Raw genomic sequence first — 117,664 nt, 5'->3', positions numbered from 1 at the left:
TCAATGATTATTATCACAAGCACATTGCAACGGAACAAATACTTTAGAAAGGGGAAAAAACCCACTCTGTTTCTGTCCACTTCTCTTCTAGTCCTTGTGCAAACACAGTAGCAGTTTTAAGAGTCCCCGCCATTTCCTATCCGGCTTTTCCTTTTAACATTTTAGTTTAAGCGTTTTTCCATATTGCAGCACCATCGTCCGGCTGAATTTCAAGGCGGTTGACTTGGAACCAATACAGGCCTGGGGTAGGCCTGGGATACGGCTGACCCTGCTTCTGCCGTTTATTTACTGTTTACCCCGGGTCGTTGCCCGCCTAGGAAGTTACTTGGCCTGGGATCCCCAAACCTTCTCGTGAGCTCTGTACACGCGCGCGGGACCACACACCACTCTCTGTCCTGCTTTTAAAAACTAAGCCGGCTCAAGTGAATCTATGAATCTAAGAAGCCCTGATGACACGCGTCTGTGAGTGCCGTTTGAAAGGAAACTTTCAGAAAGACTACCTTCCCTGAATTCCCATTAAGCGCGGTGCCCACCCTCCCTCGGCCCCCATCTCGGCGCGCCCGCAAAGCTGAAACACTCCTGGCTCCTGGGAGAAAGTCTCACAGACCCACAGTTTTGGAGCGACTCGGGGAAAAGTGACCCCAACCGCCCTCCTATCAGCTAAGTAGGCACGCCCCCTTCTTTGATGGACAGGCGAAGTCGCCAATGAGGCCCAGGGGAGGTCCCTTTGGCTCGCTAGGGGGCGTGCCGCCTCGGCTCTCCTCCGGCCCATTCAGGGGAGCCGAAGGTGCCTTGGGGGCGGGGCCCGACGCTCAGCAGCCAATGGGAAGAGCACAGCGGGCGCGGGGGGCGGGGCGTTCGGGGCTGGCGGCAGGAGCGGCTGCGGCAGGGTTAGGGCAGGGCCGGGGCAGCGAGGCCGGAGCGAGGGCGGGAGCTGTGGCCGGAGCCGGAGTCGGAGCCGGAGCCGGGGCTTGGAGAAGCAGTCGCGGCAGGAGCGGGGCGCGCAGAGTGCCGGGAGACGAGCGGCGGCCCAGGTGAGGGACGCGCCGCAACGGTTGGGGCTCCGCGGGGTGTGGGGGTGGGGCGGACGGACGCGGGGTGCTTGTTGGCAGCGGGCCCACGCCCTGTCAGGCCGCGGCCGCGTTCCGCGCCTATGGGCAGCCTCTGGGGCCGCGTCGCCCGCGCGCGAACTTCCTGTAGCTGAGGGAGCCGGGGGCGGGGTAGGGGTGTTGAAGGGCGTCCGGGGGCGAGTCGCTGAGGGAGCTGGGGGTGGGGGGCCGGTGTTGAGCGGCGTCCGGGGGCCGAGGGGAGCGCCGGAGGGGACGTAGAGGGGCCTCCGGAGGGCGCGCGGGGGCCGGGTTTCGAGGTGGGGTGCGGGGTCTGGGCTGGGAGCTGGGGCGCCACAGGGGAGCGGACGAGTCCTCCTCGGCTCGGCTGAGACAGAAGTTGCGGAGCGGGACCCGTTGAGGTCAAAGCGCTGCTGCCGTAGCGGGACGGAAGACTCTCTGAGGGACTTAGCGAGGGGAGGCGGGGATGCCGAGGGGTGCGGGGGTTCCCTCGGGCGGGGGGCGGTGGGGAGCGCAGGAGGAGGCGGCGGGCTGGTCGGCGTCACTTAGAAGGCAGGGCCCGGTCCTCGGGTGTCCTGGAGGGGAGGGGCGGCCAGAGCAGGCGGGACACTTATGCGGATACGCTGGTTCGGGGCGCTTTGAAGACCGTCCTCCATTTCCTTCCTCCCCACCCTCCCTGTCCCTCACCCGGCTCTACATGGGGTGGGCGGAGGGGCGGCGTGGGGTGCAAGCCCTTCCTTGTGAGCAGGTCCTAGGGCCGGGGGACAGGCAGGAGAGAGGCTGGGGGTGTTTGCCCCGTTGGCCCAAGGAGTCTTCCCTGATAGTACTTTTTAGAAACGGGAGCTCCCTCCCTCCTCTGGGGTTGGGGCATCCGGAGAGGCCTGGGATTGGAGAGGTAGTAGTGATTTCTGCCGCTCCGTTTCAGCGGCTCTTTAAGTTTCAGCTTCCACCGGAGGAGGCTGGCTTTCTTTTCAGACGGAGTTGGTCAGGGGAAGCGAGCTCTGTCTCCTCGGGTCCCACACAGCTGAGCCTTCGAGGGTTAGGCGCCTGAGGGAAGATGGCCTTCAGGTGGGGTCTGTGCACCATTCCTGGGTCTTCCCTTTCTCTCTTTTACCCCAGTTGTCCTGTATTTCTGTGGTTAAGAATGGTTGGCTACTCTGAGTCTCCACGGCTACTCATTACGCTGTTTACCAAACACTCCCTGGCTGTCTTGATGAAAATCAGGAGGCCAGCTCAGAGATTTTAAACCTGGGCTGCAAGCGGTGAGCTCACACCAGTTTTTTCCTTTCTCTGCGGTTCCTTGGTCCCCAGTATTCCCAATATGCTGAAGGATGGGTAGGTTGGAGCCCCGGGCAAGGGAACCAACCAGGTTGTCCCTGTTGAATGCCGGCCTTCCCCTTCCTGCCTGAAATTTCTTATTCCACTTGAATCACCAGCCTGCCAGCAGCCTCCCCATAAAGTCATTGAAGGGGAGCCACTACAACTGGGATTCCTCTTGAGTCATGTGGGAAACAATAATCTGTGTGCACTTAATTCTAAAGTTTCACAATCTCCTTGGTGAGGTTATGTTAGTTGAGATATGAGACCACTACATCAAAAACTTTTCTGTGCTGTGTTTTTCTCTTGACAATCGTCTGAGAGCTTTAAAGAAACTGGCCATGAGGCTGATGATATTTATTACGTGGGAAAGGAACGAAGCACAGAAGAACAGATGAGAGATTAGGTCTGTACTCCAAATTCACTATTTGGGAGAAGAATGAAAACTCATTTGAATGGAAATGTCATTCTTAACTCACACTATTGGGGAACTGGAACTTTATTATTTTTAGCCTCAAGTATGTAAGATATAGGTCATAAGATTTAAATAATCTAAAAGTAAGTATGTATAAAAGCAATATCTGGGTTTTGAACACAGCTTGTTGCTGAAACATATAGCTGGCTTTCCCCAGTCCTGGATGCCCAGTCCAGATTTCTGATGGCCAGGCAGTTTCTGGGGTGGGAGCTGAGGGGCATTTGTCTTTAAATTTTCTCATTTGTTTATCCACTTGGAAGTCTGTTCAGACAAGTGCCTCATGCTCAGGTTTCCTTCCTCTGACTGGGTCACGGTTGATTCCACAATGTTATGGAATATCAAAAAGATGACATAGATTCCTTAATAATGGTAAGAGCAGCTTGTGTTTAGAGATCATGATAGCTTTTACCAAGTGCTTTCTGGCCACCCTCACCTGGACCTCTCATCTGACTCGGGCCTGCCTTATCTGCCATCGGATTGTGCTGGTGACTTTGTGAAGGCCACCCTGTAGATTATTTTTGTAATGACCACATTCATGTGAGTGATGGTGCTGGCACTGTTTTTTTTTTTTTCCAATTAAGCTTGTTTGGAAGTGCAGCTGCATACCTGAAGGCAGCACAGCAGTGCCTTCCTTAGGAAGTCAGTTTGCATTCCATCCATAGAGACCTTTCTTTATGGCCCTGGCTGGGATCTTTCACATACCTGAAGGCATGTCAGTGCCTGAAACCTGTTTGCTGATGGGCTCAGTTCTGTCCCTGGGATGGCTGTGTAGGAATTCCTTCAGATTTTTGTATTCAAACGATTGTGCTCTGCCAACTGGAGATGATCTTTAAAGAAGAACTCAAAGCATTCTGTGCAATGCAACATTCCTGGCATACATATAGTTCCAAAGGTAACTATTTCAGGGACAATGGCCATCAAAGAGAACAAGCTTTAGTATTTTGATTAAAGACACAACATGACAAAAATGCCTTACTTTAATATATTATCTTGCATTTAGTCCCATGATTGTATGTTTATCTGTTTGCTTGGTAAAACTGAACATCATGGATTCTAGTTTTCTTGTTTCCTAGAATAAAAGCTTTAGTTTCAATATTAAAATGTCATTTGAGAGTGTCCTGACATTAGGCACTGAAAGAACAAGATATGAGAGTGTAGAAATGAATAAAATGCTGTCTCAGTGATCAAAGGCCTCAGCAAAAAGCCTTAGGACAATGAAAGGAGGGAAATTTTGCTGTAACTTTAGAAAGAACATATGCAGTGGTTTGTATAATATTAATGTGCTCTATGGCTGATCAATGCAAAGAAATATAGGAAAACTACAGAATGGGAAAGACTAGAGATCTCTTCAAGAAAATCAGAGATACCAAAGGAACATTTCATGCAAAGATGGGCTCGATAAAGGACAGAAATGGTATGGACCTAACAGAAGCAGAAAATATTAAGAAGAGATGGCAAGAATACACAGAAGAACTGTACAAAAGAGATCTTCATGACCCAGATAATCACGATGGTGTGATCACTGACCTAGAGCCAGACATCCTAGAATGTGAAGTCAAGTGGGCCTTAGAAAGCATCACTACGAACAAAGCTAGTGGAGGTGATGGAATTCCAGTTGAGCTATTCCAAATCCTGGAAGATGATGCTGTGAAAGTGCTGCATTCAATATGCCAGCAAATTTGGAAAACTCAGCAGTGGCCACAGGACTGGAAAAGGTCAGTTTTCATTCCAATCTCAAAGAAAGGCAATGCCAAAGAATGCTCAAACTACCACACAATTGCACTCATCTCACACGCTAGTAAAGTAATGCTCAAAATTCTCCAAGCCAGGCTTCAGCAATATGTGAACCATGAACTTCCTGGTGTTCAAGCTGGTTTTAGAAAAGGCAGAGGAACCAGAGATCAAATTGCCAACATCCGCTGGATCATGGAAAAAGCAAGAGAGTTCCAGAAAAACATCTATTTCTGCTTTATTGACTATGCCAAAGCCTTTGACTATGTGGATCACAATCAACTGTGGAAAATTCTGAAAGAGATGGGAATACCAGACCACCTGACCTGCCTCTTGAGAAATCTGTATGCAGGTCAGGAAGCAACAGTTAGAACTGGACATGGAACAACAGACTGGTTCCAAATAGGAAAAGGAGTTCATCAAGGCTGTATATTGTCACCCTGTTTATTTAACTTATATGCAGAGTACATCATGAGAAACGCTGGACTGGAAGAAACACAAGCTGGAATCAAGATTGCCGGGAGAAATCTCAATAACCTCAGATATGCAGATGACACCACCCTTATGGCAGAAAGTGAAGAGGAACTCAAAAGCCTCTTGATGAAAGTGAAAGTGGAGAGTGAAAAAATTGGCTTAAAGCTCAACATTCAGAAAATGAAGATCATGGCATCCGGTCCCATCGCTTCATGGGAGATAGATGGGGAAACTGTGGAAACAGTGTCAGACTTTCTTTTTCTGGGCTCCAAAATCACTGCAGATGGTGACTGCAGCCATGAAATTAAAAGACGCTTACTCCTTGGAAGGAAAGTTATGACCAACCTAGATAGCATATTGAAAAGCAGAGACATTACTTTGCCAACAAAGGTCCGTCTAGTCAAGGCTATGGTTTTTCCTGTGGTCATGTATGGATGTGAGAGTTGGACTGTGAAGAAGGCTGAGCGCTGAAGAATTGATGCTTTTGAAGTGTGGTGTTGGAGAAGACTCTTGAGAGTCCCTTGGACTGCAAGGAGATCCAACCAGTCCATTCTGAAGGAGATCAGCCCTGGGATTTCCTTGGAAGGAATGATGCTAAAGCTGAAACTCCAGTACTTTGGCCACCTCATGCGAAGAGTTGACTCATTGGAAAAGACTCTGATGCTGGGAGGGATTGGGGGCAGGAGGAGAAGGGGATGACAGAGGATGAGATGGCTGGATGGCATCACTGACTCGATGGACGTGAGTCTGAGTGAACTCTGGGAGTTGGTGATGGACAGGGAGGTCTGGTGTGCTGCGATTCATGGGGTCGCAAAGAGTCGGACACGACTGAGCGACTGATCTGATCTGATCTGATCTGATGGCTGTATGAGATTTATGTGACTTTTTCCCTCCCTTGAGTGTGGGATTGTAGAGTGTAGATGGAGACAAGAGCCCTGGGCTTGGTCCAACCTCTTCCTAACTAGTCCTGAGCCCAGGACAACCACATACCTTAGGGTCTCAGTTTTCATGTTTGTAAAAGGAGAGCCTGAGAGGTTCTTAACTGTTTGAGAAACTGATAACAAGTACAGACCTCTTCCCAGAAAGCACACCTGTGGACAGCATCGGAGGCCTGGACCCCAGATTAAGAACTCCTGGATCATCTCACCTCTAAGCTCCCTCTCACCTCTGATATTCTATAATCCTATTTTCCTGGTCATCTTTGAGCTAATAATAATAATGCCTCGTATTTATGGAAGACACTCCAGAGCATTTTCATCTCTCTCTTTTTTTTTAGTCCCACAAACATTTCTGAGCAGTGTGGGTGGTGATGGATACTCCTTCTTAGGGTAGGAGTATTCTTCTCCCCTAGAGAGAGGGGTACCAGGCCTGGCCACCACTTTAGTAGGATTACATAGCCAGCAGCCTGCTCCTGATTGCCAGCCTGGGGTTTTTCCATTAGGTTTAGCTTCCTTGGTGGTTGTCATTATGAGTTATGTTTGGCAGTGTAAATATCTCAGAGTGTGTCACTTACAGAGGAAATATTTGTTCATCTGCTGAAAGGACTGCTTTGTTTTTTTTTTTTTTTTGGTCTGAATTTGGATCACTAAACACCTTTCTTGACTGTCAAAAGGTTACTTATTATGTTTTTGTTATTTTTTTATGCCATACTTTTCCCTGGGAAATGTTTGTAGGACTTGAGTGTTTTGAGCATACTTGTTTAATGTTTATTGATTAAAGAGTACATTGAAATGATTACTTTCCAGTTGCATGGCACTTGAGAAACTTGTGAAATAAATGTTAAGAGAAAATTCCTAACATTTGACTTGTTCTGGCAAATATGTCCTCACAGATGAGACTTTTCCTGCAGCCTGAGAGGCGCCTCCCTAAGCCCAGAGCCACTGGGTGGGTGGGTAGAGGTGGGGTGGGGAGGGTGTTTGAGAGTCAGGTGTGGATTGTGCCAATCACCATGACTATCCACAGGGCTTCCTGTGGCCCTCTGGTCAGATTCTGAATATATTAGGGACCTTTTTTTTTTTTTCAGTTTATTAACAGAGTACAGAGTATCAGCTATGTAAAGAAGTTGTGTATGCAAAAGTATACTAAAGTTTAAAGCCTCACAGATATTAAGTGGTTTATTACTGATGAAAAGACTCATCATAATGAAGATGTGTTGAAGAATCAGACTTGGAGGAACTAAGATGGTCTATAGTACATATCTCTCAAATGTAGTAAAAGTATGTGTTCTGTTACACCTGATACCTGTAAGGAGACTGGCCAACTCTCCAGGCATGGAAAAGTGTTATTTGCTCATTTCATAGTGCATTTCTTTAGAATACTGGAGAGACTGAGGCAAACATGCACAGCCTCACTGAAGTCCAACATAAAGCCTGATGTCATGTGTCAGCTTCCTGGGAATTGCTTGCAAGAGGCAGTGGTGAGGTGAGGCTGTCAGAGGGCAAGGCTGGTGATGAAGGGTAAACTCCAGGCAGCTGCCACTGGACAGAGGTGGCATCCAGTTAACTATACTGCATGCTGTGAAGTCTGCTAGTGTTTATGGGCCCTCCTCTGACCTGGGTCCGGAAGATCCCCTGGAGAAGGAAATGGCAACCAGCTCCAGTATTCTTGCTTGGAAAATCCCATGGACAGAGGAGCCTGGCGAGTTACAGTCCACAGGGTCACAAAGAGTTGGACACAACTGAGCACATGCATGCTATGATGCACACACACCGTGGCCAGGAAACTTGCATCTGTTGGCTCTTTTCTTCCAGGGGCCGGTCCATGATTTAAATATTGATAGAGTAGCAGAGTTGTTAGTAGTGAGCTGGGAACTCCATTAGGCTGCTGTGTCAAAGTTCTGCTTTTTATTTAAATTTCATTTCCTGAGCTGTTTGAAGGGAGTGTGCCCTGATGAGGGGAAGTGTGCAGGTTGGGTTGAAGGGAGCCTTCCTGGCCACTGTGTGTGTAGTGCTCTAGATGCTTGGCTCTACTCAGGGTTCTGGGATACTGAGATTCAGGTGACTGTTAGTCAGGAGGTGAGCTTAGAAGCGATCCCATCTTTGTGACAGTAGCAGATGGGAGTATGTACAAAGGAAGGGCAGACAGAGGAGGGTGGAGCTGACTGCCTTCGGGACACTGCAGAGAGCTGACCTTCAGGGAGGTGGCCTTGCAGTGGTTTTACCCTCCAGGCAGATGATGACTGGAAGAAGAGTCCCAGGCAGAGGTATGGAGTTGTAAAGAATGTGGAGGTGTGAGAGGGGCCCCCGAGGGTAGGCGGGCTTCATTTTGTGTGACCTGCCTTGTAGGCCAGGCAAGGATTTGGACCTCCTTCTGGAGGATGAAGGAGCCGTTTTGGGGTAACAGACACAGCAGGTTGAGGCTCTGCACAGGAGTGAGACGTCAGGTGAGATGTCAGGGATGCAGATGGGCAAGGAGTGTTTCAAATGGCTCATTTTAACAAAAGTCACTTACGTCCCGGGAGGCTCAGGGATTTCCATGGAAATTCTTAGGAAGCAGTGCTAATCTCTAATGAGAGGGACTTCCGCAGTGGGATTGGCATCAGTCTTGACTCAATTTCTTTGCCTGTATTTACGTTGGTAATACAGCAGCTGCCTGGGTCCTGCTTCTCTTTTCATACGGCTTATGCTCACAGATCCACGCAGTTAGTGTGTATCTTTCACTGCCAGTTCCTGCAAAAAAAAAAAAAGTAATATTGCAGTAGATATAGCAGGTAGCGTGGCTTCAGAGCCACATAGCCCTGAATTTGAGTTCCAGCTCCACTACTAGGCAATTTCCTTGGCCAAATGCTTCAGTATCTCCCAAACCAGGCTACTGACAGCCCCTCCTCATATGACTTGAGGAGGGTAATGTGTGGGAATGGACTGTAGACCCTGAGCTCAGCACCTGTGCCTGGTCTGTGGTGCCAACTCAGTAATATTGGTATCCCTCGAAGTGCAGTGCCTACTGAGTGAGTTGGCTAATTAAGAAAAAATACACCTTTAAAGGTCTCAAACTGATGTTACACTATCCCGTTCTACTGAAAATCCTAAGATGCAGTATTCTTTTCTCAGCCTAAGTCTATTCAGTATACTCAAACCTTTCCTTAACAGGGATGCTGTTGGGGTGGTTGATGTGGATGAGGTTTCCAGCACTGTTTGGAATACCCTCCCATCCTGCCACTGACAAGGCCTGTCTTTTCTGTTCTCTTCCTCTAAGCTTCTCTCTGATTCTGTCCCCTTGGTTGGGGTGAAGGCCTGAAGGTGATCTCTCCCTGGATTTTGAGGGCAGCCCTGCCACACAGAGGCCTTGTTCCCATCTGGGTTGGTGATTCTGTGCTCGAGTTGAGCATTACATAGGCTATTAGAAAGCCTGACCTTTGGTGTTGTGACCAGCTTTAGTGACTCAGAGGTGGAAGGGACCCTGTTTGATGGTGACAACAGTTCATACTCAGGTAATGAAAAATATAAAGACTTGAAAAAACAAATTGTAAAGCAATAGGTACACTCATCACGTGTAAAATATTAAAACAATATACAGTGACTATAGTTAAGGTTGTAGAATAATGGAAAGTTTCTTGATTTCCGCACTGTTACATTGCCTTTTTACTTTAAAAATTAATATTTAAGCAATAAGTTGACTCTATAATTAAAATAAATAAACAGCTTGGTTGCATAGGCATTTTCAGTTTACCAGGAATCTTCCCATAGTCCTCATTTTGTTTTCAAAACAGCCTTGTTGGTCTGTTCCCCTCTTCATTTTCCAGAGGAGGATAAGAGGGAGGTCTGGAGGGTCAGTGGTTTTGCCTGAGGCTGGCCAGCCAGGACCCCATGTGGGCCTCAGCCTGAATCCATAGTTCTTAGAGAGCCCAGTTATGGGGGTCTCTGCTGCAACCTGCAGGGTGGTCTTTAACATAGAGAATAAACTGTGGCTAGTGTTTTGAAGTTTCCTACTGAATACATGAGACTTTATTATTGTAAAGTGATACCCAAGCCATAGTTTGTGAACATTTTCATATTTTAAACAGTGCTTGTGTTCCATGGTATCCAATTATGTTGTCGCCAACTAAGTGTGCCAAGTGTGAGCTGTGATCTTCAGAAGAACCACAGAGCAGGCTCCACAGCCCATGTGGACCTCCAGGCCTGCTATTAGTGGGTTCTGTAGCTGGCTGATTGCTGGAGGAGGGAGCGGGCCTACCTGGGCGCTGTTTAGCTGAGACATGATGATGTTTTAATTAATGAAGTGATTGTGCCCTCTGCACCAGTGAAGGTGTCATCAGTTAAGGAGCCTGGCAGCCAGTGAGGAGGGCAGAGCAGAGGCTGTTTGCCATCTGGGACAGGCCTCTGGCTGTGGGGGCTCATGGGGGACCCTACAGGAAGCTGTACGCTCCCGCTCATTCAGTTTTTGCTACAGATGGAGTTAACTCCACTTTACACAAGAGTAAACCAAAGCTCTGAGAGATGAAGTGACCTTCACAGGGTCACCAGCAGAGCTGGCCCTCGGCCTGACTCTGAAGCCATGCTTATCTGCTGTCTTGAATAGGTGCATTCTGAGTCACTTGTCCTCAAATATGAAAAAAATCTGTAAGTTAATCTTCCTTCCCCACCTCTCAGAAACACAGAAAAGAGGCAAGTTATGTAGTCTTTTGTTTAAGACAGGATCTCTGCCTACAACTAACTTGATAAAGATAATCCAAGAGTTTGCACTAATGTATGCAGTGGGGAGATATGGCATAAAGGGAGAGGCTTTTGAACAGCTGAGCTGAGACTTCAGAGCTCCTGGCTTCGGTGGGAGTGCTCCTGCCTCATCTTCCACTAGCTGCTTTTTGAAAGGTGCTGTATGAGATTGAAAAAGCACTCACTTAGGGGAGAAGAAATTATATTTTGTCAAGCGTCCATTTGCACTACACTGCGTAAAATTGCAGAAGAGCGTCACATTTCCATTTCATTGGCGTGACAGCAAAGGAAGGTCATCTGTACAGGTAAATTACAGCAGATGTTTGTTTTTATGCTTGTAAATATCAGTCACTTTTATGTCAAAAGACTTTCTTTGCTTTCTGGTCTTTTAAAAATTGAAGGCACAACATAGAAAATAGAGTTCTTTTGAATAAAGAACTCTTTGTGTTCTACTTTCCATATGCTTTGCGGTTTAAAGTTATCTTAGAAGCAGTAGCTGCACCTACTAACTGACTGCTTTGTTCCGAGCTTCAGAAGAGGCTGGAGAGCTGTATTGCCCCTGTCTGTCCTCACAGACACTCGAGACTCCCAGGTTGCCAGTTTGAACATGAGGGTACTGCAGGTAGTGAGACCATGTGCTGAGCCCAAGGTCCCCAGGGTTGTAGACAGGGAAGAGAGTTTGAAGCCTGCACTGGCTACATTGTGTTGAGGGAGAGAAAGATTCCTGGTAAACTGAAATTTTACCAGTGGTAAAGAATCTGCCTGCAATGCAGGAGATGCAGATTTGATTCCTGGGTTGGGAAGATCCCCTGAGAAGGAAATGGCAACCTACTCCAGTATTTCTTGCTAGGAAAATCCCATGGACAGAGGAGCCTGGCAGACTACAGTCCATAGAGTCGCGAAGAATAGGACATGACTGAGCGCACACACCCACTGCCTGGCTACATGTCCCTGTCTCTCCTCATCAGTCTGCACTGTTACAGTTGTGTTATTCAGATCCCCTTAAATATTTTATCGAATATTTTTCCATGTTATCATTGTTCTTAAAAAGATTTTTAATGGGTGTGTAAGCCTGTTGATGTAATGAGATTAAAACATTCCTCTGATAATGAACATTTTATGTTATTTCCACTTTTTTTTTTTGCTTTATTGTAGATGCATTTGCAGTTGACAATTTCATTTTTCTTTTTTTCATTTGTATAATTAGTTCCTGGGTATAAATTCCCAGAACTAGAATTCTTGGATTAAAGGATATGAACATCTTAGAGTGTTTTGTTTGAAAGCCTGCTCTGTCACTTCTGGGTTTATATTTCTGATTTTTAAGAGAAAAAAATAGAGATTTTTTTTTTCCTTTTTAAATTACTTTGGCCTTTAGAACTTTCAAGTATATGTGAGATAAACTTTTGTGAGGTTTTCTTAAATGAGTCATATTTCCTCCCAAGTTTCTGGATATAATTTTACTTGAATGAGATATTTTACTTCATAAGCAAGAAGCAGTCTTTGAAAAAGTCCTTACTACTTTCTTTATTAATCACCTGAGCTAATGTTCTACATTCCCTTAGTGGTAAATATTTGTGATTGCATTCTTTGATTAATTCAGCTGTCATGATGCTCTGAACCAAGGTCTGACTCAGAACTTGTTCTGCTTTTCTTTTCCTCACTTATAATACGCATATTGGGAAAGACCATGCAAGATTGTTTCTGCTGCTGTCATCTCCACCAGGACAGCCTGGGGGATCTCGCCATCCTTTGCATTTCTCCGGTGTAGCTCTGAGGGACATTCCTATATCTGCCATTACTAGAGGCAAACATTCCAGAGAAGTACTGGGATGTTCATACTGTTGGTGTTTACTCTTTCTTTTCTTTCTTTTTGGCTTGTTTGTTTTTTCCTTCTGAAGTCACCTTGTACCTTACCGTGGATTGGCTTAGCTTTTCACATTCCACTGTTCTTGGGTGTTCACCTACAGATTGAACGGAGTCCTGTTTTCTTTCCTGGTGGCTCATTTCTCAGGGTCTGCAAAGGAAAAACTGCTTAGCAAGGACAGGAGGGCCCTGGGTGGGGAGCAGTGGCTAGACCTCAGCCCTCATCCTTGGGTCCCCGCCCCTGGATGCCTGCTGCTCGCCTCTATTGTACCCGAAGGAGGCTGTTTCCTCTTTAGTTCTCTGGCCTTGTCCTGGGCAAAAACTCCTCTTTTCTTGGTTCCTCTTATCCTAGCTAAGAAAGTCTGATGTTCACAACAAAACAAAACATCACTACATATTAAGGCAGAAATAAGAGGAAATAATCACCAACTACACAGAAGCATGACAAGAGCTTTGTTTCTCAGGCACAGGTGAGTTTTTGACGCCAGTGCTGTGGGCCTGTGTTACTGTATTGGCGCAGCTAGTGCTGCCTAGCTTCCTGCTTCCCTTTCCCACCTGTTTGTTCAGTCAGTAAACCCAAATTTTAGAGTAATGCTTTGTTCTGTGCTTGGTAGTCTGTGTTTTTATTACACACATGGAAATTGTACTTTGCCCTGGTTTCCACAGATGCCTAAACATGTCTGGTGGCTGTTGCCTGGTCAGCTGGCTGAGGTGTGGTTTGTGTGTAAGATGCTGGTAGTGGCTGGATGGAAGCCCTAAGGCTTCCTATGGCTTCTCAACCAAGCTAGATGGTAACCACTAAGCTCCAGAGGTACACGGTCATAACTTCCCTTTGTCCTTTCCACATTTCCTGTTTTATTTCCTGAGAAAGCTCTGCCCAACTGCCCCAGCTTGGCAGGGTGTGGCATGGAATGGAATGGGGTGACTATTTCAGGACATGGACCTTTGAACCATGAGGCATGATTCCTCAGCAGCCCTTAGCCCCAGCTTTATTCTGGGTTGGACAGATTGACATTGTTCCATCAAGTTTCTTCTGCTTTTTAGAACTGGGGCCGGTGACTGGAGCCCAGAGTTAGGCCTTACCTGATAGTCTCACAGAAAAGGGGCCTTGAAGTGGGGCCAGAGCTGGTAGTCTGGCCATGCAGAGGTCATGGAAAAAAAACTTGATTGGATGATTGGAGTGCTGCAGTATGCCTCCCTTTATGAAAATGGAGTGAAGTAGTTGGTACAGTGAATTCCAGACTTTTGTTATTTTGCCTTTTAGATTTCTTTCTTTCTTTCTTGGTCTTGCAGGTATAAGTCTGAAGTTGCTTAGCTGGGATTGGACTGGGCTGTCTCATTACCTCCCTTTAAAGCTAGACAAATTTGTTTCCATAATTGGAACAAATCTCCAGAATTGCTATTTTGGACCTGTGCTAGTTTGTCTACAACTTCCACTAGGAACTTGCAGGTTTGTGAAATTTGGAAATAGTTAAAAATAGCATGCCCTCTTAACTTATAAGTAAAAAGGCAGGGGGAAGAAAACCCCAAACCTTTAAATCCTTGCCTTACAAAAACTTAATGTTAGTGGTGTGACTGGAAGAGGGGGAGGCCCACTCTCAAGAAGCAAACTTTGTCAGTACCCCTGCCCCGCCCCGAACTCCTGGGGAGTGGGTAAGAGGAAGGAGCTTTCCCTCCTTGGGGTGGAGGTGGAAGATTCCAGTACCCAGAGGCTGTGAAGCGCTGCTTCTGGTCCCTCTGCAGGCTCCTGCTGTTGATGGGGGCCTGACTTTCCATCTCAGGTTGCTCTCTGCTGTAGGAGGGCCTTCTTGGAGCAGTGGGACAAGCCCTGCTGAGTAATGGTCGTGGGCCAGCCCAGTGTTCTGTGCTGCAGGTGTATGTCGCGAGTTTATTGCCTGGGCTTGAATCCCAGTTCTGCAGTTTATTGTGGGTCCTTGGGAAGTTCCTGATCTTTCTGTGCCTCAGTTACCTCACTTCTAAAATGGGCATAATGGGAGGATTGTTGTGAGGGCAGGATGAATAAGTATGTGTTATGTACTTGCCTGGGACAGTGTTGCACTTTGAGAGCCCTGTTTAGTGTGGCCATTGCGTGCCTCTAAGCCTCCCAACTGTCCTGCCATGTGACTTTTTGATTCTGACTTTGCAGTGAGGAAAGAGGCTCACAGAAGCTTAGTAACTCCTCAGACCCAGATCCACCTTAAAGTTCTCTCTCCAGTGCATTGGTGGTTCCCAACAGGGACCCTGGTTCTCCAGGGCATTAGAGGATGGTTACAGAGGACTGTACCCACCAGCTGTACTTTGTAGATGGGTTTTTTTTTTTAACTGCCCTTGTACACACACAAAGACAGACAGACACACAAAATATTTATATGTTACTGTATAAAAATGATGCTATGATTATGATTAATAAAATAACAATTCATTTTAAAGCTTGAATTTATTGTAGTCTTTTGTCATCTTGATTTCCTGAATCATTGAATCAAAAAGTACTATCGTTTAGGAATCTCAGGACCTTGTTAGTCTTAAAACAAAGCATCCTTTTGTGGGGAGAATTCAGTAACTGTCTGTTGTTGCCCTTTTCTTGCCCGGTATCTTCGTGTATGTCCTTTTGTATATCTGGCATTTGAATGCCTTCTCAAGGACCACTGGGTTTAAAACTAAACATTCAAAAAACGAAGATTATGACATCTGGTCCCATCACTTCATGGCAGATAGATGGGGAAACAGTGATAGACTTTATTTTCTTGGGCTCCAGTATCACTGCAGATGGTGACTGCAGCCATGAAATTAAAAGACACTGGCTCCTTGGAAGAAAAGCTGTGATCAACCTAGACAGCATAGTAAAAAGCAGAGACATTACTTTGCTGACAAAGGTCTGTCTAGTCATAACTATGGTTTTTCCAGTAGTCATGTATGGATGTGAGAGTTGGACCATAAAGAAGGCTGAGTGCTGAAGAATTGATGCTTTTGAACTGTGGTGTTGGAGAAGACTCTTGAGAGTCCCCTGGACCAGGAGATCTAACCAGTCCATCCTAAAGGAAATCAGTCCTGAATATTCATTGGAAGGATTGATCTGAAGCTGAAGCTCCAATCCTTTGGCCACCTGATGCCAAGAGCCGACTCTTAGAAAAGACCCTGATGCTGGGAAAGATTGAAGGCAGGAGGTGAAGGGGATGACAGAGGATAAGATGGTTGGATGGCATCACTGACTCAATGGACATGAGTTTGAGTAAGCTCTGGGAGTTGGTGATGGTCAGAGAAGCCTGGCATGTTGCAGCCCATGGGGTCACAAAGAGTCGGACGTGACTGAACAGCATTTATATATATATATATAATTTATATATATATAAAATTCAGTGAATTCCTGCTCCCTCCTCTGAGGCTCTAGTTTGCAGAATACATTCCTGAACCCAAACCACGGACTTAAAGGCTAGGGCCTGCCCCCGGTGAAACTGCCTATTGCATGGTGGCCGCCCTGAGAGGCCTTTTCTCTTCTAGGAGAGCCCTCCTCTTTGTTAGATTTTGCTCTGTAATTTTACTGCCCTGCTCACCTAACCTTGGTCATTAGTGTTCTGATATATGTGCTTGAAACTCAGCACTATGATTTTTGACCTGTATTTGGGTCTCGGATCTCCTTCAGAATTTTGTGAAAATAGATTCCATGCCACCTTCCCACCCCACTAAGGGGCTCAAACACTTTTTGCATGCAATTCCAAGAGATTCCTTAGTCCCCATTCATGTTTTGAACAAATAGTTGAACTTCTGTCATGTGCAAGGCACAGTTCTAGGCTCTGGGGGTCACAGCAGGAACTCAGTAGACCAGGCCTTACATTTTAGTTGGGGGAGACAGAACATGGTTAGACAGCTCGTGTCCCATACTGAGGGAAGGCTGGCCTCGGGGGCTGAAGCTTCCAGGCCTCATCCCCCTGCTTAGGGCTAGGCTTTTTGCCAATCTCCCGGTTCCCTTTCACCCTCCTGAACTGGTTTTTGAGGTTATCATCGTCATAAAGATTTTAGAAGATTTAATATTTATTGAGGCTTATTTTGAGCCAGTACTATACGTTTCCATGCATGATTATACTTATTCTTATGAGAACTTTGTTTTGAGGTGGAAAACTGGCCTTAAGAGAGGTTAGGTGACAGGTCTCATAGCTAGGAAGGGTGGTGCTTATGATCATATGATCAGTGTGCAGTTTAGGATTGTGGAATTCATCAGAAATGGCAACCAAAAATTTAATGTGACCATTTTGCCCTGGACATGTCCATTCTCTGACTGGTTCCTTTAGTAGTCAGATATTTAATTTTTACCTGACTGTCACATCAAATTGCCTTGCTCAAGAATGGAAACATGAGTGGAACATGCTTCCAGGCCTCTACATGGTGGGTGTTACAGACACTTGGAGTTACCAGATATATATATAGAGACAGTTGTTTTCTTGTTTCAATTTTTTAAGGCACTACCCAATGAACAGACTAACTTCCTGAAAAGTTGCTTTGAGAAAAACTTTGTATCCTCTGCAGAGGGTGGAATAAAACAGGGTTTGTGCTCTTGACTCAGCTCCTGACATAACAGAATCATTATTCTGACTGGAAATTTGCAAGCTGCCATTGCCCTGGCATTAGCAGCTGTTAGTTCCTTAAATATTTAATAACTTCATATCTTATTTGCATTTAATAACTTCATATCTCAGCTTTCTTCTACGGCTTGCTGCAGCTTCATGTCATACGCAGAACTGCATCTTTGGAGTTATTTTGAAACATGACCAAGTGCCAGGGTGAAGTTTCTCTATAGCCATCTCATCTCATGGAGGAGCAGCTGGACTGTGGGTCTGGCTCAGTGTTACTTAAATGCTGCAGTGTCCAGCCATTCTTCCTGGGATTTTTGGGTTTGGAGAAGCCCTGAGACTCGGAGGGGGAAGTTGTCTCTTTCTTATCTGACCAAGGGGTGCTTGTTAGAAGTCCAGTCCTGAGAGAGTTCAGAAGGTATTCTAAGTGGAGCTTTCAGTCTAAAGGGTGAGGCAGGTTTGGAGGAGTCTAGGTTTGAAAGCCCAATAGAATGGAGATTGGGGAATGAGGGGATAGGGTGGTGGACAAGAGAGAACCTGTAGGATTTCTGAGCAGGATGGGATGGACAAGGCAGCTGTTGTGGCTTCTTTCCTTGGCTTCCCCTTCTCAACCATGCACAGGGACAGAGGCCCTGGAATTCCCTGTCCCAGTAACCCCAGCATGATTTCGAGACATGTTTGGGCCTCTTCCCTGGCTGTGTTCCACAGAGGGTGGACCGTGGTGAGGTGCCATCACCTCAGGCTGAGACGTGGCCAAACGGTGGCTGTGTACAGGGTGTGTATGTGTAGATGGGGCTCGGGTGCCCCACAAGTACACTGGGGGTCCTTGTGGTACAGGATTCATTGTGTATTTGACCTCTGTAAATGACAAAGTCCATGCTTAATTATTGAGTGTGCTTGTCCCACACCATCTCTGCTGCTTATGGCAACGTGCAGAGCTTGAAGGTGTCCCTCCCTGTCTGACAGCTGGGACTTGGGGAGGTGGGTTCGATATCAGGCCTGTTTCCTACTCAGCTGTTCTTAGCGTTAATCCAGCCACACCAAAGGAGGACTGCTTGCACTGTGCCATTTACGCAAAACCTGCTTCTCGGGCTTAGCTGATGGAGGTCTTTGGGATTTTGTTAGCATTCTGGCACAGTATCAGAAGGATTCCAGTCTACATCATGGTCTTTTTTAGAGCTCACATTCTATTTCCTCTCTAGCCTGGAAGATTCAGTAAACAACTTTAATACTGTCGTATAGAACTTTAACTTGCAGCATAGCACAGATACTTTGGCTCGGGGGTAAATAGCTCTTCTAGAAACAAGTCAGTTCACTTCAGCAGCAGCAAAGCAGCGTTTACAAGAACCTTTCCGGGCACATTCTTCTTGTGCCTTCTTGTCCTCTGGGAGGGGAGGGACCCCGTGTCTCAGTCACTTGCCCAGCCGCGGTGTTGCCCAGTACCTATGACCGTCCCAGGGCTGCTGGGGCTGAAGTGCCCCTCCGGTTGGAGATGGAGGTGAGCGTGGGGCCTGCCCGAGGACTGTGGAGCCTTCAGTGTGTCCCCAGCTCAGAGAGTCACTAGAGCTGGTCTGAAACCGTGTCCTCACAAAGAGAGAAAAATAAAGACTTGGTAGTTTTTCTGTGTTAAGGTTAGCAACTGTCTTTTCTTGGGCAGGAATCTTTTGGTATAAGATTGTGACCTTTGTATCTCTTAGTCTGAAAATGTCTTTTCTTTTGGTGGTGGTGGTATGAGCTGGTAGTGTTTTAAAGAGTATACTTACTTGACAAAATAAAGTTAGCAGCCTTCTGTAATTTGCCTCCAAAAGTCTATAAAGGATTTTGGTATAACTCGAACTATCAGTTGCACATATGTAAAGTATAGTGTGATGAGGTTTGACACATGAGCACGTCCGTTAAACCATCACCACGTGCAAGATAATGAACATGTCTATCACCCCCCAAAGTTTCCCTGAGCCCCTATAGCCCCTTCTGCCTGCCCCTCACTACTCCCAGATGGATGTTGGTCTGCTTTCTGTCACTGTAGATTAGCTTGCACTTTCTACAATTTAAATAAGTGGAATCATACACTGTATCCTTGTTTTTTTAGTCTGGCTTCTTACACTTCTTATAAATTATTTTGAGATTCATCCCTGTCGTAACATATATCAATATTTCATTCTTTTTAATCCAGTGTATAGATATGCCACACTTTGTTTATTCGTTCACCTATTTTTTTTTTTTAGTATCTTAAAATAATAACTTTATTTTTTAAAATTTTAACTTATTTTTGGCTGCCCTGGGTCTGCATTGCTTGGCACAGGCTTTCTCTAGTTGTGGCGAGCAGGGGCTACCTTTTCGTTGCGATGCGTGGGCTTCTCACTGCGGTGGCCTCTCTCGCTGTGGAGCTGGCCCTTGGTACACAGGCTTCAGTAGTTGCGGCACCTGAGCTCAGTGGTGGCCGACAGGCTTAGCTGCTCCGTGGTACGTGGGATTTTCCCAGCCCAGGGATTGAGCCCATATCCCTGCATTGGCAGGTGGATTCTTATCTACAGAGCCACCAGGAAAGTCCCTCATGCACCTATTGATGGACCTTTGGGCTGTTTGTAGTTAGGGGTATTACAGATAAAGCTGTTATGAACATTTGTGTATCCGTCTGTGTCCAGGCATGCTTTCATAGCTCTTGGGTAAATACTAGAGTGGTACACCTTGATGATGGCAGTGTTGGTTTAACTTTTTAAAACACTGCCTAAATATTCTCTATTTCTAAAGTGCTGTACCATGCTACATTCTCACGAGCAGTGAGTGAGAGTTCCAGTGCCTCCATGTCCTTGCCAATACATGATATGGTCATCTTTTTAATTTTTGCCATTTTAATAGGTCTGTAGTAGTGTCTCACTGTGGTTTTAATTTGCATTTCCCTGATGACTAGTGATGTTGAGCATCTTTTCAAGTGTTTGTTTGCTGTCTGAATATCTTCCTTGGTGAACTGCCTATTCAAATCATTTGCCCATTTAAAAAGTTGGGTTGTTTATTTTATTAATTAGTTTTGAGATTTCTTTTGTATATTCTGGATACAAGTCCTTGTGAAATTTATGATTTACAAATATTTTGTCTCAGTCTGTAGCTTGTCTTGTCTTCATTCTCTTGGCGGTGTTTTTTGAAGAGCAGAAGTTAAAAAAAAATTAATGAAGTCTGTTCTTCTATGGTTTGTGCATTTTTGGTTGGTGTCATAGCTGAAATCTTTGCTTAACCAAGGTCACATGTTTTCTTATAGAGGTTTTGTAGTTTTAGTTTTTACATTCAAGTCTATGATCCATTTTGAGTATTTTTTTGTGTATGGAATAAGGTATGGATGAAGTTTATTTTTTCGCCCATGGATGTCCAGTTGTTTTAGTACTACTTGTTGAAAATTCCTCCAAATTTTGCGGGGGGTTAGTTTTTAGTCAGTGAAATCCAAAAATCTGGGAGTTTGGGTTCTAGGCACACAAATCTTGTCCCTTTCATGACTGTTTCCTGTTCTCATCAGTTTTCACATAGTCTGGCTTTCTCTTTATTTTGTGTGTGTCTTAAGCCCCTTGATGGCAGAGGTGCTGTCGCTGGGCAGTGTGTGAGTAAGGGGCTGAGAGATGCCTGCCGTGATCCTGTGTGGTCTCGTCCTCAACTCTGGGCCTTCCAGAGGTCTGGGCGCAAAGCCTGAAAGATCTTCCTGGTGAGTGGGTTCCAGGCAATGCCTCTTTTCCAGAGGTGACTGTGGAGGCCTGCCAGGTACAGGGAGGTGCAGGGACAATACGCCTTCTGTGCCTGGGTGGGTGGGGATGCGCCCAGGCTGGGGGTGTGGCTGCCATTGAGGAAGTCGGGGGGTGGGGTGGGGGGGAGGGGGGCGGCGGGGGGGCATTCTCATCTGTGTGGCCTGGCAGCAGTGTGACCTGTCATCAGCCTGAGGAAACATGGCCCCATTCTGGGCTCCTGGTCCCCCCTCAGCCCAGCTTTATGACTGTCTGTGAGGGAATGGGTATTCATTCTTCTTTTCTCTTCAGTCACACAGCGGTCCGAGAGGCCCCCACTTTTGTACCACTACCCAGCAGCTTCATAGGGGCAGTAAAATTTGTGTCTGCTTTTTGACCTGTGTGGAGTTCTCTTGGCTCATACACTGCTGGTCGCACTAGTACTAGCACAGTTAGTACATCACCAGCACCTGGAAGCAGTGGAGCCTTTCCTCTGCTCTAAGCCCTTTTCCTGTATTATCCATTTAGTCCTCCAACAGTGCTATGGGGTGGCTACATTTTACAGATGAGGAAACGAAGGTACAGAGAAGACCAGATGTCAGAAGTCTTTTGGCTGTGCTTTCCATTATTCAGTGTTAGAGAAGGGATTTCATTTAACATTGATCATTAACTCTCATGAAACAAAATAGAGATAGTGGTTTATGGGGCTCTCTCTTCTAAGTCTTCATTTCCTTATCAGCAGTGGGGAGCAGTTGAACCATTTGATCAGATTAAGATTCTTTAGTGGCTCCCAATAAACTCCAAACTTGAAATCTGGCCCCTGCTTACCTCTTCAGCCTCATCTCTTGCCACACTGAACTTTTGCGGGTTTCCCTCCTCACCTGTATCTTCCACGAACCCTGTTACATTGGCTGTAGATGCCCTTTCTTCCCATCTAAGCCTGCTGAACTCCTACTTACCCTTCAAAACCCAGTTCTAGTTTTACCCCCTTCTCCTTGACTTAAGGCGTCCTGTCCCTGGGCCTGCAGAGTGCAAGGTGCACACTTGTACCAGTGCGTCTCAGGTCTGGTGTGATTGGCCTACTGTCTGCTGGTTTCCCACTGGGCCAGGTGAGGTGGAGGGCAGGGACTGCCTTGTACCTTGGAATTCACTGTTCTTAGCTTGGTAATTGGTAAAGAATCCACCTGCAATGCAAGAGACCACCTGCAGGGTAGGAGATGTGGGTTTGATCCATATGTAGGGAATATCTCTTGGAAAATGGCAATTGGCACACACCCCAGTATTCTTAACCTGGGAAATCCTTTGGACAGAGGAGCCTGGCAGGCTGCAGACTATCAGGTCACAAGAGTTAGACATGACTTAGTGACTAAACCACCACCACCACCAGCTTGGTAATGGCATATAATAGAAGGCAAACATTTGTGGAATGAATGAATGTGACATGAATGATATGAGGACCCTCAGGTCTCAGGCCTGTTAGTTTGTCATCATCCATCACTGCAAGTGCCCAGGGCAGCCTTCATGGGGGAAATGATGTTGGTGCATTTAAAAAGCATTATTCAGTGATTCCTTTCAATCCTGAATGAGGCTTACATAGATCTTTTTCCCCCTTCTCTGAGAATGAGTTCTTCTGTTGTGTTAAAAATGCATATACTATTTCTTTGACCATCTTTTAAGTGCTTGCTGTGCTTGTGTGTGCTGTCACTTCAGTCGTGTCCGAGTCTTTGCAACCCTATGGACTGTAGCCTGCCAGGCTCCTCTGTCCATGGAATTCTCCAGGCAAGAATACTGGAGTGGGTTGTCATGCCCTCCTCCAGGGGATCTTCCCGACCCAGGGATTGAACTCGTGTCTGTTGCATCTCTTGCATTGGCAAGTGGATTCTGTACAACTAGCAACACCTGGAAAACCCATCTTTTAGATCATAAATTTGACCATCTTTTAGATCATAAATTTAAGTTTCTATATTTTCACAAATGGGTGTGATGCCATTGTAATTTTTGTAGTAAACTCAATAAATAATTTTTGAAATTTTCTTGGCAATGTTGGGGCCAGCATGGATTGATTAGAATGGATCAAGTTTAATCTGATGTCTCTTTCTGAAGGAGAAAGAAGTTTGGCAAGAAATGTTGACTGTGTTTAAGTACAGAGAGCTGCTTAGAGGTGTTCTGCTGCATTTCACTGTAGTCCACATGCCCGTGACTGTGAGTTATACCCCTGAGCTGCTTTAGTTCAAGGACTTTTAGACTTTTGGCTGATGGACTCTGAAGCTGGACTCCCCTGGGTTGTTGAGATATGAACTTTTGAATTAGTTTCAGTTCATTGCATAATGTATTTTTTTGCTTTAATTACTAAGAGGCAGGATTAATCAGTTTCTCCTGTCTACTTTCTTAATGGTGTGTGTGGTGGGGAAAAGGAGGTAAGAGGAACAGAAGGCTGAATTATATCTTTGTGAACATGGGTTTCAGTTTTATTTGGTGACAGTCCATCCCTGCTCAGCACACGTCTGACTTCGGAACATGGTGCCAGTGTGTGCAGTCTTTCCTCCTGAACTCAGAGTGGGCGGTCTTGAACCACCGTGGTGGGTGGCCAGGGATGTCCCTGAGGGGGAGAACCAGCTGTGTTTAGGGGTGTTGTCTAGGGGCTTGAGATAGAATTCTCCTCCATGGAGAGCTAACCAGCTTGAATGCTGACAGTAGAGATCAATGTTCCAACACCTGCCAGATGGGAGGTACTTCATATGCCTTATATCCAGCCCTCACCACAGTGCTTCCAGGCTAATACTATTGTCTCCTTTATATACATAAAGGAAACCTGTTCAGAAGTAACTAAGATACTCATTCAGTATTATGCCTCTAGCAAGTGCAGAGCCAAGGTTTGAAGCCAGGTCTGTCTTGGTCTTTCCCCTGTAACATGGGGCTGGTAGGTGAGCTCCTTAGCCTCTTCTCTCAGTGTCCAGCTGCAGAGAACAGTTAGGACAGCTGGGGATGTGAGCATGTGGTCTCTGCTCACACACAGCTCTGCGCTGGGGCGTCAGTGGTGATGTCTATCCTGTGTCCATCTCAGTGCTGTGAGATGCATGGCTCTGTCCTGGTCTGTTGGTGGGGCAGAGATGTGGACATGCCCCAGCCATGGGAAATGTCTTCTTAATCAAGTGTGGGGAGTGGTAGACTCTACAGTCAGGGTGGTATGAGGGGACAGTGCTGTGGATGCAGCCAGCAGATGGTAGTCAGGGGAAGATTCATGGAGGCAGTGGAGATGTCTGTATCTCTATGTGTAGAGGTCTGTATAATTTCCATACAGTAAAATTCATTAGAAATTTAGGGACTTTATAGGCGTTGGGAATCAATGAAGTTTTTAAATCAGAAGAGTGGAATAAGATCAGACCTGGGTTTCAGGAAAGTTTTCTGAAATGGATAGAAAAGGGTTTGGATGTAGAGAGGCAAATCTTTGATCCAATAGCAACTGCTCCTTCTTAGGGTCTTTGCTCTTGTGGTTCCCACTTCCTTCCAGTTATAGCACCAAAGCCGCCTCCTCACTGTGCTTTCCCTTACTCCTCAGTCTAAATTTGCTTCCTGTCCTGCTGTCTGTTGTATGTCTGACGTGTTCCCACGTGGGCCTCCATCCCTCTCTAGTAGACCATCACCCAGGCCATGACCTGTTTACTACTCTGTCCTCTCAGAACAGTGCCAGGCCTTGCCAGGCCCTGATGAACATGTGGTGTGAACGAGCAGTTGGGGTGTGAGATCTCAGGTGGGTTGGAGCTGGTCTGGTGGTAGCATGGCTGGAAAGGGGAGAGGGGCTTTCTTTTCATTCTTTTCAACTTTGTTTAACCAGATGAATCCTGCCCTTGACTATACTTGTGGATGTTCCAGTTGGGTGGCCACTGCTCTTTCCTAAACAGCTGGGATGTTTGCCAGAAGTGCTGACCACTTCTGTGGCTGAGCTTTGTGGCTTAGGGCAGCAGCATCGTTTTGTTTAGTTTGGATCGCTTTCCCTTTCCCGTTGAGCAAGTTTTCTTTTGCTAGCTATTATTGCCCTCTTTTAGGTCTCCCAGTGAAGCTCCTGGTCTCCCTTTCCATGTTTCTCCCTTGTCTGATGCTCGTTTTTTTTCTGTGTTAACTCTGGGGAAAGGGAAATCAACTTGGGGTTATTTGACCAACGCTATGTAGAGCAAGGGAATTGTGGATTTTGAAATTAAAGTTTGAACTTCCTGATTCTGGGCTTTTGCGGTGTGCCAGACTCTAGGCTCAGTCAAGATGACCTTGATCTGTCCTTTGTGTGGGTGGTGTGAGGGTGAGGACAGATGTCTAGTGGCTCTTTACGAACCCACAATGAACAGGAACCCTGCAGTTGGCATGGGAGGACATGGTGGGCCTGGAGGCGGGTGAATGGCTCCAAGTGGAGATACGGCTGTGGAGCCTGCGGTGAGAATGTGGGTTTACTCAGTCATTTCTGGGTGGAGAGCACTTGTCAAATTTCAAGGTCTTTTCCAGACTTGACCCCTTCTTTCAGCATGTGCTGTGGTGGAGAGGCGGGGTTTGACACCACCTGAGGCTGGATGGCAGGCGTGTGTGGGGGGCGTGGCGTGAGAGGGGGCGCTATTCTTGGTGCTGTTCTCTCTGTTAGCAAGTGTTTCAACAGGCCCTTCGGGGCGGTTCGCTGAGGGGTGGTGTGTGTGATCGGATGGGGGTTCTGGTTGGTAACCGGTAACCCTACTGAGCCCTGGAGCTGGGTCTGGGTGTAGAAGGAAGGGAAGCCAGGGGTGTGTGGGAGGCTGGGACCACCACGGAGCCCCTGAGCACACCCGTCTGCTGGCTCTAGTGAACAGGGTATGGAGCCCAACAGGAGCAGCCTAGGGGAGCCAGCCAATCTCTCGGGGTGAGCACCCCATCCTGCAAGGTACGCAGCTGCAGGGAAGGGTCTCTGGTCACGTCATCCCTGCACACTTCCTGATATCATTTTTTATAGGAAGCATCTGGCTTTCCTGACCTTTGGCTATCAAACAGAACAAACAAACCAATAGATATCCATCTCTAGGGTTTAATTTAGAATAAGAAAAATTTAAGTATGGGCCCCATTTCTGTTTTCCAACCATTCCCCCACCCCCCTGCTTTTGGGGGGCAAGCACTTGCCTCTTTCGGTGTAGCTAGTCACAACAGCTTGACTTCTCGATCCCATCGTTATGAAATTGGTGGGAGGACACTGTCTGTTTCTCCATAATGGGGGGGTGTTCAGCGCTTCCCCAGGCTAAGTGAATCTTGTAGCAGATAGGCCAATGCTTTGTAATTTTGGCACAGGTGAAGTGAGGCAAATATAATTTCCATTTCCTTCTGGTTTGCTTTGCCCGTTATCCCCAGATGTCCTGACGCACCAAATAAAGGGAATGTTTTCCCACTTGGAGCTGTCTTCGCGTCAGGCATAGCTCACCAGCAGTCCTGGTCCTCACACCATGCTTCTGTCCCTGGCAGATGGGTTTCATGTTGTCTCCAGCTCAGTCTGGGGAGGTGGGTGAGTGCCAGGGGGAGCAGGGTTCTGTTAGGTTAACATAGCAATGTCAGAGCACCTTCAGGAAAGCCTGGACCTTTCTCTTTTATTCATCTTACTTTCTGGCCACACTGCGCAGCTTGTGAGAGCCTGGTTTCCCGACCAGGGATTGAACCTGGGCCCACAAGCAGTGAAAGCACCAAGTCCAAATCGCTGGGCTGCTAGGGAATTTCCTGGGGCTTTCTCTTTTAGATTGGAAATTGAGACTTCTGAATTAGGTATTTTTATTAATTTGCCCGACCTTGAAGCAAAGTATATAGCTGTTCTGTTTACACTGATGACAAGGAAGAACGTTTTTAATGCCATGCTAAGTGAGGTGCCTCATAGCCTGTGCATAGCTCCAAGTGTTACACTAATTTATTCTATACAAGGCAGTGCTGTCCCCAGTACTTTACATGACCCCTGACCAGTGGTCACTTAGCCTTTGTCTCATGGGACTGGGACTGGCCAGCAGTCAGCTCACTGAAAAAGTTAGATAAAGCAAGAATCGTTAAAAACATACACAGTTTAGGCATTTTATTTCTAACTTAAAAAATTATATTTCATGTGCTAGTCTTTCACTGACCCTTTCTTTTACCTTGAATCTTCTGATCTGAATTGTCAATTGTTTTCTTCCATAAACCATGCCTGTTATTTGTGTTTGATATTCAGTTTTTGCCTGAGAAGGATACAGAACTTAGATGCATGAAGCAACTTGAGTTGCTCAATCCTAGATTTTACAAATTTTCACACAATCCTTTACACTTGTCTTACCTGTCTTAACACACACCTATAATTTAGTTATGGTTTTTAAAGTTTTTAAAAATGCTAGCAACTGTATACTTATTTCATATTATATAGTTAATTGTGAATGTATGGGAGTGTGTGTGTGTGTGTGTATATATATATATATATATATAAAATATATCAGATCAGAGATCAGATCAGATCATCACTTAGTCATGTCCGACTCTTTGCGACCCCATGAATCGCAGCACACCAGACCTCCCTGTCCATCACAAACTCCCAGAGTTCACTCAGACTCACATCCATCGAGTCAGTGATGCCATCCAGCCATCTCATCCTCTGTCGTCCCCTTCTCCTCCTGCCCCCAATCCCTCCCAGCATCAGAGTCTTTTCCAAGGAGTCAACTCTTCGCATGAGGTGGCCAAAGTACTGGAGTTTCAGCTTTAGCATCATTCCTTCCAAAGAAATCCCAGGGCTGATCTCCTTCAGAGTGGACTGGTTGGATCTCCTTGCAGTCCAAGGGACTCTCAAGAGTCTTCTCGAACACCACAGTTCAAAAGCATCCATTCTTTGGCGCTCAGCCTTCTTCACAGTCCAACTCTCACATCCATACATGACCACAGGAAAAACCATAGCCTTGACTAGACAAACCTTTGTTGGCAAAGTAATGTCTCTGCTTTTCAATATGCTATCTAGGTTGGTCATAAGTTTCCTTCCAAGGAGTAAGCGTCTTTTAATTTCATGGCTGCAGTCACCATCTGCAGTGACTTTGGAGCCCAGAAAAAGAAAGTCTGACACTGTTTCCACTGTTTCTCCATCTATTTCCCATGAAGTGGTGGGACCGGATGCCATGATCTTCGTTTTCTGAATGTTGAGCTTTAAGCCAACTTTTTCACTCTCCACGTTCACTTTCATCAAGAGGCTTTTCAGTTCCTCTTCACTTTCTGCCATAAGGGTGGTGTCATCTGCATATCTGAGGTTATTGAGATTTCTCCCGGCAATCTTGATTCCAGCTTGTGTTTCTTCCAGTCCAGCGTTTCTCATGATGTACTCTGCATATAAGTTAAATAAACAGGGTGACAATATACAGCCTTGACGAACTCCTTTTCCTATTTGGAACCAGTCTGTTGTTCCATGTCCAGTTCTAACTGTTGCTTCCTGACCTGCATACAGATTTCTCAAGAGGCAGATCAGGTGGTCTGGTATTCCCATCTCTTTCAGAATTTTCCACAGTTGATTGTGATCCACACAGTCAAAGGCTTTGGCATAGTCAATAAAGCAGAAATAGATGTTTTTCTGGAACTCTCTTGCTTTTTCCATGATCCAGCGGATGTTGGCAATTTGATCTCTGGTTCCTCTGCCTTTTCTAAAACCAGCTTGAACATCAGGAAGTTCACGGTTCATGTATTGCTGAAGCCTGGCTTGGAGAATTTTGAGCATTACTTTACTAGCGTGTGAGATGAGTGCAATTGTGTGGTAGTTTGAGCATTCTTTGGCATTGCCTTTCTTTGGGATTGGAATGAAAACGGACCTTTTCCAGTCCTGTAGCCACTGCTGAGTTTTCCAAATTTGCTGGCATATTGAATGCAGCACTTTCACAGCATCATCTTCCAGGATTTGGAATAGCTCAGCTGGAATTCCATCACCTCCACTAGCTTTGTTCGTAGTGATGCTTTCTAAGGCCCACTTGACTTCACATTCTAGGATGTCTGGCTCTAGGTCAGTGATCACACCATCGTGATTATCTGGGTCGTGAATATCTTTTTTGTACAGTTCTGTGTATTCTTGCCATCTCTTCTTAATATCTTCTGCTTCTGATAGGTCCATACCATTTCTGTCCTTTATCGAGCTCATCTTTGCATGAAATGTTCCTTTGGTATCTCTGATTTTCTTGAAGAGATCCCTAGTCTTTCCCATTCTGTTGTTTTCCTCTATTTCTTTGCATTGATCGCTGAAAAAGGCTTTCTTATCTCTTCTTGCTATTTTTTGGAACTCTGCATTTAGATGTTTATATCTTTCCTTTTCTCCTTTGCTTTTTGCTTCTCTTCTCTTCACAGCTATTTTTAAGGCCTCCCCAGACAGCTATTTTGCTTTTTTTTCATTTCTTTTCTATAGGAATGGTCTTGATCCCTGTCTCCTGTACAATGTCACAAACCTCATTCCATAGTTCATCAGGCACTCCATCTATCAGATCTAGGCCCTTAAATCTATTTCTCACTTCCACTGTATAATCATAAGGGATTTGATTTAGGTCATACCTCAATGGTCTAGTGGTTTTCCCTACTTTCTTCAATTTAAGTCTGAATTTGGCAATAAGGAGTCCATGGTCTGAGCCACAGTCAGCTCCTGGTCTTGTTTTTGCTGACTGTATAGAGCTTCTCCATCTTTGGCTGCAAAGAATATAATCAATCTGATTTCGGTGTTGACCATCTGGTGATGTCCATGTATAGAGTCTTCTCTTGTGTTGTTGGAAGAGGGTGTTTGTTATGACCAGTGCATTTTCTTGACAAAACTATATATATATTATATTATATTTGAAAAGACCCTGATGCTGGGAAAGATTGAAGGCAGGAGGAGAAGGGGACAACAGAGGATGAGATGGTTGGATGGCATCACCGACTTGATGGACGTGAGTTTGAGTAAACTCCGGGAGTTGGTGATAGACAGGCCTGGCGTGGTGCAGTCCATGGGCTCACAAAGAGTCGGATATGACTGAGTGACTAAACTGAACTGATATATATATATAATACACATGCATTCACTATACATTTCCATATATGTTGGGTAAGATGTTACAGAAAACCCAAACAAACTCTTTGGCCAACTCAATATTTATAAGTACATATGCATTTATGTGTACCATTGGCATGAATGTGTTTGGGGACAAACACTTGTTTAACACTCGGGGCAACATATAGTTCTGTTTGCCCCATGTGGCCACAGCGCCAGGGAAGTCTTTTAGTAAATTAGACAGGGATTCTGATCTCAGGAAGCCTCCAGCCTCATGGGGGAAGTTTCTGTACTTCAGAATCTGTAGCACAAGCTAGAAAGTGGCACATGACTTCAGAGAGAGTGGGTACTCCCAGCAGGAAGGGATCAGAAAATTCGCGGAGAAGCAGTATTTGACCTGGGCCGTTTCTTTCTGTCTTCAGTTGAATACTTTTCTGTAAATAGAGGTATAAACAGATGTGACTATCACTGGGCCTTGGGCAGTGGTGAGAACATCTGAAGTGTTTTTGAGATTTCTGCGTCTATCCTTTGTAGAATCACTTGCTATTTCTCTTAAGTGACAGAGTGTCATAATGCCCCTGTTGTAGGGGTCGGCCAAGAGGGACAGCATCCTTTCCATTGGGAAACAGCGTGCCGGCCCCAGCCCTACAGCCCTAAGCTAACCTGAGCTCATAAAGTGCTGCCTTGGGAGATGGTGGGCTAGGCGGCCTCACAGACTCACTGAGTCCCTGCAGAGGAGTCAGGGGAGGGACGGCTGTTTCCAAGGGGTGGGGGGGTTCTGCAAGCCCAGTTACAATGCCATCACCAGAGGAGAAGGAATGGGTGCTGGGCAAGGAAAAGCCTGTTTGGAAACGCTTTGTGGAGTGCCCATGAAATGGATAACACATTAACCAAGGACCAGGAGGCAGCCCGGTGGCAAATGCACTTCTGTATTATCTCAAATGAGTCCACCTGAGCTTCTAGAGGCTTAAGAACAACACATCCTCCATAGGAACTCAAGAAATAGGTGGTTCTCATAAATCCAAGAAATGCTGCCAGATGGCTGCCTGCAACTTACTGTCCCGGTGAGCAGAGCAGCTGTCCTGAGTTCTGTCCTGCGGGGGTGGATGAGCTCAAGTGAGGAGAAGTGGCATCGTCTAGGGGCAAGGAGCCCAGCTGTGTCAGCCAGCCGGGCAGAGGGCAGGCCCGTGGCTCTTCTCCAGCATGGTGTGGACCTTGTGCTCCTCTTTGTGGTGTGCAGCCACAGCTGTTTGCAATATTCTTTATTAGATTTCTCAGAGTTACAGGTTATTGCATTTGTTACCATACATTCATGCCAAGAGAAACAAAAAAAAGATGTATATACAGAAAGATGGTAATAGACCTCCCGCCCCAACTCTCTGAGATGAACCAGCATTGACCCCTGCAGTGTTGCGGGGCCTCCACAGCTTCCCCCAGGCTCTCACACACACTAGTGTGTATTTTAGTAAAAGGAAGAAGGCTGTGGGCATCACTCAGCAACTTGCTGTTTTCACTTCCCTTTGGCTTTCATGCTCCTGATTTTAAACTCTGAGAACAAAAATCTAACGAAGTGCTCTGCGTGTGGCAGGTGTTCATTGTTGAGTGAAGCAATGAACGCTGTGCTCTGGGTATCTCTCCAGGTCAGTAGTTTCTGGAAGTTAGGCCAGATTAAGTTGCTTCAGCCTTTCTGTAGGACATACTTTCTCACCAGCAGTGTATAAGGACACCCTTTCCTGGGCATTTCCACCAGCACTAGATGGTTGTTTTTTTTTTTGTTTTTTTTTTTTGCTAATCTGATGGGTAAAAATCATATCCTATTGTTATTTATTTGGCTGCATTGAGCCGATTGCGGAATCTTAGTTCCCAACCTGATAGTGAAAGCGAATGCTGCTCCCACTGTTATTTTAATTTATACTTTCCTAAGTACTAGTGAAGTTGAGCTTCAGTTCAGTTCAGTTGCTTGTTCGTGTCAGACTCTTTGTGACCCCAAAGAGTCTACCCCAAAGTCGACCGACTCTTAGGACTGCAGCATGCCAGGCCTCCCTGTCCACCACCAACTCCTGGAGTTTACCCAAACTCATGTCTATCGAGTCGGTGATGCCATCCAACCATCTCATCCTCTGTCATCCCCTTCTCCAGCCTTCAATCTTTGCCAGCATCAGGGTCTTTTCCAATGAGTCAGTTCTTTGCATCAGGTGGCCAAAGTATTGGAGTTTCAGCTTCAACATCAGTCCTTCCAGTGAATATTCAGGACTGATTTCCTTGAGAATGGACTGGTTGGATCTCCTTGCAGTCCAAGGGACTCTCAAGAATCTTTTCCAACACCACGGTTCAAAAGCATCATTCTTTGGTGCTCAGCTTTCTTTATAGTCCAACTGTTACATCCATACATGACTACTGGAAAAACCATAGTTTTGACATGTTTGTTGGCCATCAGTATTTCTTCTGTGAATTCTATATCTGTGTTCCCTCCCCCAACCTTGCATTGAACTGTTTTTCTTTTCAGTTTTTAGGAGCTTTTTGTATATTGGGCTGTAAATCCTTTGTTGTTTGTATTACAGATACAACAGCCCCCCTTGCTATTGTGTCTGTAATTTCTTTTTCCTTTGTTTGGCTGTCTTTTTCCATAAAATTTAAAGATTTTTGTGTAGTCAAATATGTCTAGGGCTTCCCAGGTGGCTCAGTGGAAAAGAATCTGCCTGCCAGTATAGGAGATGCAGGTTCAATCCTTGATCTGGGAAGATGCCCTAGGGAAGGAAATGGCAGTCCACTCTAGTGTTCTTGTCTGGAGAATCCTATGGACAGAGGATCCTGGTGTGCCACTATCCATGGAGTTGCAGAAGAGTTGGACACAACTTAGTGACTAAACAACAACAAAATATGTCTAAATCTTTATAGTGTTTAGGTTTCCTCTTCCATCCATGATCTACAGAAAACTATAGACCTATCCTCTGTATGTGTGCATATATATGTTTATATATGTATCTACAACATTTCTAAATATATTTCTAAATAAAAAGTAACTTGAACATAGTATTGTACTAAAAGACTAATTCTCTATGACCAAGCAAGGTATATTCCAGAAGTACAAGGGGCATCACATGAAGAATTTTGGTGGCTGGAGGAAGTTCTTGCCCAGGGTATATCCTAGCCCTGCCATGTACTCACTCTGACTCTGGCCAGATTGTTTAACCTCCCTGAGCTTCAGTTTCCTCATCTGTAAAATTAGCAGGACAAGAATGCCATCACACATAATTGATATCAGGACTGGATGGAATGATACATGCAAAGTGGTTAAAGCAGGGCTTGGTACATAGTAAGTGCTCAATTAATGTCATGGATTGCAATTCACTATGCAAAAAGAAAACTTATGTTGACTATATCAGCAGATGCTTGAAAAGCATATTATAAAATCCTTATAAAAATCTAAGTGGTCATAGAAGGAGTGCAGAAATACTTACCAGAACCCAGCAGCCAGCAAGTTAAGTGGCCAGTTCATTAAGCTCCAGGTGTGACAAGGAGGCCCCCATGTCTGTGAATCCCCAGATGATGCTGTGGACTTGACAGGCTCGTGGGGAGAGGGGCTGCAGGAGCAGTGTCAGTCCAGCCTGAGCTGGCCCTGTGTTTCTCTTCCTCTCTGTCTACAGCATGTGACCACCTGTCCCTAAGGCCGGCGTTTCCCATTGCACCATGGGTGTGGCTTCTGGTTTCACTCTATAGGAGCCAGGAATAAATTCCTGAGGTCGAGTGGGGAAGAGGATTGTAAAAGTAATAAGCCACTTCAAAATGGCCAGGGGAGCAGTTGTAATGGTAGGAACCCTGGGAACCAAGTGTCACATCTAGGACACTGAAGGTCAGCACCAGATGGGTGAGCCTGCCAGGTGGCTTCTCTCTGCAAGGAATTAGCCCAGTCATAATTCTTAAACTTCCCCGTCCTTTTCTGCACTCAATAAATAAGTGGACCAGTGTGCTAAAAATAAGAGAGGGAGGGAAGGCCTGAATGATCTGAACCCTGGAGGGCTTTGGTCAGATTAGCCAACCCTCCTGATTGGCTCGGAAAGCCTTGGTGGGAGGGGTGAGTCTCAGCATTGGTCTGATCTTAACCTGGCATTTGGTAAAGCGTCTGTCTACAATGCGGGAGACCCGGGGTTCGATCCCTGGGTTGGGAAGATCCCCTGGAGAAGGAAATGGCAATCCACTCCAGGACTATTGCCTATAAAATCCCATGGACAGAGGAGCCTGGTAAGCTGTAGCCCATGGGGTCTCAAAGAGTCGGACATGACCGAGTGACTTCACTTTCACTTTCTTTGTGTTTTATTCCTTGTCTTTCTTTCTTTCTTTTTTTTTTTTTTTATACTTGATAAAGTTGTTTTAAGAGCTGGAGTTTTAAAGCTTTAAGTATTGTTATTTAAACTTAGATGACTATATCATTGCATGAGTGCACTTGTGTATATCCAAGTTATATTAAGGTTAATAATTTAAATATATATATATATATAACAGAGGAGACTTGTTTAGGAAAGGAAAATTGGTCTCTGGGTATGTCATTTATTGTCAACATGAAGCAGGTGGAAGTTCTTTTCCTAAATTATATTCTGGCATGGGAGTAAAAATCGTCACACCTCTGTGTGTGCCCTCTCTCCTTTCCCAAGTGTGACAATATTTATACTGATCCTTGGGGTACTTTTTTTTTTTATTCCTTGTCTTTCTTATGACACTTTTCTTCAGATTCTTTACCAGCTGAGCCACGAGGGAAGCCCACTTCTAGTTTAGGAAAGTTTTATTAGATGACTTAAAATTCATGTAAACAGTGGGTGATGGGTATGTAAGTTCTGAAACGTAATTATAAAAACCTTGAAATCAGTCTCCCAGATTGAAACCATTGTGTTCCACAGGGAGGCTCTTATTTGGAGCTTCCTGCCAAGGGCAAAGGTATTCCAGGATATTTGATCATTCTCTTGCTCTTTTAAAAAGAGAACACTTAAACACATATATCAGTTAGTCAGTTCAGTCACTCGGTCGTGTCCGACTCTTTGTGACCCCATGGACTGCAGCACGCCAGGCCACCCTGTCCATCACCAACTCCCAGAGCTTGCTCAAGCTCATGTCCATCAAGTTGGTGATGCCATCCAACCATCTCATCCTCTGTCGTCCCCTTCTCCTTCTGCCTTCAATCTTTCCCAGCATCAGGGTCTTTCCCAATGACTCAGTTCTTCCCATCAGGTGGCCAAAGTATTGGAGTTTCAGCTTCAGCACCAGTCCTTCCAATGAATACTCAGGACTGATTTCCTTTAGGATGGACTGATTGGATCTCCTTGCAGTCCAAGGGACTCTCAAGAGTCTTCTCCAACACCACAGTTAAAAAAAAAAAAAAGTATATGTATCTATAAATAATATATTCAGTTCTTGTTTATGAGCTTTATCAAAAGGGAATCAAGTAATCTGAAAATTTCATTTTTACTCCTGAAGAGTATTCTGTTGTGTGTATCGTATTAGGGTTCTCCAGAGAAACAGAATCAATAGGATCTCTGTATGTACAGAAAGAGATTCATGTTGAGGAATTGGCTTCCGTGATTATGGAGACTGGCGAGCCCACATCTGCATCGCAGGTGGGCAAGCTCGGGCCAGGAGAGCTGATAGTGCAGTTCTTGTTCCCTGCAAAGGCTGGCAGCCCAAGGGACCCGAGGGAGGTGATGGTGCAGATGAAGACAGAAGGCTGGCAGGTGGAGAATTCCCTCTTACTTGGGGGAGGGTTGGCTTTTTGGTTCTATCCAGGCCTTCAAGTGATTGGATTGGTACTCACCAGCATTATGGAGGGCAATCTACTTTACTAATTAAAACGTTAATTTTAACTGAAAACACCCTTGCAGAAACACCCAGAATAATGTTTGATGAAATATCCATGCGTTTCATGACATGCAAACTTAACCATCACATGCATAGGAGACGATTTGTCATCCTCCTCTCAGCAGGTATTGGGTTGCTTCTTTTTCTTTTTTCTTTGACCCGTAGGAGTACTCTGCTTATGAACCTTTTTTGTAAAGGTCTCTTTGTGGACTCAGTTTCTCTAAGGTTTATATAGGAGTAGACTTGTTGCTTCTGGGGTGAGTGTGCTCAGCATGCAGAAATGCCTTCTCCAAGCAGTGTGCCAGTTTCCACTCCAACCTGGCCCAGGAGTTCCCGTTGCCCACATCCTAGCCCAGTTGGGCTAATTGTCACACTTCATAATCATACCCACACAGAGGATGTCAAATGTTATCTCATTCTGGCTGGAACTTAACCTACTTACTAGGGGGATGAGCCTGTTTCCACGTGGATATTAGCAATTTGGGCTTCCCTGGTGGCTCAGATGGTGAAGAGTCTGCCTGCAGTGAAGGGTTCGGGAAGATTCCCTGAAGAAGGAAATGGCAAACCACTCCAGTATTCTTGCCTGGAGAATCCCATGGATGAAGGAGCCTGGCAGGCTACAGCCCATGGGGTCACAAAGAGTTGGACGTGACTGAGCGACTTCACTTTCTATTAGCAGTTCATGGGTTCTATTGGTGACATGATTAGGTCTTTTCCCATTTTTCTCTTGGATTGTCTGTAGTTTTCTTATTGATTTGTATGGTTTACACATTCTACAACCCAACCCAGGGATCAAACCCAGATCTCCCTCACTGCAGACAGATTCTTTACCAAACTGAGCTATCAGGGAAGCTCTATACATTCTGCAAATACCAATCAGTTTATTGGTTCTATGAGGTACGGAATCGTCTCCTAGTTTGGGCACGTCTTTTTACTTTCATATGTTGTCTTTTGTTAAACATATAAATTTCCAATGTAGTTGACACTATTTTTTTTGTTTGTTTGTTTTTAAACATGGTTGGTATTTTTAAGGACTTTGAAAAAGAAACCCTTTCCTGCTTGGAAGTTATAAAGATATTCTGTATTTTCTTTTAACAGTTTTAAGTTTTTGCTTTTCATGTTTAACCCTTAGTCTTTCTGGAGTTGATTTGTAACTGATTTTGGGGTTTGGTGTGAGGTAAAAATCTAGTTTTCTTTTCTTCTGAGTGGATGTTCGATTGAGTCAGCATCACTACTGAATTGCCCTTCTACACCCTGGGACTCTGCCTCTGTCACCTAGGGAATCAAGAAATTTGTGTGACTGTGCCTTTTTGTAAATTAAAACTGTTTTTCTGTTTGTAAAATATGCGTAACATAAAATTCACCATTTTGAGTATTTTAATATATAATTTTGTGGCATTAAGTACATCCACATTGTTGTGCAGCCACCACCATCATCCATCCATGCATCTATCTCCAGGGTTTTTTTATCTTTCCAAGCTGAATCTCTGTCCCCACTAAATGAGAACTCTCCCCTCCTTTCTCCCCCCAACCTGTGGGTCTGTTTCTAGTCCATACCTGGTTAATACAGCACAAGAATAGGCAACCCTCCCTTCCTCTGTTCTGCTTTTAAATAGAATTATTTTAGTTCTGTCTTCCTGATGAGTAAATCACAAGAAAGAGGACTTTGATGGAAAGGATCTCTGTATCCCTGAAAGCACTTAACTTTGCGGTGGGCATATGGTGGGAGCTTAATAAATGTTAATAATTGAGCATTGGCATTGGGCTTGAGAGAGTGTGTAAGTCCATCTCACTCAGGTTCGCACCTGTGAGACAGTCAGAGCGTGACCAAAACAGCACCTTTGTAACAGGCCCGGTGGATGTGGTGTGACCTAGCTCATACACAGCGCTCGCCAGTGGACTTGCTAATCCTCCCTGACCATCGTGCCGGGCTTTGGCACAGCCTCCACAGAGGTCAGGGTCTGCAGAGCCGGCACGCTTGCTCTGGAGGCCGCCTTGTGTCATGTGGGGTGGGGAGAAGAGAGGCGGGAGTGCTGACCTTCTTTCCTGCAGTCGAGCAGACTGACGCGGAGTGAAATGAGCTCGTGATGCCATGGCTGGCAGGTGGTGAGTTGGGGTTTGTTCTCGGCTGCAAGTGGAGGCTTGGCATTCACACCTGAGCTGCATGTGCCCAAGGGCCAGGCTGCCATTTCTCTCATGGATTTTTCTCCCCTTCTTTTGATAGGTGCTGTGCCCCTAGGTGCTAAGCGCTGTTCTCGGTGCCAAGGAAACAAGGGCTCTGAGGCAGGTTGGGGAAGGATGGGGGGACAGGCACAGCCCTCAGATTGGATGGAGTACAACAGCCTGGTTCCGCAGCAGCTCGAAGAGGGGAGCACCCACCCTACTGGGAAGGGGGCTGTGCCTGGCACTGGTGTGGGGCCTGTCAGACCTGCTGGAGCCCAGGCATGTGGCCCGAGAGCTTGCCCTCGCGCCCTGCAGAACTGACAGATGTGTAAAGTTAAAGGTATATTTGGAAAGTTTCTAGTTTAAGAAAGCGTTAAAGAAAGAAATGGGGAAAGCCTATGCAGACTTTTTCTTAATGTGCCATTAAAGGGTGGAGCCTCCGTGGAGGGCGGGCGAGGGCAGCGGCGCTCCGTGCAGCTCCCAGTTGTGCACTTCAGAGCACTGGGGAGGTTTTGCCCAGGATGTTGTAAGATGCTCTTCAGGGACGGGGGTAAGCAGAAGGAATGAAGTTGCTCAGGACGGATTGACTGCCTCATCGATGGGAAACATGCGGGTCCGATCCGTTTTCAAATGGTTGTTACTGAGAACAAGCACAACCATTTTAGATTGTCGTCTTTTTTAAAGCTTGTTTTAAAAACATCAGTGCTGGGTCTCTCTGTCTTTCAGTGATTTTGTTGCAGGGCATTTTGGACAGGAGTCTGTCACGTAGATTGTTCTTTGGGCTGACATACAAGCACACGACATGTTTGCTCCTGTATGAAGGCAGGCGTCCGGCTGCTCTACCACAGGTGCTTGCTTTGGCATTGCCCGCAGCCACAAAAGTCATCTTAAATCTGGCTCAGAATGCACGAAACCCCCACGTACTGTTCATAGTTTGAAAATCCAGGTCTGTGCTTTTGTTTCTGGAACTGCGTCCCGTTTCAAATGTAGGACCATGCTGTTATAAAGAAGCACACACAGAGCTGTCTAAAAGCATCAATGAGCTCTCGCAGGCTTGGTTGTTCCAAGCATGGTCTCCTGGTCAGAACGACCAGAGGTAGAATACTGCTCTGCTGCTCCCAGCACCCCCTCGTTGAGTGTGGCAGCTTCAGGTCTCCTGGTGCTCAGTTCTGAAGGCAGTTCAGCCCTTCTCTAGAAACATATAAACTGCTGTTTTTTTAAATGGACTATTATATAGTAGTGTGTAGTACCTCCTCCTCCTATTGCTTTCAGCTTAGTGGTAACCTGCAGCCCCTCAGAGATTGCTGCGTGAATGAAGAGAGGTGCTGTGAGCGGGGGCTGGCAGGGAGAGGACTTGGGGGAGCTGGGAACAGCTTAAGGAGACTGGGTCGATGCCTGACCAGCATGGCTCTGGGTGGAGTGTGGAGAGCAGGCAGGGCACCCTCGCCATGAGGAGGTCTCTTCTGGCTCTCAGCAGTTCACGATCACAGGCAAGGCTCCATGTCCAGCAGCATGTTGCCAGCGATCACCTGGTGTGCAAGGGTCCTCACTTTGGGTCTGCCTGGCATTTTTCACATTGTTAGACCAGCTTATGAGTTTGGGGGAAGAATGTGCTGAGGTGAAGTGCTGTCCTCTTTGCATCCTCTTGGGGTATGGTGATATCAGCATGGCATGTCATTGCAGAGGTTCACCTTGCAGGCTTAGTATTCTTATTCCTTGATTTGACACATGTTTTATGTGGCTCTGGGCTTCCCTGGTGGCTCAGACGGTAAAGAATCTGCCTGCAATGTAGGAGACCCAGGTTCGATCCCTGGGTTGGGATGACCCCCTGGAGAAGGAAATGGCAACCCACTTCAGTATTCTTGTCTGGAGAATTCCACGGTCCATGGGGTCTCAGAGAGTCTGACACGGCTGAGCAGCTGAGACTTTCACTTTATGTGGCTCTGCCTCCCCACTGGGTCGCTAGTTCTTTCAGCCTAAGACCCCTGCTCTGCTTGCTTTGTGCCCCTTTCTGCATGGGGACGCGTGCTGTGGACCTACCAGGTCGTGTGAAGACATATTTGAGTTGCATGCTTCTGTGAGCCTTTAACACTTTTCATGATCACAGATGAACTAAAAGGTTGACCATGTGTCTGATAATTGTTGAAACTAGGGGTCGTTGTTCTAATCTCTTTTTTATATGTTTAACATTTTCCATAAAAAAATAAAGAGAAAAGCATTTCCAGTCTACAGATATAATGAATCCCAGGTTGTTTTGACAGTGTAGACGTTGTGATGTTGGTTGTTGCCAGAGTTGTTCAGGTTTGTTACTCGTCTTAAATACGTTTGGTTCTTCCTCAGGGGAGCCCAGCCTGGCACTCTGTGATGACCTAGAGAGGTAGGATAGGGGGAGGGGAGGGAGGCTCCTGAGGGAGGTGATGTATGTGTAATTATGGCCGATTTGTGTTGTATGGCAGAAGCCAACATTGGAAAGCAATTTTCCTCCCATTACAGTTTGTTGCTCTACGATGATGTGTTGGTTTCTGCTATACAACAACCCAAGTGCAGAGTGACCGCTGCCAGACTGAGCAGCTTGTTTTCTCCCTGTGGCTCCTGCCAGGTTGCCTGCAGCGTGTCCTTAAGCCATGCTGGGCTGGACACTCTCAGGTACTCAGCCCCGTCGGCCTCTTGGCAAGGTCCCCTCACTTTATCTTCTTTCATGAGACCTTCTGAACCAGCCTGTCCGTATCCATACCTTGTTCCTTGTGGTCATTGTGAATTTGTTTCCATCTGGATTGTTGTGGCATTGATTCACTGATTTCCCAGGTCACTGATTTACTGATTGCCTGCTGTCTGAATTTCCTGGGGGTCAACCCTGTGCTGCTGCTCCCTGAATATGCACCTCTTTTGTTTCAGCCCTACCCCTTGGAGAGGCCCCCTTGACCCTTCCCTGACTTAGATCCTCTGGAGCTTCCAGATCAGGAGGTGGTCTCCATGGCTACCATTGCTAAACACATAGGTATACCTTATCCCCTCAATCTTCCCAAGCCCTGAGGTGGTTACTGAGGCTGTCTTCATATTACAGGTAGAGGAACAGGAAGCTTACAGACTTGCCAAGGTCTGCATCTGCTCACCTCTGCCCCTCTCTGTTGCCTGACCCCACTCAGTGCTGTTTTTCCCATGCAGAAGCCTAGGGAGGGCCCTCTAGGGGACCAGCCTCTAATGTTACCTGGTCTGTGTCTTCACACATGCCAGAGTATGACTGGGCACGTGGTATTAAAAGACTCTTTAGTATAGTAGCTTCGATTGTAAATGGTAGAAGTAGAATAAAAACATAAAATTGTAAAACAAGACACATTTTTGAGTTTGTAATTTGTATTATATTTAAAATCATATTTCAGACTGAGAATGGAAGTTTTAGAGGTTAGAGACCATGTCTTTTAAACTGAATTTACATAACACTCAATAATGCCCACAAGGTTTAGATTCATTCATTTATTAAACACTTAATGTCTTCTTATTATGTGCCAAATTGAAGTATAGTATTGAAAATCTTGAACAGGCATTCAGATGTTTCTTGGTTTTTGGCCCATGGAGTTCTTGGTCTTTTCCATCTTTCCCGTGATCTGATCCCTAACGCAGGTCCACAATGGGGAAGGACAGAGGAGAAGGCAATGATAGCATTCCGGAGTGCTTAGGATCGCGACTTCATTTATTTACGTATTTATACCCCACCTTGTTTCACAGAGGATTTAGTAAGGTCAGGATTGGCTGAGGCAGCTGACTGTAGATGGCGGGCATCTTGTTTCTTTCCTGAGTTTCTTCTGGGCTTGCTATCTGGTGGTTGTAATATGGTGGCTTGATGGCTGCAACACCCTTTGTTTACTGATATGACAGGCTATATTTTAGTTCACATACCCTTGATGAAAGGTGCTGGTCAGTGAAGTTGGGAGCTGTCCTCCAGTGCCCTGTGCACTCCCCTGGGGAAGAGGAAGCCATAGCCAGAGGTGCAGAGTGAGCCAGCTCTTGCTTACCTGACTTGGCTCAGGGTCCCTTCTCCTGGGGAGTCTTCCAGCACCTCCTCCCAGCCTCCCCTGCTTCACGCCTTAGGTTGGAGGCCCAACGGCACGGGCCACTTGTCACACTGTGTGGTTCTGGGAGCTTGTCTGTCTACCGTGCTGCCCTCTAAGCAGCTTAAGGAAAAGTGTGATGAATTATTTAGCTTGTGACTCCAAGACTGTAGCAGAGAGGGGGTCCATATAAATGAGCAAGTGGTAAAATCACACCAATAAGCCTCCAATAAAACCTTAACACAGTGTCTCTAACTCCATTTCTGAAAATACCCCCAAACTCGCCACAAACTTTGTTGCCTCTCTTGAATTCAGACCATCTTCTTTGGGTAGTTGCCCAAAGAAGGCTCAAGGCATTCCTGGGACTCGGGGGCAGTGGGGGAAGCCGCGTGACAGCTTAGCCACCGAGATGGTGTGTTAGAGGCCCAGGTGTTGCTTTTCACGGCATTTTATAAAATGCATAAGGAAAGATATTTGCATGCTTTTCCCTATCACATTGGTGCTTTGAAGTTTTTCTTAATTGGGCTGTCTGCTTTAATTAGTCCGGCTTCATATTTTCTTTCTTGTTTTCCCTTTCTTTCTTTTCCTTTTTTAAAACCTTTGGTTAAGTGCCAGAGAAGCAAAGAAGCTTACATAAAAGGTTTTAATTTTTTTTTTACTTCACCAAAGATAGAACTGATACTTAGTTCAGCTTGTCCTGGCACCTTGTTTGATAGAGAACATTAGAAATTTTGATTGGTTTATTCCTTTTTATGTACATAGGTGAGAAGAGTAAAGAGTAAAGGCTCTATTTACATCTTAGTTCACGAACAATATGAAAGGCTGACGAGTAGGATTTGAACATAGCCACTACCCTCTCCCCAACCAAACCAACCAAATCAAACCAAACCAAAAAAGACAACAAAAAAGATTGGACTGTTTTTACATAACCTATTTATGAGCATGGTAGAGTTATAGAATTTAAGATTTACTTATCATTTGAAAAAAAGAGAAAACTGAATACCTGTAATTATCGTATTAGATTTTACTTGTTTACTGACTGTCAAACAGCCATTGACACCTGTCACAGTGCTGCTGTTCCTGAGTTGCTGACTGGTGTGATCACATTTTTACTGCAGTGATGACAGAGAGAACCGAGCTAACCTGGTTAGAAAGTGGACCATTCGGGCTCCTCAGAGTCATTTGTGTGTGTTAGAGGATCAGTTATCCTAAGGATTGAGACCTGATAAAATACACTGAGTGTTGCCATTACACAGAACTTACTTTATTTAGCCTCTGCACCAGAGGACCTTGCCATCCAATCCCTGGCGAATGCCAGTCGCCGTTGCACAGCTGGTGCCGATGCTGGGAGCAGGAGGAACTTGTGCTTTCCAAGTGGCGCAGCGGGCTCCGTCCCTCCTCTCTTTCTTCCTCCTCTCCTGTCCTGTCTTCTCCCTTCCTTATTCTTCCCTCTGCCTTTTCTCTTTACGGAGATACTATTTTACATACAGCTGCATGCCCTCACTTAGAGGTTGTGACAGATGGCTATACCTGTGCGACCACTGTCCTTATCAGGACATAGGACATTTCCAACACTTCAGGGAGGCCCCTGTGCAGGCAGCACCCCAGTCCCCAGTCCCAGGCACACTCTGATCTGTCACCCTAGGTGAGTTTGCCTGGTTTACAGTTTCATATGAGACACGCAGTATGTACCTTTCGCATCTGGTTTCCTGCTCACCGTGGTATTTTTGTGATTCATTCACACTGCATCTGTTGATGGCTCTTGCCTTTTAAATGCCAAGGAGTTTTCCACTGAGTGTTGATGGTGCTGCGCACCGTCGGGTCCTGATGTCCTGTATGGAGAAGTGCAGCACAGAAATCAGGGCTCCGGAGGGGTACATGCATAGGCTGTCTGTAATCCCCCCTCCTCCCAGCTTTCCCCAGCACTGGAGGAAGGCTGAGAGGAAGAGCCAGAAGACAAACGGAGTTCTGTGTGGGGGAGGGGGGCGGGGGGAGGGGGAGTGTCACCTTTTCACACTCAGAGCCTTGAGTCTTGCTAGTCTATGTGTTGGGCTTCTCAGAATGCTTTTCTGGTTACCTTCAGCTTGTGGCAGCCAGTGTGATCTTGGTACTTGTCTTTCTAGAGATAGGGGGATGGGCATTCCTAGTAGTTTAAGGTCTTGTGACCAGCAAGACTGCTCTAGGTCTTCTGCATGACTTCCGCCATCCCTGCTGGCACTCGGCCAAGGCCAAGTTCAGAGACACATGAGCTGGGAAGCCCATGTGGTGTGTGGCCGCCAGGCACCACCCCCACCCCGACCCCCAACACCTCTCACCACTGCCTCGGCCTGGGAGTTGTCTAGCTGCTGTGGTGCTCTGTCCTGGCTTAGCTGTTAGCTTTAACCCAGTTGGGAGGAATGAAGCACAGAATTGTATTTGCACTGCTCTATTAACAACCCAATTACTGTGCCTGTAACCTTGTTAAGAGTCACCTTGTGAGAGGCAGTGGGCACTTAGGCCTCAGGAGAAAGCACCATGCGGGGGTGGGGGGTGGCAGGGAGAGGGGTGATGGCTGAAGGGTATGGGGTTTCTCTTTGAGGTGATGAAACTGTCCTAAGCCACAGGTGATTGTAGCCATACCTGTGAATATACTGAAACCCACTGAGTTGTATGCTTTAAATGGCTGAATGGTATGGTATCCGAATTATGTCTCGGATACCATTTTTCAAAGTGTGGTATTAGAGCCAGGACAGACCAGTTGATGAGTGGGGGGAAACTGACATCACAGAAATTTTATTCTTTTGGCATATGACGTGACCTGTTGCTAAATATCCTAGTTTTCTTCACAGCCCTAGTTCCATGGGGTGGGGTAGGGGTGTGTGTATGAGTGTGGTTGGAAGGGGATGGACTTCAAAGTGTCAGGTGAACCTGAGTTTGAATCCCCATCTGGCTGTTGTTAGCTGGGTGGCCCTGGGCAAGTTGATTAACATCTCTGTGGTGGTTTCCTTGCCATAAAAAGGGACTGCTGCTGCTGCTAAGTCGCTTCAGTTGAGTCGGACTCTGTGCGACCCCATAGACGGCAGCCCACCAGGCTCCCCCGTCCCTGGGATTCTCCAGGCAAGAACACTGGAGTGGGTTGTCATTTCCTTCTCCAATGCATGAAAGTGAAAAGTGAAAGTGAAGTCGCTCAGTCATGTCCAACTCTTAGCGACCCCATGGACTGCAGCCTACCAGGCTCCTCTGTCCATGGGATTTTCCAGGTAAGAGTACTGGAGTGGGGTGCCATTGCTTTCTCTGATAAAAAGGGACTAGGGGTACCTATGGAGAAGGCAATGGCAACCCACTCCAGTGTTCTTGCCTGGAGAATCCCAGAGACGGGGGAGCCTGGTGGGCTGCCATCTATGGGGTCGCACAGAGTTGGACACGACTGAAGCGACTTAGCAGCAGCAGCAGAGGTACCTATGTTATGGAGTCTTTTAAAAGAGCTTGGCAGGTGCAGCCATTTTCAGCATGTGACAGTCATATAGCAGGGGTATCAGGTGGAAGAGGTAGCATGGTCAGATGTCCTGATGTCTGTGAGCTGTGCTCAGTTAATGACTGTTCACTTGAATCCCCCTGCTGATGTCGTTGTTCACAATGGCAGAGGTCAGCTAATTTGCTGGACTTTCTGCTTCTGAATTTTTTTCTGCTTTAATCCACATGGTTTGAGTAGGTTGAAGATAAGCTCTTGGATAACCCACTTATGTTCCCTGTTTCATGAAGCCTTCCCACTGGGTTGCTGCTCCCTTCACACTGATCCCTTAGCCCTTGAGGCACGCTGGTTCCAGCATTTATCAGCTCATGCCATTTTAGTTATTTATACTTCTGTCCTGCCCATACACTGTGAGCAATGCAGGGCAGGGACCTCGGCTTTTCAGTTATGGGGCCCCGAGGCCCTAAGCACTGTGCCTGGCGCTAATGTTTGTTGAATGAATGCCCAATGGTTTTAAGTCTGGTGACAAATGAGATTGGAACTGGAAATACCAGTTTAGGTACCATGTGCTGGAGGTTAGCAGTGGGTTTTCCTGGAGCAGTGTTTCTGTCCCAGCACCAGTTCAAAGAGCTGCACCCTGCCCCAGGATGGGGGAGCTGCCAGAGGACTGGGAGAGCTTCCCTCCTGCAAGGAAGCCGCTGGTGTGGGGTGGCCGGAGCTGTGAGGAGGGAGAGAGTGCCCTGGCCACACTGCAGAGCTGGTCTCATTACCTCATAGTCCTGCTGCTGTCAGTGTTCTTACTCGGTTCCTATAAACTTTGCACTAAGCAGCAGCTGTAGCCAGGACCCAGTTCTGATCCTCTGGGGAAGCCGAGATGGAGAGGCGGTGTGTGTAGTGGGTGACAAATGGACTCTGGAGGCTGACCCCTGGGGTTCATTCCTGCTCTGCCATGTGTCAGCTCCAGGGCACAGGGTATGTAGCATAAGCTCTCTGTGCCTCAGTTATCCCACCTGGAAAATGGAGGAAAATGAGGCAGAAGGAGAAAAGGGCGACAGAGGATGAGATGGTTGGATGGCATCACTGATTCAATGGACATGAATTTCAGTAAACTCTGGGAGATGGTGAAGGACAGGGAAGTCTGGCACGCTGTAGTCCATGGGGTCACAGAGAGTCGGATACGACTGGGCGACTGAACAGCGACAACAACAGTTACCCTCATAGGGCTATTTTCATGATTACACATAAAGTAAGCACTGTATAAATGCTTATTGAGCAGCCAGTGTTTGTTGGATTTACAAAAATAAAGAGGATGAGGCTTTTAAATTTTGCTATGATTGCCCCTCTAGCCAAGAGTGCTACATGGGGCTCTGGGACAAAGAAGAGAATTCTGTCATGCTACTTGATAGCAAGGCAAGGTACACAGTCGGCTTGCTTTGCTGAAACTCAAGTGTTTACTGCTTCTTAGTGGAAGAAAATATCCCCAAAAAAGGGCTTTGGTGACCAGGGTTTTATGCTGCCTAAACTTAGCTGCACATGCTCTGAAACAACTGCCATTAGTTTTAGAAAGCCTATCTTGGTATGGTCAAGTATGCTGAAATCATTTCTAGAAACATTTTTCGTCTTGCTCAGCGTTGTCCAGCCTTCATGTCCGTCACTGGACATGAAGGGCATTAAACCCTCAGTTCCTGATGCTGCCTGACCCCCAGCAAACCCCGTGATGAAGTGGCCAGCCTCCCCGCAGACCAGAGGGTGCTACTCTGGTGCCACATACCTTTGTAAGGGTGTAACTGACCTAACTCAGCCGGCTGCAGAGCACAGTGAAATCTGGGTTGGGTTGACTTCGGAGAAATGGAATATTTACATCAGTAAACGAGATGTCACATAACTGTCAACTTTTCGACTGAATTTTTTAAGTCAGTGCTTCTCTTTTGTTGTTGTTGTGTGGGGAGGGTGAGGGGAAGGTGGTGTAGTTTTCTGAGTGGTGTGAATTATTATCATATGTCAAATAATTGAGGCTATTGTTGATATTGTCTTTGCTTTATTGGTGTTTTTCCATTAAGGACTTTCTAAACATGAGATTTTGGGAAGAGATTTTTAACCAATTCTGTTCTAAGGTCAGACTTAGATGTCTGTTTTTAACTTAACATTTTTGAATGAAAATGGGTAGTAATGTATATCCACTTAGCATAATTTTCCCTTGTATATTCTTTGGTCAATTACATATTTTCTGAGAAAATATTTTAGGGACACTGAGCCCTTGAAGGATTTGTTTTTGTCTCTTTTTACAGATTACTTTGAATCTTCTCTTTCCTGTAGTGTTTATATTTTTGATGTTGTTGCATAGGTTTTTTAAAACACTTTTTATTCAGGTATAAATATATATGTACACATAAAAGTGCACAAATTATAAGTGTGTATACCAATGGATTTTCACAAGTCATCATACCCATAACAGCTTAAAAATCAGAGTGTTGCTCAGAGTGTTCCTGGTGACCTCTTCCTTTCCCCTCTGCCCTGTCACTCGGTAGAGTCGTGCCGCCTCTTTATCTCACAAGAATTATACAGGATGTTCTTGTGGGCACATACATTTTTAAATGAGACAGAACTTCTTCCTTGTCACCTCAAGTTATATTTTTCTTTTCTTCCTTCACTTTCAGTTCTTTGTCAAACTCTCGGAAGTAAGGTGCTTTGTGTTTGATGTTGACTTCTAGGGGATTACACTTGCATGTCTGAGTGCCCTGGTTCCTGGGAGGCAGCCGTGCTGCTGAGGTCGGGGCCCCTGCCTGTGTGCAGCCTGAGCCTGCGCCGGGTTTCCCTGCATGGCCCCCTGTCACACTGCTGTGCTGTAACGTGTGGAGGCGCAGAGAGAAGTGGCGTTCTACATGTAGGGGAAATGGAAGATTATGCCATGCGCATAAATCCCTGTCACGTTAACTCATGGCTCCTGAGATACAGAGTGGGTCTTTTTGCCCTTGTAAGTGGAAGGATCCTGAGTACAGGAAGAGATTCCAAGATGATCACATACAGTATAAGTTAGTTCATATGCAAGTTGATTTGAGGAGGGGGTGATATGACTTTTGTTCTCCGTCTCTCTGATTTTCCATGAATACCGAGATTTCTGTCTACTTTCTGAAAAAAAAAAAAAAAAAGGAAGCTCTACTGTGATGGTGCTAGCAGGCTCACAGCACCGGTCTGGGAACCTGGTGCCTGTAGGGTGAATGCAGCATTGAAGGGGAATGGCCTTATCACGGCTGCAAGGAGTCAGCAGCCAACAGGAAATGATGAAATGTGCTGGGAGAATTCTGCTGGGAGCCGAGGTCAGACATACCAGCAGGGTCGGGAGGAGGCAGGTACGGAAGCGGATCTGCAAAGTTATGCAGTTGAAGCTCCTGCCTTTGACAAGAAAACGTGAGTGTGCTATTTAGAACCTGCTTTTCCTTTAAGAGAGACCTTTTGAAAGTAAAATTTTCATTGATCTTTTTTTTTTTTCTGAGTGATTGATGTACCAGAACTCTTACCTTTTAAGCACACCTTGTTTAGAGCTTCTTAATGGAAATGCTTACGCAGTTCAATATCAGCTGAAGAGTGTGGAGTGTTCTATCCAAAACACTTTGAGAAAATGTCAGAGTAAATGTTTGATTTTCTTGATGAATACATTTTGACCGAAACTAAATGAAGGTCTATGCTTTATAATTTCTACTCTGGTTTTAGAACATATGTGCATGCTTCATTTCAAAATAGATTAAATAATAAATAATAATTAAAGAGTAAATTAAAAACTTTTGCATGTTTTAGAAAGCTTGCATACCTCTAGCTATATGTTTTTCTTACTGAGTAGCTGAATGAATTACTTGAGTTAGCTGTTAATAAACCGTTGGTTTTTTCCCCCCTACTGTCAGGCATTATGTTTATCACATGCTGCCATTTCCTTTCTTAACAGCCAAATCTAATCTGCAAACATGTAACTGGGATGTGTGAGAGAAAATGAACAAATTAGCTTTTCCAGTTGACTATAATTGCTGTTTCATGACTGTCTTTTCCAGAATCCCATCAGCTTGTGGCTTGCTCCAAGGCCCCTCCTCCATCTTTCTCCTCATTAGTTCTTAATTTTCTTCTCAGCTGGACCCTATGCCCTTGTCCCTATCCATTGCTATCACTGGACACTTTGTTTTCATTTTTATTGGATAGTAAAATGTAAAAGTTTTATGGTTTCAGTAGCTGAGCAGCTTTACATACATATTTGTTTCTTATCTTGGAAGTCATATTCTGGAATTAAAATGAATTGACCCCCTCTCTCTTTCCTTTGTTTATGCAGTACTGAAATTCTAGTTAGAAGATTTTTTTTTTTTAATTCCTGGTACCTAAGTGATTCATCACTAAGTGAATGTATTTATTGGGTTACCTGTTGCTGTGAACATTAGAAAGGTGGTGTACTCTATTCTCCAAACAGTGCCACGTTAGTGCAGTCTGTGCCGCGCAGAGAAGCATGTCTTCTTGTTAGGTCATTCCTAGTGTGAGGTATGTATTTCTAATACTTTCAGGATTGCGTATTTCCTATTTTCTAGAATCCTCCCCCACCCAACATACATTTCTCTCAGACCTTAATCAGGTTTCACCCTTGCTCTTAGAATATCTCCTCAAAACCCTTCTGTCTTCATAATGTGATATCTTACCTAATTCTAGGTGAATTTTAATGCTGCATTTATGAAAATAATAAACAAGTATCCTAGCTTCAAAATGAAGCATATCTTAGAGGCCTGAGATTTATGCCAGTAGTAAAAATGAGCTCCCCTCCCATACATTGTTAGTCTACTGTTTTGCTCACCCATATAATTCTATTATTTAGGAGGTGGCATAATTAAAAAGTGGGAACATGATCTTTAGAGTTGTAATAGCTCTTGAAGTTGTCACAGTCAGGCCCCTTTATTTTTTTAAACAAGGAATTAAGACCAAGAGATGAAATGCCCTGCTGACTTGTTCAAGGTCACTTGGCATGTTGGTGGCTGAGTGAGTCTGGACCCCAGGTCTCCCAATTTCTGGGCCATTGGCCTTTCCTTTATAAAGCAAATAAAGGCTCAAGGTAAATTGGCCAGCGCTGGCTTTTTTCCTCTGATGAGTCTATTTTCAAATACTCAGTTTTTATTCAACAATTTCCCTGAGTACCATTTGGCATAGGTGCGCAATGCATTACCTCCAGCACAGTGTTGACATTATTCCCTCTGAGAGATTTTTCTTAAAAACAAAGAGTTCTCTATTTTATAGTTTTTCTTCCTCTCCCCTAAACTAGGTCTTACTCAATTGATAATGTTATAAGAAAACCTCATTATATGATTTTCTGCTAGATGAGAAATCCAAACTTAATAACATCATAATTAATTTAAAGAAATTGACTGAAGTACATGATTCTTCTTTGAAAAGAGGATTCTTCAGGATGTGAAAGGAGAACCCTGAACTCTAGGGGAGCTTTATGGCCCCTGGGAAGGAATACTGACAGCTCTGTCTTGCTGCCTCTCAGCCTGGAGTAACTGGGTTTGGGAATAGATACACTTTAAAACAATACATTAAATCGTAAGTAAAGTGGGGTAATGATTGAATTTATAAAGATGAAATTTACCCACAACCTTCCAGAAACATTTAAAAATAGTCTCTCCTAAATATTGAATTTGGATCCTCTGAAATTCAAGTATGAGAATTAGATGCAAATAGAGGCATGCTGAGAACAGTGTGTGACTGTTCTCAGCCCTTGATGTGGCTCCCACTCTGCCCAGAGTCACCTTAAGATGCCCTGGAGAGGTTACAGAATAGCACTTATTTGTATTTTCTGAAGTATTTAGAGTATATGTTACGGAGAATTTCTGAAACAAAAACACTATAGGGAAATAGGCATTTTCATAAATATTTTAACTGTACTTGAAATGGTAGTCGATAGCTTTATACCTGTCTTAATTTAGAAAACCTGGGAATGAAGTAAGTCACATGAGCACTGTTTTTCTGTACTGGGTCAGGGCTGTGTCTTCCCTTGTGTTCTGGTAGCCGTCTTTTTGTCACTGTCCTGAAGAAGCTGTGGCTTGCAGTTGCTGAGCCAAATGACCACACTGTGGGGGTTAAAGAAAGGGTGAAGCCTGCTTCAGGGAGTGGTTTAGTTCACTTCTCCCATAATTTAGTTACCTTTCTTCCCCACTTCGCATTTTATATGTACTGTTACATTTTCAGTTCAGTTCAGTTCAGTCGCTCAGTCGTGTCCAACTCTTTGTGACTCCATGAATTGCAGCACGCCAGGCCTCCCTGTCCATCACAAACTCCCGGAGTTCACTCAGACTCACGTCCATCGAGTCAGTGATGCCATCCAGCCATCTCATCCTCTGGCGTCCCCTTCTCCTCCTGCCCCCAATCCCTCCCAGCATCAGAGTCTTTTCCAGTGAGTCAGCTCTTCGCATGAGGAGGCCAAAGTACTGGAGTTTCAGCTTTAGCATCATTCCCTCCAAAGAAATCCCAGGGCTGATCTTCAGAATGGATTGGTTGGATCTCCTTGCAGTCCAAGGGACTCTCAGGAGTCTTCTCCAACATCACAGTTCAAAAGCATCAATTCTTCGGCACTCAGCCTTCTTCACAGTCCAACTCTCACATCCATACATGACCACAGGAAAAACCATAGCCTTGACTAGACGAACCTTTGTTGGCAAAGTACTGTCTCTGCTTTTCAATATGCTATCTAGGTTGGTCATAACTTTCCTTCCAAGGAGTAAGCGTCTTTTAATTTCATGGCTGCAGTCACCATCTGCAGTGATTTTGGAGCCCAGAAAAAGAAAGTCTGACACTGTTTCCACTGTTTCCCCATCTATTTCCCATGAAGTGGTGGGACCGGATGCCATGATCTTCGTTTTCTGAATGTTGAGCTTTAAGCCAACTTTTTCACTCTCCACTTTCACTTTCATCAAGAGGCTTTTGAGTTCCTCTTCACTTTCTGCCATAAGGGTGGTGTCATCTGCGTATCTGAGGTTATTGAGATTTCTCCCAGCAATCTTGATTCCAGCTTGTGTTTCTTCCAGTCCAGCGTTTCTCATGATGTACTCTGCATATAAGTTAAATAAACAGAGTGACAATATACAGCCTTGACGTACTCCTTTTCCTATTTGGAACCAGTCTGTTGTTCCATGTCCAGTTCTAACTGTTGCTTCCTGACCTGCATACAGATTTCTCAAGAGGCAGATCAGGTGGTCTGGTATTCCCATCTCTTTCAGAATTTTCCACAGTTGATTGTGATCCACACAGTCAAAGGCTTTGGCATAGTCAATAAAGCAGAAATAGATGTTTTTCTGGAACTCTCTTGCTTTTTCCATGATCCAGCGGATGTTGGCAATTTGATCTCTGGTTCCTCTGCCTTTTCTAAAACCAGCTTGAACATCAGGAAGTTCATGGTTCACGTATTGCCGAAGCCTGGCTTGGAGAATTTTGAGCATTACTTTACTAGCGTGTGAGATGAGTGCAATTGTGCGGTAGTCTGAGCATTCTTTGGCATTGCCTTTCTTTGGGACTGTTACATTTTAGTACATATTAAATATAGAATATCTTAAATGGCTTCCTTTTCTTAATATGTAATTGACCTTCTTGATATGTGTGTGTATATATATATATATATAATTATACATGTATCAGTTCAGTTCAGTCGCTCAGTCGTGTCCGACTCTTTGTGACCCCATGAATCGCAGCACACCAGGCCTCCCTGTCCATCACCAACTCCTGAAATTCACTGAGACTCACGTCCATTGAGTCAGTGATGCCATCCAGCCATCTCATCCTCTGTTGTCCCCTTCTCTTCCTGCCCCCAATCCCTCCCAGCATCAGAGTCTTTTCCAATGAGTCAACTCTTCACATGAGGTGGCCAAAGTACTGGAGTTTCAGCTTTAGCATAATTCCTTCCAAAGAAATCCAAGGGCTGATCTCCTTCAGGATGGACTGGTTAGATCTCCTTGCAGTCCAAGGGACTCTCAAGAGTCTTCTCCAACACCACAGTTCAAAAGCATCAATTTTTCAGCGCTCAAAACATGTAATTAATATATAACGGCCCTAGTCAGTAAAAAGTAATATTTGACATTCCTCCTTGCCCCTAACTATTGCCTACAGTAGTGTAAATTCCGATTCTGCTTGTGGAGTTTAAAGACGTGAAAGGGGATACTGAAAGGGGATACGGGGTCCTGGCTTTGCTGCAGCCTGAGGAGGGCTTTAAAGGCAGCCCCTGAGGCTGTTCTTGGCTCAGAAGTCCCAGAGGGTGTGAGAGGTTGGGTTGTCTGGGCCATCTTCACTTCTCTGCTTGAGGCTTCTCTTCAGACCTGCTTCTAGTGTGGCCTTAGAATCTCCTCTGAGGCGTTGAAGAAACTTCTGGTAGCTCAAGTAGATCCCAGGCACTAGAGGCAGGTGAAGAGGACTGTGTGTGTGTTGGGGGTGGGGATGGATAGTATCAATGGAAAATATGGGCCATTAATTTGAATGAACGAGTGAATGAATGAAAGGGTTGCAGTGGTCTCCTTCCCATAGAGATTGAAGGCACTGGAGTTGTGTTTCACTGAGCTGGTCTAATGCGTTTGCACCTCAGTTCTGCCTTGATGTCAAGTGACAGACTAGGTGTCTAGCATCTCCAACAGCCCTGGGAATCTGGCCTAATTTTTTTTTTCCCCCTCATTAGACTGTCATACATGAATCATAAGACATGAATCTCTATGTAGACTCACAAGCTTAATGTTCTATTTTTGGATAACTTAAAGAATCCGACAGAAGGTGTCTTGAATTTGAAATGTGTGCCCATGGCCATCACAATAGTATGTAATTAAAATTTCTTACTGATAATGTGAAGGCTGTGCTACACATTTTATACCATCTTGTTTCACATTGAGATTTGTTCTGCAGTCGTTGAAGGAGATCAGGGAGAATGATTTTGCAGGAAAATGCTTATCTGACAAGATGTTATTGATGAAATTAGCAGGGCTAAAATGTTGAGCTTACCAATTTGGAATTCCCTTTGATTCTCGCATTCCTAACACATTAGTAGTGCTTGATTAGCAAACTCAATGAAGCCCAGGGCAATATGGAGACAATGAAGTGATCTCTTTGTGGCTGACACAAAAGGGAAACGTAGCACAGGGCACAATGGATTGATGACCTAGTATCTGTTGACTTGGAAAACAGAACATTTTGTTCATTTAGCAACTGAGGGTGTTCAGTTCAGGTTCACTTTATTCTCGACCCTTATGATGCAGGAGGAGTGTTACACATCAAGACCACAAGGCCGTGCAGAGACGTCTCAGGACCACTTTTTTTTTGAGGCAAAATCATTGCATATTTAATGTTAACTTCTAAGGCATTAATTTATCTTCGGCACATCCAGTAGACTTCTAAGGCTCAAGAATTTGAATTTGGGATGGGCAAAGGTTGTCATAATGATGAAAAGTCATGATGTGAGGCTTATGTAACTCTGCTTGTTCAGCACCTGACTGCTTTTGTTAATAGCTGTGCAGGCACCTGAGCCAGCTCTCTGCTTATTTCCAGCCTCTGTTAGGCCACTACCTGGAGGGACAGTCCATCTGAATGCTGGCTGGCTGAATCACTTGTTTCAGGCCTGCATGTGTTCAGCTTACCTGCTTGGCAGAGTTTGTTGTGTGCTCAGTTTGTGTCAGGCATGGTGCTGGTAGGCCATGGGATCCGTGATGGTTCAGATTGAGTTCTTGCCCCCAGGAAGCCCCAGTCCAGACAGGTAAAGAGACTTCTAAACTCCAGGGTGAGGAGTCTCCTCACAGTGGTACCTTATCTGCTGTGAAGAATGGGGGAGGTCAGGGAAAACCTCAGTTTGGTGGTATGTTTTGAGAGAGAGATTTGTCAGGTGGATGAGAGAAGCAGAGGGAAATACATACTCGAAGGCAAGGAGGTCTGAGAGAACACGCTGTGTTCAGGAGTTGAATGTGGCTGATGGTAGTATGTACACAGCGGGCTTCGGTAAACCTGATAACCTCAGGTTTATCAGGCCCAGGCCAGTGTTTTCCACCCTAACCCCGTTCTTCTGAATTTTCTTTTTCTCTTTGTGGCACCACCAGCTACCTTGCCTCCAAAATCACGAATATATTTTTTTAAGGGTTCTCCTTCCTTTTTTTCCCTTTTGAACTTTTTATTTTGTATTGGAGCTTCCTTGGTGGCTCAGACAGTAATGAATCTGCCTGCAATGCAGGAGACCCAAGTTCCATCCCTGGTCAGGAAGATCCCCTGGAGGAGGGCATGGCAACCCACTCCAATATTCTTGCCTGGGAAATGCCATGGACCAAGGAGCCTGGTGGGCTACAGTCCATGGGATCACAGTCAGGCACCATTCAGCAACTAACACTTTCAACAAAGCTGATTAACCATGTTGTGATAGTTTTAGGTGAACAGCAAAGGGACTCAGCCATCCATCTACTTGTATCCCCATTCTCAAAATCAGGCACTTTTAATCCTTGTTCCCCTCTGCCCCCCATTCACAGGTCGCCATCACCCTGGAGGTCCCCATACTGGTGCTGTGCCAGGCCCAGGACAAATGTCATTTGATCTGCACAACCGCTAAGGCAGATTGGATTCCATTTTACAGATGAGCAATGCCAACTTCATCTGTTCTTCTCTTGAATATCAGTCCTCTTTCTTGGTCTCCTAACCCTTTGTCCTTCTCCAGTCTCCAACCTCTAGGAGCAGCACCGTCCAATATGGTAGTTGGTAATCATGTGTGGCTATTTGTATTAAAATGAATTAAAAGTAGATACAAGAAAGTCAATCCCCAGTTGCACCAGCTGCATTTTAAGCCCTCAGTTGCTAGTGGCTGCCATACTGGACGGCCCAGCTCTACAGGCTTGATGATCTGTTCTCTGCTTTCTGTCCAAGGGAACTTTCTTTGACAGGCTTTTGGTCAGGTCCCTTCTCATAACTTTTCAGATTCCCAGTGTGACCTTCAAGCCCCCGGGCCTAGTGGTACCTGTCTTGCCTTGTGTTCAGCTCCTCCCTGTTTGCTCCCCTGCCACCACATTCTCCATTCTTTCATACCTTTTAACCTCTCTCTCTCTCTCCAGAATACCTCTCTCTCTCTCTCCAGAATACCGCTCACTGTCCGTGCATTCTCCTGCACACTTCAGACCTAGCTCAGGCGCCCTTCACTGGCTTTCTTCAGGTTAATCTCCTCATTACACTCCAGTCCTTGTGACCACCCACCGTATGCGCCCCTGTGAGAGCGCAGATGGTCCTTATCACGTGCTGCTAGTGTTTGTCTATCATCCTGCGGCAGGTGGAGTGGCTAAGCTTTGGGGACAGATAGACTCAGTTTCAAAACTAACCATTTACTTGCCGTGTGGCTCTGAGCAAGATATTTAACCTCTCTGACTCTCGGTTTCTTCTGTACAATAAAGATTATGATGCCTTCTTTCCTGTGGAATGAAACCACATGCGCAGAGCCCCCAGCATTGTCCTTAACGCGACAGCCCTTAAGGCATAGTTGAGGCTGTCCATCTAGACGGTTATCATTAGGGTCTATCCACCTTGCTAAAACAGTATCCTCTACAAATAATGTTTTCATTCTTCTTTTCTAATTCTTATACTGTTTTCTTACTTTTCTTATTGTTTTGGCTAGTCCTCCAGTACAGTTTGAATAGAAGTACACCTGAAGAGATGTGGCCTTTCTTATTCCTGTGCCTTCTGTTTGCTACAGTTCTTCTGTGTGTGCATGCATGTGTGTGTGCGTGCCTTTTTAAAATTAATTTATGGCTGCATTGGGTCTCCATTGCTGCATGTGGGCTTTCTCTAGTGGCGTCGAGTCGGGGCTCCTCTGATTGCAGGCTTCTCGCTGCAGTGGCTTCTCTTGTTGGGGAGCATCGGCTCTAGTGTGCACAGGTTCAATAGTTGTGGCTCGTGGGCTTAGTTGCTCTGTGGCATGTGGGATCCTCCTGGACCAGGGATCAAACCTGTGTTCCCTGCGTTAGCAGGTGATCTCTTAACCTCTGGACCACCAGGGAAGTCCTGTGATCACTGATCTTTGATGTTACTATTGCCAAAAGATTACAAGTCACTGAAGGCTCAGATAATGGTTAGTATTTTTTAGCAATAAAGGACTTTAAGATTAAGGTACATTGTTTTTTAGACATGATGCTATATGTTGTACACTTAATACACTACAGGGTAAACGTAACTTTTACATGCACTGGGAAGCCCAAAACTTTGTGTGACTTACTTTATTGCAGTATTTGCTTTATTGAGGTGGTCTGGAGCCAAACTTGCAAGATCTCTGAGGTATGCTTGCATAGTAATTAGGCATTTTATCATAAACAGAAGTTCCATTCATTTTTCTGCTTTGTAAACTGGTAACTGGAAGTGTTTTATTAGGCAGATAACTTCACAAAAACACGTGTATATACATATATAAATGGCTTAACATTGCAGATTTTTGTTTTACGTTCCTAGAGTTTTCAGTGACACAACTGAGGAATGGGCATGTATGTCCGCTTGCTCAAGTGATATCCGCACCCCCGGGTGGGGCAAGGCCAGCGAGATCCAGGGACCGGAGGAGTTGTACTAGGGACAGGCAGCAGGGAGGGACATTTGCTGAGTGCCTTGTGTGGGCAGGCACTCACATATAAGGTGGTATTTAAATTTCTCCTTACTTCCCCCTGAAGTAGATCAGCCATATTTATGCTCATTTCCAGGTGAGAAGAATGAGGCTTAGAAGTTAAAGCTTGCCCCTGTCATAGCACCCACTGCTAGTACGAGCCCTGCTCTCTCTTCCCCACATAAGGGAAACTTTATTTAGCTCATTAGCTTCAGATTGTTGCTGGATAAGTGGGTTCCCTGCTCTTTTTTCCAAATTACTGGATAGTCCTTCAGGTTATGCTGCTGCTGCTAAGTCGCTTCAGTCGTGTTGGACTCTGTGTGACCCCATAGATGGCAGCCCACCAGGTTCCCCCGTCCCTGGGATTCTCCAGGCAAGAACACTGGGGTGGGTTGCCGTTTCCTTCTCCAATGCATGAAAGTGAAAAGTGAAAGTGAAGTCGTTCAGTCGTGTCCGACTCTTCGAGACCCCATGGACTGCAGCCCACCAGGCTCCTCAGTCCATGGGATTTTCCAGGCAAGAGTACTGGAGTGGGGTGCCACTGCCTTCTCCTTCAGGTTATGGGAACTTTTTAAAAAATAAAATCATCAAGTTAGAATTCAGTTGTCAGTTTGTCACTTGAGGTCCACACTGGCCCTGTGTCTTCCCTTCCTTAGAACAGAATGCTTTGGCTCCAGCTTGTACATTTGAACAAAAAAAATAGTGTCTTGAGAAAGTGTCCCCATAGTTAGGTGCATAATAGCTAAAAAATTAAAACCAAACCCTTTTGTGGTTACATGACTTTTTTTTTTTTTTTTTTAATTTCAACGGCACATATTTACAGCACGGCTTGAGAAGTACTTGAACAGTTCATTTCCTGACAGAGCTCTAATGGGTGTGAAGTCTTGTCAATGGTTTCCTAGCCTTCTCATGACAAGCTCTTTTCAGGAGGTGCTACTTTTTAAGGCTGATGGGTGGACAGAGCAGAAGTCACTCTTCTTGCAGCATAATGAGTGACTCAGGCTGATGGCATGACCATCAGCACCCTGGCCCTTGTAAATTCTCTTTCCTCTTTCCTTAAAAGCCATAGCCACTTCCCAGGGCTTGCCATCAGGATCTGTGTGAGCCTCCACTGTACTGGTTTATCCCACCTTCTCTTTGCCATGCAGGTCCCTCTCCTAGAATGCCCCTCCTTGCTTCTCCAGCTGATGAATTCCCACTGAAGTGTCAGCCCCATAGGCCCATTATGAGCCCTCCTGTTCCCATAGCATGTTCTCCCCTAGGCCCTGGCTCTGTGTTTGAGGAGGAGGTTCAAGTGTCCTTCAAGCTTCCCTTGGGAAGGAGAATGCCTCAGTGATGGCGCCTGGCTTGTTTGACTGAGGATGGCCCATGGTCACCATCACCCTGGAGGCCCCCATACTGGCGCTGTGCCAGGCCCAGGACAAATGTCATTTGATCTGCATAACTGCTAAGGCAGATTGGATTCCTTTTTTCCATTTTGCAAATGAGCCATGCCAATCACAGACCTCTTGAGTTTTTTGCCTGAGGTGACGAAGCCATCAAGGGGTTACCCCTGTGTGTTTGCGAAGCATCACTGATGCAGATTTCAGAGGCTAGTTTTCAGTTCTAGACATATGCATCCAGGGGTGCCATGTTCTTTGGTGGTATTCTCTCTCTGTGTCTAGTTTGCAGGGTGGGTGAGTGTCACCCCTTCAGCCGAGCTGTAGCCCCTCTAGAGTGCTCAGCACTCAGTCAGACTTTGAAGGGGGGAAGAGCCTCCAAAAGTGCCGCTGCACAGGAAAAGAGGCCGAGGAACTGCCCACAGAGGCCCTTTGTGTGACAGGAAGTCTGCTTCTAAAAGGGGCAGCCTCAGAGTGGAGGGCTTGAAAGAAGCTGAAGTGCTTGACCTGGGGCCACTGTGACTCACGCGTGTTGTTAATAATGTCCTTTGTCGAATCTTGGGAACCTGCTTTAACAGAGCTCGGAGGGCACCCCCATAAGTGCCCGCTCTCAGTGGTCAGCATTTCTCTCCCCCTCTTTCCTTATTACATCTGCCCGTGTTGAATACCCCCATTTTCTTGTCTGAACAAAGGGCAACCTCCTGACCCATTCTGTACTTTTTCCTTCGACTTTTGCCAGAAGAGTCTTTCTGTCTCATCTGACTTTTCTTCTTTAGTGTTTAAGTACGTCTCTTGAGGTGGAAACCTTGCAGCTCAAGGAAGAAGTATCCGACTGGGTGGGAGCTTCTCACTGAGAAAAGGACTGTTCGGCAAGTTAGGTAAAAAGCTTAATAGCTGTCTCTGGCGGTGCTCCTCAAAGACTGGCAAAGGGGAGGTGGAGCTGCACAGAGACTTTCAAGGAATAAAGAGGACATGAAGTGCCTGAATCCATAGCCCAGTTCCCTGTAACTTTGTCATACATGTCTCTTGTGTCTGTTACCATCTGCCAGTTGTCAGGTACTCTGTTAGGCTGAGGACACCTGACGTGAATGGGGAGGCCATGGCAGTGATGGGCCAGTGCATCCTCTTGTGCTTGCTCCCCGCCCCTGACCGCCAGCCGGACATGAGAGAGGAGCAGCGAATTTCCAGGAAGGGTGTGTGTGTGTGTGTGTGATGCCACTTGTGTGAAGGCATTCTAAGGTTATGTTAGAATAACACTGCTTCAGTCTTTGGCAGGCAGCTTTACGTGCTGTGGTGTCACTGGGGCTCCTTGCCGGGTTGACATGGTGCAGATCAATGAGCACTTGTTCTTTGGAGGTGTAAAACCTGTCTTTGTTGAGTGGGACTGCCTGGAGGATCATCACAGGATGCTTACATTTTGGGAACAGAAGAAGCCACATCTGTTGAATGTGTTTAATCACAGATGATAGCTACTTTCCTGAGATTCTAGTAATCATGGGTTGTCCCCTCTTTCCATTTGGAATGGTTGAAACTAGAACTGCAAAGACCCTTATCCTTTAGCGCACCCCCACATTGTGGAGAAGGGAAAACCAAGTGTCAGGAGGGTGAGTGGGACAGATCTGTGAATGACTCCAGCCTCCTCCCCATTCATGTGAGGAAACCTGGGGTGAGTTAACCGTTAGTGAGTTTTTCTTTGTGTGAAGTCATGACCCATGCCCTTGAAACGTTAAACTAGCTTTATTACATGAAGGAAGAATGTTGTTTCCCTTTTGCTAATTCAGATATATCATCTTAAAATGTACACACTGAAATCATGTTACAGAAATAAGGAGCACACAACTTCATCTCCAGAGTCTCCTCCAAAGTAACCCCGACATGGTTACTTTCTGGTCAGACATCCAGTCATTTAGCAAATATTTGAGTGTCTACTTCATGCTAAGCACTGGGGTTACAAAGAAGAAAATATATAATCCTTGCCTTTGAATGTTTGTGTGTAATAAAGGTCTGTCCACTATTTTATTTTTTGCTTATGCCCAATTTCAGATATAAAGTGGTTCCCTTACTTATCTTTTATAATGGCTGTGTAGTGTCCACTCTGTCAAGTCACTGATGTCTCAGTTTGTGAGCATTTGACTTGTTCTCCAGTCTCTGCTGTTATAAATATTACTGGGATGAACATTTTGTTCAAGTTCTTTTTTCTTTGAATTTATTTGGTTGGGTCATATTCCCCAGAGTGGGCCCACAGGGTCAGAGGTTAGTAACTGTCATCTGCCTTGTTCTGTTTCCAGATTTTTCCATGAAGTCTGTCAGCAATGTTAGAGTTCATTCCTATTTTTCTGTGGCCCCGCTGGGGTTATCATTTTAATTTTCTCAAGTTATTTCCATTTTTAAAAGCAGTTGTTTTTGTTTGTTTATTTCTGGCTGTGCCAGGTCTTTGTTGCCGCATGCGGGCTTCTTCAGTTGCAGCGAGCGGAAGCTACTCTAGTGGTGATGCCCGGGCATCTCACTGTAGTGGCTTCTCTTGTGGACCATGGGCTCCAGAGCCCGGGCTCAGCTTGTTGTGATGGACAGGCTTAGTTGCCTCGTGGCACGTGGAATCTTCCAGCACCAGGGATCGAACCTGTGTCCCCTGCATTGACAGGCAGATTCTCAACCATTGAACCACCAGGGAAGTCCAGTTACTTCTGTTTTTAAAGGAAAGTTGTACTTTTCCCCTACATGTTAATTTATAGGAGTAGATTTAGCTAGGATAAGCTACGGTAACAAGCTAACTCTGAATCTCAGAGGTTCACATAACAAAATGTCTTCCTTGCTTGCTCTGCAGGTTGCTTGTGGGACATTGGGGCGCAAGTCTACACAGTCACTCTGGGGCCAGGCAGACTCAGGAGTCTGCTCTCCTGTAGCTGCAGTGCAGGCTTCCTCGGCGGATGACGGGGAGACAGGAGAAAGTCGGGGGCTCTGCACAGGCTTTTCACTAGCCACGTGGCCTGCTTTAGCAGAGAGGGCTTCTGTGTGCACTCCTGTCTGTGCCCCAGATGTCTTCTTTCCTGGATATTCATCTTTGACAACTTCTTTGTGCAGTAGAATTGAATCCTCAGTCTTCATATCAGTCTTTATTAATAGTATACTTTAGGTAATAAGATTATCAGTTGTGTCAACTCCATTTTTCTTTGCTTTCCACATTACAATTTATTGTGCAAAGGTTTAAATAATAAGTTTGGGGCACATCCATGTTTTTCTTTGATGTCTTTTGTTCTTATACATCACAAATTTTCTAAAAACCAAAAAATAAGCTATTTTCTTTGAGTTGTCTAAAATAGATTTTTATTTAGCTCCAAAAGACACTTCAAGCTCATCCAAGTATATAGTGTCAAATTTTAGTATGTGGAGAAGTTGGAACCATCATATCCTGCTGATGGGGATAGACGGAAAAACTGCTTGGAAAACAGTCTTGCCGACTGTTGGGAACAACTCAGTTTGGGAAAACAGCTCCTCAAAAGGTTAAACGTAGTTACTGTATGACCTGGCAATTCCACACCTAGTACCTGAAACGCATGAAAACATAGGTCCACACAAAGACTCGAACCCGAATTCTCACAGCAGCATCATTCAGAATAGCCAAAAAAGTGGACACCACTTCTTCTGAACCCACTGACTGTGGTGACTCAGCTTCTTCAGACAGACCCAAATTGTGGTATATCTATACAATGGAATATTACTTAGCAATAAAAGGGAATGAGTTACTGATATGTGCTCTACTATGGCTGAAAACATCATGCCAAGTGAAAGAGGCAAGACATAACACATATGACCACAAAAGATTGTTGCATGATTCTATTTATATGAGATGGAATAGTCCAGAATAGTGAGATTTATGGAGACAGAAACAGATTAGTGGTTGCCAGGCACTGAAGGAGAGAAGGGGGGGAACAGAGTTCCTTTTGGGGGTGACAGAATTGACTGTGGTCATGATACACAATGCTAAACACACTCAAAAGCACTGTATATACGTCAAATGGGTGAATTGTGTATGAATTATGTCTCAATAAAGGTATTGAAAAAATGGCAGAGTTTCAGTTACTTAAACCATCAACCTTCACACACCCCCTCCTGGCAAATAATACTATTCCTTTGTCCTTTCTTGAGATGTGTTCAGATATTTTTCATTCACAGAAACGAAAAATTTTTTGAACCTCCTAAACTGTGACATGCAGGAAGGATCAAGCACAGAACCCCACAGTAAGAGAGGAGCTGGAGGAGGGAGGTGAGGGCTGCCGGCTTGAAGGGGAGCGACGGGAACGGGGGTCTGCATCTCCAGGCCGCCTTGGTCTCCTCGTCCCTAGTGCAGGGCTCCATTCTGGTGACACCACTTCTGCTGAACCCGCTGACTGTGGTGATTCAGCTTCTAAGTCTGTGGAAGGACAAGTGGATATTAAAGAGAGTGTGAACAGTCGCTGGAGCACCGCAGGCTCTGCTCTAACCTTCACCCTTGCCGACTGTGGTGGCTTAGTCAGCAGTAGACACGTAGTGCTCCTCTGCCATGTGCAGATGCCGAGATGAAGACGACATGGACTTGCCTTGAGTAGATCACAGTCTACTTACTTTGCCATGAGTTTCTTTCCTTTTGCTGCATAGAGTATAAAAATCTATTTTTGGAATAAAATGCTATCCTAATTGCCAAGTAGTTAAGAAGGAATTTGAGGTTTTACTCCAACTTTATTTTCACTTTGTTGTAGTTTTTGTTCTTTAATGGCTGACTGTGTAGTAATTGTAATAGATAACATTTGTTAGGCTGATGGTAATCATTGTCCTACTTGAGCCTCACCACTCACTCTCCAAGGAGCTGCTCTGTAGAGGGCTGCACTTGTGCAGTGGGCCAGGGAAAACTCCAACTTTAGACAGCTAGTAATTGAGTCTGGTGCCAGGTGAAGCGTTCTAAATTCACCAGTTTGTCAAAGGCCTGGGATATCCCACTTAAATACAGGCCCCCCAAAATCAGAGACTTTATCTTGCTTGTGTGATTTCCTGAACCCAAACATAGTAGGTGCTCAAGATATGTTACTTGGCAAATAAGTGAATGACCAGAGGGACCAATCGCAGGATGCAGGGATCCTGTTTGTGCAGTGATTTCTAACCATCCTTTCATTACCTGGGACCTAGGCTGGGCGGGCAATGTGTCTGTTTTAGTAAGTGAGGAAACCCAGGCTGGCTGGGAAGTGACCTGTGCAGGTAAAGGCCAGAGCGCGCGCTAGAACCCAGGTCTCCTGGCTCTGTCATCTCTCTCTGCAGCCCAGTCCCACCCCAATCTTAAAAGCATGGGTGTATTTCTCTCAAAATATTGCCCTGTGGGGGTGTGTCCCATTCCCACTGTGGGGTTGGCCCCCTTTAGAAACTTTGGCGAAGGGAGTAGATTTGAAAATGTGTCACTTTTGTCCTTTGAAAGTAACTTTTTCTGTTTTTAAACCTATGGAGCATCAACTCAGTATTTAGCTTAGGGAGATCTTCAGCCCAAGTCTGCACGTTCCCAGGGTGCTTGCCAACCAGAGGTCTAAAAATTATCACAGCAAAAATCAGTCCCAGGCACGGACCTGTCAGCTGACATGTTTCTGTTACATGAGAAAAATTATTTGGGGGAACATGTCTAAATTCTGTTTGCTCCATCTCCTCCTCAAGTCACGTGGGTGGACGGACAGTTGATGGGCTGGGCTGAAGCCAGGTGCCTTGGTGTCTCATCCTGCCTTCACTGCCAATTCTCTGTAACCTAACACAGTTATTACCCAGAACATGAAAAGCCATCAGAAAATGACCATGGGGCTGGGCCACCACTTGTTTCCTTTTAGCTATTAGGATGTAAAAGATACAGGGGCAAAACGTTGTCATCTTAATGGTATTTAGTATTTTTTAATACTAATTTCTTGCATAGAAACTCTGTCACCTTTGCTGACCTTTAAGACTCAGCTAATGTAGCACCTCCTCTTTCCCCTTCCCTACCCTCCACGTGGTGGTCCCGTCTCATTTCTGGAGCCCCTGTTTTGGATTATGCATAGATACAGAGGGCAGAGTCCTTCCCCTGTGGAATTCCAGATGAAGTAGGAGACAGACCTCTGTGAGGCTGCACAGGTGGTGCGTGGCAGGAGTGCTGACTTGACCAGCCTGTCTGGAGGAAACGGCTGAGCCTAAAGGACCCTGGCAAGTTGCCCAGTGGCCTGTTTGGGGCCGTGCATGTTGATACACCCTCTACGTGGTTTGGTCTTTAACACACAGTACAACTCGGTGAGACTTTCCCAAGAGAAAGAACTTCCCTGACTGCTTTTGAAGCCTGCTGTGCATGCCATCAAACGTCTCATTTTAAGATTTGAGTTCATTTCCTGTAAGATAATCAGAAAGGAAAGGTCAAGCCTTTTAACACCTCCTTGCAAATCCCAAAGGTGGAGGTGTTATTAAGCATTTTCTGCATCTGGGACTTTCTTTTCTTCTTCAGGTTCATTGTGAAAATAAACAGACACACCTTTCTCTGGATCTACAGAACCATCATCATTTTCATTCTCAGAACTTAGGAATTCACTGCTGAGTATTGTCTAGTCATATCTTCTGCCTCTTCCTGAGTCCAGAAAGCAATTTAGAAATTAAACCTCACCTGCAGATCCAGAGTGAGTGCTTTCAGAAGATTTTCTCTAAACTTAACCTGAAGTGACTGGTGTGCTTCAGAAACATTTTGCATTCTGCTCAGTTTAAATGGCCTTGGTTTTTAGGATTGTCGGCGTGAATCAAGCATTCAGCAAGAGGATTTTGTTTCGCTCTATGCACATGTGGGTAAGGCTGGTAAGGAAGTGAGCTTGCGAAGTCTGCTGTGCAGAGCAGACGGCTGTTCTCTCTCTGAAGTCACCATGTGGAAGGCTGAGAGCCTCCTGAGAGATGGGGGTGCGGGACTGCTTGGTGGGGAGGACAAGCTGCCCTGGCTCCCGTCTGCACAGCTGCTTTCCCAGACGTGGAGTGCTGGGCTCTCCTGCTTCTCGGAACCACGGCTGCACAGAAAGGGCTTGGGGCGCACATCTCTGCTCCTTGTCCACAGTGGGTCTTGAGAAAGTCTGGGTCAGGCGGAGCTGAGCTCAGAGACACACAGGACATGATTGCTGCTGGGCACAGGTTTGTTGAATGCTTGAGCCTGGGAGTCAGGAAGTCTGGGTGGATAGAAGTTGAAAGAATGAGGGCATTTTGTTTTATCCTCAGTATTCTTTCAAAACTCACGTGTCATTGTTTCTCCTGCTTTCTGTGTGGTCTCAGCCACCATCATTTCTCCCTGGGAAACACTTCAGTAGCTGTTTCACTGTTTCTTGGACATGCCAGACAGACCTTCTGTGCCGTCATGGGTGATCTTCCTTTTGGCATCAGCCTTTCCCCTGGAGCTCCTCGTGGCTCCTCCTTCCCATTTTGTCTCAGATGTCACCTTTTCAGGGAGACCGGCTCCTTTCTGCTGCCCCCCTCATCCTTCTTCCTTGCTTTATTTCTCTGCATAGCTGCTACTGTGTGATTCATTTTCTCTGTCAGTCCTCTGCACTATAGCATAAACTCTGTGAGGGTGGAGAGATTTTTGCCTGCTCCAGCTCCTTTTAGAGTCCCCAGCACTTTATGTGATTATAGATTAGAAAGAATGGAAAATAAAAGCAGTAGGGTAGATAGATTATCAATGTAGTCCCAATGGATATATGCTAATTTAATTAAAACTAACCTCCTTTTGTTACTTTGATTTATTTATTTTTTTAAAAAAGTCATCTTTCTTCATTTCTTATTTTGAAACAAAATGCATAGTACTCGTTTTCACTAGAAACTTTGAGCCAATGCCAGCCCCGTCCGTCCTTTGCCTGTATACCCAGGCTCCACTTTGCATGTTAGAGTTTACACAGAACTCACAGATCACCTACTGCATGAACAAGGAAATCTAAGGCCCAAGGAGTCATGTGCTGAGACCAAGGTCATTCTGTTCATGTGCTGAGACCAAGGTCATTCTGTTCCATCTCATTAGATTTGCAACCAGAGCCAGGGAAAGGAATCAACATTTATTGTTTGCCACATGAGAAATAGGTACCTGTTGCATTCTCTAAGCTAATCCTTGTTGAGAAGTCTGCAGGGCGTGCATCGTCACCCCTCTTTGTTTTATGAATGGAAAACTAGAAGCGCAGAGCAGTAATGTGATTTGCTAGGTGTGCACAACTAGACAGACCTGGATGGATACGCCAGCCCTGTTCCTAGCCGGAGCTGTCAGAGACACCCCTGAAGCCCCTCGTGGGACGCACAAGGAGCCCTCTCCTCGGCTGTGGTGGGGGTGTCTGAGCCGGCTCTCCATACCTGGTGGGTTTGCTGCTGCTGGTCGGTCTCCCATGTTTCCATTGGCTCAGGGTGTTCTGCTTTCTTACCGTGAGCTTGTTCTCAAGTTGACCTTTGTCTCTCTGGGCAACACTTTCCATGGCTCAGAGCCCAGGTGTGTTTGGGTGATTCTTTTGGGCTTTTGGTATTAAACCAAATTGAAATGGTAGTGGTAATTATGGGACTTGATTAATAATTTGTGTTGCAAAAGATTTTAAAAGTCTTCCCTAAACAAAAAAAATATATAAGGGATCACCTAAGTACAGTTACTCCATTGAAGCTGTTTACCAACTGGTGCAAAGCTGTTTCACAGACAAGTTTTTCTGGTGCTCTGGCTACAGACAGAGTTAGTTGTTGGTGCATAGGCAGTATGTCCAAAACAGGTCTTTGGGCATGTGAAGGGGTGGCATGTTGCCCAGGAGAACAATTATTTTCATGGGAGGAGAAGAGATAGCGTGAATAGGGCTGGTAAAGGGGGAACAGGGAGGAACTAGGTCTTGATTAATGAGAAAGATGGCACAGACATGCCAGGACTCTGCTTTCCTGAGAGATCATTCATTCCCTGACTCCAGTTCTTCCTTCAGTGATTGTCACCTGTCACCACAGGTACTGTGATAGGCACCAGGGTGCCCACAGGAGTTACCATTCTGGTTGTCGAGAATGAGTTATAGCAGCCCAGTGATATCCTCTATGGTTGAATTATACCGGGACAGTGGTAGGCAGAGGGTCATTGCATGGTTGAGGGGCTCCACAGAGGAGAGGACACTCAAACTGGCCCTTGCAGGATGAGTAGGAGTGGATGGGAAGGGCAGTCTGAGGGAGCAGAGTGCTGCACGTGTGGGCCTCAGGCCTGAGACCTGTGGGTTTATTCTGTATGTGGGCCCAAGATGGTGCCCTGTGCGGCACTGCCACGTTAAAAGGTGTGTGCATGTAGTTAGAGGACATTCAGTGGAGAGGGGGGGCCAGAAGAGGAGGGTGGAGTGTTCATGCAGGCAGAGCAAGAGAGAAGGTGGTCACACACACACACAACGCCTCGGAAGGTTGTCTATCAATGATGGAAACTGTGCTGAGGTTCTTTGCCACATTAACTAGTATTTGAGCACTTAGTGTCGCATACTCTGGGGCTTTGGCTATTTTTGAATTAGTTTGACTTTTATGAAAAGCCTCAAAGCAGTTCTCTCTGCATGAATGTACATTTCCATACCCCCATCAAACTTTACAACCTATGGGGTCCTATTCATATCAAGTTGCTGGTAAAATTAGAGAAAAATCTCAAAGCTGCTTTTCACTGTCTTTGTCTCACGTTTCTCCAATGGGGAAAAAGCCTGGAAGACTGTCAAAGAACTGGCTGTTCTCATAAGTATTTGAGGAGAACAGTGTGAGTCATTGTAGCTCTTTGCTGGTATTTTAGTATCCGGTTTATTTTTAAACAGTTCTGTGCAACCAGAGTTTCTTCCGTGGTTTCTGTTACTATGGCTCCATAATATTTCCTCAAATCTGCTTGTTCATACTTTCACACACTTTAGTATCAAATTTACAATTCCTTGGAATCAGAACATCTTATTCATGGTATCCAAGAAAGTTTCTCCAACTGCAGCATTTTCTCCCAAATTGGAAGAGTTAGCTGTTTCCCCCACTACAGATGTTGGGGAGAGAGGAGGTTTGGTTCTGTGGAGGACCATGCAGTTAGTGGTGGGTGGAGATGATTAGGGGGCTCCCATCAGCTGTCCAAGCAGGGGACTGGAGTGGCATCCCCCCCAAGGTAAAGGGACCTAACCAGTGGACAGGCTGCCACCTTTGCTGGGAAGTGATGGCCCTGGGTGTTTTTGGTCCGGACACTCAGCAGACTTGGTTCTCTGTAGCAAGAATGTGTGTGGTTCTCTCACTCTTACTTGTTTGTTCATGTATTTTTGGGCTTGAGTGAAGCTTTCACTTCGGGAAGGTCTCTTGTTTTAAGATGCTGCACTCAGAAGGAGAACGGTGCTGGTCTGGCAGTCAGTGGCAAAGTTTGCCTTGTCCTCTCTTCCCACTGTTTGGGACTGTTGAAGGGGATACTTTTCTGCGTTTCATTGCTTTGAGAAATGTGTATTTCTTGAAGGACTGTTCAGGATCTAGAGAAAGTCTGAGAGCAATATGGAATTGTATAGGTAGTTTGTTTCCAGTCTCTTAAAGTTTTTGACCTCTTCCACTTTTTCAGGGATAACCAGGTTGTCCTAGTAACAGACTAGGTTCTGGGCCTATGCCTGGGACTTTTTGTAGGGGACTCATCCGGCCAAACATTCTCAAATTCTGCTATAAATATAAGTGTTGACTCAACGACAGAGCAGTTCGTAATACTTGAGAATTTAAAGTGTGGTATTACTGACTGGACCTTTGGTTCCTAACACAACTGCTTCCACTGATTCAGAGAGAGCCCTTTTGAACAACAAAAACAAAGTAAAAACCGCTTCTGGGCTCTAGAGGCTGCCTAGGACGCTCTAGGTGGGAGGGTCTTCCAACTGAGTGACTGTACAAGCTGGCCATTGTGGAATAATTGACTTTTAAAGAATCACTGAAAATTTTTTGCTTTCCGCTCGAGAAGCATTTGTAGTTAATAATCTGAGTGACTAGTCTTTTCTCTGTGTCATCCAAGAGATGTCACTACACGGCTTCATGAAAGAAATTGCTCACAACAGTATATTATTGTTAAAATCAGACAGATCTTACAGAGGTGGGGGTGGGAGGCAGGGCTGGCTGAGAGGGAATCATCAGGGAAGCTCTTCTGTGGATCTCTGGGCAGAGGCTCCTGTGGTGTTGGCCAGCTAGCCAGGCACTCACTTCAAGGAAGAGCAGCATTCTAAGGAGAAGGAGTGGCAGTTACAAAAGCTTTGTGGTAGAGATGAGCCCAGTATCTTCGAGAAGCAGTGGGAAGATAATTGTGGCTGAGGCAGAGCAGGGTCAGCCAGGGAGGGAAGTCAGCCAGAGGGGCCTGCAAAGCCAGAGCACAACGGGACTGTGGCCAAGCTGAGGGCTTAGGGCTTAGGGTTGAGCTCTGAGTGTGAGGGGTTTGGAGCAGGGAAGTGATGTGATTTAAGTATTTTGAAAGGTGGTCCTGAGGAGACTAGAAATTGAAAGTGAGGGTGGATTTTCTGTTCTACCTAATATTGGTGTGACTTGGAAATACATTAAACTTTTGTTTTCATTTTGTCTTTGACATTTTAGAGTAATTAATACCGCCTGCCTTTCTAGTGATTTGGGATTCTGTCAGGTTTTCTGGGCTCTTTGTGAGGAGAGCTATTGTGTAAATAAGTGCACTCTGGTTGTTAATAATAATTATAATAAAATTGTCTCTGTGTGATCCTGTCAATTAAAACATGTAGTTAATAGTGTGTAAAATAGTTCTCAGCATAGCCAGCAGCTGGAAGATTACAAGTTACGAGAAACTCATCAAGTTAAACCACATGGGGATTTCTATATAGAAGTGTGACACCAGTTCCTCCTTCCCACCTCACTGCTCCAGTTTCAGGGTGTCCACCCACCTTGCTGTCTAACCCTTGAAGCCTGGGTGGCCTGTGCCCCCTGTCTACCCCCACCTCTCCCCAGGGATTCTTCTGTCTAGAACACCCTGCCCCTGTGTATGTACACCCGCCTGCTTCCCATTGGCTCCCAGGGTTCAGCTTGGCGTCCCCAGGCTGGGAAAGTGCCTGCTCTGGACATCCTATTCCTGCCTTCCTCAGCACCATGATGGAGAGCAGCTGTTTCCACCCTGGACTGAGGTATTTCATCTGTGTAATAATCCCAAGGAGTAATAGGAAGTATTGGTTTTATTTTCTAAATGAGGAAACAGGCTCAGAGAGGTTAAGAAACTTGCCCATAGTTATGTTGCTAGTGTGCCACAGGGATTCATTCATTGTTCATTCATTCTCTCATTACTGCCTTGTCATGCTGGGCACTGTGCCCACCTCCAGAATTCATCCATGAGTGAGGCAGGTGTGGGCCATGTGTTTATCTCCCTCCCCAGCCACCTGAGCTCTTGAGCAAGCACGCTTCCAGAGCAGGGCTCCTCCACAGGTGCTCGGTGAGTGCAGAATGAATGAATGAATGCCAACAGCCTGCCCTTACTGGAGCCTTGGTTGGAGTGCTGTCCTATCAAGCCCCCCATCTTTTGTTTTGTTGGAGTCATGCTCACATTCCTAACCTCTCCTCTCCTTCATCTTCCATCGCCCGTGTCGTAGGAGGAAGCATGGCCTGGTGCAGGGGTCAGCTCTGGGGCTCCTGGCCTGGGTTTGAATCCCAGCTCTACGCCTTCCACTGGAGCGGGGGGCATGGCAACCCACCCCAGTATTCTTGCCTGGAGAATTCCATGGATAGAGGAACCTGGCGGGCTATACTCCCTGGGGTTATAAAGAGTTGGACACGACTGAGTGACCAGCACTTTCACTTTTCTGCTACTTCCTAGCTCTGTGGCCTTGATCAAGTTATTGAAGTGCTTTTGTGCCTTATTTCTTCATCTGTAAAATGAGGGTGATAGTAGCTTCCTGGTAGTGCTGTTCCGAGAATGAATGGTACCTAGCACCTAGAAAGTGCTCAATAAATATTGATTTGTTAATTCTGCCATCTGCTGAGGACAGAGACTGTGTCCCATACCACTCTGAAGGCAAATGTGAACACCTCACCACTCTCACTGGTATCTGCAAATTGATTAGGGCTTGTAAACGTGGGCTGAGGGAAGAAAAGGTGGAAGACAGTCCTGGACTATCCAGGTTAGAGTTCCACCCTCGCTGATACATGTCTGATGGCCGTGGGGTATGTGGATGCTGACCAGGTAAGACCCCTGTGAGGGGCAGGCCTGCCTGAACCATGGCCAGCTTTTGGCCCCTTTTTTCCCCTGGTCTTTCTCCCTGCTGTCCTAGGCTTGACAGGTTTCCTGTTTTGCCCTACTTGGCATCTCCCTTCTACCCATTTGGTCCCTATCAGACTTGATGTTTGAGTCCAGCAAATTACTATATCAGCTCATGTGCTGCCAGTGCCCCTGTCAGCCATAGTGACTGATAACTGAAATGGCCCCTCATCACCTACTTTTTGCCCAAATGCTGCGTCTGCTGCAGCCGTAGTAGTGAGGTTTCTCAGTTTATTACTTTCATTTGCTTAATATTTTCATTCTTTTAATCAAGGAAGCACATGTAAATACATTTAAGTCATAAAGAATATACCAGGAGCTTGAATGTTAGTTCAAATTATTCAAACTTGTCTAACATCTCATTAGTAATCATCACACTATACATTTAGCATCTAAGATTAGGGATATCAGTAAGAAAAAAGTGCAGGTACTTCAAGGTTAGATTTACTTTTGTTTTTTAAATTTTTATTTTATATTGGAGTATAATTGATTTACAGTGTTGTGTTTCAGGTGTGTAGTAAAGTACTTCAGTTATACATATATCTTTTCTTCTTTCTTTTTTAGAATCTTTCCCCATATGATTATTATAGAGTATTGAGTAGAGATCTCTATACTCTACAGTAGGTCTTTTTTGATTATTTGATATATAGTAGTGTGTGTATGTTCGGAGAAGGCGATGGCACCCCACTCCAGTACTCTTGACAGGAAAATCCCATGGATGGAGGAGCCTGGTGGGCTACAGTCCATGGGGTTGCTAAGAGTCGGACACGACTGAGCGACTTCACTTTCACTTTTCACTTTCATGCATTGGAGAAGGAAATGGCAACCCACTCCAGTGTTCTTGCCTGGAGAATCCCAGGGACGGGGGAGCCTGGTGGGCTGCCATCTATGGGGTCGCACAGAGTCAGACATGACTGAAGTGACTTAGCAGCAGCAGGAGTGTGTGTATGTTAATCCCAACCTCCTACTTAATTGCTATTCCTCACTTTCTCCTTTGGTAATCAGAAGTTTGTTTTCTAAGTCTGTGAGTCTCTTTCTGTTTTGTAAATAAGTTAATTTGCATCAGTTTTTAAGATTCTACATAAAAGTGATATCATATGATATTTGTATTTCTCTGACTTGACTTCACTTAGAATGACAAATTTACTTTTGAACCTGAGCTGTCAGAAGCTTTCATTTTGTAGTTCTTAAATTTTCCCATTGGCTCAAACCAGATAGAAAAACTGGATGACCCAAATCATGGAGGTGTTTTTTTGTTTTTGTCAGCATGCTGTTTATTCTTCTCTCTCTCTTTTTCTTTTTCTTTTTTTTAACTTTTTGGCCACACCATGTGCTATATGGAATCTTAGTTCCCCAACCAGGGATCAATCAAACCTGCGCCCCTTGCAGTGAAAGTGCAGAGTCTTAACCACTGGACCACCAGGAAAGTCTTAGCAGTGAAGGTTATTGCAAATGACCTTACTCTTAGGATGACTTGGCTTGAGTCCACTCTAATTCTCTTATCATCTCTTGCCAGTAGGAGGCTCTTCTAAAACATTGTAAACTCAGAGAAATTTAAGAGTATACTTCATCACACACTCTTTAATTGAAGGTAGTGGGATGTTGAGAAAATGCCCAAGGTCCCACAGCTGTTTGTGTGGCAAATTTGGAGGGAGTCTTCCAAATTTTGGCTGTGAGAGCCCTTCATAAGAGTGAAAAATGACTTCTGAATCATCAAAAAGTAAATACGATCAGTGTAGCTTTATTGGGTTTGTTTATTTGAGGTATATAAATATCTAATGTGTATTTTTGTTTAAAAATTGGCATTCCTAGCAATGTATAGCCAGTGATACCCTAAACCAGACAGATGAACCACTCCCATCGCTGCCTCTTAGGGGGAATTAGTTGTGTACAGGCATTGACAATCTCCCTCTAGGTGAAAGGACATCAGCCCACCAGGATATCCAAGTGTGGATAGCTGTGTCCGGGAAGGGTTGAATGGAGTGAGTCTTGAACATTCTGAAAATGTGTACATCAAAGGAATTTCATATGTAAAGCTTCAAAATTTTTAAAAAATCATTTGTTTGGCTGTGCCAGGTCTTAGTTGTGGCGCATGGCATCTTTGATCTTCCCTGTGGGATGTGGGGTCTTTAGTTGGGGTGTGTGGAATCTAGTTCCCTCATCAGGAATTGAACCTGGGCCCCTGGCATTGGGAGCTAGGAGTCTTAGCCACTGGACCACCAGGGAAGTCCCTCTCATAAATGTTTGTTTACTGGAAGCTTTTAAAATCAAACAAAAACCCCAGGAAGTCTGATCTCTGTATTTACCAAGTGAGAAATTAGAAGCTGTGATGAGGCTCCCTTGTCTCCCCTACAGCTGAAGTCTCCTTTTTACAGGCGCTTATTCTTTTCTTTTCCCTTTTCTATTTCTTATTCATGTGTAATATTGTCAGTGCTATTTCATCTTCTAAAATGTCCTCAGATTCATCGTGTGAAACAAGCAAGTCTCCAAAGACCATGGTGTGTTTTTGAGTCATTTTTTCTCCTATGCCTCTCAAGGTATCTTTCTTGAGTGTGTAATCTCCCCTGTACATGTAGGTTGAGGATGTCGGATCAAACTCTTGCTTTTTGAATTGCATTTGAGAGGTTAACCAAATATCGTTAAAATGCGTGAGCCCGAGCCCCCGGTGAAGTAACAGGACAGGGTGGGAAGCTGTGTGTACTGTGACCTTCCCCCAGTCTTGGTGCTGACTGGGAAAGACCCAGACCCCCAAGGTTACTGACGGTGGGGGCCGGGTGCAATGTGGGCCAAGACGTGATGTCATGTAGCTGTTCAGAGCGTCGGGGAGACAGCACGGACAACAGGGGAAATGCTCATTATGCAACTGAAAAAAGCCAACCGCAGGATGGCATGTTTGCTGTGATTGCAGCAGAGACAGACTGTAGATGGCAGAGGAAAGGGCTGAGTAATGAGAATGCAGCTGGCGGAACTGAGCCCCACTGAGAGGAGCCCTCACTGGTTTTGACAGCCCTGCGGTAGCCGAAGGAATAGACATTTGGACTTGAAACTGTCACAGGTTCAGCAGTATGCTGCTGCTGCTAAGTCTCTTTAGTCGTGTCCGACTCTGTATGACCCCATAGACGGCAGCCCACCAGGCTCCCCCGTCCCTGGGATTCTCCAAGCAAGAACACTGGAGTGGGTTGCCATTTCCTTCTCCAGTGCATGAAAGTGAAAAGTGAAAGGGAAGTTGCTCAGTCGTGTCTGACTCTGAGCAACCCCATGGACTGCAGCCCACCAGGCTCCTCCGTCCATGGGATTTTCCAGGCAAGAGTACTGGAGTGGGGTGCCATTGCCTTCTCCTCAGCAGTATAAGGTGAGTCAAATGAGCAAAGCTCTGGGAGCCAGGTCGTCACGGCCGGGTGGGAACGCACCTGCTTTGGAACTGGTGCCGTGCTGTGCAAAAGCAGTGCCACGTCTGACAGTGGGAATAGCGTCCCTGTTTAGAAAAATTTGTTTATCTCTCACCTAACCCAACACGATTGTTTTCTGTCAGAAAAAGAGGCCCTGTAGTGTTGACTAGACAAAATGAGACAGTCCCAAGTTTCAGGAGGTGGTTTTCTCGGCAACACCAAGCTCTGTCTGTGAGAGAGGCTGACAGCCTTGTTAATCTCTGGAAGTACTTTTGAGTGTGTTTGGCCCACTCTGCACACCCTACCCCACCCCGTACGTGCTTCTGGAGGACCCTCCCCACCCCATCCGGGTGTGGGGCTTGCCGAGCCGTGGCCTCGGTGTGTTTCCCTCAGACGGAGCTGTTTTCCATGGTTGAGGTATGCGCACTACACAATGTTCCAGAGATATAAGTCACTTTATTTGCTGATCTCTATCTCTTCCTTTGAGGAATGTTCAGTTTTCCAGATGAAATCATTGGAAACAAAATAGGCTGTGCTGCACATTTGAGCCATTAAAAAAAAAAAAGTGCTTTGTCGGTTGTGTAAAGCAGTATATTGCCTCGGGTCTTACTCTCTGAGCAGCCCCCGTGTGGGAGGTGGCTTGAGGGCTAAAGAAAAGCAGGCAACCCCATTCTTTCTTAAGAGGAACTGACTGGACATACAGGGAGAGCCTGAACTGAGGCTGGAGGCAGAGGGTTCCCAGCAGCTTGTGGGCCCTGCTGGTGGTCGGCCCCCGGGGCTGAGCAGGAGAAGGGCTTCCTGTGTGGCTGGTGGTAGACAGCCTGGCCCTGAGCCACACAGCCCCCACTGTGGTTGCTAAACCAGTTGTGGTTTAGTTTAACGTGTGCAGTAGTGTTTATAGAAGAATTCTAACCACTGGAGCCAAAACATCTTCACATAAATGTCCCAATTATTTCCCATCGGTTGATCTTCAGTCTGTGTGAATCAAAATTGCCCAGACTTTTCACTTCAACTTTTCTCATCCTGAATCCATCTAGCAAGTTTTTATTGAGTGACTGCTCTGTGGTCTTCTGACTTGAGTTTTGAAAGGGTCTCTGTGTTGAGAATAAACTGAAAGGCAGGGCAAGCCAGGACACCATGGGGAGATGACTGCAATCTTGCAGCAGAGAGGTGCTTCCGGTCGGCAGAGCTGTTGGGGTTTCAAGAGGGGCTGGTCGGTCCTTTTTCGAAGCTGTGGTGCAGTCACGTGGCTCAGAGGGCCACACCTTCATTCCTGGACAGGCCACTGACAAAACAAAGTGAGGTATTTTCATTAATGGTTTTTGTATCCTAAAAATATTACGTGGTGATAGTCAAATTTTTCAAATAATTTAGAAGGTGACGAGGTAAAATATGCAAGTTTGCTCTGCACTGCCACAAGTTTGAGACTCACTGGGGCTTTCTGCACATTGACATACTTTGGGGGTTTTTTTGGCTGCACTAGGTCTTAGCTCTGGTATATGGGATCTAGTTCCCTTACCAGGAGAAGGCGATGGCACCCCACTCCAGTACTCTTGCCTAGAAAATCCCATGGACGGAGGAGCCTGGTGGGCTGCAGTCCATGGGTCTCGAAGAGTCGGACACTTACTGAGTGACTTCACTATCAATTTTCAATTAAATGCATCAGAGAAGGAAATGGCAACCCACTCCAGTGTTCTTGCCTGGAGAATCCCAGGGACGGGAGAGCCTGGTGGGCTGCCGTCTATGGGGTCGCACAGAGTCGGACACGACTGAAGCGACTTAGCAGCAGCAGCAGCAGCAGTTCCCTTACCAGGGATCAAACCTGGGCACCTTGCATCGGGAGTGCAGAGTCTTAACCTCTGGACCACCAGGGAAGTCCCCCGATTGTGTTTTAATACCAGTGGGATCAGACTGTATCTATGGTGTCACACTTGATTCCACTTGATATGCAGGAACACTGTGCGTCCTTCATCCACGGCTGTACACACAGTCCCCTGCCCTTTCTCCTCTGGCTGCCTGTGTTCCACTCCGGGGCTGTATCAGCACTTTTGATTCTTGATGCACAGTGAGGTGGCTTTCGGTATCTTATTCTTCCTGCTATTAAAATCAGTACCACCGTGAATTCCTACCTACCTTTGACCTTTGGGTGAGTTTATCAGTAGGAAAAGTTTTAGAAGAACTAGTTGGATCAAAGGCTGGGTGTTTCTTTTTTGTCATACATATCACATGTTGAGAGGCAGCGCAGGTAAGGACAGGTATGGAAGACCATGCATTTGGATGCTTGATTTTCAGTAGTGCATCTTACAGCTACTTGAGGCTTGAATTTTTATCAGTTAGCAGATAGAAGATCTGAGTTGCCATGCAGCTCCATTCCTCCCTGGAGTCCTCAGTGACGCCTCAGGCGGGTCTGTGGGCTCCGGCCCTGCTGGGGCTGCCGCTAGGACCTTTGTTCCCAGGGGCCGCCCCCTGCTGGAAAGGCCCCTCCCTTGTCCTTTACACACTTCACGCCCACTTGCTCTCCACCTTGGGTCCTCAGAGAGGCAGGACCATTCTGCCTCCACAAGAGCTTCCCTCCACTCACTCACAGCACCTCATTTATCTCTGTTCTAGCCCTGTTCACACTCGCAGCTGTTTTCACCTTACTGTGTGTCAGTCTGCCCTGCTCAGACACCTGGCCTGCGCGTGCAGGGCCTGTGTCAGTCCTGCGAATTGCTCCATCCGCGGGACTCTGAGTGACCGGCACGTAGTAAGTTCTCAAACATCGGTGTGTAGAATGAATGGGAGATCCACTCCTTACTGAAGGAATGATTCTCCCCTCACTCTGGGCCAGAGAGTGGCTTAGAAGAAACTGTAGGGACTTCATTAATCAATGAAGAATCTCCCACCCTGGACAAGGAGGGAGGAACAAACCCTAGACCCAGCATATGCTCACGGCCAGGCCTGCAGGGCAGCACAGGCCAGGCTAGTGTTGTGTATGGGCAGCAGCGAGGATGCCTCCCTTCTCTTCTGCCTTCTGAAGTCACCGAGGATCAGAGGTGGCTTCTCCAAGGACGACTTTGAGGGTAGATGAAGCGCTAATGGTAAAGAACCTGTCTGCCAATGTGGGAGACATGAGTCATGGGTTCAATCTCTGGATCAGGAAGATCCCCTGGAGGAGGGCATGGCAACCCACTCTAGAATTCTTGCCTGGAGAATCCCATGGGCAGATGAGCCTGGTGGGTTACAGTCCATGGGGCCGCAAAGAGTCAGACACGTCGGAGTGATTTAGTATGCACGCACAAGCTACATGCGCCTTTTCTCAGAATCTTCTTGCCTTTTGACCTAATGACCTGTTCTATTTCTTTTTCTTGGAACAAATTAAGGGCATTAAGGGGGAGCTGAATGTACTTATGTAATGTGTACCATTACTTACCTGATATCTTTTATCAGGCCCAGATGGGAGGAGAGAAGTTATGCCAGCTCCCAGATTGGACCAAGGGCACCCTTGGCAGCCTCCGTTAACCTTTGAGATTCTGCCCACCGTTTTAGGAATGGCTCTGACTCGGGGCTTCCCAGGAGGCACTAGTGGTAAAGAACCCGTCTGCTAAGAGACAAAAGAGATGCGGATTCAATCCCTGGGTTGGGAAGATGCCTGGAGGAGGCATGACACCCACTCCAGTACCCTTGCCTGGAGAATCTCATGGACAGAGGAGCCTGGTGAGCTATGACCCATAGAGTTGCAAAAAGTCAGACATGATTAAAGCAACTTAGTACGTACTGACTCACAGTGTTTACGTCCATCGGCAGCTGAAGTCACTGAAACCCAGAGATCTGGGCACTTTTTCCCCCACCTCAGTCATGCCTGGATTCCTGAAGAAAGTCTCTTAGAATGTATTCAGCAGTCGTCTTCTGAGGGGGACCACGGATGTGCTTATCAGCAGTGGGAGGAGAGGGCCGATGATTTGTACATCTTTACCTTAGGATTTTCTTGTTCTCAAGTCTCAATTTGTTTTTTATACACTTTTGATGGGAAGATAAGGTCCCAGGACAGCTCAGTTCAGTCGCTCAGTCGTGTCCAACTCTTTACCACCCCATGGATTGCAGCATGCCAGGTTTCCCTGTCTATCACCAATTCCTGGAGCTTGCTCAAACTCTTGTCCATCGAGTCGGTGATGCCATCCAACCATCTCATCCTCTGTCGCCCCGTTCTCCTCCCGCCTTCAATCCTTCCCAGCATCAGGGTTTTTTCTACTGAGTCAGCTCTTTGCATCAGGTGGCCAAAGTATTGGAGCTTCAGCATCAGTCCTTCCAATGAATATTCAGGGTTGATTTCCTTTAGGATTGACCGGTGTGATCTCCCTGAAGTCCAAGGGACTCTCAAGGGTCTTCTCCAGCACCACAATTCGAACATATCACTTCTTTGGCGCTCAGCCTTCTTTATGGTCCAAGTCTCACATCTATACATTACTACTGGAAAAATCATAACTTTTATTATATGGACCTTTGTCAGCAAAGTGATGTCTCTGCTTTTTAATATGCTGGCACTTCACAGGCTCTTAATCGATCTTGTGCAGAACTGATCTTCTATTAGTGTCTAAGCCAGGACTGAACCCAGGCAAGAAAATGACTTCCTGAAAGTGAACTTTTCAGATGTCAAGTTGCTTCTCTGCCCAGAGCAAGCACCGCTCTCCCCTGCACCTGCTCCCTGCAGCTGCTCCCTGGGGCTGGCCAGGCAGCTTAGCCAGTGGCTTGATTTGGCCACTTTGAGACTCGCCTGAGCCAGAGCTCAGATATTCCCTGAGAAGCCTGAAACAGAGACCAGCTGCTCTAGTTAGAAAACTCTCTGCTGCTGCAGTCGTGCGCTGGGGTGCTTCTAGGAGAGCCTTGGCTCAGAGCATGGGATCCCACCAGAAGGGGATGCTGTGAGATGCAGCACCAGGGCCCTGGCCTGTGAAGCCTGCCCAGCCATTGCGATATCCAGGGTCAGGAGGACACGCTGCCTCTGTGGCGTGCTGCTAGGTAGAATGAATGTGCGGCACTTGGGCCACTCTGCCTGCTTACGGAGTGCATGCGTGTGGGATGCTTGGCTGAAGGGACCATAACTTGCTCTTTAAATGTATTGAGAATAGGGGGCTGTGTTCAAGTTTGGAAGCTGGAAATCCATCAGATTAAACCTTTTAATCCACAGCTAGATCTTAGGTTATAAGACACCTTATTTATTTAAACTTGAGATTGTTTCTAGAAAACATCTTAGTATGATAGAGAATAGTACCTTCGTAAGCAGGCACAGTTGGTGTCCTGCTTGGGTGACCATGGACCAGTTACCTAGCCTCCCTTAACCTCAGTTTTATCAGCTCAAAGTATAGATGAAAGTGATTATACCTGCTATCTAATAATAATCGCATTGTAACTTAGTATGTGTCACTTACTGGGGACCATGTACTGTTCTCCTGGTATGTCTGGCCGTGTTGAACCTTCACAGTAATTCTGTGATACATTATTGTCTGAGTTACATTATCGTCTCTTGTTGACAAGATAAGGCCATTGAGGCACAGAGAGGTTAGGTACCTTGCCCACTGTTGCCTGGCTAATGAGTAGCACGTCTGGGATTAGAGCCCAGGCAGCTCGTGTTCCTTACTGTGCTTGTAGACTGTCTCACAGGGAATCCCAGGATTATAGCATGGAAAGGCACCTAGAACAGTCTTGCACCTGTAGGTGTAACAGTGTAGATCACTCTGCCTTCTCCCTCCCATGTCTCAGCTGTCTCCTGACTGTGGTAGGAGCGTTTCAGATCTCTGGCTGTGAGATCTCAGTGCAGGGTGCTGTGAAGGAGACTTGAGTCTCACTCTGTCACTAAGAAGTCAGGGAATCTCATGGGGCTGTGGATGGGTCATTCCATCAGTGTGATTTGTGCTTGTGAACATAGCTGGAGTCCTTCAACTTCTTCCTTCTAGCAGGGGAAATTATCACCCCATTGCCCTCACTTGGATTTAGATCATTGAATCATTGCTCAGAGACGATCACTTTCGCTTGTTTGTCTTTACTCCTTCTAGCTGACCCTCACACAGACTGTGTCAGAATAAACTGGTCTGAATCCAGGGCCTCAGTGGCTGAGATGAGCCAGTCATGGGAAGAGGGAAACAGCCCCCAACACAAGCAAAGCCTGGTGGGAACTGGAGAGTGGAGTCAGGTGTGAAAGATGGATTATTTCCACTCACATTTTGCCCCAGGTCCTTGTCGTGTGGGATGAGTAGGACAGGCTGGAACAGGGCAAGCCCAGAGATGCAGCGACTCTGCTTTTGCCTGTTCTCCTCGCAGGGTCTCTGCCCCTTTCTCCAAGGGATGAGGCGTTAAGTGTATCAGCCTGTTGATTTAAGTGTGCAGACTGTTCTTCAGAAAGCTTTTCAAAGTCTTCAGTAAGATGTTGCAAAGGTTTACTTGTTAATGTGAAATACACACCACACATATAACACGCACATGTATGTCAGTGCTGAGTTTGGAGTGTTTGACTTTCGTCCACTGAAGGAGATTGTGGACTGTGCTGCATTGAAGGCAGTCATGGAAATGGAAGTTGTGAAATGGAGACAGCTTGCTTCTTTACATTGGGAATTTAAAAGCTGCAATGTTGTGTTTTTTGTTTTATAGGTGTGTCCCCAGATTTTGAGCATCTGAAGTGGACCTCTAATTTAAGCACTCCCTGCTGCTCCCTCACCCTTTGGAGAGATGTCTGTCACTTACGATGATTCTGTTGGAGTCGAAGTGTCCAGCGACAGCTTCTGGGAGGTAATGCCCATACTTTCTTCTGGATGAATGCAGAGACCAAGCCAGTGGTGCCTGACACCCCCTCTTTATTGACTGGGGCTGGGGTGATGAGATGACCATACACCAGAACCAGCCAGACCTCCAATCTAAGTGGCAGCGAGTATGGCCTAGCTCTCTGTGAGGATGGTAAACTTACCTTGCTAGAAAAGTTTGATAACAGAAGAGGTTAGAGATGTTCATTTAAGGTCTAATCAGTTTGTCCATTCTCATAGCTTCCTTTCCATGCTCAACCCTGCTGTGACTTGAAATGACATATACTGATTACCAGGCTTGGTCTCAGTAGCGGCATTACTCTTGAGTTTTGTAGAACAATGGGTGGTAGTGATGTGACAACACTTTGGGCAACGCAGGCAAGTGGCCAGGAGGCTGAACAAATTGCCCTTGGACTTCTTGGAGCATCTTCTTGTCTGTCTGTGCCTGCGACGAATTCCTTTCCTAATCAGATTATGTTGTGGCTTGGGTTTTTTTGTTTGTTTTTTAGTGGAGATAATTCTTCCTGAGTCCCACTTATTTCTTTGTTGTTATTTTGTCACTCAGTCGTGTCCGACTCTTTGCGACCCCATGGCTTGCTTGCCAGGCTCCTCTGTCCATGGGATTTCCCAGGCAACAGTATTGGAGTGAGTTGCCATTTCCTTCTCTAGGGGATCTTCCCCACATCTCCTGCACTGGCAGGCAGATTCTTTACTGCTGAGCCACTGGGCACTTACTTCTTACCTGCTGGATAAAACAGAGTCCATGAAATCTTGTTTATGTGGCTGCTTGGGCTTCCCAGGTAGCTCAGTGGTAAAGAATCCAGCTTCCAATGCAGGAGATGCGAGTTCGATTCTTGGGTGGGGAAGATCCCTGGAAAAGGAAATGGCAACTCACTTCAGTATTCTTGCCTGGGATATCCCATGGACAGAGGAGCCTGGGCAGGCTACAGTCCATGGGGTCACAAAAGAGCTGGACATGACTTAGCAACTAAACATGTGTCAAAACCCCTGGAACCATCCCAGCAGCTGTGGGCTTAGTGGAAAGAGCACTGGCTTTGTAGTTGGAAAGCTCCAGGTTCTGATCCCAGCTGCGCCATTACTAGCTATCTGTGTGACCTTGGGCGAGTTGCTTGACTGATCTGAGCTGCAGTGTTTTCAGCTCTAAGAGGGATGATGGTACTGGTCTTCAAGGGAGGCTGCCACCATGAGACAAGAATGGCAACATCGGAGCCCTGTGATGCTTTCCTGACACAAAAGGCCCAGGTGCTGCAGAGCCCCATGGTGGAGCCTGTGGTTTGCCGGAGACAAGCACGGAGTTCTGTTAACTTAGATTAATTAGATGTGCGATTTTGTCTAACATCAAATACTGTCGATACTACAGCCTTAACACAGACAAGTGATCACAGGAGCCCAACTCAAACTTCTCTGAACACTTTTCTTCTCTGTGTATTGGGGGAAAGGTCATCATTGCCTTTTAGCTGACTACTTTATTTTATTGGAAGTCAGTTTTTATTGACCACCTACTGTGTGCTAGGCCCCGTGAGTTCCCATGGGACGTATGACCGCCTGAGTCCCTGTTCCTCAGCTACCTTCCTGGTGGGGATCCGGGCTGGAGCTCAGTCTCAGTAGCCGGAGAGGCATGTGTGACCTGGGGAACACCTCAGCAAAGGCAGCAACAGAGTTTTGGGTACATCCCAGCTGCTCGGCCGCAGCGGCCCCTTGGCAGGGTCAGGTGCACTCTCACGGCGTGCAGAAGGATTGGTGGTGAAGCTGGATCAGAACAGGCAGTTCTGAGATGCAGGTGGAAGTGCCTCAGGGATGTGACTGGGATTCAGGACCTGCATGGCCCATAGGCAGGTCTGGGTTCACAGACAGTTGGGCCCTGGAGCCCGTGGCCTGCCCAGCATCGTGGAAGCCCTTGGGGACCCGGTGCTGACTGCAGAGCCTCCCTGTGAGTGCCTGTGAAGCCTGCCTTTAGAAACGCAGGTCCTCATCCGTCTCAACACTGATCTGAAACTACCGGCAGAATCCTTTAGTCATGGGGAAAGCTCCTGTTTGGTAACTGTGGTAACAGTGCCATTGGCCTCAGTCAGCACCTGCCTGGAGCGCGGTGGCAGTACAGGGAGGCTAGCGCACACAAAAGGCCTCTTGAGGGGTGGACCTGGAGAGGCCAGGGATAGGCTTTGGAACCAAGTGGCCTGGGTGTGACTCCCTGCCTTGTCACTTACTCTGTGTGTGTGTGTGTGTGTGTGTAGCTTTAGGCAAGTTACTACTTTTTCTTATCCTCAAATTTCCCAATCTGTAAAATGGGGATATTAACAGTAGCCACATCCTAGCATTGTGAGAGTTAGGGAATGAAAGTAAAAGTGAAAGCTGCTCAGTCGTGTCTGACTGTTTGTGACCCCATGGACTATACAGTCCATGGAATTCTCCAGGCCAGAATACTGGAGTGGGTAGCTGTTCCCTTTTCCAGTGGATCTTCCCAACCCCAGGATTGAACCTTGGTCTCCTGCATTGCAGGCAGATTCTTACCGCCTGAGCCACCAGGGAAGCCCGAGTTAGGGAATGAATACATGTAAAGTGGTGTCAGGCATCAAGACAGGTGCCAGCTGGGAGCTCTGTCCCTCTGATGCAGGGGGTGGGGGTCATCACACACACACACAACATATAATCTGTTACTGTGGGGGGTGTTGGTTAGCACTGTCTTAATAACCCAGTTGATGTCAGAAACTTCTGTGGAAAAATTAAGTAGCTAAATATAGTTCTATTTTAGAAGTCTTCAGCTGCTTGTTAAAAAAATAAAATGTAGGTGAAAGTTGCAGTGTGTATTGTCAGCATATATTAAGTCAAGTGGCTTGAACAAGCCCTGTCACTGTTGTAAACCCCTAGGCTCCCTGTTAACTTCTTAACTGCAGTGTCAGTAGACGAGAACATCTCTTGTCCAAAGGATACAAAGGCAGATGGGTTTATTTTCTAGACAGGCTCTGCTCATCTGGTGGCACTGCCCCTGACACCGCTCTTCAGCTCGCACAGAGCAGCAGTGCCTCTCCCCCCTCCCGCCCACCTTGACAGTCGTGCCCTGAGTGGAGGTGTGATTGCTCAACCGAACCAGCTCTGAGCAACCCAAGTGCACGCTGCCAGCTGCACGTCTCCAGGCTGCCAGCAAGGTCCCTCTTTCCTATGGAAGGCCACTTCTCACTGGTGTGACCCCACAGGACTGTTGTGCAAATCTAAGGAAAGCATTGAAGTCTCGAGGTAGAAGGCCTTTTGTGTCTGATTTTACCCCTTTCCACCACAAGGTGCTAACTGAATAACCCAGCGCATAACTGGGTCATGCTGGCTTCTTCCATGCGCTGGCTGTGTGCCTGCGCAGGGGACATGTGGCACTTCCCTGCAGGAGCCTGTGGCTGTGACATTCGAAAGTAAGCTCCCTGAGGCAGGAGACACAGGGATCATTGTGCGAGGCGCTGTAGAATTTGCTGGGGCGCCCAGGGGCCAGTGGGGCTCCCCCTGGAGGAGGGGGCAGGGAAGGTGGCATGGAAGATGGGCAGGGTCGGTGCTAAGCACCCAGATGTTCACCAGATGGACGAATGAACGAGGGGTGCTCTTGGGAGGAGGAGGGATTACTCACAGGGACATATCTGCCAGTTAGTAGTTAGTTGGAGGGGACACTTTCTGTATCCCCAACACTGCAACACTGTAGGAAACGATTCAGAAGCGAGGAGGGTGGGGGGCTGATCCCCACAATGGAGGAGCTGGAGGAGAAAGGACGGTGGCTTCCACGGAGAGCGAGGGCAGTGAGGTCAAGCTACAGCTCTGCCCTTGGTATCATGGCGTTCAGAGAGGGGCCCGCTGCTGGCCTCACCAGAGAAGGTGTGTGGGGCAGGTAGGGCTGGGAGCCAGAGGAGGAACAGCTTTCTAGGCCAGAACAATGTCTGGAGATTGCAGTGAGCATGGTCCTGCAGAGGCTGAGGGTCTTGACCTCTTTGGAGTCAACTGCCTGTTTGGGGGCTGAGCAGTCATGTGGGTACAGATAGGTTGAGGCTGAGTCAAGGTGGTTCCCCAAGGTGACTCCTTTAGCCACCAACTGGCTAGAGTTGGAGCCTGGCCCATCCTGCCCACAGGCTTCCCAGCAGGGCGTGGGTGGGTCGGTTGCTTCTGGCAAGTCCTCTAGCTCACTCGGGGAGCCTGCAGGCACACCCCCACATCTCCAACTCCAGGCCCTGCCTTGGGTCTCCTCTCTGGCTCTGGAGGCTGGGGCACAGGGAGAGCCAAGGCCGCAGGCCATGGCACTTTCCCAGTGCCATTGGGGAAGCCTGGCTGCCCTCTGCCCTGGCAGGTTCTGGGAACACGACAGTGGGTTTGGGCCCAGCAGGCCTGAGGGCTGCTGCCTCAGTCTCTGAGGGCTCCTGAGGGCCAGGTTGGGAGGGCAGACTGCTGATTTCTGGGTCCCAGCCCTGCAGCTCGCTCACATCCCTGAAGAGGAGCCCTGTTCAGCTGTCAGCAGTGGTGCTGTTAGAGCTCAGGCCTCCCTGGATGACGCCAGGCTGGGGCTGACCTGTGAGCACTCTCCGTGGGCACAGGGAGCCTTGGTGGAGAGTATTTTGGAGATGAAGAGGACATAGATGTCTTGCTGTAGAACATTAGCCCCAAAGAGTTGCCACATGACTATTTGCTGTCTGCTTCAGAGAAGGTTCTCTCTGCAGTTCCTCTCAGACTTGAGCACTGTGGACTTGGCACAGCACGTGAGAACATCTCCTCGGCATCAGGGTTTTGTCTGGGAAGCCGTCCATGTAGGATGGGATTCCCTGTTCCCATCCTTCGAGACCACTTTTGTAAGTAACATTTAGAAGATGCTGCTGCCCCGTGTTCATGGATTCCGTAAAGCCTGATTTGGCATCTACCACAATCCAGGCCCTAGGCTGAGTCCTGGGGTCCCAAAATGAGTGCACAGTCCTGGGACCCCAGAGCCAGCATTCGTCGTGGCGGGCAGTCCTGGGCGGCGGCGCGGGTGCTGCGCGTGGAAGCAGGAGGGGGTGAAAGTGGCCGTCTCCTTGCCTCTGGGCAGCAGTGGTCCTCCCACGTGTCCTCTGCCTCCTCCTGCCCACACACACAGATCTGGGGGCCCGCCCTGTGCAGCAGCCCTGCTGTAGGGGTGTCGGCCTCCTACTTATCCCGCAGTGCTCGGACAGAGCTCCCAGCAGGCTGGTGGCTTGCCTTTATTTCACCACAGTTTCCAAATAGATCCATCAGTTCATTCTTACAAGCAAGCTCTGGTATCTGTTGAGCCATGACCAAGGCTTAGGGCACCAGCCTCCCTGTCCCACTGGATGTTCTACCTGTTGTCCTCCCTGCAGCCAGGACAGCCCATCAGAAAAGCAACCCTGCGTGATTCCTGCCCTGCGTGGGAAGCTTCACTTTTCTGCATCACCTTCAAAGTGAAACCATGAGTTTTGTGTGGCTAGGACTTGAGCACGTGCTGGGAGCTGCTGGACACCAGCTCTGCCCTGGGCTCCAGCCTCACTGAACAGTGATTTTTGCCACCCCCTGTACCCCACAGCTGGGTGTGTGTACACTACTAAGTCTTTGAGCTGTGTGCACATAAGCTATGTGTTTCTGGTCTGTGTACTCTCTGTGAGTTCTAAGCCAGGATGAAGAGTTTTGAAATGAAAACCAGTGATAGGGGCTGGTACTTGTTGCACACTTGCTCTGTGCCAGGCCCCTGCTCTGCTTTCCATGGGTGCTCTCAGTCCTCACCACTGCCTCTGCGATTGTGAGCTCCACTTTACAGGTGGGGAAACTGAGGCCCGGGTGGGGATTGTGCCAGCTGGGGGCTCAAGCCGCTGCCTCTAGAATGCTCTCCTGCCTCTGCTTGCAGCCTCCTGGGAGCAAGAAGAGACATGTTCATTTGCAGAGATGCCACATACTCAAATGCCTCTGCTTCGGCGTGAAGTCGCCCCTTGTCTGGGTTCAGCCCTGGCGCCAACATTCATTGCTGTGAAACCCTGAGGGCTCAGAGGAGAGAGATGACCTGCCCAGAGTCCTGGGAGGAACATGGCATTGCTAATCCCTGCTTCCCAGGGAGGGCATGAGGACTAGAGATAGTGTCTGCGGGGCCAGGGGCCAAATGACTCCCGAGCCCGACTGGTCCTAATGTGTCTCCTCTTCACGCGTGACCATCACACCTGTGGAGACAGGTGAAGGCAGACAAATCAGGTGGTCTTTGCTCCGCTCGCTGCAGGCTTGTACCTCCCCTGTCTAAACACCAGTGTTCTAAATGCCCGGTAAAGAATCACTCCGTTTTTTCCTGGAAAGAATTGACCAGTCAAGATTTTTTTGCCATCAAGCTTATCCTCTGAAGATTAATTTTTATTTTCTCACTTGATTTCAGTGATGGCAAAAGTGACTTGTGTAAGCCCTATGGGAGAAAACAATTTCTATTTCTACTCAGTAACAAACAGAAATGCATGCTTTTAGAACTGGAGAAGTCCTGAGAGCTCAAGCAGCCTGTGGTGGCTTAGCCCCATTGAGACGTCTTTATACAGACGTGTGGTGTGGGTGCAGTGAGCTTAGTGCTGAGGGACCCAGGTACAGAGGTGGGGTGAAGGAGCTGTGTCCTGTGGGGAAGGGTTTTTTGTTTTTTTTTTTAAGTGGGAGTCATGAAAGGTGGACTGGGGACCTGGGGAGGGTGGGACACTGTGGAAGCAGCAAGTTGAGGAGGGGGTAGGCATGGAAGGGGGTGCTACCTGGAGGAACTGCTGTTTGTTCTCACTTTTCCAGTCTGACAATTTCTACGCTAGATCATTTGGCTTTTTACCCCTAGTGTTCCTTTTACTGCTGGAGTTTCTGCCAGAAGCGGCTTGGTCTTCAGCGAGCCCTTACTTACAGAGCTGGAACTGATCTCACTGTCTGGGTTGGGGCAGCTCTCACAGCAAGGAGGTGCCACTCAAACAGTGCCTGCTGGAGTGTGGGGGAAATGAAAGAGGGCAGTGAGCTGTCACCAGGCAGCCAAGTGCTCCTGCCACTTCCCAGGTGCTTGGCTGAAGGAGTGTGTGCACGTACACGTGTGCCGGGAAGACAGGGGTCCGTGCAGGGTCTTCGGGGCAATGGCTCACAAGTGGGGCATGTTCTGTGCTCAGGCAAGTCCCCAGGCATCACTGGGCCTTTATCCTGACATCTGAGCAACATTTCCTGGAGGGGCAGAGTGCAGTGAACCTGGCTGGCCAGTCTTGAGGAGTTGAGGTCTGAAACAAACTTTGTGTAAACATATCTTTCCTCTCTACGTTATTTTGTTCTGCCTTTGAGTTATATCTGAAAATTGGAATCTCTCAGTTTCCCCTTCATCCATTTTTCAGTTTGTCATTTTGAGCATTTAGATTAAAGGATGATAATGCAGTCATCTTTAACGTTGTTGAAGTTCAGGGTTTGTGCTGTAACACGCTCAAAACAACAAAAGGTGCCTTGCAGGGTAATGAGCCTCATCTTCTTCACCCTCCTACTTGAGTACAAATTCCAGGAACAGAAGGTGAGTCTGGGAAATGTTGGGGGTGAGAACTGAAAACCAGGAGTTGGGCCAGAGTGAGACCCAAGGCAGAGACAGGACCCATGTGGGTCAGAGTCGAGCCAGAGCACACAGGTCGGGCTCGAGGAGGCTGGAAACGGGGACTGCTAATGAACAGCAGTGGCAGGCCGGCAAGGAGCCTCCATGTCTGAGCCTCTTGGGGCCCTGCCAGGTAAACTGCATTAATATCCTGTTTTGAGAATAAAGAGCCTGGTCAGGTTTAGGGTAGTGCTGAGGTGAGGAGCTCCAAGACCTTCTGTTCCAGGGCAGGGTGAGTTGGGAGCCTGGATGCGGGGTGAGCTGGAGGGCAGGTTGGAGAACTGGGGGTGGGATCCTATAGAAATGAGGGCGCCCAGAGACAGTTTGAGCACAAGGCACAGAGCTCCTGGTTCTCCAAGGACACCCCTCACTCTTTGGTGTTTACAAGCATGCCCCACAGATCTTACAGCCTTAAGATCAGCTGTGACCTCCTGTTAGGAAAGAGAGGTTCAGACTAGGGGTTGGGGTAGACTGAAGAAGGGTGCCTGAGAAAGAGGCACTGCTGGTGTGAATGGATGTGGCGTCTGCTGAAGTGATGTGAAATCGCTCAGTCGTGTCCAACTCTTTGCGACCCCGTGAACTGTACGTAGCCTACCAGGCTTCTCCGTCCATAGGATTTTCCGGGCAAAGGTACTGGAGTACTCCGCAAATGTGAGTGGGAAGCATGGCGCAGCAGGGCCACTCCCGGAGCCCTCCCAGCTGCCTGGACACCAGGGACTTCGAGAGAAATCGATCTGGGCCTGAATTTGACTGAAAGCTGGGGGAGTGCTGTGAAAGAACCATGAGGCTCTTCTGCTGGTCTGTACTTGGCAGAATTAGTTGTTCATTTGTCATCTGTGGAGTGTGTATCTGATGATGTGTTCTGAGAGCTGATTTTTAGCTTTCATAAGAACTCATTGGATTGAGAAAAATGAATAAAGGAGCATGACTTCCTTCCTTCCCTGTGCCTCTCGCTGGGCGCTCAGCAACTTCTCAGTCCTCTTGTGTCTACACAGAACGAAATCTCCGCTCCCAGCACCATTCAGGCATTGAAAACACATTAGAGGGTGCCCTTTGCGCTCCTGGCATGGTGGAGGGAGGAGAAGAAAGGCACAGTCCTGCCTGCAAACCCCCCACGTTGCCACGTTTTGCACGTGGCAGCAGACACCACTGCAAGAGTAACAGAGAGGGGACCTTCCCGGAGCTGGTGGCATGGCGTGGAGCTCATGCTCTGTGGGCCTCAACCTCAAGCCTTCCACAAGCAGCCTTGCCCCAGAGGTCGCTTCTGCTCTTACCTCAGACTTCACCCTCCTCCAGGCAGCCCTGACCACCTAGAGTGTTCCTTCCAGAAGTGGCCACTGTCTGTAGTTGTTACTTAACCCCGAGTCCCACAAAAGCAGAAACCACAACACTTTGTTCACCCCTGCATCCCTGGCCCCTGGCATGGTCGTTGGCACACAGTAGGTGTTCACCCCATATTTGTGAGTGGCAAGAGGGTATTGCCAGACCCTCAATCATTGAGTCATGAGTGCTCCAAGAGGTAGCCAGCCAGCTGGCGGCATTGACAGACTGTTCAATTAGGAATCCTGGAATTGTGACGGGCCCTCAGAGATCATCTGATCCTGTCTCCTCTCTTTCTGTTGTGTCTGAATAGACAGCTTGAAGAAATGGCCAGGATTTATTATGTGATGGCTGCCCCCATCTAAAAGCATGGGTACAGCTGAGGGACAGAAATGCAGGCAGAAAGACCCAGTCATTGCTGTCAGGGCAGGGCCAGTTCTTTGTGGCTCCCCTCATGAGAGGAGGTGGAGGGAAGGTGGCCTCATCAGAGAGGGCCAGGGCCTGATGGATTCAAACAAGACAGCCAAGGCCCACTCAGCCCACCTCTGCAGGCCTGTAATCAAGGAATTCCTGAAGGCTCGTCTTTCAAGGTGGTTGAGAAAATCCTGGAGCCTTGGGCATCCTGGAGCAGCTTCGGGTGAAGCATTTGTCGCTAACTCTGTGCTCTTGCCTGGAGGGCCACCATCAGCAGCTTTTCTTTATTGTCCAGTCAGCTTGGCACAGCTGGCTTACTCTTGGACCTGCCTCTCCAGGGTGTAGAGAGGGCAGTTGTCTTGGGCCTGCAGGGTCACAGGTTAAAGGGCATGAACATTCTGAGGGTAAAATCAAGGTCATCTGTGGCCTGTCTTGGAACCTGCAGGGCTGGTTGGAAGCAGACATATCACCTGAGATTGACCCGGTAAGCCTGGGCTCTGCACCCTCTCTCGCCTCAGCCTGAGGAAGAATCTGGAAGGTGGGATCTGCCTCCCTTCGACCGCATGACTATGAGTGACTTTGCTTCTTCAAACCTGTTTCCTTTTCTGTAAAATCTCACTGCCTGGGGCCATCACAGGATTACATGAGGTGACATGTGGAGCTGCGAGCACGCTGCCTAGCAGAGTATAGGTGTGCTCTATTATGATGCCGCCGCTGATGGAAAACCTCTGTGTGCAGGGCCCGTTACCACGGGGCTTGCAGGCCAGCTGGCCAGGGAGCTCAGCGTGCACCATTGTGACCTGTGTGGAGCAGGCTGCAACTGCAGAGCATGGGGACAGTGTTTGGAAGGGCCCTTGTGGCCCCCAAGTGGATCAGCCAGCAGGACCCTGTGGTGGGGAGTTGGTGTTGCCTGTCTGCGGGTGCAGGCGATCTTGTCCATGGGATTTTCCAGGCAAGAATAACTGGAGTGGGTTGCTGTTTCCTTCTGCAGTGTATGTTTAGTGACTTAATTACTGCCTGGCTGTCCCAGGCTTGCCCCAGGCGGTTTTTCCACCAGTGTATTCAGAAAGGGGTCCTGTGTGCCCAGCTCCACCCCGCATTGGGCGCTTCGTACTCTGACTGTGTGCCCACCTGTTGAGGTAAAGAACTGTCTTGCTGCTCTCATGGGCATTCCTCCAAGTCCCACGAGCATGAGCATCTCACTTGGGCCATTAGTCCTGCAGACTTCCACGTCTCTCTGAAGTTACCACTTTACACCTTTGCCCATCTCCCCCAGGGGCCTCTCTTTCATGTTGTATTAATATATAGGATTTCCTGGGACATTCCAGATTTTAGTCCCTTGTCACACTGCCTACTTGCCAAACTAGTAGTCAGCATTTGAGTATGTTCACTTTGTCCATGTTGTTGGTTTCAGAACAGAAATCCTTAATTTGTGTGTGTGTGTACACTTACAGCTTTTACTTCTGAAATTTTGCTTAAGGGATCCTCTGCTGCCCTAAGTCACAAGGGTGTTTGTCTCCATTTTCTTCTAGTCTCTCTCTGGTTTAACATTTCACCTTTTTATTGCGTGCCGAGACCCAGTGAGTGGAAGGCAGTCAAGAAAAAATGGTCAGTGAGGAAGACAAAGGTCCATACTGTTAGGGCACAGTCAGAAGGTGTGTGGGGTTGTGTCCTGTGGGCTCTAGTCTGCACACGGGCAGAGGGGCCGGCTAGGGGAGGGCAGGGTGGTCCGGGGCACTGGCCTAGGAGCCCCCCTGTGTTACGCATCGAGTCAGTAGTGAGACAGCCAAAAGCTTCCTTGGGCTCCTGGGGACACCCAGACTCCACCGGGGTTCTTTGTGGTATTGAGCCATGGGCGTGAAGGTTCGAGTCTCAGGGCTGAGGCAGCATGGGGTGGGAGAGCACGAGCTTTGGGGTGTTCTGCCCCATTCTCTTCTCACTTGGGCCACTGGATTCACCCTGGAGCTTTGGTTGTAATCAGGTAATTTGTCTGGGAAGTGGGCTTGATGGTCACCAACCAAAGAGAAGGGTAAAAGGAGCAAAGGGGAAGATGTCTGTGACATGACCCTATAGGTTCCTGACCTGTCGGCCCACAGTTCCCATGGTAACTGAGCCAACACTTGGGGTGGACGGGTGGCAGGAGCTGTGCACCCGCATTCACGTTCCCGCACATCCACTTAGGATCCTGGGGGGTCCCACTGACCTGCTTCCAAATCCTCCAGCCTTCCTGTTTTCTTTGGCCCCTGTGTTCCACAGAAAGGAGCTGGCCAAGGTAAACCAGCTGTGAAGTCACAGAAGCAAGCCTTCTCCAATGTCCTTGTGAGAGTCAGCTCCAGACTGTTTACACCCAGAGGAAGCTTGAGGAACTTGTGCGACCTGTTTGAACCGCCCTTCCCAGCGCCCCTGTAATTACAAGCCCGCTGGGTTTCAGGCAGAGTCCATCGGCTCTGCTCTGATCCCCGATTATGCAGATGTTTCTGCCAACTCCAGCCTCAGACTCCGTTTAGCTGACCCAAACAAACCAAGGCTCATCTGATGCTGGGTTCTCAGGCCTGGGGGCAGAGCACAGCCAGACACACAGGCAGCCCAGAGCCCAGTGGGGCCTGTGGGTAGGAAGGGTAGAGTGGCTGAGATGCGCTTAGGACAGCAGGCAAGCAGGCGGGTCGGGTTTCCGGGGAGCCCCAGGCAAGACCAGGCGGTTGGGTGCAGGGAGGCGGGAGAGTGGTTTCTGGGGAGCTCTGGGCAGGAGGGGTTCTGCTCCTTCGGCCTCGTAAGTCCAGCCTGCGGGAGCCACCCCCCGCAGTGCCCGGGAGCCAAGTCCTGCTGCCTCTGTCCACCCCCACCTGCCTCCTGGAGGACAGCCTGGTTCCTTTCTCATGCTTTCCTGCTCTGGTCCCCACTGCTGTGCCCCGGAGTCAGCAGGCTACTCAGACCTACCCTCCAGGGCATCCCCCTCCCGCACCCCACCGTTCCCTGAGCATGGCATCCCTCCGGATGATGGCCCGACCCTCAAGATGTGTCACTGTCTGACTGAGCCCATCTCCCACGCCACCCACTGCACCCAGCCCCCCTAAGTCTCTAGTCCCCCTGCGCTCTGTGCCCCCTGTGCAGGTTCTAATGGACTTCTCCAAGGGCCAGGACTCCATGCTGTCAGACCATCTTCATTCTGTCAGCACATTGCCCTCTCTGTGTGGTCTGCGAGGTGGAGACGGTGATACCTGATGAATGTCCCTGAGTGTGGACTGCAGTGATGGCCTGTCTCCAGCCCACATGCAGCCTTTGCCCTGAGCAGAGGGCAGCAGGCAGATGTCGCGGCAGTGTCTGGGCGCCCGTTGTCATGAACACTCCCCTGTCCCCTTGGCCCCAGCAGTGCCAGCATTTAAACCTGAAACATATGCTTTCAGAAACATCCTTCTCATTCCTTGCTGCTTTTCAGATTTCTAGAGTTATCACTTAAAGATGAACCGTATTTATGTACAATATGTGCCAATGCGAAGGGCTGTACCACTGTGTACCTTGTTAAGAAATATCCTTTCCTTTTCCCTAAAGCTTTTCACAAGGGTTTTGAAAAGCAAAGAGGTAGACAGGTTTCTGGGGAGCCAATGTATTTTAATATTGATTGCCAATTTGAATATTGTTAGTAACAGTGAGATGAAAACCAGGTCTGCATCATGGTTTCATGTCAGCTGTCAAGTCTGTGTCGAGCTGTCACTGTCTTAGCTCTTTTTGCCACCAGTTCAGCAATACCAAGTTTGTGTTTTGTTGGTTATGTTTTTCACCCTACTGTAAATTTCAAAATGACAGCAAGACTTATTTTAGGGGAAGTGAACATGTGAAGTCACTTCTGACTGGTTGTGAAATGCTTGCTTTCTCCTTCCTAAAAAGGGGCTGCTAAAGGATGGAGTTGGAAGTTCAGGTTCAGCTCTGTGTCTTGATGAGCTGCTGTTCCCCAGGATTCTGGTTCCCATGGGAATGGGGCCATTTCAGCCTGTCCAGAGCTCTGGCCTCAAGGACAGCTTTTCCTGAAGGGACCACAGTCCCCTGCTCTCCCGATGCCTTTCTCCGTGTGTTCTGTCTTTTTGCAAGGTCTTCCTGCTGCTCCACTGTAGCCTTGTCTTCACCTGACTAACTCAGCATGAGATGGAGGAACTCAGGTTGTTTGAACTGTTCATAAGTCAGAGGTGCACGGCAGAGAGAGAATTGTGCCCTTATCGGTAGAAGTCGGTACTAGTCTTCCATGTTCTCTAGGAACTTCCAGAATGACCCTAAACAGAGATGAAATATGAGAGTGCTCAGCAAGGCAGAGACCTTTAGAAACTGCAAAACTGAGAAAAAGGTGACTACAGTTTTTAAAGACAGTGGGAAGAAAGGGTTGCAAATACAGTAGATTATTTTTCTGTCGTATTTCCTGCAAGGGCTTCAGTATCAGCTACATGATATCCTTTCTATTTAGCTGGTCAGAGAATGAAACACATGAAACACTTCCATTTTTCACTCCACATTAGCCACTGAAATCTTCTCAATTACTCTTCTATTATTTATAATTTAGATAATCTAACTCTTCTCTCATATGTGAGAAAAAGTAGTCAAGCCTCATCTTGGCCCTTGTCAAAGCTGATAGAGTCTGAGCTTTGCCATCAAGCCCTGACCTGGAAGCATGTGGAAAACTCTCAGCAGCAGCCCAGCCTCTAGGGCTGCTACTGTGGGGTCCTGACAAACAGCGCAACTTACTTGAGGCTTGGTGTCCTCATCTTAACATGGGGACAGTTATTGGTGCTCATTAAGGCAGAGGCAGTATTTGGCGTGTAAAATACCTCCTGTGGTGCCTGACACGTGGTGGGTGCAGTAGGTGGGAAATAGTATTTGTTGCTCTAATTGTGAAGTAATAATAATCCAGCATAGGGTGACATCAAGGCAGTAGACACCTGAGAACCTGATAATTCCAGTAATGCTCCAAAGGTCTTTAGCCAGGGGTCTGTAATGTTAATTATAAAATCACTTTAATCAGAGCTACTAAAAAGTTATGTTTCTATTGTTTTTCATCTTTCTAGTTAGACATTCCCTACTCTGGGAAGCTGTCCCTGGCCCTCAGCCTGTGAGATCCCCCTTCGGTGCCCTCAGCCCCTCACTTCCCTCCCGCACAACCTGTCTCACACTGGTCTGCTTCCCTCCCTGGCCCATGGGCCACGCAGAAGCTCCAAATCTCGGTTTTGTCTGCTCCTGCCAGTGGTAGCTTGTCATCTAACAACACAGGGGACCTTTGAAGTGGGAGGGGGCGCAAGCACCCAAGAGCCGGCCGGCGTGGAGGTCCGGCGCTCACAGCGTGGCTCTGTCTCCTAGGTCGGGAACTACAAGCGGACGGTGCGGCGGATCGATGACGGCCACCGCCTGTGCACCGACCTCATGAACTGCCTGCACGAGCGGGCGCGCATCGAGAAGGCGTACGCGCAGCAGCTCACCGAATGGGCCCGGCGCTGGAGGCAGCTTGTGGACAAGGGTAGGGAGGCCACCATGGGGCGTCTGGGGCAAACCGTCCACCCTTTCTGAGCCAGTATCCTCTCTTGGAAGATCAGGGCAGGAGTTTGTCTCACAGTCTGGGAGCTGTGATTTTCTCCCAGCAGCACAGGCCAAGTGAGCTTTCCTCCCCTTTCTGGGGACACAGGACTCCTGTCCTCCAGCAGCATCCGAGCCTCCCGTGGCAGTCCTTGTCAGCAGGGGACACGCCACGCTTGTCGAGTTAACTCAGAGCAGCTCCTTTGGGGCCGACTCCAGTAGCCTCCTGTCCAGTCAAGGGCCTTGCTGCTCAGCACCATGGTTTCTGGCACCAAGACTGCTTATTTATAAGTTCAGCCAAGTAGCCAGTCAGGCAAGACTCAATGGTGACATCCGGCAAAATTGAACTGGATCTCCTACATTGCAGACAGATTCTTTACCGACTGAGCTACCAGGGAAACCCGTTACGTGATGCAGGTTTTACCTCCCCTCTGTCCCTCGCAAAACACTCAGACAATTCTAGAGCTCAATGACAGTGCTGCCATGGATGTGTGGATGGCATTCAGAACGTACTTCCCAGCAGTAGAGGGGGAGCGTTATTGACTACAGGATTTCCTGGGAAAGAAGTGGGTTAGTGGGTATTTCTCAGGGTGGGTTTGGAGGGGCTGACCAGGAGAAGCTAGGCCAGGGCAAGGGGCCCCCAGGCAGCAGGGGTCTAGACTAGCTCCATGTCTTTCCCCGGATGTTGACATGGGCGACTCGTGGAGCAGAGTACAGCGCCCTGGTGCAGAGTGGGGTGGCCATGCGCGGGTGAGGCATGGCTGGGGTGGGCCGGCTCCTCCAGGAAGCAGTGGCTGTCGTTATTTTATTTCCGCCTGCCTGAGTCCCTCTCTCAGGATCCAGCTGTCAGCAGCGTCCATACTGCTTACTCAGAGCCTGAGGTTCACAAAGCACTCTTATTTCCGCCTTTGTGGGTCCTGGTCCCTTCGGCAGGACCAGGAGCTGCTCATCTTGTAGACGTGAGAAGCCAGAGGTCCTGAGGGGCTAGCAGTTACTCACGCACACACACCATGTGTCTCTTGTCATTATCCACTCCAGCAGTCATTGTCCCCTGGGAGCACCCTGAGGGCAGGCCCTGTGTCCTCCCGTTCCATCCTCAGCTTCTGTCACAGCCCATCTCTCTGTCACCTCAGGCCAGCTACACCCTCAGCAAAATGACAGGTCAGATTAGGAGTTTCCTTCCTGAGAACAGTGACTGAGGCAACCCAAGCAACCTTCCCCGCTTTCTGGAGAGCTCCATCCAGGCCAGAGCCAGCCAGATTCCTGTCTCCTCCTCTCCTTCCCCAGCCTGGGGCTTCCATTCTGCTGAGGGTTCAGGCCTTCATTCCACAAGCTGTTTCCAGGGCCCAGCTCCTCATGGAGGGAATGGGCCTCAGGAGAACGTGTGGTCCCACACAGGGGAAGCCAGGAGCCAGCAGGAGCCCGAGGGGTGGGCTCAGACTGGCCTGGCAGAGAGGTCAGTTCACTTCAGAATGCCCTCCTCCTTTAGCCAGCCTCAAGCAAATCAAAACTTCCAAGATGAAGAAACTTCATCTTGGAGTTTTTCAAGAGCTCAGTGTCTTTACAAAAAGGAAATGTGTGTAATCCCCCGGTTTCCCTAACAAAAGAAAACAGATCCAGCTTCAGTTCCTTATTTTCTTCTTGATCCCAGGAACTGAAAAAGGAACAGCACTAAGAAAAATATCTGAAACAGCCAAAAGGAAGCCTCCCAGCCAGGCAGCCAGACTGCCAGCCTCAAAGCCCAACCTAAGTGCTGAGGGGGCCTCACAGAAGGGAATCCCCTCCCAGGGCCTGTCTGGGCCCCACAGTGCCGAGTGACCCACCAGCTTCTCTCCTGTCCCAGGGCCCCAGTACGGGACGGTGGAGAAGGCCTGGGTGGCTGTCATGACCGAGGCAGAGAAGGTGAGCGAGCTGCACCTGGAGGTGAAAGCCTCGCTGATGAACGAGGACTTCGAGAAGATCAAGAACTGGCAGAAGGACGCCTTCCACAAGCAGATGATGGGAGGCTTCAAGGAGACCAAGGAAGCCGAGGACGGCTTTCGGAAGGCGCAGAAGCCCTGGGCCAAGAAGCTGAAAGAGGTGCATCCACCCTGGGGCCCTGCCCTGCCTGCAGGCCCCTCACCCACCACCTGCTTCCCCTGGCCAGCCCTCCTGCCCTCCCAGGAGTTCCTGCCACTGCCTAGGCACAGGGGGCCTGCTGAGTGCCTCATTGCCGTTTTTACAGAACCCTTATCCACCCATTTTCCTGTCCTGGGAGCAGGGTGAGACCCACACACACAGCCTAGAGCTCAAAACTGAAGCACTTCCCCCCCCAACCCAGCCCCTGACCCCTCCATGTCATGAACCTTCTGGTCTATCAGAATAGTAAGTCCTGTTTGCCAAAGGTTATCTGAGATGAAACCGTTGTGGAATAGTGCTTTTTAAATTTAAGCAAGCTTCCTAAAACCCAGATTCCCAGGCCCCACCTCTAGAGATAGTGGTCAGGAGGTCAGAAGTGGGGCCTCTTCATGCTCAGTTTTAATAATCTCCTGAGTGATGCTGTGCCTGCTTTGAATAGCACGGTTTTAGAAGAGCTGTTGGTGGCATGCAGAAATGTTCTCAACCACTAACAAGGCCACTCCCAACCCTGAACTTTTAAATGGTTCTTTCTCTTTTATGAGTTTTTCTCTCAAATTCGCAATGATGCTGATACTCATTATTTTACAAGTAGCAAATGGAAATCATCGAGCCTCACCCAGCCTTGGTTCTCCAGAGACTGTCATACCTACGCCTCAGCCCTTAGCATAGGCAGACCTGGAGCCTGGCCTGCCCCATTGCTAAGGGTGCCCCTACTTCCTACCAGTCCCATCCCCATCACGGACTTCTCTCAGGAACCGCACTGCCTCCCTCCCTCTCAGAGTCACCCCAAGCAGACTTCTGTCTCCAGGTTGTGACAACAGGCTTTCCTTGTCTACTCTGTGTCTTGTCTATTTTGCCACATCCCCTTTCTCTTCTTTCTTGTCTCTGGTCCCATTTGTGATGACAGACTCCCTCATGAGGCTCTGGTTACAAACTCAGCTTTCTGCTGTAGAATGAAATCTGTGACTGTGGCTCAGTTAAGACGCATCTATTAAATTACACACATACACACACACACACCCATATCTATAGATATGTGTGTGTATTCATGTAAAATAGTCGTTAAAAATATGGAATGTGGCCTATAACCCTTTCTCCCAACGTTACACTCCTCTTGTGTTAGGTTTCCAGCTGCTGGGCCAGCTCTTCCCTCAGATCCACACCTCCGTCACAGTCTCGCTGCAGGTCACATGTGTGGCTTTCTCCAGCCGTTCTACGTACGGCTATAGCCCAGACCCAACAGTGCACCTGCCTCTCTTCCCTGCTTGCTTCTCCTCCTCGGTGCTTATCACCTACTCACTTACTCTGTTTCCTCTTTCTTGCAGCTGCCTCCCCCAGCTAGATGGTAAGCTGTGTGAAAGCTAGGCTCTTTGTCGAGCACTGTACTCCTTCTGCCTAGCTGGTATCTGACGACAAAGCAGGCACCCCGTCAGTATTTGCTGACTGAACTCTGTTTTAATGTGCTGGAATTATACTGGACACACAGCTTTGCACCTGATCTTCCCTGTCCTCTTAAGAGCACAGGCACTGCCCACAGTCTGTGTAACCTTGAGTGAGGATTTTGACCTTTAAATGTGGTATTTGGGAACTCCTTCTCCCTGTAGGTTGAAGCAGCGAAGAAGGCCTACCACGCAGCATGCAAGGAGGAGAAGCTGGCGATATCCCGCGAGAACAACAGCAGAGCCGACCCGTCCCTCAACCCTGAGCAGCTTAAGAAACTGCAAGACAGAGTAGAGAAGTGCAAACAGGATGTTCTTAAGGTAAATCGTGTGGATTTTTTTCCATGTTGAGAGCACGTGCCTCACCCGTCCACGTGTCTGGCATGTGACGAGCCTTTGTCACTGCTCAGTCAGATGCATGGACACATGGCTGCATCAGTGCGGTCACCCGTCACCTCACCACAGCCCTGAGTGCCGCCTCAGGGCAGGGTGGCACGGAGCACTGGGCAGGCAGGGGTATGACTCCTGTGTGTGGCGGGCAGGGTGCGGGGTGGCCGGGGTAGCCGCAGGCAGGAGGTGGGAAGGAGTAGCTCGTGAATGTCAACAGCAGGCAGCTGATGGCGAGCTGGTATGGAGGGCTGTGAGGACCGGTGAGCTTGACAGTCAGGCCAAGTAAGGGCTTGGGACATTGCTGACAGAGAACTGCTGGAAAAAGCTTTAAGAGCCTGGGAAAGGAGGGCAGATGTGAGCAAGGGTTCCGGAACCCTTGGCTCCCAGCTTGGCCCCTGGTCCCACTCCCTTCCTGTGCCTTCTTCCAAGGGCTGGTAGTGGCTGGAGGCTGTCACCGTCAAGGGCCTGCCCTGCTGCAGTGTCCACAGAAGGAAGTCCCAGCCTGGGTTTGGAGAGAGAGGTGAAGTTAGAGATGAGCTGAGCACTGAGCTTCAGGACTAGGGCATGAAGCCCAGAGGGGAAGCAGGAGTCCTGAGCCTCAGAAGAGCCTCTGAGAGAAATAAGGGAATTAGGCAGTGGCGGAAGAAATGGAGGAAACTTGGAGCGGCTGCCCAGCGGTGTGAGCGGAAAAGCTATGCCCTCTATGAAGCTCCTCACTGCTGCCCCCAAGTGGGGCAGAGACGCTGCTCCAGAGGCAGCAGGGCCGGGCCTGAGGCCGGCAAAAGCTCAGGGAGGGCCACTGCCTGCTCAGAAGGCTCCACATTGTCATCAGGAACAGAAGAGCAGAGAGCAAAGGCCACCCCCCCATCCATGGTCAAAGCCCATTTCAGGGTCTTGAGAGTGAGACGATTGTGATAAATGGGTGACCCCAGCCCCAGCATCCCTCCCTTCACCCTAGGAGGCCCCATCACGCTGATGGTCCCCTTCACTGTCAAAGTCATATATGGGGGCAGGGAAGACTGTGTGGGTTTCTGACCCCAGGCACATCCCTGCAAGGGAAACATGCTAACTTTAGACTCGTCACACTGTCCCTAAACACCCTCGAGAAAAGGCTATACCTATGTTCGTATTTTCTTTCTGGTGAAACCCCCTCTTGAGGACAGTTGGGGAGGAATAACTGTGTGTCGGGGGGTGTCATCGGGGAGGAAGTTGGTGTCGTGGGCTGGAAGAAAGGGAACCAGGACTGTCTGAATGTCTTGGTGCAGCTCGGTGTCCATTGTCTGTCACCTTAAATATCAGGATACTGTGAAGTAGAAGTATTCTGTTTGCTGAAAAGGAAAGTGAGGCTCCCAGAAAATGCACAGCACAAGTCTCCGTGGAGCTCAGAGCCCTGTGATCCTGCCTTAAAGGCAACTGGGGAGCCCCTGCTGCTATGGGCAAGACCCGGGGCACAGCCCTTCCCCCTGCGAGAGGGGATGTGGTCACTGGCTCTGAGGGACTGCCTCTTCCCCAGTGGCTGCCTTCTGGGTCTTACTCCAGCTGAGAGGCCTGGCAGATGCCAGGAGTATGGTTGTGTTTCAGAAGTGGAGGGGCTGGAACTTGAACTTGGAGTTCTGTCATACTCTGGAGCTTGTGCTCTTCAGGTTTTGGAATCTAAGGACAGGGGACTGAGACATTTTTGCCAAGGGTGTCTTTGGAGGTGGAGAGGGCCTCAGGATGAGCCTGGGAGGCCTGGCTGTGTTGGGGTGGGGAGGGCTGTTCATGGTCCAGCCTTGGGGAGAGGGGAATGCCCTCCAGGAGCCATGTGGGGCCTGAAGCCTCTAGGCAGGAACTTAGGGGTGCAGAGGAGACAGATTGGGGTGCTTCTTGGGTGCAGGGTCACCCACAGTGGCAGGCTTCATGTTGTCACCCGAGGAGTAGTCTAGCTGCTGATGGATTTGGACCTGGTGGAGGGAGACGAGGCCCTGGAGGTGGACAGGGTGGTGCAGAGCCAGGCTCGCTCACTCTCGGGCAGAGGGGAGCAGGCTGAGTGGAAATGAGTCTTCATTCGCGCACCTGGCCCCTATCATAGAGCAAAGAGAAGTATGAGAAGTCCCTGAAGGAGCTGGGCCAGAGCACACCGCAGTACATGGAGAGCATGGAGCAGGTGTTTGAGCAGTGCCAGCAGTTCGAGGAGAAGCGCCTGCGCTTCTTCCGGGAAGTCCTGCTGGAGGTGCAGAAGCACCTGGACCTGTCGAACATGGCCAGGTGAGTGCCCTTCGCCGGGAGCGTGGGGTGGCAAAGTCAGTGGACGGCGCTTTTGTGTGGAGCTCAGTTGCTGCTCTCCAGACCAGGGGGGCGGTGGTCTCAGAGCCCTCCTGAGGCCCTGCGAGGTCCTGCCATCCAGGACGGCTGCTTGCTGGCCCAAGTCTGATGGCCTCCTGCCACACTCTACCAGCTCTGGGTGCAGGGCTCTGCGTCTGGGCAGGGAGGGAGGGCCGCAGCTTGGACTGGCTGCAGTGACACGTTTGAAATCAACCCAGGGGCAAGTCCAGTAGTCCCCCGGCTGGCGCACCCAGCCTGGGGGTGGCCTTACTGTGAGGACCTTCACAAGCTCCTTTCCATGCAGAGCAGCTGCCTGCCAGCCTGCTCCTGGACTTCCAGGGGCTTGGGGCCTTGGGCAGCACAGTCCGTGAGCCTCTGCTGAATGGAGACACAAGACCATGATATTTCTTCCCCACTTTCCTCATCTTTGGTCCTGTGACACCTTCATTGGGGCAGAGGTCTGTGCTAACCCCGGGCTTCGATGTGTCATGCACACAGCCAAGCCATTTAGAAATGACCTACAAGTCAGAGCTTGTCATCAATAGGGAATTACCTTCTTTTTGTCTCCTAACAATAAAAAAAAAAAAGAAAAGCGTTCAGTCGTTGTTCAACTGCTATGCCAACAGTTAATGGGTCGTTATGAGTGTCTGTGCAGTTGGTGACATTGTTCCCCATCTCAGTGATGAGGAAGTGGAGGCTGGGCCTGGTTTGGTCACTTGCCCAAGGCTGCCCTGCAGGCAGAGGCAGGGCGGGGCTGCGGGGCTCCTCTGTGTGGAGTAACTGCCTTGCCTCACTTAGTCCTCCAAGCCACCCTGGGGAGCAGATGGTCTAATAGTGTCCTAGGGCTGCCATCATAAAATACTGATACCTGGGCACCCTACAACAACAGAAATTTATTGTCTCACAGTTCTGAAATCAAGGTGTCAGCGGGCCTCGATCCCTCTGATGGCTCTGGTCTAGGGGAGGATCCTTCCCTGACTTGTAGACACATCCCTCCAGTCACATGGCCATCTTCTGGGTCTTCACATCGTCCCCTCTCTGTCCCTGTGTCCCAGTTTCCCCCTTTGTGTAAAAAGGTGGGTTTTTTAATTTACAGATTACCTCTGTAAAGAACCCATTTCCCAACAAGCTCTCATCCTGAGACCCCTGGGGTGACACCAGCAGTATCTTTTTTGGAGGACACGGCTCACCCCATAACAGGTGGGTTGTGCCCACTGGACAGAGGAGGGCACAGACCCTGAGAGGGGGAATGACTGCCGGCCACACAGACCAGAAGTGAGAGCTCCAGGACCCGGGGTGGTGGTCCTGTCCCTCACGGGCAGCTTCCTAGGGAGGCGAGCCACTCTGGGCTGTGGAGCAGAAGCAGGAGTCCCCCAAGCTGGCCGACGGCATGTGCAGCCCCCACAGCACTGGCCAGTCTTCACTTGCTGAATGTAAACCTACCAGCTTTTTTGAAGGGATGAGGAGCGACTTTCCTGACACTCAGTTGTGGACCTGGTGAAATGGAACCGCACAGCCTGGGGGCCCCTGTGGCCCAGACACCAGCACCTTCTATATTATCTGACACAGAACAAAGCTGGGCTGTTGCCTCCTGGTTTGATTTGTCAGAACCTGAAGCTGTGGCTTCGATGCCACGGTTGTCATTTTTCCCCTCCTGTGTGCATCACGGCCAGATAACTGTCCAGCACGCCAGGGCAGGCGTCTGATCTGCACTGGGACGTCGACCCTGATGCGCTGCAGACCGTGATGCTGGCTCTGGGCAGGCCCTGGGCGAGGCTGACCGGTGGCTTTCCCTTCCTTCCAAAAGAGTCATGCTTCTCTCTCTGATTTAGCTACAAAAATGTTTACCGTGACCTGGAGCAGAGCATCAAAGCCGCCGACGCGGTAGAGGACCTGAGGTGGTTCAGAGCCAACCACGGGCCAGGCATGTCCATGAACTGGCCACAGTTTGAGGTAGGAGGACCCACTGGCCTGGGTGGGACCTGGGCCCACAGCGCCGAGTGCTACACTTTCTCCTTCCAGCTCAGAGTTGGCCTGTGCCCTGTTGACGTGGCAGTGTTTCCACACGGCCACCTTAGAAACCAAGCGGATGTTTAGTGTTCCAAGGGGCTTTGGGCACTGCTGAGGGGCCTTCTGAGTCTCTGGCGACGGTGCAGTTATGTTCTTTGTGAGGACTTTGACGGTCCCCTGTTGACCCTAGGCATTCCCTTCATGGAGAGGCCCTGGCGGTCCCTGCTCAGCCCTGCAGGATGGCCAGGGAAGGAGTGGCCACAGTGCTCCAGGCCTGGAGGGCCGGGGCCACCATCTCAGTAGCCTCTGGCCCAGGGCGGGAGGGGGCACGGTCTCAGAGTGTATGTTCTTACACAGAGGGTCTTTTTCTTATTTCCTTATATAAATTCAGTCAGCTTTGGTGCGGGAACAGCTTTCTTTTCTCATTTTCATGGGTCCAAGCTATCCAGTGTTTTTACATGCAAATTCAAGGGCCTGGAGCCCTCAGGACTCTTCCAGTCTGCCAACTGGGTTCCCAGTACATGGACCCCTGAGGATCACAGAGAAGGCAGTGGCCACAGTCCCAGCACCCTGCCCTCTGGGGGACAGGGCTCTCCCCACATCATGGTAAATCAGGGGCTGGGGAAGCTCCACAGGGTCACCGCTGCTGCCTCCCCCGGGAGGGGCTGAGGCGACCCCTCTATGCTGGGCTCCAGTCACCTGGTTTCCTCTGACTCGTCACAGCCAGAGCCCAGGCTGCGCTCAGACCTGCCCCACCGCCTCCTCACTGTGGGATGCTGAGCAGGTCCTTTGCCCTGGTTGTGCCTCGGTTGCCCCATGTGTAATATGGGGATGACAGTGGTACCCATCTTCTCTGTGGCCGGGGCTTCAGTGGCCTGGTCCATACTGGGTCTTGCCCCAGGGCCCCCCCACACAGAACCTCGTCTAGCCCCATCCTAGTTTGGCATCTTTTCAGCCCTCATACCAGTGCCTTTTTTCTGGAGCTTCTCAAGAAAGCTTCTCCACATGACGATGTGGGTCCCTACAACTGAGCCCTCCCCCTGCCCCCAACAGGGGCCAAGAGCAGAGGCCTAGGGCCTTCCCAGGTGGAAGTGGTTCTGGAAGAAAAAGCACAGCCCCTTCTCCTCCCCCTGGTGAGGGCACTGGTGCACGCACCCCTGGGTTCTAGAGACCCCTGGTGATATGCACCCCTCCAAGCCCTGATTCCCTTAGGACTACAGGTCCCTACCCAGGGAATAGAGTGGTCTGGAAAGGAACACTTGACAGGCAGTCTTGCTGGCATGGGTGTCCTGACCACAGCCCGTGGTGGCTATCCTCTGTGGGCCCCTTGAGCTGGGAACGCATGCCTGCATATGGCGCACGCCTGCAGCTCTCACAGGCCCTGCTGGACTTTCTCTAATGAAATGATTTCTTTTTATTTTCCATGCCACAAGGATGAAGTAAGTTCCTATTTTATGGTTAACTTGTTGAATTCCAAATCTCCTGCGGTGTGGTCAGCCCCTGTGGGTCTCTGTGTGGCATCCACGGCCTGGTGTGACAGCATGTGCTGGTTAAAGAACCAAGGCCGCAGTGTGGCCCAGGCTGTGTGGTTGTCCACATTAACAGCAGGCCCTTCCCTTCGCGGTCGGCCAGCTGTCGATCGCACTGGCCCTTGGAAGCCACCCTGTCAGGACAGATGTACATTCAGAAGGTCACTATGGGGACTCTGAATTCCAGTCGAGTTCTCAGTCAGCTTATTTCAGTTAAGAAGATAGGTGACCTAAGTTTGGGATTGGGGGCCTAAGTCTGCCACCAACTGTAGTGGGCAAGTCACTTTTCTTTCTGGGCCTCGGTTTCCTCACATGACAAATTGGCAGTTAGACTTGATGTTTCTAAGGTGGCTTCTGTAACTACATGTGAGCACAGCTGTGGGCTTGGTCATCCCAAATATTAATTCAGATAAAGTGATTTGATAATGGGTAAAGTGGGCCGGGGGAAGAATTCATCACACGTGTACACACACGTGCTGTTCTCCCCGTTTCCAGCACAGTTGATAAAAGCCTGTTCACATGCTGGGAACAGTGAGCCTTCAGAGACATACACTCTGTGCTTTGTTACCTCACACATTGCTCAGGTGGAAGAAGACAGCCCTGGTGGGGCGAGTGCCACTCCTCAGGGTCCTGAGGGATGCGGGAGCCCCCTGCACCTGATTCTGTTTGCACCCAGGGCCCATTTCCCAAGCCACAGGCTGGCTCAGGTCCCGCACCCAGCTCTCCTGCCTCACTGGGAACGTCAGTCAAGAGATGGGTGGGAGGGTCTTTAGCACTGAATGCCAGCCCCTCAGAGGGACTCTGTCTGCTTTGGAAGCATGAGGAAACTTGGCAAGGCCTGGGGTCTGGAGGCTGAGTGCCACAGGGCTGGGGTGGGGTTGGACGGGGAGGATGCCTGGGACTGGGACTCAGGACCCCTGCGTGCTGGCCCCAGTGTTCTCAGCAGCTGTCTGCCCCTGGAGGCTGGCCCCCAAGGAGTACCCACCTTGCGCGGTGAAGAGGGCCAGTGGCAGGCGTCACGAGCCTGGGGTCGCTGGGAGGCGGGGAGGGCAGACGCAGTGCAGCGAGGTGCCACATTGCGCGGGGCCGGCCAGCGGCTCGCGGCCGCGGCGTTAGGCTCATGTGGCCTCAGACAAATGAGCTTTCTGACTCCTCTTCCCCGGTGCCTGTTGCTCAGGAGTGGTCTGTGGACCTGAATCGAACTCTCAGCCGGAAAGAGAAGAAGAAGAATGCTGACGGTGTGACCCTAATGGGCATCAACCAGACTGGTGACCAGGCTTCGCAGAACAAGCCCAGCAGGTGGGCACTGGGTACCTCTGTCCCTGGCAAGGCCCCCTGGGTCCTCTGCCAGGGCTGGAACGCCCCTACCCAGGGAGACTCCCCAAAGGGGCCCTGCAGGGAACCCCGGGGCATCTTTCCAAACACTCTGCTGGGCAGCAGCCAAGGGCCTCTCTTGGGAGAATCTTCATTTCACTCGGTGCCAGAGCTGCAGAAAGACCTGGAGAAGGAGCCTTTGCCACAGTGCGCTTTGGGCCCCTTGTGACAGAAAGAACTGATGCAGGGTGCTGTCCACTGCGTGTCCCCAGCAGTGCACACGGGCAGGTGGAGGTGACTGAGGGCGTCCTTCACGTGGAGTCAGGGGCCCTGGCCGGGTGTGTGCTTACCTTCCTGTGCCGTAGGCAGGTGCCTAATTCGAGGGTGGGGCACTCACTGTCCAGTGCCCCCTTCTTCAAAGTACCCCTGCTGAGAGCGTTGGTTATTCTGAGTTTGGATTGAACAGGTGGCACTGAGGTCCTCAGCTCGAGGAGGGTCAGAGTTCCCAGCAGATGAGTGTTACTGTCCTCCGCAGAGCCAAGGCTGCCCCCGGGGCCCCAAGGCCTCCGCGCCCTGCTGAGTTTTAACACACCTCAGGCTCCAGACCTCCTGGGAAGGGTCAGCATGGTTCCAGAGGCCTTCTGTGTTCCTGGGCACTGAAGCCCCCACCCGCGCTCTCTGGGTTGATGTGGCTGCTCGTCACTCAGCTCCTGTGCCAGTGCCTGGGCAGGTGGGCTTGGCTAAGTGACTGTAGGCATGAGCATGTGCCAGGGGTCAGGCCAGCACCTAGGGGTGGGGTAGGGTGGTCCATACCAGCCAGGGCTGCTGCACAAATTCAGTTGCCCAGCACCAACCTCCTGTCAGAAGGTCAGCTGCAGAAAGGTGCCAAAGAGGGGGTAGGGCCTGGTGGTCTCAGTCATGTGGCCCAGACGCAGGCAGCAGGCAGGCATAGGCCCAGTGCCCCTGGCCAGGCCTGAAACCCATGTGGCAGTGGCTGGCCACTGGGGGGTCCCTCTGGTGGCATCTGAGGCATGTCTTCTCCTCCCCTCCCCACCCTGGCTGAGCCATCCACCCAGCACTTAGCGTGCCAGCTCCATGCTGACTGGCTAGGAGATAAGAAGTGTTGCTGGCCCAGGCAGCCCTGGCCTGCAGCTTAGTGGTCGGGCCTGCCTGCTCAGATGTCCGTGGCGGGGTCCCCAGGCTCTCCAGGCCCGTCTTATCTCATTACCATCTTGTTCTGTGCTCAGTACCTGTAGTCACTGCATTTCATCACCTGGCTGTCTTCGCTCAGGCCAGGCTGCAATCAGAGTTCTCTTTGGTCCCCTCTGGGCCTGGCACACAGTAGGCAGTTAGCAGACGGGTTTTTCTCTCTCTCTCTGGAGCAGAAAAGGGGTCCTTCCTTTCTTCCTAGAAAGGATTATTCAACAGGCTTTGGTTCTGATTTTGGAAGTTGCAGATCCAGAAGACCCAAGGAGGAGGCTACTGGACCCTTTTGTTGTCAGAAGGAGAGGGCACTGGGGGCTGTGGGGTCTGGAGAGCCCCAGGCTGAGCCCCACAGGCTGTCATCCTGCCGGCCCTCCACAGAGGGCCAGGTGCAGGACTGCAGAGAGAAGCCCTGAGCCCAGATGCACCTGTGCTCCAGCAACAGCCTGCGCACATGCAGGGCTCCTGTTAGGACAGGCTATGTTTAGACACAAGGAGGGAAAATGCAAGTCTTGTTCTTTCTTAGACACTTTAACCGCATTCAAGAGCCAAAGTATTGCTAAGTGTTTCACTAAAACAATCTTTCTGCTCCAACACACTCCTCCCATTTGACAGGGAGCTGATTTGTCCCTTCAAATCCTGGCCCTGTGTTCTTGCAGCTGGGAGCACCCAGGACCGTAGGGGCTGCCGAGTTGGGGTCCCCTGAAAGCTCTCTCTCTCCCCGTAGTGATCTTAGTGTCCCGGGCAACCCCGAACGGTCAGCGCAGTCACTGTCCAGCTACAACCCCTTCGAGGATGAGGACGACACGGGGAGCACCGTCAGTGAGAAGGAGGACATTAAAGCCAAAAAGTTGGTGAACAAACGTTTCCCTCTGGCTTCCATCTCGCTCCCTCTCTCCCCTCTCTCTCTGTCCAAGGTCTCGCCCCCTCGGCACTCAGGGCAATGCATGAGGCCTGCAGGAGGCAGCCCGGCTGGTGGATGGTCTCTGACTTCTCGATTTCTCAGGGAGGGAGGCACCAGTTAACAGTCTGTGGTTGCTTTTTCTCTGCCCTGGTCCAGCCCATGAGCACAGGAACACGGGTGCTGCTGAGGGGCCCGCGCTCTGCAGAAGGAGTGCCAGCCCAGCCCAAGGGCTCCCCGGTCTCCCCGGGCGGGGTCTGGGGCTCCGAGCAGGGCCTCAGGCCTCTGCCAGCCCCACGCTCAGGATCACTGGGTCAACCCTTTTTTGCAGCGTGAGCAGCTACGAGAAGACCCAGAGCTACCCTGCGGACTGGTCAGACGATGAGTCTAACAACCCATTCTCCTCCACGGATGCCAATGGGGACTCCAATCCCTTTGACGAGGACACCCCCTCGGGGACGGAAGTGCGGGTCCGGGCCCTTTATGACTATGAAGGGCAGGAGCACGATGAGCTGAGCTTCAAGGCCGGTAGGTGGGCGCCCGGCTGGCCTCTGGGGCCACTGCTTCCAGCCTGTCCGTTTGTTCAGCTACACTGGGTCTTCGTTGCTATGCACAGGCCTTCTCTGTTTGCAACAAGCAGGGGCTACTCTGCAGTGGCTTCTCTTGTTGTGAGGCATAGGCTCTAAGTGTGCGGGCTTCAGTACCTGTGACTTCCAGGCTCTGGAGCCTGGGCTCGGTAGTTGTGGTGCAGGGGCTTAGGTGCTCCACGGCATGTGGAATCTTCCCGGACTGAGAATCTAACCCATGTCCCCGGCATTGGCAGGTGGATTCTCACCCACTGCACCAGCAGGGAAGTCCCAGCCTGCTTTTTTTAGGTCTAGTTCCATTTGTGTGTCCCCCGCCCCATCCCACCTTCCATTTCAAACATGGCAGATGCTCAACACCAAAGGTTAGAAGACAGTGAGGCACCCCGTGCCTTTGCCCAAGACGCCACCCCAGCCAGGCTAAGGCCTGTGCATAAGAGACACAGATCCAGGCCATCTGGCTACCCCGCAGGCTCCCTGGAAACAGTGCCTGCGAGTCCCCAGGGGAGCCTTTCTCCAGAGGCCCACAGCGGGCAGAGGGGCCCCCAGCACAGTGGTAGCATCCCCACGGCCCCCAGAGCCTCTTCTCGGGGCTTTGCCTTCTACCCTTCCCTGCAGCCCTGCCACCAACACAGCTTTGTTGCCAGTAGCTGAAACCCGGGTTTTATGAAACAGCCTGGATCCTTATCATATGAGCTCTGTATGTGGAAATTTTCTATCCTGGTTTCTATTTAATGCCGGCTACAGTTCAGCAAATGGCTTGCAACCCTCTGTCTGAAGAGCTCTGTCTTAGAGCCTATCCCCAGAGGTTTGGTCAGCCTGGCTCTAGACGGGCCAGAAGGGAGCCAGGGTTCTTCCTTCTGCTTTGCCCCTCCTCGGAACCACCCCAGATCCAGCATTACCCCTAGCCCTCCACTGCAGGGGTGCTGGGCCCTAACTCAGCCAGCGCAGGCTGAAGTGCTCCCTGAGTCTCCATCTCTGGGGCAGACCCTGTGTCCGGCCTCCCACCCACCCTGGCTGAGAGCTATGTCTAACAGCGGCCTTCTCTCAGCCCTCAGAAAGTAGCTAGCTACCTACTCCACCCCAGAGCTGGTCATAGGGTGGCTCTGGCTGCTTGTGGGACGTTCTCGTGTGTCTTTAAACACCTTTGTCAGTTTTTTTGGGGGGGGGGCCATGCCTTGTGGCTCTCAGGATCTTAATTGCCTAACCAGGGATCAAAGCCATGCCCCCCTGTAGTGGAAACGTGGACTCCTCACCACTGGACCAGCAGGGAATTCCTTTGAGTTTCCCGACATTCTTGACTGGGGTTGTTTCCACCCTACTTTGTTTACTTTATTTGTTGGTTGACTGATTTTTAATTTTTTATTCTTTCTGAATGTTTTTTTTTAAGTTGGGCCCTGTTGTGCGGCTTGCAGGCTTGTAGTTCCCCTGTGAGGGTCCCCAGCAGTGAAAGCGCCGAGTCCTAACCACTGGGCCGCCAGGGAGTTCCCTCTAAATCTTATCTTTTGGACTTGTCAGCAATTTTATAGATTTAAAATGTCTCGTTATCAAAAGCAGACTGGAATGGATCTTTCTAATCACCAGTTTACATTTTTACAATTTGGCAGGTTCCAGTTGGTTTTGTCTGTTTTCTGTGTAATTTTCTTCCCCCCACCCCGCCGAGGTCACATTAGTTCCTGGCCACACCACTTCCTCCTGTCTGGAGTGTGCCCTGGCTGCTCCCCGCTTCTCTGGGCCTGGGGAGCCTAGGGTCTCCACCTGGTGAGCTTCCCACCACATGCCCCCCTCTCAGAGCTGCTGCCCGTCTGCTTCTGGGAGCCTCGCCCCGCTAGACCGGATGAGAGGCACACCAGGCGTCCGTGTCGGCCCTGCCGGAGCACAGAGAGCCCCCAGGGTGGGAGGAGAGGGGTTTCCCACTCGTGACGCCCACCCTGCGGCCCCCTGCATCGCAGGAGCAGCGGTGCTGACGAAGTGGGTCCCCAGCTGCAGGCAGAGAGCCATCTCGTGGGAGTCGGCAGCACGAGGCCCAGGTGCTCGCCGCGCGCTGGCGCCGACCCGGGTCCTTCCGTGCTCTCGCCCCTAGTCCTCACAGCGCCTCTCAGTCTCCCAGCAGCTCTGAGAGCCCCGGGTGCGGCCCCGCGGGCCTCTGGGTCCACAGAATGAGGAGTCGGGGAATGCTGCTGAACAAGATATAACTGCCGGAGGAAAACGGTGCAGCTAAGCCTGAAAAGCGGGCCAAAATGCCAACGAGAAACACAAAGCTGCAAACTGAACAATGAAGACACCTCAGCAGGCCCATCTTCTGCCAGTTCTCAGAGCTGTCCCTGCGGGCTGGTCACCAGGCCACTCCTTCCTGTCCCCTGGCTCTGGCCTGCTCTGGCCACCCTGAACAGAAGAAGGCAGGCCTGATCACACCTGTGGTCCTTGTCCCCTGGCCTGTCTCCTTGAGAGGCCAGGCTCCTTCTGTCCCTCTCTCATCTCCGTATCCCCTCCACCTCCCAGGGCCTTGGTGCAAAGTAGAGGCTCCTTCTTACTTGAGAAAACAGAGGCTCAGTCAGACTGAAGTAGCACACAGAGCCGTGGGGAGAGTCCAGGACCATGCCAGCGCACTCTGGGTGTTGGGAAAGCTTGGTTTCTTCAAGTCAGAGGACAAATGCTCTGAGCTCAGTGCTGGGGAGAGAAGAACGGGCCCCCATGCCTCCCACAGCTGCAGTCTAGACACAGACTAAAGGAAGGCATGGAGACCACGGCAGCAGTGCTGGAGGAGACTCAAGAAGACCATGTGGGCCAGGCCGGGGAGGAAGGCTGCGGGGGGTGGCACAGACCCTGTGGGACGAGGCCTCGGACCTGGCCTGGGCAGTCAGAGGGCAAAATCCTGCAGTCTCTGCAGGAGCTCCTCGGGCAACTGAGACCGGTGTGCTTGAGGGGTACTGTGTGAGAGACGGGGGTCTTTAATCTCTCAGAGCCACCCCCGCAATGGATACACAACTTCAGACGCGACTTAGTAGAGGAAGAGTCAGGCCCTCATCCTGCCAGGAGAATGCCTACGCCTCCCACCTACGTTAGAGACCCTCAGCGGGCCCAGGGTGAGGGCTTGCCAAGACAGCTCCCTTTTTGTCTTGCAGGGGACGAGCTGACCAAAATAGAGGATGAAGATGAGCAGGGCTGGTGCAAGGGGCGCTTGGACAGCGGACAGGTCGGCCTGTACCCTGCGAATTACGTCGAGGCGATCCAGTGACGGGCTGGTGGGCTGGCTGGCGGAGGGACGGAGTGGAGGTCCAGCAGCTCTGTTAGCCGTTGGCCCCGGGCAGCGGCCCCTCCAGCCAGCCATGCGGGCATCCACTCCTCTTCCTGCAAAAGATGATGGTTCCATTGCTGTTGGCTTCATGGTGTCTCTTGAAGGCAGACAAGCTGGTCATTTCACCTGGAGCTCGGCCCCCTTTCCACAGTGCAGATGGAGAGAGCCGATCACAGGAAGCTGCAGGACAACAGGAATCACCGCCCCCCCGCCCCGCCCCCCACGCTGTGTGTTGGCTTATCATGGATCCGTGTATTCTTGACCTTGTCTTTCCTCCTCTCCTCCACGTCAATGGTAACGGTGGGTTCCACTAATCCTTGCTCCACTGATTCCTTTCTCTGACAAGTCCCATCACCTGCTAAAACTTAAATGAACAAACTTACATGCCATTTTGTGAGTGAACACTTTGAGGTTTTTAATTTAAAGGCTGTGTACAGTTACTTTTTTATATTCCCATTCTTGCATTCATTTATACTTAAATTATGACAAAGGTCGATGTCCACCAGTGGTCTTGAGGCAGTGTCTCTGTTTCCATGCTCTTCTGTTAATCACCCATGCCACTGCCTGGGGCGAGAGCCGGCAGCCTGGACAGACCATGTTTGAAGCAAGAGATTGCAGTAGAAAGATGGGAACACATGGCTGGGTTTCCAAGGTGAATGCTCTCCGCGTTTGGGGTGTCCAAATGTGAGTTTTGCAAATAACCTTATGTAGTCCTCTCTAAAGCCGCCATATTTAAAATCTATTTTCACTCTATTTGTGCTTAAACTTTACTCTTGCAAATTAACAATTTTATCAGTGATTTTTGAAAAGTTAAAATATAAGACTAACGTTTCAAGTGAATGCATCTATAGTTAAGATGCTTTATATTAGACTGTCACGTCTTGGTGTATATCTGTATATACTATTTGATATTCAGAGAATCTAAAGAGCTTGTCTACTGTGTTCATGAGACTGAGCAGCTTTTGACAGTGGCTTCAATTTGTAAACTGCTTGAAGACCATCCGGGCATCAGCCTGGCTGGTTGGCTGGGCCCAGTGGAGCCTGCCAGAGGGACGTCTGTCTTCGCTGGCCAGCCGGGAGTCCAGTGTCCTCAGCCCAGCTAGCCTTAGTCCCCTGTAGCAGAACACTGTACAAAACTCCCGCGTCTTTGCGAGCAGCTGCAGATCTCACTGTCATCCGTGTTCCTCGTGAGCAAAGAAAAGCTGGGTCTCACCCCACAGCACCAGGGTCTCCTGAGCACCCTGTGGCCATCAGGGAGCCGACAGGCTGGGGCAGGAAGCTGCCCTGTAACCACGGGCCGGCGAGGGAGGGCAAACCTTTCCTCTGTGTAACTCAGACATGGGAGAAATGGCTGCCGCCACCACAAGCTATGCATTCTACTCGGTGTTTCCAGTGAGCTTGATGTCTTGCTTGGAAAGTGGATGTGTGTCTGTCTGTCCTGAGGATGCGTGTCTATCTGTCCTGGAAACTTACCAGCAGAATCCTCATTCCTTTGCTACAGATGTACCAAAAATTGTCAAGTCTTTTCAGTTTAGGAGTTTCTTTAAACATATAGTATTTTAGAAAAAAAAAATCAATAAACAGTTGATCTCGTGATTATGACCATCTCTGTGCCGTGCGTGTGCCTCCCACCCACACCAGCTGGTGGATGTGTCTTCACCGGCGTCTGGAGCCAGGCAAGACCCCAGGTGCAAGAGCACTGCCCAGGGCCCATGTCCCTGCTAAGCTAGAGGCCGGGGAGTCGAGGCACCCCGGGGTGCTTCCCTCCCTCCAACCTGCTTCTCTGTGGTCTCGGTGCCCCCAGCATGGGCAGCAGGCTGGCACTTCCCTCCCCTCCCCGAGGCCCATACAGCAAGACCAGACCAGAGACCACTCACGGCCCGAGCTGCTTCGAAAACGTGTCCTGAGCACCTGCTGTGCGTCAGGCCCACTTCAGTGGCATCATCTGTAAAGAACTGCCCAGCTCCAGACACGCTGCGAGTGAGGTGGGCCCTGCTCTCTGCTTCTGAGGAGGCGCGGAGCCCATCGAGGCTGCCCACTGCCCCCGGCAGTCACCAGCTTCCAGTTGCACCTGGGGAGGCAGCCTCTGCGAGACAAGCGGGGTCAGGGCAGGCTCCCAGTCCCATGGCCTGAGCTGAGCTGGCCAGTCCTGGGCACTCCGTGAGCTCATGTACTGTGGTGCCAGCCCACTGGGGAGGCTGGAGTCCCCACTTTACAGAAGACACCCTGTCTGGAAACAAGTCCAGCACCCTGCCCAAGGTCCTACGACAGAACTGTAGTTCAAACCTGCATCTGCAGGATTCTTGAGGGCGAGCCCGTTCTCGCTCCCTCCATCAGTGGATAAAGAACAGGGCGGCTGAGCAGGAGGAACCCTCAAGAGTCGGAGTGAAACAACCTCTTTTCTCTGCTTCCTGTGCCCCCCAGAGCTCCTGCAAGGAATCCTGGGAGGCCTGCTGCCCTCTCCTGTCCTGGCCCTCAGGGCGAGCTGGAAACCTTCACCCACCCCTGGGCCTCGTCCTCTCCAAGCCAGAGCGATGCCTGCCCCCCATGGAGGTTAGACTCGGAGTCACAGGCCGCAGGTGCCTGGCACCACGTCCCCCGGCCCCAGTCAGGACCCCCTGGCATCCTTGGCCACCCCTCCTTCACCCTCCATGCTGGGCCACCAGGTCCCCTTTGCCTCTGTCTTCCCTAGCCCCATTGCCACTGCCCCTTCTCCCCCCAGACCATGGCTGCATCCACACCACGCCCAGGGGACCCTCAGCAGCCCACCCCAGTCCCCTCAGCACATGGGGGGTGATATTCCATGCTCTCCAAGCCCCCCCAGTCATGCTCAGAGGGCAAATGATCTCTGACCTAGTGACCCGGACAGCCGCCCCCTGTACCCCTCACCAGCCCTTTCCCCAGACACCTGAAGGAGGTCTGTGCCCCTCTCAGG

General features: G+C 48.5%; 1 protein-coding gene across 5 annotated transcripts; it reads left to right on the top strand.

The window, feature by feature from the left end:
* Positions 1–891: 891 nt before the first annotated feature.
* PACSIN2 (protein kinase C and casein kinase substrate in neurons 2) lies at positions 892–116,325 on the top strand. Of its 5 annotated transcripts, none has more exons than XM_019961933.2 (11): positions 899–1,034; positions 82,604–82,741; positions 97,427–97,583; positions 99,483–99,718; positions 101,362–101,517; positions 103,658–103,833; positions 105,723–105,843; positions 108,607–108,728; positions 110,674–110,796; positions 111,179–111,375; positions 114,557–116,325. In XM_019961933.2, the coding sequence occupies exons 2-11, from the start codon at positions 82,682–82,684 to the stop codon at positions 114,667–114,669; spliced, it is 1,461 nt and encodes a 486-aa protein (XP_019817492.1). In that variant the 5' UTR covers positions 899–1,034; positions 82,604–82,681; the 3' UTR covers positions 114,670–116,325. The 5 variants fall into 5 exon arrangements, with proteins under 5 accessions (XP_070646634.1, XP_019817492.1, XP_019817495.1 ...); XM_070790532.1 differs by lacking the exon at positions 899–1,034 and adding an exon at positions 48,750–48,769; XM_019961935.2 differs by lacking the exon at positions 899–1,034 and adding an exon at positions 67,677–67,696.
* Positions 116,326–117,664: the final 1,339 nt, after the last annotated feature.

This window comes from Bos indicus, chromosome 5 (assembly GCF_029378745.1).
Source record: "Bos indicus isolate NIAB-ARS_2022 breed Sahiwal x Tharparkar chromosome 5, NIAB-ARS_B.indTharparkar_mat_pri_1.0, whole genome shotgun sequence".
NCBI lineage: Eukaryota > Metazoa > Chordata > Mammalia > Artiodactyla > Bovidae > Bos > Bos indicus.
Note: the sequence above shows the minus strand (reverse complement) of the source record. Positions and strands in the feature narration are given on the sequence as shown.

Excerpts from the sequence above, each read along its gene's own strand:
- PACSIN2 (XM_019961933.2), top strand. The coding sequence starts at position 82,682 with ATGTCTGTCACTTACGATGATTCTGTTGGAGTCGAAGTGTCCAGCGAC. Across the intron at positions 99,719-101,361 it reads GGGCCAAGAAGCTGAAAGAG|GTTGAAGCAGCGAAGAAGGC; the intron begins GTGCATCCACCC and ends TTCTCCCTGTAG. Across the intron at positions 103,834-105,722 it reads GACCTGTCGAACATGGCCAG|CTACAAAAATGTTTACCGTG; the intron begins GTGAGTGCCCTT and ends TCTCTGATTTAG.